The sequence below is a fragment of the Sceloporus undulatus genome, chromosome 5 (assembly GCF_019175285.1).
Source record: "Sceloporus undulatus isolate JIND9_A2432 ecotype Alabama chromosome 5, SceUnd_v1.1, whole genome shotgun sequence".
Classification (NCBI taxonomy): domain Eukaryota; kingdom Metazoa; phylum Chordata; class Lepidosauria; order Squamata; family Phrynosomatidae; genus Sceloporus; species Sceloporus undulatus.
The window spans coordinates 176,902,609-177,035,136 of record NC_056526.1 but is presented as its reverse complement, the minus strand read 5'-3'; the positions used below and the strand labels follow the sequence as shown (position 1 = coordinate 177,035,136).

Below are 132,528 nucleotides of genomic sequence, written 5' to 3'. Positions count from 1 at the left end.
TAATAATAATAATAATAATAATAATAATAATAATAATAATAATAATAATAATATTTATTTGTATACCGCCCTCTGGCAAACCAATCCGGGCGGTTAACAACAGTAAAATATAAAATATGACAATTAAAAACACTTTATCCCTCCCCCCCTTAAGACAGTATTAAACAATATAACATATTAAAAACACAATACAAGCATAAAACCAGCAGTTAAAACTAAAAACCCTGATATCCCTCTGTTGATCCTCAACCATCACTAAGATGGGGCCACGGGAGGAATGAGGGAATCAGGGAACCTGGGAACCTGGGCCGGGATGGTTAATCTGGAAAGGCCTGCCGGAAGAGATCCGTCTTGACCGCTTTTTTAAAGCTGTCTAATGATGTTATCTGACGGATCTCATCCGGCAGGTCGTTCCAGAGTTTGGGGGCGACAGCAGAGAACGCCCTCTGGGAGGTTGCCGCAAGCCTAGATTTTAGAGGCTGCAGTAAGTTCCTCCCAGAGGACCGGAGAGTGCGGGGAGGATTGTACGGGAGGAGGCGGTCTCTAAGATAGTTTGGACCCAAGCCATTTAGGGCTTTAAAGGTGATAACCAACACCTTGTACTGGGCCCGGAAGCTGATAGGCAGCCAGTGGAGGGACCTCAAAACCGGAGTAATGTGGTCCCTCCTAGATGTACCTGACACAAGCCTGGCTGCCATGTTTTGAACCAGCTGTAATTTCCGAGTCAAGCACAGGGACAGATCTTCTTAGTTCTACAGACCTGACACACACCTGATATCCAGAGGAATGATTGCTCAAATGTGGAAACATGCAATATCAGAAATAAGTAGAACTACACCTTTTTGCAGAAGAAAATCTCTCAAGGTAGAATGATATCACAACATGTGGTTCAGAAGCAATGGGAACCGTTTTGCCTGGTGATGAAGCAAAGTCAGTTCAAAGAGACATGATGGAAAAAAGTACAATGCACAGGGCTGGAAAAGAAAGCACAAGAATCTAGCTGCTCAATCTGCTGGCCTTGGAGAGGTTCCTCTTCAAAGTGGCTTTGAAGATGGATAGGAAAGGTTCATGATGGTCCAAAGGGAAGTCAAACATGAACCAAGCAGCTTCTCTCATACTGCAGCACTGCCAGAATGTAAAAGCTAGCTGGAGCTGAAAATCAGCACACCTTCTGAAATTGAATTTACATTTATATGCATGATTTATTGTCATGTATTTTTGCATCAGAGAGCACTTATTAAAGAAACTACTTTTTACACAGTGAAATGTGGCAGTACATCTGCATAGAGGGAATGCTAGATAAGAAGGATCTTTTTACTAGGGTAAGGGTAAGATACAGCTCCCATCAGCCCTAAATAGCCTAGCCAATGGTGAGAACTATGGGAATTGCTGTCCAAGAACATGTGAAGGACCATACATTCCCCATCCTTACTCTGAGACATACGTACTTCTCAGGGTGAGAACAGCCACCAAGGTACTCTAACTACTGTCTTTTGAGGAAGTACAGTCAGACAAATGGCTCACATGGGCTTGGCTGCTGTGGCCATGGGATGCCAGACGCTCTGGCAGTGGATTTTTTTACCTAACATGTGATCCTTTAGCTTGAGAACATGGGGAGTAAATTTAGGACCTTCTGCCTACACAGCACAGCACAGCACAGCATTGTGCTATGGGTCACTCCTCTTGAATAACCTACCATTTGCCTTGTCAAAACCATATACCTTTTTGGATTAAGCTAAGATGCCAAACTGAAACAAAAGAGATTTTGGGCATGTTTGCATGTGCCAAATAGCATGTCCTTCCACTGTCCTCATGGAGATCAGTACAGACCATGCAGGGCCAAATCCTCAATTCTGGTGTGAACTGCCCTAATGATGTGTCTCCTGTTTAGCACTGAATCTGCACTATGCCACCCTTAAAACAGATGTTAAAAACTAACCTTTTGTCCAGATCTTCCAAGAAAATCTGGAGCCCTTCGGAGCAACTGCAGTGGCTGTTCACATGTGCATTCTGCTGTGCTATATGCCCCTGTGTGTCATTACCTCCAAGGTTGAAACGTGGTGCCCAGCCATGTGATCGATGCTGAGCCCCTCATTTTTGGCAACTCACACTGGTGCTGGTGGATGATGGCACAGCAGGACATGTGTGCAAACAGCTCTTGGTGTCACTCTGGAGTGCCCAGGTAATGGGGGGACTTCAGAGCAGCTTCAGGGCCAGAATAATCCAAGCAGCTCCTGAAATGTTTGGCCTGTGCAGACATGGCTCTCGTGTGTTTATGTCCAGAAGGTTAACTTTGGAAGACCTCAGCACAAGCAAGGTAAATGAGTAAACTGCAAGAAGCAGTTTCATATGTGGAACAGAAATCATTGGCTGGGCTGGCATCTTCTTACAGTTCCCAACCTATCAGTACCATTAACCCCCAGTAAATTTTCAGTTCAGTTCAACATGTTTGCTTTCCTCCAATCCAGTTTTTTCTGCTCTGAGTTTTCCCAAGAGGTTGTAAAAATAAATACCTGAGTTCTCAGCACAAGTCTGGTGTGTACTACTCTTCTCACATCTGCAACAGGGAGGGATGAATTCACAATGTAGGTTTGCAGCTGAAAATGGGATGCTGTTGTCCCAGCAGCAAGTGTCTAAAATGTCCATGAGGAATGTGCCCATTGTTGAAATAGTCCCCAGGTGATATTTGTCCCAGCCTAATCCCAGCAAGACAATGGCACCAGGAGGGAAAGAAACTCTGCTGAGCAAAAGTCATGGGAATTCATTAATAAAACAAGGCTTGCAGTTGTCAGGGGCAACTGTGTGAAACCAGTTTACATCTGCTATGGTCCACAGCAGCTATCTTCTTTTTAGTTCTCAATCCTTGGTTCTCTAGTTGTTTTGGATCTTGTCTGCATGGGTCGAATAGAATGCCCTCCTGCTGTCCTCTTGGCTGGGAGTTGGGTCCAGACAAGGTACAGCCCATTCATCAATAAACTTAGTGTATACCCACCTTATAATGAATTAGAATAACTCACTATTCCATAGAATCATAGAATCATAAAGTTGGAAGAGATCACAAGGGCCATGCAGGAATATACAATCAAAGCACCTCCGACAGATGAGCATCCAGCTTCTGTTTAAAAACCTCAAAGAAGGAGACTCCACCATCCTTCGAAGGAGTATGTTCCACTGTTGAACAGCTGTTACTGTCAGGAAGTTCTTCCTAATGTTCAGGTGGAATCTCTTTTCCTTTGCATTCATTGCTCCATGTCCTAGTCTCTGGAGCAGGAGAAGACTGCCTTTGCTCCATCCTCAGTATGACATCCCTTGAAACATTTGAACAGGGCTATCTTATTACTGGATCTTCCTAGAAGATCTGGGGCCCTCTGTTTCAGTGCCAAGCAGCTTTTTAGAATGCATCTTGCTGTGCTGTGCATCCCACCCAGTGTTGCAGCCACTATTGAGAGTCACTCATTCAGAGGTCAGGATGAGGTGCCCAACCCTATATTGAGACTGGACATCTTGTTCTGACTTTAGAAGCAAGTGGCACCAGGTGGCACAGTGGGACACATCCGTGAGCATCTGCCCAGTGTCAGAACAGAGGCTCCAGGTAATGAGTGGACATCGGGGCAGCTCTAGGGTCAGAATACTCCAGATTGCTCCTAGGACTTTTTCACATGGAGGAATGTATCATCATCCTGAAAGAAGAAGAAAGTGGCACCAATGTGAAAATGCACAAAATTATGTAGTAGCTCAGACTAAGAACAGACAAACACAGCGTCCATTCAAAAGAGAAAGCAGTGCGAATGCGAATGAATTTATCGCATGATTATGCACCCATCGGCTTCTTCATTGTGAATTAGTGTATTTGCGTGTGTGCAGAGAGCATAGGTTCACGGCTGGAAGATTTTACACTCCCGGACCCAAGGACCCCCCCCCCCCCCCCAGTTAAAGGTGGACAGGAATAAGAATGAGGCAGGAGGCATGCTCAGGCTGCTCATCTTCACCTTTCTCCCCCCTCTGCTCTTTCTGCCAAAAACAGCTGCTTTCCTCTTGGCAGCCAGGGAGTACAGGAAGGAAAATTGCAACAAAGGATAATGGGAATTGTAATTTGTTTCTAACGGGGGGGGGGGGATCCCATGGCTGAACTGGAGTAGCATTTCATAGTAACACAAGTGCGAATTGACTGTGAATTCGCAGTGGAATGGGATTTATAAATTTGATAGTTTTCTAAATTTAGGTATTCCTGGGATGTCTCATGATTGCGTTTGGATTGCCTTTTGTTTGCGTGCAACATTGTTTGAAATTCTCTTGTGAAATTATGTAAAAAACCTTGGCTGACCCAGGATTAATCTTCGGTTAATCTTCCAATTTTCCCTGTGTGATAAAGTCTGCAGAGTATTCTGGGTTTAATCTCCCAGAATTGCTGACTATTGGCCAAACCTACTGGGGCTTCACTTAGAGGACCAGTATTTGAGAACTACTGTTTTAGGATATATCCATCTGCCTTGTATTTGAAACAGTAATATTAAACTGTAAGAAACCTTAGGAAAGGGGATGTGAATCTAACTGACCATGCTTTCTTGCAAGTTGATGGGTTGACTAAACCAGAACCTGGGGTTCTTGCTTTTGGACAATTCTCAGAATTTTCCAGCCACTATGACCAACTCCTCAAATCCTGTCTTGGCTAGGGATTTCTGAGAGTTCCCATGAAAAAAATAGTTTTTCCAAGTTCTGGATTAAATGAAAAAAGGCCCAGGGGTCTTGCTCTTTTAATCCTTGAGTAGAAAAGAGAATTCATCAGGTTTGTACGACAAGTTGCATCTGTTAAAAACTCCCTCTTCAGCACAAAATTGTGCAATTAAAGACAGAGAAGCTCTGGCCTCTTCAGCATCTAGCTACTTTACCAACTTGCAAAAACAACATCCGCATCCGATGTCTATTTGGAGGGAGGGGGATTTTGAAAATGTATCTCAGCCGTTAAACACTGGTTAGCATACATCATGTTTCTATGACTCTTAGCAGCTAAACCAGGAGGAGTCAACTTGTAGAATGTATTGTAGAACAGGTTGGAAGAAAGTTCATAACTCTGTGGTTTGTGGCTAAGTTTATGCTGTACAAACATGCTAAACATTGCCGGTTCTATCCCTGGCATCTGCTAATTTTGCTGGGCAAGTTGTTTGTTGTGAAACCATTGAGAGATACTACCAGTGTAGACCAGACTTTCCAAGCTAGTGTCCTCTCATGTACTGGTCTGTAAGTTCTATTCTTTGCAATCTTCATAGTTTGATGAAGTACTTACAGTTCTTTGCTAGAGAGTTACTCCACAGAACTATGACTCTAGAGCTGTCTAGCAGACAGCCCTCAAGTCCAAGTACTGCACTAAACTACAAATCTTAAAAATACTAAAACTGCAGGATGTAACCGTAATAATTAAAGTGGGACCAAACTGCTATAACTAAAAAGTATAGACATTCAATGAGCAAACAACCCAGCATATTATATTATATTTATTATTGTGGAAATCCAGAGATGTAAAACAGCAAAACAAGGAATTTCTCAAAGGGACTTGATCAAATCAATAATATAACATCTGTAGATCATTACAGAACTGTTTTTCACATGCAGGTTTCTAAAATATACAAAATAAAATCTATGGTGCAGCTTGCAAGCTAAACTCTCTCTGTCCCCCCCCCCCAACTCCCATCCCTCCCTGCAAATGTAGAAAAAGAATGCAGCCACAAAAATGTCAAGCAGCTTGGGAGTCCATCAGTCTTCTGATTTTCAAATAGATTTTGTGGACATTTTAGAGTGATCCTTCGCAACAGTGAAGAATGTTAAGGTCAGGCCCCTGCGTAATTCCAAGGCAGAGTTTGAATGCCATTCATTCTTTAATGTACTGTTAGGCCTGCATTTTTCAGGGAAACGGAATAATGCATTTGGCAGTGGGCCCATTCTTTTCACTTACAAAGATGTAATTAATACACTCCTCCTATAAATTTTAATTTTTTCCTCTTTTTATCAATCTGCAACATCATTTATTGTGGCCGTTCTATATGAAAAGAGATATGACAAGTGAAAATGCCGCTTACAGTTATAATGTATACAACTATGCTTTGCAGGTTACTGCCTCCTGATCCCATAGTCATTCTATGATTTGATGGTTCTCCTTCCCTGTAGCTTTTTTGCTAAACGTTACAATTACAGTCTCACATTTTTGGTGATTCCAAAGCTGTATCTGTGGTACACAATTATTTCAGTTTGATACCAATCTGTGGCACACAATTATATCAGTTTGATTCTAAGAATTTTTTTTTATAGTTCCATGAAGTACTTAGAATTCTGTGCATGAGAGTTCTAGTACAATCTCCTGAATCACTGTGCTGAGAAGGATTGTGTTTAGGAGTACCTATATGGCTGTAGTTCAGGGAAGGCAATACATCTTTCTTGACAAAAGAATTCCAAGTACTTTGGCAAGTACTACAAATCCCAGGATTCCTTATGATGGGGTCATAATAGTAAAAGTGGTATCGGACTTCTTTATCAATGTAGTGCAGACACAGTGTGAACTGTACTGTTTTTCTCTTGCATGGAATATGGGGATGCAGAACTGTAAAACATTCTTCTAGATCCTGAAACAGATTTCTTCTAGATCCTGTAGCAGCTTTAGTATTCTCCCCAGCCCCAGCAAGGGCATTGTGGGTTCCTTTCACACACTGTAAATCTGTTTTTTTAAAACTGACATCTCACTCAAAAGGGAGCCTCTGCCAAAAATGGCTCCATACGGCAGCAGTTGTGGGTGTCCTCCATGTCAGTTGCATGGAGAATCTGCTCTGAGATTTAGTCTAATCTGTATTGGAGGTATCCAAAGTGCCCAGTTTATTTTAAGGGTGATTCAACACCTTTAAAATTCAGACTAAAAGCCAGAGCAGGTCCACCAATTTCAGGTTCACACAAACCCTTCATACAGCACTGGCCAGAGCTTGAAAAGTAATTTTTTTTGGACTACAGCTCTCAGTATTCTGCAGCCAATATATTCACTGGTTGTGTTGGCTGGGGGTAGTGATGGTTATGGGAGTTGTACTCCAATGAAGGAGTAACTTTTCCAAGCCCTGGGCCCATGCCCTTCAATGGTGTTGCTCACTGGGAACAATTATAAGCAATTCTTCCCTTCCATTTCAGGAAATTTTACCTTCTGAAGACCTGAAAAAAATGGGGAAAAAAATGTGTACAGCCATTCCTGATAGAGGAGATGACTGTTCTTGATGCCATCAGAAACCAGTGTTACCTACCACTAAAAATCCAGAAGAATACCACACCGTCCTTGCAGTAAACTTGTACATACCTATAACTCTGCAAAGGAACATCCACAATTTGAGTAGCTGCCAAGCAGGCCCTCTCTCAAGTCTTCAACAAATAGGCCTGTGATGGTTGTAGAATTGAGAGTAACCCTTCCTCAAAGATCTCAAAATGTGGATAGGTTCATATGGGAGACAAACTCTTTCAGCTAGCCTAGACCAAAGTTATATATGTCTTCTTTAACCTCAGCATCAGTTAAAATAGCAGTTTAACATGACTGCTGCCTTTGTACCTGCTTATTGTATTTTAGTGGATGTTGGACTTTAGTCATTGTCAGCTACATTGGATGTTTATATAGAATGGGAAGAAGTAAATCCCTTGAGTATAAAGCACATGCCAAACCAAATGCTTCCAGAAAAGCAGCCTTTAACAAATGGACAATTTTAGACTACAAGAAAAATAAGCTTTTAAAAATCTTAATCCTTTGGTTGTAGAAGATGGTGCAACTCAGTGGCTCCTCCAAGGTTATGTGACTCTCTTTCACTGGATCTAAATGTTTTGCTGTCCTTTCTAGTTTACCTCTTTGTTGTCATTCAGTTCTCCTTTTTATTTACATGGGCTTTTGGTAACCAATTTCTTGCTGTGCTTTTTAAAAAAGTGTTATTGCATATTTTTATTGTTACTGCTGGGTACCTTCAGGTCATTTCTGACATGCTGGAAAAGAAGAGATGTGTGAAGTTGAAGGCTTTCATGGCCAGCATCCATGTTTTTTGTGGGTTTTTCGGGCTATGTGGCCATGTTCTAGAAAATTTTCTTCCTGACGTTTTGCCAGCATCTGTAACTGGAAGAAAATTTTCTAGAACATGGACACATAGCCCGAAAAACCCACAAAAAACCAAAGAGATGTGCTTCAGAGCCTTATCTCTTATTTTCCACAAATTCACAGATAACTCAACTCTCTCATTTTCAACATATGGCAAGCCTAAGGTGACTCTATCACAAGGGTTTTTTGGCATGATTGTTCAGAGGGGGGCTGCCACTGCCATCCCCTGAGGCTGAGACTGTGTGACTTTCCCAAGGTCACCTAGTGGGTTTCTATGGTCAAGTGGAGATTTGAACTCAGTGTCCTAGTCAAACATTCAAATCACTACACCATGCTGGCTCCCTATGATATTAAAATCCATTCCAAGTTGTGTTTGTTTTAACTGTAAAATTAGTAGCAATTTCTTTTAATATTATAGCTTGTGGGTGGCAGCCACTTAGGCAGTTGTAAGATCGATTTCAATCTGCATCACTGGTTTTATATTCATATTTCAGTTCATGGCACAATTGCCATGGCTACAGATGCCCTTAAAGCCCACTTTAAAATCCAGGCAGCTGTACTGAGAAGGAATTCTGCAGCAGTAGCAAATGGGGTACTAAAAGATTTGACATCCAGACCCAGCTCCAATAATCTCCAGTGTGACAAGCAAAAATTGAGACCATATAGGGTCATAGCACAGCTTGTTGGCAGGAGGGGGCTAGATGCATCATCCTTCTGTGAACCACACAACTCCTTTGATTGGTGGTATTATTATTATCCCGCTTTCTCTCACAATTTGGGACTCAGAGCAGCTTACAATTTAAAAGAACAGCACAGTTAAAAACATACAAAAGTGAGTTGGGTAGCTGTTAAGGTGGGTTTTAGAGGGTTGGGTTGAGGAACAGAGGATAATTACATTCTTTGCAGGATCTCACCCAACATTTTTATTTGCATTCCTTTAAAAAAAAACAACTAAATGGATTTGAATTATATAATAGCACCTAATCTTGGTTACATAAAACTCTCTTTTACTTAAATTCTTGATGGCAGAATGTTATGTATAGGAAGGTTGGTATGCGGTATAGAGCTACTCTATAGATGTATATTTCTAGGTAAAGCGAAGAATATTAACAATGAATTTTTTTTTGGATTCAACACAACATAAGGACAGATCCAGGTGAAGGAACTAAGAAGGAGAACACTTCAAGATAAAACAAGATGGAAGAAAACTTCAGAACAAGCCTCAAGTAGTATTAGGAAGCTCAATTTATGTTATATGTAGTTTTAATAATGACGTTTGGGTATGGGGGTGGTCTACTGTCAAATTTGTAATGTGTGAAATGTTTTGTTCTATGTGGAAAAGTTAAAAATAACAATTAAAAAATAAAATAAAACAAAACAACTTCATATTATTAGTTACCTTGACATCCAGGCCTTGGAGGCTCCAGGGGAAGCCTGAAAGAGCCTGGTGCCAAAGCTGCTCCAACCTTCTCTCATTACCTTGACCTCCATTTCTATACCATGGTGGCCCTCCGCATGGGCATCCCATTGGGCTGACCAGAGCATCTTCTGTCACTGTGGGTTGTTTGCTTCTGAGGTCAGAGAGAGGCACCAGTGACAGTCACATTCTGGGTGTCTCCTTTTGATGTGAGAATGAGAGACCAGTGGTGATGGATGAACTGGGTGGCCCAATGGGATACCCATAAAAACAGCTGCCATGGCACAGAAACAAGGCTCTGGATCTTCTCAGAAGATCTGGAGCAACAGGTACTTATTTTAAAATTTGTTCTAACCTTGTTTTGCCTAGTTCTGGTGCAAGATGTGCTGGATGCCATCTGACTGCTCATGCCAGAATGAAGGTTTGGGTGGTGTGTTGTCCTAACAGGACAATGCCAGAAGGGGATGGGGACAGGTCTTTTGGCACCTGCAGAAAAGGAAGTGTCTTGGGAAGAAAAGCAGGCCATACAAACAAACAAACAAATGGACTGCAGTGCTTCAGTTCAATGCCTTTTAACATGGATGTACTGGAAGAAGTATTTTGCAGAACCTCTTTGATCTACAATGTTGCTGCTGCTGCATGGGGCCCCAATGTAGTGCCCTTCCAGGTGTTCCTCAGCATGACCTTGAATCTCTTTTTACTATATTTCAGGGGTCAGAATCCTGATGTTGTTGGACTGCAACTCCCATCAGCATTAGCCAGCATAGCCAATGGTGAATAATGCAGGACCTGCACTTCAGCAACATCTGGAGGGCCACACAGTTCCCAGCTCTGCTCTGTACCTAGTGAAACAGGGAAGAAACCAGACACCTACAGGCACAAATACTATTACATACATGATCAGGATATAGCAAAAATTTTGGGGTGAGGTGGGAAAACCAGAAAGCAGCAAACCATTGTGAAGAAATCTTAAGCAGAAAGGTAACTGGGAGAACCAGTCATGCTGGGAACAGCACTCATCCTGGTCTGGGAAAACCTGGCTTCAGAATCCATCAAGTGAGGTCAGTTTGGCTGGAAGCATAAATCAGAATCCTGTTGGTGACTTATAGTGGCATATCCTCTAGTTACTCCAGAACCAGTACTTTTTTCAGGCATTGCACAAGGAAATATCCAGGATCTTTTTGGGAAGTGTTTTTGCCTCACCTATGCAGTGGCTTCCAGTTGGCTATTTGGCGCAGTTCCGCTTTTGGGCCATTGACTGGCACCTGGCTGTCATCTGGCAGCCAGGAAAGAAGGAAGAATTTCTCCCTTTACAGGCATGGGGAGGCCAGGAGTGAGTTGAAGGTTGCTTCAAATGTGCAACAGCAGTCAGAAAATGCCCAGGTATGTGCTCAAGACCAAGCTGTGGTCAAGGCGTGTAACTTTGCTCAAGAGCCATCTATATGCCCCTGTGCAGCTGGACAAGAAGGAACAAGCTTTACAACATCACTTCAACCACCATAAGACCTAGAAATTGAAATGCATAGCCTATGGCTAAAACGCAATAACCCAACAGGTATATGGTGATAGATGCTCAAGGAGCAACTCGAAATAGATTGACAAAACATCTAAATCAAACTGCTAGAGAAGAGATGAAAATAGTAGCTACAACAAGTGGTATTACTTGTCGCATGTCTCATCATCCCATGGTATCACACTGATTTTGAAATTCTTGACCAGATTTTAAATTATTGATGTTCAGAATTCCTACATAGAATCTGAGTAACAAATTCCACAACCCTAGTCAATGTGAAAATAAATAAATAAATAAATAAATAAATAAATAAATCCATTCCATTTTGTTTCAGATTTTAATCCTCTTTTTAAATGAAATTATTTAGCATGGGTTTTTCAATGCTGGACAAACAATTTAAACATTTCAGATATAATTTAGCAAGTTATATTTTCATGGGTAAAAACATAAAATGGATGCTTGTTCAAATAATTTTCCAACATAGGATATGAAAGACTTACAAAAATGCTATTGTTTGGAATGAGTTGTTTGGCCAGTAGAATATGTATTTTAGAGGTTGCTGAGGATCACCCTAAAAAAGTCTTTGTCCAGGACAATGATTTAAAACAACAAAACCAAAACCCAATTTTAAATTATTAAAGCTGTCTACATTCTACCCAGAGAGAAAAGGCTACCAAAAATAATACTTCAGAACATGAAGTGTGCTGGTATGATGGAGTTCTTGTTTTTTGGAAGGTGAAAGGAGAACAGAGGGCACATTATTGCAAATGCATTTCTGTAGGTTTACTGTATTGTATTCACTATTAGTCCCAATTTGTTTTTCTATTCCCCCCCCCCCCCAATAATATGTATTTAAAAAGAGCTGTACTGTAGCTATACTCTACCAGCTGTTCTTTCCACTTGTGGTCATTCAGTTACCGTGGAACCCTTATCTTTTTCTATTATTCTCAAAATACCTTATTAACAGTATATATGTATTGGAAACACTATAGTTAGAGGCATTAGTCAGCTAGGAGACAAGGTGGATTGAATTCCTCAGATGAAAGCTGCTGCAGAAAATTTAGACAGCCATCACAAATGCCACAAGGAACAGAAAACATCCATTGTTTTTTCCTGTTGACTTTTCACTTGCTCTTGAAAAGCCAGGAAGCAGTTTTGTTGTAAACGAAGAGAAGGAGGCAAGAAGATGTATCCAATTTTTTCCCTCTGGAGCTTGACGTCCCCTTAAGCAGGAAGGCGTTCCTTTGCTGTTAATTCTTTCTGTTCTTCTGACACATTCTTCTGAACAGTCTATAGTCACAGGTTGTTGTTGTGTTGATTTTTTTTTTGTTAACATTCCTATGAGAAAATTTGCTCAGAATGTAGAAGCTTCAGAAGTCATTAGGAAGAGGAAAGAATGGAAGAAAATGACAGAAGATTCCTTGATGGACATCGCTTCATGATTGGTGAAGGCAACTGGAGTGGAAACAAAGCATCTGAAGGCACAAGAATAAACATCAAGAGACTTTAGGTGATCTGAATGGGGAGACAGCTGCCAACACTGCAGAACACATTGGGAAGTGAACACACTTTAGGGCCAATAGGGAGACAAAACACAGTAAGAGAAGCCAAAGATCAAGACTCTTATCCAACAATACCATCAAGCATTACTACCATTCATACAATCCAAGTATAGGTCACCCTTTGGACAATAACAAGAAGAGAATAAAGACTACAAGTTTCTTCCATTGTCAGTTATATTATGGACAAATCCTTCACAATGTGGCATTTCAAATACCAACAAGAAAGCTTAATGTTAATGAAAGCAAGGCAAAATGTGAGAACGGAACTTAAATGCAACAGAATATTAAATTAAGATTTGTTTATTCCAAAGGTTGACTACTGGGTTGGTCATTTATGTTCATGCTGACACCACTGTGCTAAAAGCTGACTGTGGCATTGGTGCTAAGAGTATTTCTGCCAGTGTCTTCATCTTATTGAAGTTAAATGGGAAAAGATGGTCTGGGCCTAATGGAGGTCACTTAGCATATTACAAAAAGAAATGCAGCAGTGTGATTCTTGAGTAAAATAAAGAGTTGTGGGGCATGTGTGTGTCATACTCTTCTTGGATGAGTAAAATACCACAAAAGAAGGAAAGCACATGGAATATGCATCACCTAAAAGCCATGGATAAACCACTGACTGACTTCCAAACCCTTTGGCTATAGAGCCAGAGACAGGCAGTTGATTCTACAGTAGGCCCTTGGAGTCTGCTGGGGTTTGGTTCCAGCTCCCCCTCCCCCCTGCAATCGATACCAAAATCAGGGGATGCTCAAGTCTCATTAAATACAACAGCATAGTAAAATGGTGTCTCTTATCTAAAATAGAAAAATCAGTGTTTGCTTTTAAGGCTTTACGTTTGTTTAAATATTTTCAGGATAGTTGAATGCATGGATAAAGAATCCATAGATATGGAAGGCCAAATGCATGTTGCCTATGGTTCAACCTGCCATAGTCACCACTCACACAGATTCTTCAAGTCATACTGAAACTTGTGACATTTGATCACATTTGTTTGTTTCCCCTATCCCAAGGATTGAGGCCTGCAAGAGGGGACCTCCTCTGTGTCCCACCAGCAGAGCCAAAAAACTACGTCTTAAGGCAGGCAGTGCCCCAACCAAGGGATTTCCAAGGCACTGTAGACTGGGCTGCTGGGAAAAGATGACTGCAACTCTTTTTTGACTGGGAAACATTGACATAAGTATTATGGCAGGAGCTGCTCATCTCAACATGCCCCACAACTGAGAGAGGGCTGCAGTCATCGTTTCTCAGCACCTTGATCTGCAGATTCTTGGAAACTGGACTGCTGCCAGCCATAAGAGGTAGTTTTTTGGCGCCTTTCAGCCATTAATGACCATAAAAGTGGATCCCAAAGTTACAAGGTCAAACATTGGGCTTATGATCTTGTGTACATTGAAAACGATACCAGCCATGTTTTTTTATTAAAGCCTTTGGGGAGAGAGGCTAACTGATATTATTTGAATGTGCACACGTGCCTTACCTTTTATTGGTTTTAAAATGTTGTAACTGTCCTGTTTCATTTTGTTATTTTTTTTCCAAATGCTTTTAGTCTGTTTACATTATTTCTGCTTGTTTTGTCCAGTTTACAGTGGTTAAACTGATTATATTGTACGCTTTCATGAGATCATATGATACATAAGACAAACGTTTTTTAAAAATAAAATATAATACTCTATAACATGAAGAGTTCTGGTGGATTCAGAAGCTTGTCTCCTTGGTGATATTTTAGTAGACCCATAAAGGTATAGCCCTACTCTGATTTTTAAAATTTCAGTTATACTTGGTGTTTTGGAAGCGAAAAGGTGAATTTACTGGCCATATTTCAAGAGCCTGATTTGGCACACACTGCTGGTTGCCTATCATTGTCCTCTACTGTATAACACTTACATAAGTGCTGCAAGGTCTCAAGATCTCCTTGTGACCATATTAACTACTTTTAATTTAAGTAGGGCACTCAATGAGGTTTGCATTTTTGTTTGCTTATGTTTAAACTTATTTATATGTGCCCATTCTTGACACTATGTTGGTGCATACTAGAGTAAAACAAACTAACCAACTCCTAAGTATTTTCACCAACGGTATAGTATACATGTTATCTTATTGCCAGCCATTTATGCAACTGCTTAGTTACTCATAGCTGGTATGGTATAGTGGTTTGAATGTGGGATCAAGACTTTGGGAGATTAGGGTTCAAATCCATGGAATCCCACTAGGTGAGCTTGGGCAACCTGTACTCTCTCAGCTTCAGAAGAAGGCAATGGCACCCCTCCCACTCAACAAACCTTGCCAAGAAAACCCCGTAATTAGGATCACCATAAGATTGATATGAATTGAAGGCACAGAGAGACAGAGCACAGTTACCGAGAAAACAGAATTTTTGATCATTTCAAAAATTTGTTATACAGTAATTACAGTCGCCCCTCTGCAGGGGATCGGTTCCGGAACTCCCCCCCCCCCCCCCCCGAAAACAGAAGCGTGCCAATATTCCAAGCCCCACTGGCTTGAATGGTGGTGTGCACCCATGGGGCACACCCCATTTGTGAGAGATACAAATTTCAAGTCCACGAAAATGGAGGGGCGACCCATTGAGATGTCTGGGTCATGCACCCATTCATAGTAGCTATCTTATGCTTTTGATTTCATGGGATTTGATCCTTTGGAAATCTCCTGAGCAGTAAGTTCTGTTAAATTCAATGAGGCTTACAGGATTTCAATCTTATGCATTACTTCTGGATTAAAGAGATGGTTTTTTTTCTTAACATGGAACCCCAATCCCCAATTTTACATTCCCCAGGATGCAGTTCAACTTCTTATTTCTGATTTACTCCATTAGGACTTTGATTGCTTTTTACAGCCCATTAGTGGCTAATACTAACAGCTGTTTTGTTATCTTCTGAGATCTAATAAAATGTCCTGTTTATGCCTTGTAACCATCTTGGACTCCTCTTTTTCACTGGCTTTGCTCCCTCTGTCTCATGTAGAACTTAAAGAAGTTCACACCATTTATTTCCATGCTAGGGAAAGCCTGGTTTGGGGCCAACAGGGAGGAGTGTTTCCTACTCAGAATACCCCTATCCTTAGCAATTTATTTTAGGAGTAAATCCCATTGGTGCTAGTAGAATTTACAATCAGTTTAAGTGCCCTTCAGACAATACTACTTTAAGGCCCGATAAAGAGCATCCTAAAAGGCTCTGCTGGTGCCTCCTTTTCCGCCAGCGGGAAGCCACAGCAGATAAACCGTGCGGTTTCCCAGCAGCAGAAAAAGAACTCGCAAAAAACGGTTCTTTTCCCAGCGCACTTGTGACACTTGAGTGCGCCATCTGTACAGGGCACCACCATTTTGACGTATAGAATACGTACTAGGGTTGCGGGGCATCTGTAAGCAATGCCCCGAGGCAACCCTAGCACGTATTCCATGCTAAAAGGCCCATCTGTACTGGGACTTAGTGCCTGGGATTTGCAGTTTAAATGGGGGTATGTAGAGTTCTCATCTAGGGAGCTCTAGTGCTTCACCACGTTACCTGTTCCAGGATTCCATAGGCTGTTGGCATGGCAGTTAAAGTGGAATCACAGTGTTATAATCATGTAATGTGAAAGGGCTCCTGAAGACACATCCTACTGCTGTCAGATGAAATGCTTAGAAAGTGAAGCTTGATGAAGTGTATCCTAAATATGTAACCTACTTATGAGGGCATCATGGAATAAAATAGATTTAGTTGGAAGTTAAGTCAAATGGGCTCATCTTTAAAATCCCTTTTTTTAATGCACACCGAAGCTGTCAAACATGATGTAGAACAAATGAACAAAAGTGGCTTAAGGCAGCTATTGTAAAAAGAGCCAGGCTGGATCTGACCCAAGGTATCTCTACTCCAGCACAGGGGCCAACTAGGGGCAGCCATGAAGCTCACAAGCAGGACATGAAATCAAGAACAACCCCCTGCAACTGGCCTTAAGATGTGCACAGGTCCCATACTGGAATAACAGATAGCCATCATGACTAGTAGTTATCAATAGCCATGTTCTCCTTGCAGCAGGGCAAGGATGGCTGGAAAATATTAATACCCTTGCTTAGAAGTAACTAGTTATAAATTTTGAGTTACTTGTAATTATTTGTTTCATTATTAAAGCATAAGTACCATTACACTTTTAATATAACAGGAGTTAACTTTGTTCCTTTTGCAGTGACACTATAATTGGTTTTAGTAACTTTGTGTGGATGGAGGGAGAGGGGCTCACCCCCAGGTGTCTTGTACCATAGGCTATTGCAGGAGATGGCAAAATATGCCCTGCATGGCCTTTTGGAAGCCTTTGTCCAAGGATAGATTAAAGATGTTAGGGCTTTGAACAGTTCCTAAAGTTCCCTTTGTGCATGTGTGTGAGCTGTTCTGACAGCAACACACAAAACTTTTCATGTCTAAACCCATTTGTTTGCCTTGCAGCTTCAATGAGACTCACAGCCTGATTTTATCTATTCTCACTCAGTGACTCAAGGAACTCACAAAATCTTGATAACAGAAACATTTGGAGGTTCAAGAAGTTGCTGGGAAAGAAGAAAAGCAAATTATTGTCAGCCCTTCGTATCAACAGATTTTTTATCCACAGATTCAAGCATTCACAGCTTGAAAATACAGTCAGCCCTTCTTATACACAGACATTTTATACATGGATTCAAGCATCCACAGTTTGAAAATGTTCCAAAAAAGTATAAATTTCAAATATCAAACCTTGAATTTCCATTTTTATAAGGGACACCATTTTGCTATATCATTATATTTAATGGGACTTAGCATCCACGGCTTTTGTTATCCACGGAGGATCTTGGAACCAAACCCCAGAGTATAACAAGGTTCCACTGTATTCCAAAAATTATAAATTCCAAAAACAAACCTTTATTTTGCCATTTGATATAAGGGATACCATTTTATGATGCCATTGTATATAAGCATCCACGGATTTTGGTATCCGTGGGGGATCTTCGAACCAAATCCCAGCAGATACTAAGGATCCACTGTATGCCTTTTTCTTCCAGCACTGGCCCTCTCCCTATAAGAGCCTGGGCAATTGCTCCATTGATAATCTGTCTTATTAACCCACATTATTCAACTTCCCAAAGTTGTTTTGCCTTTCCTGGAGGCTTCTAGGAGTAACAGTTTGGTCATTTTGAGGGTTGTTAGGCTTCCCTGCTTCTCCGAAAATCCACTCCTAGTTCCATGTAGTTTTGCTTGAACTGGAGACTGATCCTTGGGAAGGTCATGGAAGCTGAAAACTGTCTCTTGAATAATCTACAGTTTCCTGCTTCTTAGCCTGTAACATTTAATTATTTTTTAATCTGAAAAACAAAACAAAACAAAACAAAAAAACAAAACAAAAACCAAGCACAACTAGTTTTGTGACTTTTGAGAAATAGGAAAACAGCAGTTTTAAAAAATTCCAGCTATAATGGCAACTAACTACAATGTGTGCGTTTGAAACTTTACAAAATAATATCAGAATTGAAACTAGTCCTTTAAATAAACCCTGTCATGGAGGTAAATTTAGGAAGTGAAAAGTGGAACTGTATATGATAACAAAACTACGTCAATTTCCATTTTTAGTCACAGCAGAAGTTATGTTGGGATCTCCTCCCTCTCTGTAATATGGACAATACTTCTCTTGTTTCTTGACAGCACAATACTATACATTTCTGCAACCTTGGAAACAAATTAGGTGGAATGAAAGTGAAGAAATACACAATTTGAAAGGAGAAAGAGGGCAAGCAAGACTGGCTCTATTAGGGATGGAATAAATATTTGTAACTATTCCCAGGGTTAAAAATGTGTTTCCCAACATTAGGAAACTGAGCTTGGTGGAGTAATAGAGCAGTGATAGTTTTGTGCTATTTTTGTGCTATCTCTGGATTCTGTCATTAGACAAAGTGAAATGACTGAAACAGGTAGCAGATTTTGAATATTCTGAAGAGACAGAAAACATTTCAGTGTTAAAGGTGTTGATGTTGTACTGTTACTGCAAACAAGAAGCAGGGACGTTGCCAGGATTTTGGGAAGGAGGGGGTCCAGACGAAGTGCCACCATTATAATGGGGCTTGGGTGGGGCGGTGCGGCAGCACGCACCATTCATTGTATCTAATGGAAGGGGGGGGCTGCCCCCCCCCCCCGGCTATATCCCTGCAAGAAAAGACATGTGTGGATTTTCTGAGTCCTATGTCAAAATAACTTGGCTAACTTGAGTGCTAAACACAATTTGTTGCTCTGCTTCAGGCAGCAAAAATATTTTTTTGGACTAGCCCTAAATTCAACATGTGGCTGTTATTTCAAATAGTGGCTCCATGCTTTTTTTATACCTCATGATTCTGCCATGAATGTTAAACGTCTGTTTGTGCATTGTCCAGGAAATCTGGATTTTGCTCCTGAAATCTGTCCTACCTTATTGTGAACAGATTCTGGTTGGCTGCTTAAGTCTTTTATCTGTATCTGAGCTTGAGCAAGGATTTCTACACAACCCTTATCATTGGCTTTTCTGCTTGGATCATTGACATTGTCCTCCTCCTTGGGACTTTTCTGAAGTGAAAAGACAAGGTTGGACAACCATTTGGAGGCTCTGATTTCTCTTCCCTCTTTTTCCCTCCTTAAGTCATGCTTGCAGATCTATAAAGTGTCAGTTACACAACCATGGTTATAAACCAATTAATCTACTGTACTTTTCCTGCTGGGTACCACCCCCAGTCTGCAGAAAGGGGGAATAATTTAGAATTGATTTCCTTTCCTTTCTTTCTTTTTTAATGGTCAATGTTAGTAAAAGTGCAAAGGTGCACAAAACTGGGCCACTGAGTATCTGTATGACATTGGAAACATGTCTAAGCCTTTCCAAGGGGCACTTAGGATTCTTTTCTAATGTTCACTTGCTGGCATAGCTACCTGTGAAGCAGGGGTACAGATCTTTTGGAGTATAAACCCAACATGACTGGGCATGTTGACTGGGGTTAATAGAAGCTTTAGTACAACATCTCAAGAGCACTACACTCCCTTTACTCTAAAGGATCTGTCTTTTCCCTGATTGCACATGAGGAACTAGCAATCATCCCTGCCAGAAAAAAGGACAAACCTAGTTTGGATAGCAACTATACTGTGGTCTCTTCTAACCTGCCCTGGAGTGTTTAATGGGGTGATACACGAAGAATGCAATCATGGGCTCCATGCCATTAAGTCAGGAGTGGGCACACTCTGAGCTGGCCAACATTGGCCACAGCTGGCTAACAATGCCACCATTTTTGCTAATTTGGAAATTATAACACCTGGAAGTAACTTGCAGGAGGTTTGGGGAGCTGGTTTGAGGTGGGCTCTCAAGAAAGCAGTATTTTAAAAGGTTATGTACTTTACATCACTTTTTCAGCCCCTTTTTCTGGACAAAAATCCCTCTCCTTCCCTTTATTAAGATAATGTCAGGAAGGATGCCCCTCAAACCTGGAAGAGTTACTTATAAGACTACAATTTCTGGACTCCCCCAGCCATGAAAGCCAGGGACTGCCCTGGCTGAGGGATTCTAGGGATTGTAGTGTGTTTTTTTTTAAAGTACACTCTTCTGGGGAAGTGGAAAGAAAGAGGTAGCTTGGCTATTGTGGCTCTGAAGGAAGCAGATTCTATCTGATTCTGAAAGCAAAGCAGGGTCAAGCCTGGTTAGTGCTTGGATGGGGCACCGCCAAGGAATATCGTGCACTTAGGAGGCTAGATTTCAGAGAAAGGATAATGGTAAACCACCTCTGATTATTCCTTGCCTAAAGAAACCCTAGGCCGTGAATTATATACATGTACAGAGTTTGGCTATGTGACTCACTTCACAAGAGGCTAAGTTCATCCTAAAGTCTGTACAGTTGAATCCCAGACAAAAGATAAAAGACTTGTAAGAAGGGAAAACAGTGAGGGAACCTGCACACCATTAGCAACTATGAAGAGGTGCAAAGGTCATCTGGCCACATTGTTCTCAATCAAGTGACATAGATCATATCTCATGAGAATAACAATTATTTCAAAATTGGCACGTATACGTATAAATATGCAAATACTTTCTCTCTTTTCCTCTTTTTTTGCTGATGCATTTCCTCTTTTTTGACTATGTGTTAAGGAGTCACTCTGGATACAGCTGGTGAGATCAGAAGGAGGTATATTTACTCCCCAGTTTATTTATGACAGGAATAGGGAACACATGGTTAGAGATTGTTGGAGTGTAACTCCAATGATCCCTTACCCACTGCCTATGACAATGGGAGCTGCAGTCCAACAAACTCATGGGGGAACTTATGTTCCCCAAGCCTGATCTATGTGATCTGCAGGAAAAAAACAACATTTGAGAGAGTTGTTCTTTAACATAACAATCGACACAAAGGTCAAGGCACAACTTCTAGGATGGCAGTGATTGTATGGTCATGGCTTGCCATTTGAGTCAAAAAAGGACACACTGGAGACACAGCAGCACATATCTGCTTGGGTAACTCCTCTTAGCTTCTCTGCAACTGCTCTCTTGGGAGCTGTAACCACATTACACTGGATTAGGGGCTAGTGACCTTCTAAGAGTAGTTAGATTCTAATTCTCACCAAACTCAAGATCAATAATGATAGGTATTGTGCTCCAACATCACCTTACAGGCTAGAAGTTCCCCATCTCCTGCTCTAGGATATGTGGTTAACGTTTTACCTCCATAAAATGCATAAAATAAAGATTCTGCATGGTAAGCAATCCATGGCTTCATGAATCAAAGTAATATTAACACATTTCTGTCAAAAGGATTTCCTCCCTGCACCAAGATGGGTAGTCAGCAGTTAGTGAAAACACAAAGCTTTTGCCTCAGGCAACATTCTGTTGCTTCCTACTTTACAGGTGGAGATATCTTTGTGCAGCATGAACATACTTTTTAAAAGGACTACACAATGTTCTGAACCCTCTCTACTTTCCTTCCTTCTCTACTACTACATGGTATGGAAGTAAAATCTCAAAAAAAAAAAAAAAAAAAAGCATTTCAAAACATCACCCACAGAAAAACAAAACACACCAGTAAACAAATAACAGTCAAAATCTCACACCGGAGTCCCAAAATGCTGAAAGGACATCTGGCACTCACTGAAATTTGTTACAGTTGTCATATCTGAAGTCCCTCACACTCCAGTCCTAAGCACCTTTATTGTGACAGGGCTGCCAGAGGCTTTTTCGGCACAATGTAACTCTGTATTTTGTACAGATTATTAGCACAAAAGTCCCAACTCTCTTCAACGTGTGAAGCAAGAAGACAAATTGTCTCTGAAATGCCTCCTCTGGGTAGGCCTGGTATTGGAATTTTATTCTACTGGAATAAATAAGAGAGCTTGCACACAACTCTATAAAGATTTCTCACAGAGTTAATAAATCTAAGAAAAGCCACTCCTTTTCAAAATCAATCCAACATAGGTACTTTGAATATACACATGTACACATATATATTTCCCTCTGTTTGGGAATATTTACTACATTATTGAAGGGCTGCTGAAGTTTTCATTACCAACATTATTAAAAACTTTCTGTGCAAGATCTAGTCATACATAAATAATGTTTAAATGGTCTGATGCCCTCCCTTTCTTCTGTCTTTCAAGCTGCCATGGGCTGTTACAGTAAATTGGCAATTTTTAATTGTGCTTCATTAAGTGCTTATATTTTATTCTGGCAGCTATTGGGGCCAAGCATGTCTAGGCAAAAATCAAAGCTACTTGTGCCATTTTGCAACATATCAGATATATAAGACTGGATGACTACTGGGAATAAAATATGTAGTCACTATAGCCCCCTCCTGTTCAGTCATTGCATTAGAAACTCAAACAATAAAGCTGAACTTTGGGACTTATTTTCTAAGGATTTCTGTTTACACATATACACATGGCTACCTTCCAACCCATATCCCCAACTCTTTCAATCCAACACAGAAGAAGCAGCAGGGCGAACGCAGCAATTTGGGCGCCGGAAATTCTGCAATACGGATTGGAAAACATTGTGTTGCCTCCCTTTGAGTTTTTTATTTGAAGATGTATCCGAAGAAATGGATTTACGAGTCTGGGTGTTTTGGGCCTTTATCAGTTTCTCGTGTTCTCTGATCTGTCTCTGCAAATGATTCTGGATAGCAATCCCCAGAGATTCTGGATCAAGGGATGCTCCATAAACCTCCCAGGTCATGCCCTGTTCATCCCATACCACATCTCTGACATGCTTGGATTGCTTCAGATGCACTTTAGCCTCAGATTTGGATTCTTTCTTCTTTTCGCAAAGGCTTGTCATAGGCTGGATGGAAGCAGGAGCTTCTGCTAGGGAAAGCTTTGGACCCTTCCTCATTTCATTGTTTTTAATCTCTAGATCCTGGGCAGAATTGCTGCTCAATTTAGACTCCAACTCAACAGCAAGACTATGACTGCCCAATGTTTCTGTCTCTTTGGGAGTGCCTCCAAACCTGCCTTGTTCTTTCTGGGCTGCAAATGGAGGGCATGTTGCTTGGGACCTAGCAGGAGCCACTGCCGTAGCTGTTGTCTTACTCATCTCCTGTCCTTTAGGATCAGGGTGGACAATGTTGTCCTCCTTATTTGGTTTTGCATCAACATGGAAACTAGACAGGCCTGTCACCAAGTCACTAACAGTCTTGATTTGCAGCTGCTCTCCCTGTCTGCTGTCATGAACACCAGCTGTGCTGGGTAGGGTCTTAACCTCTTCAGGCCCTTTGTGGCAAGACAGAGATGTTGCTTGACCTTCTGTTGCAGAGATTCCAATATGATGATGTTTGCTTTTGACTTCTGGTAAAGCAGAACACAGAGGTAGTGTGGTTCCAATGTTCATAGGGTGTGAGGAGGCCAAAGGCTGACTACTGGTGTGAACAGAAATCTGGTAAACAGGCCTTATCTGTAAAACTGAACTGTCCACCATTTGCTGAGGAAGGCTACTGTGATATCTAGCTACTCCTGCTGTTTCCACTTCCATCCCCTTGACTGACATTTTTGGAGTATGACCAGATGCCAGCGGGCATGGATGCTCTGCCTTGTCCAATGAAGCAGAATGGACTGCATCCATTATTCCTGATAGACCATCTTGAGGTTTGACAACTTGAGCTTCCAGCTTCTTCTTTGCTGCAGCTGGTGCCTGAATATGCACTTCAGGCATGATGCCAGTGGATGGGGCTTTTTGGGCAAAGTTGTCAACAATTTTGGATTGTTCCTTCCCATTGGCTCCCGTGTAAATAATGTGCAACTGGTCTTGGTTCTGTTTTGCCTCAGAAAGCATGTTTTCTTTTAGGAAGGCAGCAAAGATACTTGGACTAGTAGAAGCTGATTTGCTTTCCATGCTAGCTACTGCCTGAACCTCAGCATCTTGACAGGTCTTGCTTACATCATCTTCATTTGCTGACCTGCCACCAGGCTGAACTGTCATTGTACCTCTGTCTGTGAACTTGGAAAGCTCTGGAATAGTCTCCAATGTAGTCTCATTACTGAATGATGGCTGTGATGTATTCTCAGATTTGGATTTGGGTACAGATTCTGGCACAGTCCTGGGATTTGGGTGGGAATTTGTATCCATCAGTGTTGCATCCAAGCAAACAGAAGTCTTCAGCCCAAGATTAGAAACTGGTTCCAACACCTTTGCTGAAGCTGAGGCTCCATTTTTCTTGGAACCAAACCTTCTGTCCACGATTTCCTTTACTGCTGGAGTGTCTTGCTGAGTATCTGGATGAACATAAGGGAGAGAAAGTGGATCATGGGGTTTACTCTTCACAATGCTAGCACCTACTTCAGATGGAGAGCTTACTTTATCAGTTGCACTACAGAGGAGTTCTCCACCATGACTCTGACCAACATCTTTGGCCTCTTGAGTCACAGGTGCTTTGAGTGTAGCATGCTCCAAACTAGGGCTTTGCACTAAGATCTGACCTTTGGAATCATTGCTGGCCCCCTGCTTAGTTTTATTCACTATCTCCAGAGTTGCTAGGCAGCCTTCTTTGGATGGGTTGAGGGACCCAGGAGAAGACATGCTTGTGTGGCTAGTGTCATATTCACAAGGCTGCTCAACCCTCGGAACACTGGCTTCTGCCACACAGTTCACTTCAGACAGCTGCTCTCCAGTGGGCTGCACTTTGGCACTAAAAGGATATCCATTGCTGTTTCTCTCTATGCTTGCTTGCTTGTGCTGGCATTTAGAGGATGGCAGCTCTCCTAGACCATTCTTCTCCTCAGACACAGTGATCAATGAAAGCTTCGCAGACCTCAGGGGATCTGGTACAGTCCCCATGGACATGAATGATGTAACAAGCTCCAGTCAGTTTCACGTGGTGTTGATCTGATTTCTGGACAAAACGGGCTGATGGGGGCTGCAGTACAGCAATGAATGGCTCTTCCTTACAACTGGTCTGTTAATGAAGAAGATATGGAAACATATTAATTATATGTTCAGATAAAAAGCAAATGAAAACATCCAAGTGCATGCTTTGAACCTAGGAACATTTAAGGTATGAACACACATTGTATGAACAAGAATGATGAATAAACATGATGTATCTTATCAGGGTTCTGCCTCACTAATTTCATACCCACTGGCTCCTTCCAAGTGTTTACCTATCTTTTGGCCAAACTGTCCTAGGAAAAGGGAATAGGAAAGCTTTCCTAGGGAAAGATATTGTCCACACCCAGTTTACAAAGCTTATATTTTAGGGTCAATTTCACTGAATGGCATAAATGGTTCTCCTCTTCCTCATTTTTCCTGTGATGTAAGGTGAGGTTATGAAAGGGGGACTGGCTCAAGTTCACTACTGAGTTTCATGGCTCAGTGGGGATTAGAACATCAGTCTCCAAATCCACCAACCTACCAACTTAGCCTGATTAAATTTTAATTTTAATGTGTCCTCTTCCCCTGTGAAATACAGCTACCACTATCAGAAAAATGTATTGATCCCAAGTGTCAACCCAAGAGTAAGTTGAAGGCACCCACCCATCTAAGTTGTCCTGAGACAAATTACTTAACACAAAACAATACAGGTTAATTTTCTATACCTGGAGTTAATGAGTTGTTTTTGGCAAGGGTGTGTGTGTAGATATTCAGGCATTTGTTTTTGTTAACCTGGACATTTTACTTTTTTGGACTACAACTTTCAGAATCTCACAGTCACCACAGCCAGTGGTATAAATGTTTTAGGATCATTTGTCTATGATGAGCTCTGGAAGAGGATGATTGGCTCCTGGATGGGCCCACCGTAGCGGATATGATCCCCTATATCTGTAGGACTGGTACCGACAGTTACACTTACCCATGTCCCTAGGCACTTTTAAGTCCTCTATTACAAATCTATGGTATGCTTCTGGCAGATGTTGACCAAAGAGTTGTAGTGGAGGACAAAGAAATGTCTAGAGAGATGTTCCCTTCAGGAATCTTTAGCTCCTCCAGTGCAACTTTATGGTCAACTTTCTCCAAAAGTCATTCAGTTAAATATGGTTCACCATTACCTGTGATTTTGTGTTTTTACAGGAGGTCCAGGAACATATCCCTGCAGCTATGGAGGTCATACTGTATATTCTATGGTTGGGAAGAACCACTGTTCAAAAATCAGAGGATGTTACATATAAATATGTATTTTACAGTCACTAATTTCAAGCACATTTCTGTTGTGAAGGGAAGCAATAATTCACGAAAACTAAGTGCTGATCCACTCATTAAATAACGAGACCAGACACAGAGAACTGGGTTATAAAATGGGCAACTTTATTAAAATTCAACCTATTTAACTTTATTTCTTGAGAACTGCAAGCCCGGGGGGAGAACCTTGTGCAGGAACAGCTGGTGGATGGTTTGCTCCAAGACCAATTCCCCAGCTTCCAAAAGGGCAAAAACACCTGAGCCCCAAGGGCAATCCATACTTTGGGTTGCTCCCTGACCGGCCCTCATCCGGAAGGCCAACGCAAGACTCCCCCACTTAACTCTCAAGACTTAAATGAGGGTTTGAATCTCAAGCCAGCCCCAAGGCAAGTCTCTTTCCCTTCGTGTTTAGTCTCAAGATGTAAATCTCCATTCCATAGACCCACCTTCACCCTTTAGGAGAGTGTCGAGGTGCTCACCGAACCGACTATCTCCCCCCGCCTATGCATGAGGCCTATTTATGGCCATACCCCAAGCCAATCATCCAATTCCCCATCCAACAGTGTAGGGTAGGCAAAAAAACCCTTGGGAAAACAAGGGCAAAAATTCCTACCAGGCCCCAAAGCAATCAGAATGAATCTCACACTGTTGTCGAGGCGGGAGGGTGGGCCAGCGCTCTTCAAACTGACAGGGAGCCAAGGGTGGGCGAGCCTTAAATAGGCTATAGCCGCATCCCCTCCCTGTCTAACGGCCGCAAAAAGTGCGCCGTTTTATTTAAACATGCTGGTCTCTCCAATGAGAGGCCAGCAAAACCTTCTTGCTGGGCCAATGGGCCCCAAGAAGCATAATTCAGGTTCTTAACTTTTTATTTGATGTGGGACTTCTTACAAGTCTACACTGTTCTAAAGCAATATTCTGCTTGTTAGTGTGATTTACTCCCCAATGCCTTCTTGGATTGGATTTTGCCCACCATCCACCATGTGCATACGTGTCTGTTGCTCACTGTACATTTTATGAAAAATCACTTTTAGCAGAGATAGGAATTGCTGACTGCGAATGACATGATTGCCTTAACCCCCACCCATAAAGGCTCTGAGCAGCATTAATTTTTTAATACCAAGAACTTTAGGGTCATCGCAGGTACATTTTTGTTGGGGGAAAACCCCCACATAAAATGTTATGATGAGCTTTCTTGTAAATCAGAGTAGGGTAGGCAATTTAAAATGGTTGAGCCAATACAAACGGTCCTTTCAAATGCCATCTTATCTAAAAATACAGATCCCTAAACATCTCAGAGAGGCATTTACCCGAGCAAGATTCGACCAACTTGATACCATGGTAAGACATGGAAGATTCCAGGGTATCCCTTATATTGAACGAATTTGTATATGTGGGGATCATGAAATTGAGGATCTAGCACACATTTTGTTTAGATGTAATTTGTACCAAGCAGAAAGGGATCAATATCTTCATCCCTATATTAAACGAACAATATACTGGGATACCCACATCAGAACATCATACTTTATGAGTGGACAAGATTCAAAAATCTCTATTGCCACAGCTCGGTTCCTTCATAAAGCATCGCTGTTGAGATCTAGATATGTTGGAATGATTGGTGTTAATTGTAAGGGGGATGAACAGATTTGATGTATGTCGACGGATATTTTATGTTACTTCTGCCTCCCATTTCAATTCCAATTTTAATTCTGTTTTATTCCCTATGGTAACTATCTTACATACTACTGTTTAATTGTTAACTATTTTATTTTATCTGTTTACTAGTATATCCTTTAGCACATATTGTATATCTTTTAGATATATATAAGCTGTAGACAAGTAGTGCATGTTCTGGTTCTGGTGCACGCTTAGGTTATGCATATGTATTTATATTGTATGGAGGTTTATTGCACCTAGTGCACTGTATTTACATTTTATATACAGTATAGCTGTGTGATACTGCTTTTTATTATGTTACTAGTATTTTGAAACGGCCCTTGGGCTACTCAATAAATTGTATTGTTATTGTAAATCAGAGTGGATGGATTTAAAAATCAAGGCAATTTCAATCAATTATTTCAGTCAGCGAGAAACACACAGCCCTTCCAAGAGCAAAAAACCTTAAGACACAGAGATACAGTGATGTATTATGAATGCCATTATTACTCTGTTATTGTTATAATGGCAATTAATAAACACTTGCTCCTCCACATTCACTGGGGTTAGAGGCACAGGAACCCCGTAAATGTGGAAAAACCACAAATAACAAAAATAACTGTGTTTTTACCTGAGAGAACACCTCTCCAGGGATCTCTAGATCCTCCAGTGCAACTCTGTGGTCAACATCTGCCAAATATTGACCATAGAATTGCACTGGAGGAGCTACAAATGCCTAGTGGAGTGTTCTCTCTAGGAATCTCTTGTTCCTTCAGTGCGACTTTTGGTTAAAGTTGACCACAGAGTTGTGCTAGAGGACCTAGATATTCTTAGAGAGAACATATTAATAAAATCCATGAATAATCAAATCCGCAAAAGTGAAAGCCAGAAATGTGGGGGCTTTCTTCCTGTCACTCTCTACCTTAAAACCCTCTATTACACTAAAATGTATTCTGAGTTTCTTAGACTGTAGGATGCTCAAAGGACTGTAGTAAGGAGGGGAGAACTAGTGTTGCAAGTAACACCTAGTGGAAAAATACTGTTAGATAGTTATTGCTTTTTTTCATCACCATTGTCATCATCATTTAAAAAAATCAATAAAGTGGAAACTCAGTGTGATAGGCAAAACTACAAAATTACAAAAGGGCCCTGTGTCCACCAGGAAGGAACATAAACACATAAAATACAAAACAAAAACATAAGAATTTCCAGATGAAAATATGTGGAGCTTGAAGCAATCATCTGAGGGTTAGCCTTCTTACAAAGACTGCCTCAAGTGTAGGTGAATTAAAGCACAACTTTTACAGCCAAGCCTGGTTAGCTTCACAAACACACAGAAACACACACATAAAACTTCAGGTCCTGCCCTCCTTGTTCAAAAGAATGACTAGGCAGGATGTCTGTCAGCACATAAATGGGCAATTTCTCATAAGCAGGCTTAAAAAATGTCCTTTGTTGAAGCAACTTTACCCTCAATCTTGGACAATTTAATTTCTCTGCCAGTGACAAAGCATAAACCCCTTCAGAGTTGGTAAAGGGAAGTACTGTAATGATTTACTTCCTAAATCCCAGTTGTTCTACAACATATAAATGTCTGGGGCTTGAAGTCCCAAACAGAACGTATTGTAAAATCAGTTATATAAAATTGTTTCATGCGGAAACAAGAAACCAAAAATCATACGTTAGTACCAAAGTCTGAACAGACCTGCCTGATCGATTTGGAGGAAGCAAGCAGATTATTCTACATTGATGGCAGCAAGATCTGAAGTTGGGCGAGTTGTCCACAGGAGCTGGGAGTCACAGCCACAGCCCTTACTCTGTTATAACTAAAGCTTGGAAATGTTACTGTTTTGGACTACATCCCCTAGATTCCTGAGCTAGCAGAAAGAAAGTGACAGTGATAAGAAGTGACATTCTGAGCAATCAGAAGTCATTCCTGACTGGTAGTTGGACTGTTTCTCCCCCTCCTGTTTTTAACTGTTTCAAGGTGGGATAGCGAAAACCATGATCCAAGTGGTTTTCCTTTCCAGCTGAAACAGACATTACTTTGGTAGATTAAAAACAAACACCTCTTTCACCATCCTCCCAGTACTGATATCAATAAAAAACCTCTATGAGGAAGAAAATGAGGAACAAAAGGGGCCCCGGGTGGGAATAAAAAGACTTTGTAAAAAGGACCTTCTTTGTTCACTGCGGTATGTCTGTAAATGTTTCTACCCTATTTCACTCTTCACTCAAATTCTGTTGGTTAATGAGGATTGTAGAATTGTACAGGTGACTTTATCAACTCAATATTACATGTTGCATATTTTGATTAAAAGAATCTTCATGATGTCATTTATCACAGGAGGAAAAAAATAACATCAAGGAGAAAGTGCATGACAAGATCTCCTGAAAAATCTGAAAAGAGGAGACAGGTCTCAAACTGATAACATTATGCTGCCAGGACAACAGGAAAAGCAGCTCGGCTGGAATTTTTATCTGGCTTTGCATCTAATTCTGGCAATCGGCCAGAAAGTAACAAAACAGCACAGACAACAACCATAAAAACCTCACCAATGGCACTTTCTATTGCCTCAACAGGCAAGGGAAAACACAGCCACACAGGCATACAACTTTCAAAAAATATAATGTGTCCTGCTATTTGTCAAAGTTACAGAAAGTGTTAAAAGTGTATCATTTCCTTCTGAATGGTGCATATTAGTTCTTGCCAAGACCCAAGCCTATTACTCAACAATGCAAACAGATTTATTCCTCTTCCCAAGGTGAAAGGAAAGGAGAAACAGCTTCCAAGTACAAGCAGTCATTGAATTAAACAATACCCTGACAAAGTGACAGTTAGAAGAATCACTTAGGCAAAATAATTCTTGTTCTTATGGCCTCAGCTCTGAACTGCCACGCAAGAGCATTATTTACCGATCAAACCATAGGATTTGTTGTTCACATAAAATCAAGCTCTGGATGCTGGTCTGCTTATCTGCACAGTCTGCTTTGGATATATGGGTTTGGAGGTTCAGCAAAAGGCAGCTCCTCTTACATACAAGGCCATATTAATTGGGGACTGACAAGGAGAGAGCTTAAACTATTCTACCAACGTTATGTTTTCCAAATTATTAACTTTGGCCTTTCTGAGAATTTTATAGCTGTAAAGATTCATGAGGTCACCATAAGCTGACAGGGGTCTTGAAGGCATGCACATGTACAGAGATATATGCATGCACACACACATGGATTGAGGAAGAAGCTCCACTGTGACAAAGTTACAAGTGTCTCTTCAGTAGTGTGGACTCTGCTGACTGCAAAGCTCGTGTTCAAAATCTGGGTGCTGGATTTCACATTTGAATAAGGAGATAATACCTGTAACAAAATACACTATGCGTTGCATTGGAATAAATGCATCACCTTGTGTGTGTACATCTGAAAATGTCTGCATAGAGCTCTGTATATTCCAATGCAATAGCAGGCTTTGCAGGTATGTGTTCCATTGTTCAACATCAGAAAGGGAGAAACACCTATGAAAATGTGGTAACTACAAATCATCATCATCATCATCATCATCATCATCATCATCATCCCTGGGCAGCAAAGCATGACTGTCACATAAAGCATGAACCAGCTCTCTTCAGAAGGGGAAAAACACCATCACACCTGTACGGCTTTATTTTTTATGCAGAAGGCAGCAGAGTAAAAGAAGCTGCAGGGGTTTATCTGTGATCTCTATAGCAGTTTGATATGACTTTAATTGCTCTGGCTCCCTCATCTTATGGAAGCTGAGGTCTAGTCCATTCCTCTGCACTGCAGCATTGTTCTAAGAACTGTGCCAAACTACAAATTCCAGGACTGAGTAAGATGCAAGCTTGTTTGGCAAGGATAGAGACTATAATCATTTAGTGGAGATACACTCTGTCATCCCTCAGCCAGAATTGTTTGGCCATCCAGATGTTGCTGAACATCAACTCCCATCATTCCTTAACACTAGCCATAATGGCTAAGGCCCATAGGAGTTGCAGTCCACATTTGGAGGCACATGTGTTGTCCATTCCTGCTTTAAATAAGCTGTTGGTACAAGCACTGTTAGGTAGCAGCTCCATCTCCCACCTGATCTTACAAGAGTCCTAGGCTGCCTCTCACCATACAATAGCTGTTCCAATATACCATATATTCACATCTATAAGTCTAAAAATTTATGCCCAAAAATTGACCCCAAAATTCCAGGTTGACTTATTTACCAGTCAGTATGGTAATGTGATAGCAGCTCTTTCCGATTTCCCCAGGTGGTGGGAAGAGAGTTTCTTTTTCTCTTGAGCCATGCAGAAAGAGTCATGGGTGATTAATTGCTGTTAAAGAAACAGAGTCCCTCTCTAGCCCCCATTGGCTGTTGCTGTCTGGATGGAGGCTGAAACCAAAGTTGAAACAAACGCAGAAGCAAAAAAGCTTCAATGAGAGTATGCTGTATGCACACATATACACACTGAAGGAGCCTCCAAGCTTTACCCTTGACTTATTCACAGGTCATGGCAAAATCCATAATTCTGGCTCCAAAACATGCCTTGACTTATAAATAATAATAACAACAGTAATAAAAATTTATTCCAATCCTGCCTCTCTAATAAGATTGAGGCAGCTTACAACAACAATAAAATTTATACAATATAAAAATGAATCCCACTATACCCTTCTTCCCACATAACAATAATAAAATACCATTTAAAACATTAAAACAATCAGAGATGGGAGGACGGTAATCCTTGGAGTAATCAGGAGGATGGTCCCTATCAGCAGGTGTCTGAGTGTACATGAGGTCGACTTATAGTCAAGTATATACGGTAATGTACATTTGACAACATTCTGGTGACTAGCCAAATCCTATCAATTTCACTTTTCCAAGACTCAGAAGATCATAAGACCCATTCTGGACCAGACTTAGAATGGCCCACCGTTTGGTTCACACAGTTGCCAAGTAGATGCATGCAAGAATCCCAGAAGTTGCAGCTCCTGGGTCCTCACACCATTCCTTTCCATGCGGACACATTCCTTTACTTCCTTGTCCCTCTTAATTTACTTGATCACAACACCAAGAAACTAATGGCATCTGAACATAAGAGGTCACCATATATAAGAAGGCAGCCACACTGTTCCACTTGAAGTGAAATTCTGCATGAAATGAGATTGGTTAATGTGCCAGTTGTACTGTAACTGACAGTCTGCAGAATTCAAATTAAAAAAACAAAATCTCTCTTGGTACCCATCAACATCACTCTGTGTTTCTAATGCTAAAAGAAGGAGAAAGAATGAAATTCTTTGACTAAAATTTCTCAATACTTTCTTTGAAGCATTAAGCAAAATTTCCTATATTTTGCAAAAAATGTATTGTTCTGCTTCTATGACTCTGCCTATTAAAAGTAATGCCCGCTCCCCAAACCTTGCTTTTTAGAGCACAACTCCCAACTGGACATGGCTATTCCAAGCAATCTGTCCTAGGTTTTTTGTCAGTTTTTGGGGCTATGTGGCTGTGTTCTGGAAGAATTTATTCCTGACGTTTCACTAGCATCTGTGGCTGGCATCTTCAGAGAATGCTGGCATGAAAGTGAGTAGGATATATATACTGTGTGACCCTTGGTTGAGAGGAAGTGATTTACATGTTAATCTCTGTGATGGTCTGTTGTTGAATGGCAAGGCCTCAGGGTATCTGTTTAATTAGTGGTCCATTGTCTGTAGGAGAACCCCCTGACCCTGAGTGATGTTCATTTGCATGTGCTAAGTGTTGGTTTTAGTGTTTTTCAGGACTGGTAGCCAAATTTTGTTTACTTTCAGGGTTTTTTTCTTTCCTGTTGAAGTTGTCTAGGTGTTTGTGGATTTCAATGGCCTCTATGTGCATTTTGACCTGATAGGTGTTGGCATGGTCCAGAATTTCAGTGTTTTCAAATAGCATTTTACGTTTAGGTTGGTTTATAATGCGTTCTGCTATTGATGATTTTTCTGGCTGGCTCATTCTGCAGTGTCTCTTTGTGTTACTTGATTTGCATTTGAACAGTGCATTTGGTGGCCCCTATGTAGACTTGTCTGTTCTAGGGCCACATTCTGCAGGTGTTCTATGTTCCTGCACAAATCATAGAACATATACAGCTCTTCCCATAAAACTCACTGAAACTGCTGCTGAAATGTCTCCCCAAAGATTTTGAAAAGACATTTTGATGTTTTCAACAATTTAAAGGGTTGGCTTTGTTCATCACAAATGTTTGGCCTCCCTGACCAAACACAGGCAGGGGTGGGGAGTGGAGTTCAAAGAACTTGTGGTGGAAATAAACCACAATTATTGACATAGAGCAAAATAAAAATAAGAACATCTTATTTCCTTCTCTTACTGCCCACCTCCATCCATGACTTCCTGCCTTTTCACACTTTCTCTGTGTTCCCACTGACAGTTATATCACAGTGCCAATGGGCACAGTACAATCTTGGCAAATTATCTCCTTCTTCAAAAACAACAATAGACAATAATAATTTTAAAATCCTCACCTCTCTAGAAAAAAGAGACAATGAGAGATTGCTCAATCTGCTTTCCAAGAGATGAACGGTGTCCTTAGGCAATCAAATGGCTATGCAGGGGTCATATGTTATTTGAGTTTTGAATATAAAAATTGGAACAATCTTCTATTTCTTTTAAAGGGCTCAGCAAATCGTCTTCTGCAGTTTTTAACAGGGCACAGGTGAAAGGCACTCAGTCCCAATCTTCTTCTACATGCCCACCGACCCACCCATGGTAAAGTTCTAAGCTCAAGAGGGGCCAACAAGATCACCAATTTTTTATTTTAAGTGGGAAGAATATGCAGATTTGGGACAAAATTCTCATGATGATTTATACATGTATAACAAGGGCTATAACTACTTTTACAACATTGCACCCTGCACCCTCTGCCTTCATGGGGCTTTGTGGAAGTAAGCTGGCAGTATTTCACAGTCTACCAGAAATAAAGAAGAGATTGCCCTGGGTCTTTGTGGACATTGCCCTAAAATGAAGGAGTTGTCTGTGGGAAGTATGTCTGCCAGAGTTCATAACTATGAAGATATAATCCACTGCCTTGGAAAAAATCTCAGTGAGACAGACTTCCATTCTTTTTAAACAAGTGTTTAAGGACAGTATTGCACAAGAGCTTGAACTGATGTCTCCAACAAGTTGGCATGAACCCACACTTCAGAGCATCTGCACTATTTGTGGAGCCTTCTTAGTGGACAGACTAAGCACATTGGTATGATAGGAGCAGGATGTGAGCCTTAGCTCAACAAGCAAGCACTAAGCTACAGTTAGAATCATATTTGGACTCTTCTACATTAGATTGAAATGAAAGATCTTTCGATAGTACACGAAAGATCTTTCAAAATGAGGTTGCCCGGAACACATTTAAGGCATGTTGTCACCAATTACTTTTTTTTGGTAAAATTTTATTAATCGCAAACAAATTCATACAAGTACAAACAAACACACACAATACAATACAGTAAGACAAAAAATAGACTAGACAAAGCAAATTACTTTCAAAAGAATGATAAGAACAAAAGAAGCTGACTGGTCCATCTAACTATGATTGGCAAGCAGTTGTCTAGGCAAGATTTTTCTGGCATTCCCTGGTGGTCTCACATCCAAGCATTAACCAGGCCTAACACAGCTTCATTTTCAAAATCAGAAAGGTGGGTGTGTTCAGGGTAGTGTGGTAAAAAAAAAAAAAAGGTTTCCTTAATTTGATTGTCAGCTTCAGTTCTGGTTTATTCCCCCTTTGTCTTAACTGGTGGAATATCTTTAGCAAGACTCCTCCTCAATGCTTCATGACATATAAGAGACACAATTAATGAATAATTAAATCCATACATTAAATCAGGAATGGGTAAAGTCTTTGTCATTCATATGACAAACATGTCATTCATACTTTTATGTGAGTAACATGAACTTCTGCTTGTGCAGAGATTCCAAAAACATATATTTATGATGAAGGGGAACCTCAGTTGCCTGAACCCAGTTCCAACATGGCCAATAGACACTTTAGCTGGGAGTCATTTTTGGGTGCTGTAGTTCCCCAAAACAAATGTTAAAATATAAGCCAGATATTGGTTGAGAAACTACCACAAAGAGATGTTTATTCAGGGGGATTTATGCAAGTCTTGAGTTAAGCACTCAGGAAATGATTCAATGGGTTGCCTCCAGCTGCCGCCCAGATTTAGGCCATTGTCAAAGAAATCTGGAAGATTTGGCCTAAATTTATGAATATTTCCAACAGCCTTCCATATTCCCCTCCCCCTCTGTTGCCTTCAAGTCCATTACAATTTATTTCTATATCTTGTGCTTGTGCTTTCCATATCTTCAATCTCTCTCTCTCTACAGGCTCCTTCCTGTCGGACTTCAAACATGCTCTCATTTCCCCAATTCTGAAAAAAACTTCTCTTGACTCCTCCTCTCTGTCTAGCTATTGTCCAATTTCTCTTCTTCCCTTTCTTTCTAAGGTCTTGGAATGGGTTGTTTATTCGCGCTGTCTTGAGTTTCTTGAAGCCAACTCCATTCTCGATCCCTTTCAGTCTGGTTTCCGCCCAAAGCATTCCACAGAGACAGCTCTCACTAAGATCTCCAATGACCTTTTACAGGCCAAGGATAATGGTCTTTACTCTGTTCTCATCCTTCTTGATCTGTCTGCAGCCTTTGACACTGTTGATCACTGTCTTCTAGTGGATATACTTTCTGACCTTGGGTTCTCAGACTCTGTTCTTGACTGGTTTCGATCTTATTTGTCTGGCAGATCTTTTGCAGTGGTTGCAGGAAGTCAGACTTCATCTCCTGTTCCCTTATCTGTTGGAGTTCCCCAGGGCTCTGTTCTGGGTCCCCTTCTGTTTTCTCTCTACACACTGTCCTTAGGTAAACTCATTAGCTCTTTTGGTTTTTCCTACCATCTGTATGCCGATGACACCCAGCTGTATCTTTCCACCCCCGACCTTTCTCCAAGGCTTGAACAGCAAGTTTCATCATGTCTCTCAGCTGTCTCGCAGTGGATGCGCCATCGGCGTTTGAAGCTCAACATGTCCAAGATGGAGCTTCTTGTCTTTCCTCCTAAGCCCACCCTTCAACACTCCTTTTCTGTCTCTGTGGACAACATTTCTATTCAACCAGTCCAGCAAGCCCGCAGTCTTGGTTTTATCTTTGATTCTTCTCTTTCATGTATCCCTCAGATCCAGACCACAGCCAAGGCTTGTAGATTCTTTTTATACAATATTGCCAAAATCCGACCTTATCTCTCCGTCTCTACTGCCAAGATCCTGGTTCATGCCCTAGTGGTCTCACGACTCGATTACTGCAACATCCTCCTGGCTGGGCTTCCTCTCTCTCACCTCCATCCTTTAATTTCTGTCCAGCATTCAGCTGCACGCATTATCACATCCACCCACCGCTCTGACCACATCTCTCCTGTGTTGGCATCCCTTCACTGGCTCCCACTCCCTTTCCGCATTCAGTATAAGCTCCTGCTGTCAACGTTTAAAGCCCTCCATGGGCTGCCCCCTCCCTACTTATCAGACCTTATTTTCCCTCACCTTCCCACTAGGGCCCTCCGTTCTGGTAGTCAAGGTCTGCTGTCCCAGCCCGGGATTTCCTCTGCCCCATCTCGGATTCGCCCCTTTTCACTTGCTGCCCCTCACTCCTGGAACCTTCTTCCCTCACAAACAAGAGCCATCACTTCTTTAACCAGCTTCAAAACGGAGCTGAAGACCATCCTGTTCAGAGAAGCCTTCCCAGGCATTGCATAATTCTCACTTGCTATTTGATGTTCTTTTGTTGTCTGTTTTATTGAATCATTTCCTGTATTGCTATGTATTTTATATGTATTATCTTACTAGACAGGCCCCTTCCCCACCACCACTCCCTTCTCCTTCTGTGTCATGTCTTTTTAGATTGTAAGCCTGAGGGCAGGGAACCGTCCAATTAAAAAGATTATATGTACAGCGCTGTGTAAATTTACAGTGCTTTATAAATAAAGGTTAATAATAATAATAATTTCCTAACCACTATGTCTCTAGATACCATACAGTGAAGAATAAGACATTTATGAAGAAAAGCCCTTAATTCACTTCTCATTCTAAATGTACCATGGAAGCAGTACATAATGACCTACTTTAGACAGGTGCTGAGATAAGCATGACTCCATCTCTATAAACAAAAGAGAAGTGCCAATGAGACAGGCACCATGTCTTGGTATTTGCTGTGTTATCTGCTTACAACCAGAGTAGTTATTTCCTGGAGAATGCCTTACTCTTGTTTTGATCTTCAGATGGTGAAACAACCTGAGTTTGGACTCATGAGGCATGCATACTGAAGGCAAACTGTCTGTAGGGTTCTTTTGTCTGTATGTAGAATGACTGCAGCAAGGGAGATGGAGCAAAACAGACCTAAATGACTCCTCTTTGGTCCATTCTACTTGTTGAGCAGAAGTGTATGTGAAAGAGGCTATTGTGTATATAATTATACACAGATTAGAAAACACTGCATATTCAAGGTTCCTGATCATGTGGAAGACTCCTCACCAGCCTTCCCCTTCAGATGTGATGGTGGCAATGAAGAGTGAGAGAAAGAACCAAATGTAAAAAGGTATCACTGTCTGGGGATGCCTGACTGGGGAATGCTGACCTACAGCTACACATATACATTTGATCAACACAGGATGAGCAAGAGAAGAGCAGAATTTGGGAGTTATTTTTTAAGACTATGACTCCCAGAATCCCCCAGCCTGCATGGTCAGTAGCAGGGGGTGGTGTAATAGTTAGCATGGAAATTGAGAATTTTAGAGATCCATGTTCTAGTCCAAACTGATTCATTAACCTCATTAACCTTGGGCTAGTTACCTTCTTGAATTTTGGTCTACTTTATAGAGTTATTGTGAGGATAAAGTAGTGAAGAAAACCATATATGCCACTGTGAGCTGCTTGGAAGAAAGGTGGGGACATAACTATAATGAACTAAGAAATAAATAATACACATATATAACACACATATATACACCGGCAGAGATATGGATTAAGACACTTCCAGCAGGCCTTTCCAGAATAAACTACTTGGCCATGTGGTGACTGCCCCCCCCCCCCAATATATATTATGACTCTGCCACTTTTACTGGTTTAATTGTTATGTAATTTTAAATTCTATACTGTTTAATTGTCTTTTAAGGGGGGATATTTTGTATATATGGATGTATTTTAACTCTTGTAAGCCGCTTTGATTGTTTTTAACAAAAAGCAGGATAGAAATAAAAGTTTTATTTTATTATTATTATTAGAAGTCATTGTATCAAAGCACTGCTAAGCTCTCTGAAGAAAAGCTGGGATATAAATATAAAAGAAGCAAAAACTGGGAAACATCCTATGAAATCCACAGAAGAACCTGGAGACATATCTTAAATTGCTCAAATACTGTTGTTTTATTAGTACCCCCCCATATTTTCACCATTTTGAGACATGTCACTAGTTTTTTTCTGAAGAAATAAATTTAACAAAAACCCCAATCCAACTAACTGCTTTCAGCTATTTCATGATAGCCCAGATTCATGACTGCCTCACTCTGTCTAACAATATGGTCTGTCCTGGCCAAAACTCTAATGCTTAGGAACTGTGGAGGCTAAATCCTACCGAAATTATTTCTTCCTCATAACAAGGTATCCGGACTCAATCACTGCTTACTTATTACTTGGCATGTTCCACTCTGTCTACATTCAAAGCCATCAATGAATCCATGTTTCATGAATCATTAATCCCAACACACAATTCATCATCCTACAGGCAACCATCCATCATTGGAAACTGCCATCTCCTCACTAAGTCAATATTTTCCCATGGAAACTTGTTTTCACAAATACAGTACTCTTTAAAACTAGACTGTGAACATTAGCAACTGCCTTCTATCAAACCCAGTAGTAAGCAAATGCATGTCAAAACCCTTGTTCACAGCTGAACTAGAAAAGTGACTACAGGTAACTACAGGTAACTCCAACCAACATAGTAAAGTTGGCCCTCAATATCTGGATCTGTTCCAGATTCCCCACAGATATCAAAATCCGGGATGCTCACAGTTGGTAGGGACCCCAAGTCCCCCCCATGTTTTGGGAGGCATTCCTTCTAATAGTAGGTATCCTATACAATTCAGGTTACTATCTTGAAGTGGACAAAAACATTTGTACTAGTGTTCAGATGAAACCTGAACTTGCTTTAGTTAATTCTAGATTGCATCTGATGTGTGCTGAATGCCATAAAAAGTCCCCATTATTGAAGGGAACATGTCACATGTGCGAAGACACTCTAAGGCTGCTCTAAATTAGCATTATTAAAAATAATGAGCTGGCTAGGAGTGAGAAAAATCACATATTTATGTTCACTATTCTGAAATGCTCCTTGACCTTGAGATATATTAAGCCACAGAAAGATCTTCCAAGCAGAGAAGGAAGACAGAAACAGAGTCAGCCCTAGCAGTACATTCAAACACAGGTTCAGAAAGTACACAGGACTAACATTTTGAAGGGTAGGTAATAATACAAGATGTACTACTATGCATGTTTTGACATCCACACCCACCTTCAAAAAGACCACCAAGCTTCTTTCTTTCTTTAAAATAGACATTAGCAGATATAACTGTCACATTTCTAGATGACAGAGATCATCCTCTTAAATATCTCTACCCCTACTTGCCTTTTAGGGTTATGGTGCACATAGGCTTGCCATATCCTGCCTGGGGGCGGGACTTTCCCAGTTCGGGGCGGGTCTGCACGGTCCCGCCCCAGTTTGTCCCCGCCCCCGGGCTGAGGGGAGGATTCCTTCCCCGCCTGGGCTCTGAGGCCCGCCGCTGCAGCGAGGACGGGGCCCAGGCGGGGAAGGAAAGCCTCCCCTCAGCGAGGCTCCTTTTCAAATGTAGGACACAAAAAAATGTGTCCTACATTTGAAAATTTTGTCCTACATTTGTCCCGGTTTGGAGGTCCTGACTTATGGCAACCCTAGGTGCACACTACAACTTCAATAATGTAGTTTACTATGTTTAGTGTTAATACAACCATGTATTAATCTACCATGTTTAGTGTTAATACTGTTGTAAATGCAGCACTAAATGTTCACTGCCCATGCTAACTGAGGGATTATGGGAGTGTTTATTAAAAAAACGAACACATTTCCAAGTTCTGTGTGGATATAACATCCAGGCCCAGGGAACCAACTTTCCATTTTATAACCATTCCTCCTGCAACTAAACAATTTAATCATTTTGTTTTCAAGCTTTATGACCACATCCCCTGGTTAGAACTAAACATTTTACTACATTTTTGATGGCTAACAACTCCATTTAATTTTTGCTAATCTGGAGGGAAAGGCACTTGGAGAATGTACCTCTCAATTCTGTGCAGAAGATATGCCTTCCAGTGTAGCCAAGGAGCCTTCTCAGTGGCTGTTCCCACCCTTTGGAACTCCCTTCTGCGGGAGCCTAGGCTGGCCTCCTCCCTCCTCACATTTCACCAGCAAACAAATACATTTTTATTTAAGCAAGCTTTTAAAGATATAATCAGGATAGGTGTTTTTATATGGAGTATGTGTTTTAGTGATGCTTTTAACTTTGTTTTTTTTAAATGTTAATTTTATATTGTTTTAAACAGATGATTTTAATTGTTTTTAAATTTTTACTGTGAAGGTTTTTCAATGTTTTTATCTTGTAAGCTGCCTTGGGTCACTTCCGGGGAGAAAGGCGGCATAGAAAACAGACAGACAGACAGACAGACAGACAGACAGTTGTAGTTCCAAATTAAGATACACTGCTATTAAACTGAGAATGGCTTCCTGGAAAAGAGCAAATCAAACAGTACAGAAGAGGACTTACTGGCCTGTAGGAATTCTGCTTCACTTTGCAAGCCTGAATAGTATTCATGTCCAGTAGCAACTAGGAGGAATAATTTATCCTTGTTGATGACAAAGTGCTTTTACTAATAATTATATAGGATACACACCAAGTTACATCCGATAAAGGCAGTCAATTGTGAGAAGGGAAACCAAGGACTGGATTCCTTCCTGTTTCTGCCACCCACTTATGCGTGATCTTTGACAACTCACTTGAACTAGACTTCCTGTTCCAACAACAGAGTAAGGTGCTGAGTAATGCATGCTGAGAGCGAATTTCAAAGGGCACTGACTGCATCACTATTGCCTATAATAGGAGTGGTGTTTTTAGGATGTTAAGGGGCTTAAATGACCTGCACAATTGTTTAGGCTCTTTTAACCCTCTACTTCTCTATTTCCTCCTCCCTATCCAATAACCAAACCCTGGTTTTCATTTATAAACTAGGAATGAATGACCATGTTCAACCTTCCAGAGTTGCTTTGAAGGTAAAAATCAATAACATTTGCAAAACATTCAGCTTCTCATTTCTTTTATGTCAGTGAAAAGTCCCGAAGAAGTTAATAAAATTGCTGTTGTGAAGAGACTGCGTCCTTTTGTATGGGAGAGTAAAAACTGATTTTTAAGATCCTAACATTTAGACAACTTTGACACTTACTGCAAACATGGCTTTTTCCCTCTTTTTGATTCATAAATATTGGGGTAATCTAGTGGAAAGAAAAAAGGTGGGGAGAAGTCCATGTTCAAATCCAAGCTTAGATAAAAACTATTCAGGTAGTCTGCAGTATTGGGATATTTGGAACATGACATTTCTCTTTTTGGATTGTAAAAATGGATGTAAGGGCAGTAGCCAGAAAATGTCAACTTCATAATGTTAGAACCTGATAACGCTTGCCACCTAGCTAAAATTTTACTGGCTTCAACAGAATTATATCTTCTTGACCAAACATCAGAAACAAATAATTAAAAAGAAAAGGGAAAATTCCAGGTCAATTCATTCTTGCTATCACAAAGTGAATGCTTTGGTTGCCATAGCACACACAACAAGAGTAAATGGATCAGATAGCAAAGAGTGGCTGCCTTTGCACCACAGTACACATGGGTGCAATGAATATTATGAAGGGAAATGAATTTTCTGGTGCTACATCAGTGGTTCCCAACCTGTGGGTCGGGAACCCTTTGGGGGTCGAATGACCCTTTCATGGGGGTCGCCTAAAACCATTGGAAAACACCTATTTAATTACAGTTATGAAGTAGCAATGAAAATAATTTCATGAGTTTGGGTCACCACAACATGAGGAACTGTATTAAAGGGTCGCGGCATTAGGAAGGTTGGGAATCACTGTGCTATATGTATTTGAATAGAAGGTGTGCTTAGTATTCTCTTCTAACGAACTCTAGTACAATTGTTCTGGGGAGGGCACTAGGGTTCTCCAGCAAGTCATTCTAACTACTTTATCAAACAATAAATACCCAGGATCTTGTAAGATAAAAAGATGAAAGTTAAAGTAGTATAAAACTTCCAAAATAGGATAGCACAGATACATTTTATGTTACTTTAAATCAATGAGACTGTGGCTTCTGGTTTCTGCTGTGGCACATGGGATCTCCTTGGCCACCTCTCATGTAATTCATAGATATGAGAAAGGATCCTCACTCTCACAGAACCAGATGTTTGGCTCTAGGATTCAGCTCAGAATGAAACAGAGGGTCGGAGGCTGTTCTGGAGAGTCTGCTCAACCTCTGCTTTGCCTTAAGGGGTTTCTCAGAGTGAAAAAGAGGACATGTATAGTAGCTGCTTCAGGAAGCCCTGCTGGTCACCTCTGACTGCAACATCTGCCTGATCAGGAGGGCAGGACCAGAGGTACTCTCCAAAACACCTTCACTGAAGCCTTGTCTGCATAGGCCAAAAGGCTTGTTTCTGTCCTATTCTGGTGTCATCCTGTTTGGACAATGCATGTCCCACCTTGTACTGGTGTGAGCAGTCTGAACAATGTCTGGCTTAAGACATTAGAGACATTCCATCTCTGGGATTCAAGATGTCTCCTGCTTCACCACTTGAGAGAAGGCTTTCACCTTAATTTTTAGAGTGTCTGACCTGATGGTAGAGCATATGATTTGCAGAGAGAAGATCTGAGGTTTAAAACCAAGCATTTCTTCATTCCCCACTCTCTCTCTCTCTGTCTGTCTGTCTGTCTATCTATCTATCTATCTATCTATCTATCTATCTATCTATCTATCTATCTATCTATAAAAACAGGTTTGGTAGCAGGTGATGGAACATATCCTGTTTGGAATCTTAGAGGGATATTACTGTCATAGCAGATATATTGAGATGGACAGACAACTAGTTTGACCTAGTAGAAGGCTAGTCATGTGTTCTTACATGGTCATAGAGCTGATATATCTGAAGTAGTTCCTGAGTTCTCCACCCACCTTATTTCTCCACAGGTTATCTGTCCACAAAAATAAATAAAATAAAATAAAAAAAGAGTGGGCAGTGAATTGAATTGAAGTGGCCAGAATTTTGATAAACTAAAGATGGCAAGCACAAGTCACATGCAGGTGTGCCATGCACATCGTACAAAATTTTAAAGAGGAGACCTATAGAAGCTGTGATGAAGTTCAAGCAGACTACAGCCCAGGAAGTGTATTGTTGGCTCTCCTAGGTACTGAAACTCTTCAGAAGCACCTCAGTTTTCATAGTCTCCAAAACTAAACCTAGCCTATGAACCAGACATGTTGGGCTTGTGTTACATAGCAATAGCAATAGCAAATATATTTCTATACCACTTAGTGCATTTAAGCACCCCCTAAGTGGTTTACAATGTGTAAGCCAATTGCTCCCAACAAGCTGGATACTCATTTTAGTGACCCCAGAAGGATGTCAGGCTGAGTCAACCCTGAGCCCCTGGCTGGTATTGAACCTTATGGTTTGTGAGTCAGTGGCTGCAGTATGGGCATTTAACCACTGAGCCACTAGGGCTCCTGTTCTCTCCATCTCTCTGTGTGTGTTTTTGTTCACAAGGTCTGTTCCAGAATTTGCTTGGCTGTTTGCTTTTTTACTTCTATGTTCAGAAGAAGAGCGAGTGAGCATGACTTCAGCCATTTTCTGGGTCTCTACAGCCATTTAAACAAAACACAAGGAAGCAAAATATTACAATGTGGATTATGGAAACCCCTCCCATAAAGACTGTAGTCTTTAAGCAGAAGAATGGTTCTAAGGATGTGTTCTTCAGATGTCATTGGACTGAAATTCTTCATAACGGCCCCTGCTGGAGTCCCTGAAGCTGCTGGGAGGTGCAGCCCAAGGGTTTCAGGAGGACTAAACAATTCTCACTATTGCCTTAAAGACACATTATGATTCAGATCATAATGTTGCTGTCTGGTGGCCCCTGGACCTGCAAAAATAACCTGGGGCTTGCTAAGTGGCCCATGAGCAGCATAATACTACCCCTGCCTTACAACCACTTTAGCTAGTTCACACCAAAATGCAAGCTCTCAATGGTAAGATTTCCCAAAGTGAATTCTTTATCAAACTACACCAGTTCCCTTCTGCAATATTCATACTGAGGAGAGAGTTTAAATTGCTCTTCTAACCTCCGTCTTATTCACACACTCACATACATCTTTGTACTTAACAGCCAAGTTGTCTACTTAGTTTAAAATTAATTTCCGATTTCTCTTCTCTTGTGCACTTGACAACCCACTCACTGTGCAAGATTGAAAGGTCAGTGAGTGAACAATGGATAGCAATACCTTTCACTGCCTGGATTTACATAATGCTAGTCATTCATTTGTTTATTTTTACTGCACCGCCCTGTCCACTTTTTCATCTGAGACCAGTAATTTAAAGGGCTAACCTGGTGAACATTTTCTCTCTCCATAACCTGACAGGCTTCACTCAAGCACTCTCAGAAACAAAAGAAATAAATATTACTCAATACAGTTCATCCACAGCTGTTCTGTCATAAGGTACAGAATGCCCCCAAGGTCAGCTTCAAGATTTATAAGCTGAATGGAAGTGTTGATTGAACAAGGATAGCTAATGCTGTTTGGGAATGAGAAAAAGTAAAGAGAAAGAAGATGAGATAGTATGTGTATGGCCCACTGCATCCATGGAAAACCCAGCATCACCTGCTCAAACTAAGGGTGTATCCAGACTGATTGAAAAGTCCCAGATTTTGTTCCTATTGTTTCCAATTTTACATTGGGTTAAAATAAACCAACCTGGGGAGCTAATATAATATTGGGAGTTCACAAAAAACATTCTGAGATAAACAAAACATGGACGGATCTCAAAAATAAAATCAGAAAGAATGGGGACAAGATCTGGGACTTCCTAGTTTTTTTTAAATCAGATTGGATGCACCCTAATAATCTACTTTAAAAAACAAACTAACAAAAGCAAACCACTATTGGGAGGCACTGATAACATGATTTTATTAGAAATTTGTTTTCTGCCAGCATCAAATTCATCAAACTTCAAGACTAGAATGTATGAACAAAATGGCAGATGCATGATTTCAAAGTTTCTGCCTCACTGGCTGATCTTATTGGAACGAAAACAAATATGGATGCTGGAGGTGGGTAAACTTGAAATTATTTGCTTTCACAGGTCTGTGCTCAGCAGCAACTATATGACAGGAATAATACCTGAATGTAACTATAAACCTCTCCCCTCATAACTTTGATGAAATCCAAATGAAAACAAGAGATAGTTTTTTGTGGGTTTTTGGGGCTATGTAGTCATGTTCTATAAGAGTTTATTCTGGCCATGAAAGCCTTCGACCTCACACTGAAATTAAGCATCAAAGAGATCAGCAGTATATTTAATCTTATAAGGGAAAGGTTGCACTAGTGTGCTGCACTGCTTCTTTCTTTTATATGCTTTAAAAGACTTTTAATTCTATAAGGAGTTTAATATTTTGAGCATATTTTTATGTCTTTAATTGCTCTGTTTTCATCTGCATCTGTAAGCCACCTTGGGTTACTTTTCGGACTACAAAGAGTAAATTTTCCAGGCTCTGGTGCAGCGGTTTGCTTTGAATACATGGAAGGCAATGGGAACAGAGGTGGAGCAGACAAAGCTGTTGTGTTTAATGGTCCTTGCCTCTTCATGTTGTTGTTGTTAATCTTATTTATATTCTGCCATTTCCTCAAAAGTGAAACTCAAATGTTATTTATATAAACACCATAAGAATGGCTGAGGAGGACAAGAGACTTTCTGATCATCAAATGTGGTGCTCCTCCAAAGCCCAGAAACAGGAAGGAAAAAGAAAAGGATGAAGGAGATGTTATGTTGGAAAGAGATATCATCATCAGAGCTGAAGATCCACAGCAGTTGGAGAGACAGGAGAAATGAAAGGAATTGGATGAGGGCATGCATAGAAAGATCTTTCTGTAGGCATCCCCTGGGAATTTGGCCTCCTTTAGTTCAGCTTCAAATTCTCTCCCATGACATAGAGGTCGCAAAAGGTGATAACAGCAACCCTGAGGTGAAACCAAAAAACTAAGAACCAACAAGTAATACAGGCCTCCCAGTCTGTTTCCCAACCCAGCTTGCTATATACAATACAAAATCAAGACTGGAGATAATCAAAAGTTTCCACGTTTGTGGTTGTTGTGCTTACATCACTTTCTTTCACCACATGAGAACAGAAGGTTATCAGCAGAAGAATTCCCATGGAGCTAACTGATATACAATTTAATTACATATAGTCGTAATCTGATAAGAGTCTACCACAAGATACAACTAAATAAAACCTCACCCCAGAAAGCATTCTGGAAAGCAAGTAGAACTTAAACAGAAGCTGGATGGCCACCTGTTGGGGATGCTTTGATTGTGATTTCCTGCATGGCAGGGGGTTGGACTGGACGGCCCTTGTGGTCTCTTCCAACTCTGTGATTCTACCTTTCTCCTACATGGCAATTTCCCTTCCCAGACCACTAAACTTCCACCATGGGGACAAAAGGTATTTACACCATGGGTGGGGAGGCTTCAACCCTCCAAGTATTTCAAACAGGTTTTCTCATCAATCCCATCCAGCATGGCCACTAGTAGTAGTAGTAGTAGTAGTAGTAATAATAATAATAATAATAATAGTATCCTGCTCCTCCGAACGACCAAGGAGGAAACGAATGACCTGAAACATCACGTGGGACTAGGGCGCGTTACAGACCGCCCCTTTGAGGCAGCCTGTACCCGCCCCTTTCCCTGGGGTATCGGGGCCTCAGAGGCCATAACGGCAGCTGCTGAGGCCCCGATCCGCTGCTTTCCGGGCTGCGGGGAAGCGGCAAAAGGCCACTTCCCCGCAGCCTGGAAAGGGGTGTCCTTGGGGCTTCAAGCCCCAAGGACACCCCGTGGTGGCGGGGAGGAGGAGAAAGGGGCCGCTTGGCTCCTTTCTCCTTTGTGCCGCTGGGCGCAGCCGTGTGAAGGCTGCGCCCAGCGGCGCAAACCAGGAAGGAGCTCTGAAACGGAGCTCCTTCCTGCTCCATATAGAGGCAGCGTGGTCATGATGTCATCATGGCGGCAGCTGTGTGGAATGGCTGCCGCCATTTTGTTAGGGTTAGGGGATGCGGAAGCGCTCCGCATGTACTATATGGCCCGTCTGTAACGGGCCTAAGGTTTCCCACTCCTAACTTACATTTTGCTTACTCAAGCTCTGTGTACCATTATAGGGTTCACATACTGGTCTCAGTTGTCCATGCCCTAGTTTTAAAAGGCATAGGTTAGATATTAAATAATACACAACAATTCCATTTTTAGAGGTAAAGTGTTCTTTCAAGCGTGAACTACAAGTGATCTCTTTTTAAACTCGTTTAGTTAATAGCTAATTCTCTTAAGAGTTCTGCTCATGAAGGAATTATCTGGGTTTTTAGCAGCTGTGCTAGTAAGCCCCTCAGGTTTATTAGCACCTATGTCTCAAAAATTCAGTGCAATCTTCCCATCTTTATCTTGAAAGCTCCCTATGTTTGGACCTGAGTTTTCCCTTATCTTTTTGGCCTGATCTTTTTCTTACTGATATGTGTCTGCCTATGACCTTTGCTTTTCAAGCTAAGATTGACCAAAACATCTGAACCTCTGTTTATCAATCTCTCACCTCTCCACATTTATGGCTGGGGGAGAATCATGGGTTAGCACAAAACCAAGAAAAGGTTTTGAGTGGGTAGACTTTCAGTTTGAGATAAACAGAGAACCCAAGTCCTTGAAAAATGATTGGTGGGAGCATTTCCTCTACTCCCCCTAAAAGACTGTCTCACTGATTTTTTTAAAAAAAATTAGATTATCAAATATTTTCTTTTAGAAAAATCAAAAAATATTTAAAACAAACTTTTCACATATTTACTATTCCAAAATCATGACTAAAAGTTATGTAAGACTATGTGCAGTATCAGATAATTAGATCTCTTCTTTTTGTGGATGTGTTATATATGCTTTATACTATGATAAACTCAAATAATTTTCTTTGTTTTACTATTATTGTTGTTTTCTTCCGTTTTTATTAGGGATTTTTGCCTGCTTATCATAAACTGGCAAAACCAAAGAGGTTCCTTATAGTTCAGGTATTCAGGATGTTGTAGTATCATAGGTACAACTTTTAAAAAAATTAAAAAGGTAAATGCAATTATTTTCTGAATAAATTGTACTTTTAATATATCAAGCATGATGATTTTATGCATAACCATGTTATATATGATGCATTTTATGTTCAAATAATAACAATCACAAAAGGGTGCTAATACAGTCCTTCCCCCATTCTTGCAGTTTTGGAACTCATGTCCATCCCTTATGCGCAAAGGACAAATAGAAGGGGAAATAATGGGGTGTGCGCCTGAGGCACCTGCGTGCTCCTGCATCCACACACCTATATTCAAGCCAATGGGGATTGAATACATGGGAAACTCTATTTTTCCAAGGGGGTCCAGAACGGATCCCCCACAAAAAAGGAGGGGTGACTGTATATAAACATTTTACAATTTTTAATTGAAGTGTGCAAATATTGTATTTTTAATCTGTTAAGGGGGGCCAATATTGTTTTGTTTTCATTCTTCCTGCAAAACAAAAACAAAACAAAAACAAAAACAACTCCCCTCCAAGTTGTCTGAAAACACCAAGTTCTCTGAGGACACCCAGGACTTCAAAATTTCCAGAAATTTTATATTACTAGTGGTTGCAAAGTTTTCGGTGGGCTGAACAGTAAATTTATGGTTAAGGGTCTGACACTGGGCGAATGTATGTGTGTCCTGCTGTATTGTCCAGAGCAGCTGCACAGCTAAGTGTCTGTGCAAACAGCTACCCAGCATCAGATCTAACCCTTAACCATAAATGTAATGTTCTATTCTGTTCACACAGTGGCCAACTAGTTACCAAGGAGCAGGGAAAATAAGAATGTCAGCAGGACATGAGTGTAATCGTGTCTTCATGGCCATGTTTCCCAAGAGCCAGTGTACAGAGCCATACTGCTGCTGTTGCTGGAGATAATATAAATATGACTAGTAACCACTGTGGCTTAGATTTGGAAGAAGGAGGAGTGAAGATGACAGGAAGGAACATTGACAATCTAAGATATGTAGGTGACACCATATTACTAGCAGAAAACAATGTAGATTTGGAACAATTACCAAGGAAAGTTAAAGCAGAAAGTGCAGAGGCACTTTACTGCTGAACATAAAGAAAACAAAAATAATGACCACAAAGGATTTACATAAATTCAACTTAGATAGTGAGGAAACTGAAATAGTTAAATATTTTCACTTGTTGATCAGAACCAAGACTTCAGTCAAGAAATCAGAAGGAGACTAGGAATGGGAAGGACAACTGTGAAAGAAGTAGACAAGAACCTAAGTGCAAATATATACAATTGAACATTAAAGTTAGGATTGTCCAAGCTATAGTATTCCTCATCACCATGTATGGATGTGGGAGCCTGATAGTGAAGAAAATGGATAGAAAGAAAATCAACTCATTTGAGATGTGGTGTTGGAGAAGAGTGCTGAGAACACTGTGGACAGCCAAAAAGACAAACATATGGGTCCTAGAACAGATCAAGCCTGAACTATCCCTGAAAACCAAAATGACTAAATTGAGGCCATCATACTTTGGCCACATTATAAGAAGGCATGACTCTTTAGAAAAAGCTAGGAGAGGTAGAAGGCAGTAAAAGGAGGGGAAGAATGCATGCCAGAGGGCTAGGCTCAATCAGGGAAGTCATGGGCCTGAACCTGCAGGACGTGAGCAGAGCAGCTGAGGATGGGGGATCTTGGAGATGTCTCACTGACAAGGTTGCTATGTGTCAAGATAGACTCAAATGCAATTAACAACAACAAAGTAATCACTGACAGTCCCATCTTTCATGAATATGTTCAATCCTTTTAGAGCCATCTCTGTTGAAAAGCTTAAGTATATCTTGCAGTAGTGAATTCTACATTTTAACTGTGTGCTTCATGAAGAACTTTCTTTTACCTGACTTGAATCTACCAACCATCAGCATCAGTAGATGACCTGTTATCAGTTCTAGTAAGGACTGAAGCAATGCTGAGCAATTTGGAGCTAGTCTTGTAATGGAAATGAAAGGCAAAAAGGTAGGTGCCAGTGATGTCTCCTTGCAGTTTCATTTAGGTGTCAAGTAAAGAATCTATTCAATTAATTCAGGTTTCTCCAGTCCATGTTGGTGCCCTCCAAGTGTATTGGATAAGATTTTCTGTGCTTGCTGGACATGGCAGGAGTTAATAATCAAACCTATCTGGAATACACTGGGTTGGGAGATTGGATTAATGTAATAAAATCCTTAAGACTGAACAAATAGCAGCAACTATTGTTTATAATCAGACAGTTGCCTCAGAAAATGTAAGTTTTTTACAGGTTCCTACCTCAGTGTCTCTATCCTTCAGATAGCTGGGTAGGCATTCTTCCAAATTAAGTCTGGAAATAAAATTCTGCGTCACATAGTGTATGCCTAACCTTGTTGAGAAGTAAAAAGTATGAACAAATCACCTTCAGGGGCATCCCCTACAGCTTCTCTGCAATTCTCTGGATTAGCCTCCTTGAGAGCATGTAGGTCAAGTCCCATGGGGAATGAGAGATCAACTCCTACGGGGAATGGCATAAGTAGCTGGGTAAGACATGTAGAAGATGGAACAAGTTTGTTTTCTGTTGGTCCAGAGGCACGAAGTCAAATTACAAGAAGACAACCCACCTAACCATTAGGAAGTATTTCCTAATAGCAAGAGCAGTTCAGCAGTGGAATTATTATTACCTCAGAACACGGTGCAGTCTCCTTCTTTGAAGGTTTTTAAACTAAGGTTGGATGGCCATCTCATGGGGGTGGTTTAGCTGAGGAACTCTGCATGGCAAGAGTTGGGTCAGATGGTCTTTGTGGTACCTTCCAACACTATAGTTCTGTGATTTGTTTACAAATAAGTACTTTGGGATGACAGAAGCCTTTTTTTTAAACTGATTAATTTACCAACTTCTGCTTTTTCCTAGCCATTTTCTGACCAGCGTTAGGGCATCAGTGGTGTATATGGAAGAATTACATGGAGAAATGTTTCCATACTCTGTGTAATTATGGCTTTCTATTTAGTCCCAACTATTTATTTAAATGAAGCAATATCAGAACTTGGAAAAGTTATTTTTTGCTATAGCTACTAGATCTGCCCAGCCAGCATGGGCAATGCTGTGGCATTCTGGTAGGTGTAGTATAAAAATAATTTTTCCAAGTCCTGAACAGTACTGTACCTCTTGGGTGGAACATGGTCAAAATGCCTTTCCTTTACACAGTGTTGTTTTCAGATGTGCAAGTCATGACGAGGCAGCAAGTCATGTTACCAATCAAAAAATATTTGATAAGGTAGCTACAATATTGCCATGCTACACTGATTGCTGATCTGCTTCCTGGTGGAATTCAAGTTAACTGTTATCATCTTTAATTAATTCATTCATTATTTTTAAAATAAAATAAAAATAAAATAAAAGGCCCATCAAGGCAGCTTACATGAAAAAGCAGCTTGCACAAAAAGGCTACAACATCATTCCAAAAAATTACAATCAAAGGCAAAACAGCAGTTAAAATATTTGAAAAGAAAGGACCACACTTATTATTAATTTAAACATTAAATAAGAGCAATTTAAAATCATCAGTTTAAAAGCAGCAGCAGCAGCATGAAACATTAAAAAGTTAACTCAATTAAAAACAGTGCAGATCAAAGTAGGTTTTAAGGCTTCTTTAAAAGCCAGCACTGAAATGGCTGGAAAAATGGATTAGGTTTTAGGACTTGAGTACCTAAAGGACTTCCTCCTTATGACTCTAGTTACTCCTTATGAATCCAGCTGCTTTCTTGAGTTAGAATTTGGAGAAGTTACTTTTTTGGACTTCCAGAATTGACTGAATAGGAAAATGATTATGGGGTTCTGGAAGTTGTAGTCCAAACAAATAGCCTTCCCAAACTTTGATGTCATTTAGCGGGGGTTCTTTCTCTCACACTTCAGAGATCTGTGTGTCCTCCCACTAAATCTGAGGGCCTTTTCTGCCCTGGCACCCTAAATCTGTAATTCCATGATATCAAAGGCTACCCGTTCTCCTACTTAATCAGGGCTCCATCAGTTTTCAAGTTTCATTGCTACTTTCTGTGACTGTATGACCCATTTTTGCTCTGCTGGTGTTGGCTATTAGTTTAGTTCTATTTTTATTTGTTCTGGGCACCTCTACTTTGAAAGATGAAAAACAGGATATAAATTTCTACGTAAGAAAACAGGATTTTCAAGCTGCTTATTCCTTTACTTCCGCACATACATTCAAACCAATTTACTAGCTTTGGCAAGAGTTTTGTAGATTTAATAAGTAACTAAATATCTGTGATTAGTATACCAGTCACCACAAGTCTTTGTTTCAGCAAAATAGGTGTAGAGTTCAAAGTCCACAAAAGAGATTAGAAAAGATTATGTATTCCATGAACATGCAGACACAGAGATAGATTTCACCTGAAAATAGTTCCATCATCTGATAATCTACCTGAAGCATTCTTTGTAAAATGCTTTTGTTAAAACAGACTTTTGTTCACCAGAAATGCATGTATTATTTGGTTAAATCATTTTCAACAAATACTCCTTTCTAACATTGCCTGCACTGCTGTAATCTAGTAATTTCAGTATTTTTGTCAATGTACAGTATTCACATTGTATAAATGGACAATACGCATTGTTATCTTGTCACCTGTTGCCTGTTCAGATTATTAACATTTCTGCTCATAAACAAAGATGTGACCTACTTTTTGGCATGCACATAGTGCACCTTTTTGCAATACCCAAGATCAAGCCAGGAAATGTTCATTAATCATAATTGCTATTTTCTTCTGTTTCAGAACAGGCTAAGATATTAAATTTGCTTCAAACCACAGTTTAATATCCTGGCTATTCTGAAGCTGGTTACTGTACCTTCCAAGTTCAGATAAAAAAGGAAACAATGGCTAATGAAAGCATTGATGATGGTCCAGAATGTCTCTTTAGGTGGACTATGGAAAGGCTAGGGAGTAGCTATCTTATTAGGCTAATTACAATTAGTGAAAAGGATAGTTAGGCCCTGATCAAAGACCTAACATTTACATAACTGGCACTGTGTAAAGTATCATATGCATCACTTTGGAAAAGCAAGGCTAACATTTTAAAAAACCTGTGTTACACATGTGCTCTGATTTGTGGAAACAGAAGATTTATTATGGAGCCTAGACAGAGGCTTCAAAATTTTCAAGTGTTCTTGGAGTAGAAGAGGAGGCAGTCTAAAATATACGGAATGCATCAGGTTTGGGGAAGGCTGTGGATTTAATCTGACCCCTTCACACAGAAAGGCTGTTAACAGACCAGCAGTCAGCTTTGTGCATCATAAGAACCCTGCCTCTGGACACTGTAGCTTTACCAGCCTTCCCCAAACGTGATGCACTCCATACGTTAGATTCTACCAGCCTTCTCCAAAGCTGATGTGCTCCATATGTTTTAGAGTATCACTTCCATCAGCCCCAACGGTAAGAGTTGATGGGGACCATAGCCTAGAACCAATACAAGAAACCAGAGGGCTTTCCACACTGCATAATTATAGTGCTATCATTCCACGTTTACTATCATGGCTGCATCCTATAAAATTATAGGTTTTGTAGTTTAGTGAAGCACTAAAGCTCTCTGGCCGAGGATTCTAAATACCTTTCCCTAATCTGAAAAACCCAGTTTTCCACAGGATGGTATCATGGCAGATGTCTGCTTTACTTAAAAAGATACAAACACCCGAACATACTAATGCTACGTGCAAGCACACCCAGGCCCAAAATGCATTTAGAAATTCCCCCACAGTCTGCTATGACAGCTGCATATCGGTGCAATAGATCATAATAAAGCTATAACGAAATAGGCCATTATGAAACCATAACAGCAGACCCACAGCCCCACCCTCCTTTATTTCACATACCTCCCAGAAGGACATTTAACTGGTTCTCAGACTCAGGCTATTTCTATCATGAAGGAACAATGAGGTACTTCAGAGAGATACAGTCTTTGTTTACAAAAGGACTCTCGATAACTCAGTGCCCTGCATGGAAAAAATCCCCAAATTCTGGTATCACCAGGTAGGACCAGGAACAATTCCATTCTAAAACCCTGGATTGCTGCTGATAGTCACTGGTTAATATTGGAATAGCTAGCTGAACCAATAGTCTGGAATTCTTTCCCTAATTTCCTAAGATGGAGTCAAAAGGTGACCCTGTTAGCATACCTTAGTGGTGCAGAACCTCCTTCCTCACCACTAGCCAGGTGAATTGGCTGGGGGTTGATGGGAAACAGAGTCCAAAGCCATTTAGGGGGCTACAGCTTTTCTGCTTTGTGTTATTGTTTACTTCCCTGCAAGCATGAGAAGTTATGAATTACATTTGAAGTTGTTAATGATAATAAATTGGAAAGGGGAACGGTGTAATAAAGCTACATTTTAAAAGTAATGCTACACACGGTAACTATGCCATTTTTTAAATGTAACACTTATGTTTTATAGTGACTCTTGAAGTGGCTTTTTAGGAGATTTCAAGATTTTTAAAAAGTTTCATGCCACTATCTATCTCAAGGTGTTTTTTTAAAAAAAATAACAAATACAATAAAAATAGTTCAGCAATGTTAATTGTACAGTCAGCCCTCTGTATCCATGGATTCTGCATCTATAGATTCCAACATCCATGGCTTGAAAAAATCCCTCCCCCAATCCAAAATGCAAACCTTGATTTTGCCATTATATATAAAGGACACCATTTTACTATGCCATTATATATAATGGGGCTTGACCATCTACAGATTTTGGTATTGTTCCCCCCCCCCCGATCCAAATACCAGCAGATACCAATGGACCACTGTAAATGTAATGAATTATCTTGGGCAGGGAGCTTTGTAGCAAGCTACTCTGTCTAAATACCCTAAAGGTACCAGGTCCTATTTGATCTTGGAAGCTAGTCAGGGTCAGCCCTGGTAAAATTTGGGAGATCGCCATTGAATACTAGGTGTTTCAGAGGAAGGAATGGGCAAAAATGCCTTTGAGTATTCATTGCCTAAGAAAACCCTATGGAATTGATAGGGTTGTCATGAGTAAACAGGTGATTTGAAACCCATACAGACATATAAAACACTGCATTTTAAAAACTAACTTTCCATGTTCTGGTAAATTATAGTTCAACCTATCCCAGCTAAGCAAAACATTGCTAGTTTGGCCTTGCTAGTTAAAAGATGGGGAAAAAGGGTGAATTGCCTGTCTTCGAAGCCTCCAGATTTGACAACATATTTTCCTATTACTATTACTACTGTTTATTTAGTGCATTTTTTTTACAGTGGGCACCCTGTTGATTTTTACACACACATGACTTCCCTTATGCATGTAGTTGTACATTTGGGGCCATGCGTAATGTCTGGATTCAATTATAGTTGCGTAAGTGGATTTTTGCAAATGTAACTGTTACACATTCTTGGACAGTGCTCAACTACCCAACAGTGTTTTCAACATACCATTTGATTTACTGAGATTGTAGAAACAGCAGGCACATTTGCAGGTACACAGATGGTTATTCAGTGCTGGTATTCAACAGAAAAAGAGTGTAGTCCTCACTTAATTACATGAGTGTAGAATTACACTAAGCAAGCATGACACAGGAACTCAGCCAATCTTTTTCTAGCAGAGAATACAGGCTGCACCCACAGTACAGCAATAGTAATTGTAATAATAATAATAAAAATATTTATATTCCGCTTCTCCAAACGATTGAAGCAGCTTACACTAAAAATATCCATACAATACAGTGGGTCCTCGCCTTACGTGGGGGATCCGTTCCGGATCCCTCCGCGTAAGGCGAATTCCGCCTATGCTCGAGCCCCATTGGAAACAATGGGGCTCGTGCGCGGCGGCGCAGCGGTGCAGGTGCACGCGGGGTGCACGCACCCATTCAATTGAATGGGACATGCCGCCCCTTCCGCCCCGCACGCTCTGGCGGCTTTGAGCGCCTATGCTCAAAGCTGCCTATAAAAAGGCAGCGTATGGCGAGGCGCGACTGTACAATGAAAGCATATTTCATTATATTCCAAACCCTCCCTAACCCTCCCATTCACAATAAAATACAATTAAATTATTAGACAGTTATTAAGACAATTATTAAAAATAGGGCAGAGGCAGTTAGGTCAATTGTCAAATGAATAGATACAAAGTTACTGGGAGTTCATCTTAATCTGGAAAGACCTGCCAGAAGAGATATGTCTTGATTGCCTTTTTAAAGCAATCAAGACTAGTAATACTTCAAATCTCTTCTGGTAGGCTATTCCATAATTTGGGAGCGGCTAAAGAGAAGGTCTTCTGGATAACTGCAACCAGCCTAGTTTTAACTGGCTGCAGTAAGTTTTTATTTGAGGACCTCAATGTGTGGGGTGGATTATATGGGAGAAGGCAATCCTGTAGATAGGCTGGACCTAAGCCATAAGGGGCTTTAAAGGTTATAACCAACACCTTGCATTGTGCCCGGACATAGATAGGCAGCAAGTGAAGAGACATTAATATAGGGGTAATATGATCACCTCTAGATCTTCCTGTGACCACACTGGCTGCCATATTTTGGATTAGTTGAAGTTTCCAGACTAGATACAAGGGTAGCCCAATCAAGTCATGAAGTTATCAGTGTGTACACCTCAGATTCTAGGAAGGGGCGTATTGGCATATCAACTGATGCTGATAACAGGCACTCCTGGCCCTTGAATTTATCTGAGCTGAAATCTGGATCCAAAAGTACACCCAAACTATGAACACAGTCCTTTAGGGAAGTGTGATCCCATCCAGGACCAGCTGACTAGCAGAGATCCCGTCCAGGACCGGTTGCCAAACCTCCAAACCTGGACTAGGACCTCCAACTATGAGCACCTCTGTCTTATCTAGATTCAGTTTCAGTCTGTTTTTCCTCATCTAGGGAACCCCAGCAGACTGTAAATCCCAGATTATTACTGTATCAGTTAAAGTAGTAATAATTACTACAGTGGGCCTTTTGTATACATGGGGAATCCATTCTGGAACCCCCCCCCCCCCCCCTGGAAAAAAAAAAAATGGGACCTCAAGTCCCGTTGATTTTAATGCACAAGCACATGCACCATTTTGTCTCCCTGGGCTTGCCGTCCACGTGAGCTCAAGTCTGCATATGGCATGCCTGTATATAGGGCAGACTGTATAACTGTTTGTGGCTTGCACCTCTGGAAAATACAGCCAAAAATACTGTGTACACAGGAGCTTTGTTTTCATTAAGGTTTATTTTTTAAATTGCCGCTTTATAAAAAGAATTCCATACATGTCTCCTCAGGTAGAAGCTACATTGAGATCAGTGGGATTTATTCCAAGGTTAAGTGGATATAGGCCTGGATCCTATTGTCAGTCTTTGAATCAACAGAATTTATATGCACTGATGCAGCATACAGACTTTCTGTTCAATGGATCTACTCTAGTTGGAACTGTGAACAGGATTCAGGCTGTAGTCTCCTCTGCATCACTGGAAATGTTGGATCTATAAATTTAAACAGTAAATAAATGTTCCTTGTTCCTCCCTCTGCTCATTTCTATATTTTTACATAATAGAAGACAACCTTCAAAATCACCTTTTCCCAAAGATCGGGCTCTATGCCTGAATGGACTTATTAAAGCCTCCTATTTTTGTAGCCTAATTTTTAACATTGTGTCTCTGCATTACTTGTCACTAAGATAAAACTAAGAATTCTGATTCTGCTGCATTCCAAGCTTGAGATGCAAATCTGAGCATCCAGCAGCAGTTTGTCCTTGATTTATAAAGAGCTATGAAATACTTTGTCAAAAACGCAGTGGATCCCACACATCCTCTCAGTGTTTAAAGATTCGAGCTACAGGACTTTCTGATTCTGGCAGCCTTACTTGTTGGGACAGATAAATATCCACTGCAATGCCTTGCTGGGTTTTTGTTTTTGTTTTGGGATTTTTTTCTTACATACAACAGACTGCCAAAATAAAGCTGCTTCGGGTCTCTTTGGAGGTATGCTGTTTCAATGATGCATGCATCCTAAGAGTCTGGAAGCTGCGCCAAAAGCTGCACTCCAGTACTTAGGACTGGAGCATGGCTTTGGTGTGGCTTCTGGACTCTTAGGACCCATGCATCATTTAAACAGCATACCTCCAAAGTGACCTGAAGCAGCTTTATTTTGGCCTGTCTGTATCAGGCCACAGACAAGCAAGCAAGCTCTGATCACAAAATTGTTTATCCAAAGTTTCTTTGCACAAGAAGCTAAGCTGTCCTCTGGCTAATTGTGTGGCGGGGTACATAGGGAATCATATCACAAAAAGTGGGTCTTACAACAAGACTAGCTTTGACTAGGTTACTAGTTGCTGCCTTATAGGTATTTTGGATTACAATTCCCACCAACCATCAAGCCTGGAGATGATGATGTAATCTGTAGTCCAAAGCATCCGGTAGGCACCAAGGCTGGGAGTTGATGGCTTCAGAACAGTTAGTTTGTGTCAGACAAACTAGATCAATAGAGACTCCATATTCAGAGGCAGTATACTTCTAAATCACTCTGAGATTACTCAGCTAGGAAAGAGAGTTGTCTGCATACTCTTCTTATAGTCTTCCCAGAAACGTCTGTCTGGTAGAACAGGACGCTGCTAGTCTAGATGGATCCTTGTTCATTTTTCTCATTTCAAGAAAAACCTGAAATGTTTCATTTCAAAGTTGCCACAATAGCTGGAAGGAGAAAAATAATTTGGAGGATTGCTCTACACTGCACATGAGCTCTAAATAAAAACAGCCTATGCTGTACAACTGGGCAAACAGCAGTCTATATAAAACACAAAAACTGAGAATAAAACTACTTGGCTGTGCAAGGCCAAGGGCAACTCAGCAACTGAACTTTGCATGCAGTGGTCTCAGATTCAGTCCTAATATTTCCAGTCTGGGAAAGACGCTTCAGCGAAACCCTGGAGAGCCATTGGCCACAGTCAGTGCAGAGGATAGTGAGCTAAATGGCTCTTGCCTAGTAAAGAGAAGCTTTCTATATTCCTAGGAATTTGAATGTCTTGTCCTCAGTGCTCTCTTAAGCTCAAAGCAAGAAAATCTCCATTAAAGGGAAGTTTTGTTTTGTTTTTAAAAATGTATGTGATTTTTTTTTAAAAAAAGGCATTTTAAAGCTGTGAATATATTCCTTTTTTTTAAAAAAAATGTTGTAAAGGCTCTACCATATGCTAGGCTGGACTATTTGTAAATTTGACCTAGTAATAATCTACAAATCAAGCATGAACTCTCAGGCGGGTTACAGACCGCCATAAAGTACGCACTCTGCACGTACTAGGGTTAGGAAGGGCTGTATTAGGATTAGGAAGGGTCTTACCTTCCTTACGGCCCTTCTTTGTAGTACGCACGGAGCGCGTCGTAAAAGGCAGTGCCCATCCACATGGGCGCCACCATTTTGACATCTTGGATGCATAGCGTCCAGACGTGTCGCGGCGGACGTGATGCCGCAAGGGCGCGCTTCGCCCCTCGTGGCACCACTTCCATGTTTTGAAAAGGAGCGCCATTTCGGCGCTCCTTTTTCACTGCACCGGGAAGCCTTGCGGTCTGGCCGCTGGGGCTTCCCTCTGCAGCAAATGGCGGTGGCGGGAAAACGGCCGCTTGAGGGCGGTCTGTAACCCGCCTCAGATTACTAAAAAGAGGCTGTCATACTTTGGACCTAATATGAAAGAACATGACTCTTTAGAAAAGACAATAATGCTTGGTAAAGTGGGCAGCAATAGACCACAGTACAGGAGGATTGATTCAGTCAAGGAAGCCACAGCCCTGAGTCTGTAAGACCTGAGCAGAGCAGGTGATGACCAGGGCTCTTGGAGGTCAAAGCTGACTTGATGACCCGGATTCTTTCCCCCTCCCTCTCCAAATATCTATGGCACCCAGCTCTTAGGAAGGCCACAGTGAAGTCTGGTTTACACATGCTAAGCCATCACTTGATTTCTCTGTGCTTGATTCTCACCAGCCGACTATACAAACTGACTTTGTTGGGAAGTTCTGACATCTAGGTGAAGGAGGGAATAAGATAGCCCATTCTCACCAGAAAAGCCTTACTTGGTGTTGCAAGCAGTGAATCGACTCTGCATTTTAGGCCAAACTTTAAATGAGGTGAGCTCTATCCCCAAATCGGTTCAGCGCCTTGGATAGCTCCTTTAAAGGTGACACTGAAATGCAGAACAGATATGTGGGCCCGACAACATGGCAGCCACCAGCTACCACTGTTTACAGCAACCAAGTGAAAAATATGTCAAAGTGAACTGAGACCAACAATACAGTCTTATGGACTTCTATTAAAATCCAAGTCCCACCAAGTCCCATAGATATTGCTCTGTCATAAACAAGCAAAGAATTGCAGCCACAGGTGATGCTGCCCAGAAAAGTATGAGTAAGTTTAGGCCAAATTAGAATGAATTCAAAGTAATGGGGGATAATTTCCAGTTCTAAGAGGCCCAGTGGAAAAGGGGATATGACTTCAGTAGTTTTTAGGATTTGAGGTTATCCAAACCAATAAATGTTTAGATGACATCTTGATTGGCTACCCCTCTAATACAACTCTTGGGCAACAATACAGTTTCTGCAGATCCTCATGATGTTGAATACAAACCTAATAATCAAGTTTTGGTATATATTTTAAGAGAAATGTCCACTTCATTATGATGAAAAAGTAAGTGTCTCACACAGTCCTACCCTTTACTTTCTGCTTTTTCTTTGGGGTAAGAATGATGACTGGGAAGAAAAAAAGAGAGTGAAAGGGTACAATCCAAACTACAGCTAATCCCCTGGCTGTTTCCTTGATGGATTAAATGGGAAGGTTCTGAAATAATTTAATCATGGTCTTATTAGTACCAGCATAGAAAGAAAAATGTGTGGTCCATATGAGAGGTCTATTCATCTCTGACAGACAAAGGCAGTCCAAGGGGGTGTTCCCACTTGGCAGATGAAACGGATTATATTGGCGCGATTCTGATTCGGATTATATTCTGGGAATAATTCGAATTTTTTCCATCGTTTCCATTACAAAAAGGGGCAAATTACCTCGATTCATTTAGACCCTGTTTTCGTTCCCATTTATTTTAAATCACTTTATTTTAAAGCGGATTAACTTGCTCCCCATTCCCATTTGTGCCCGCAAGCTGTCAATCAAGCGCGTAGGCTTCAGACGTCACAAGTCTTGGGTTTGTTTGTTTTTTGGGCAGCCATTGAAAATTGGCTGCATTCGAGGTTCTTCTGTTGTGCCTCCCCAGACTAGAAGGAGCCTCTATTCGTCTTCTTCTGTGTCTCCTCATATTAACTGCCATAACTCAGTGCTAGGGAATCCTGGGAATGGTAGATTATTATGGCACCAGCACTCTCTGGCAGAGGAGGATAAATGTCTCACAAACACAACAGTTCCCATAATTCCTTAGTACTGAGCCAGGGCTGGTTAAGGGGTCTCAAATTGTATTATTTCTACAGTGGGTTTTGAACTACAGATGAGTTTTTTTTCATGAATTAAAAAAGTTGTTACTTTATAATTTACTTTAGAAATATACACACACACACACACAAATATAAAGCCTACTGTTTCAGTGGAGAGAGACTCTGCATCCAAAGTCCAGGGTTGGAATACACACACACACACACAACCTACTGTTTCAGTGGAGAGAGACTCTGCATTCAAAGCCCAGGCTTGGCAAATCAGATCAAGGGGGAAAGGCAGCAGGCTTCAGTGGGGAGAGACTCTTTGGGGAAGAGAGAAGACAAGGCTCGACCCCCCCCCCCGGGTGTCCAGGCTCTGCTGTGTCTTCCCATAGTTCCTCTGGGAAAGAGGGAAGGAGCCTCCATTCCCCCAAATCCCTTTGCCTGCCCCATTGCTCCCTGGGTTGTCTGGGGGGTGATCAAGCAGGCATGTACTGCAAAGCCCATCTGCTGCTCAGGCGCTCAGGCAGAGGCGAAAAAAAGAAAAAAAGAAAAGTTTAAAATGGTGTTCAATGGTTCTCCTCACACATCAGTCTATGAATGTGGAGCAGAGGGGAGGTTGCAATCCACTGGGGTAAAGGGTATGTGAATGGAAGAAAATGGTGCTGGCGATGCAGAAAGAGAACAAAGAGGGTGACACCCCCAGGCCAGCCCCTTGAGCGCTGCTCCTTCCATCTCCTGGTTACCGAATCAGACACCCTTGTCGTTCCCATTCGGATACTGCAAATCAGACCCCAGGAGCAAAAATAATCTGCTTTAAAATCTACTGTTTTTTAAAGCGGTTTATAGGCATATAATCCTGATTATACAATAAAACCCGAATCAGATTCAAAACTGAATGGGAATGATTCCGGGGCAATGGGGAACAGATTCGGGGTTAAATGAGAACAATGCCCCCTTAATTTGCATACTAATCCATGTTTTAGGCCAGTGGGAATGCCACCTAAAATGAAATTGGAAAGTGCTGCAGCAATGTTATGAGACAGATTTTTTAAAAAAGTGAGACTAATTAGCCAATAGCTCAAAATGCAAGGGAATGTGGCAGTGCGTCTGTTAACCCAGAATCTTTTACGCTTTGGATTCTAAGGCCTGCTGTGCCTCAACACCTCAGCAGGCTAGGAGGCCTGGTGCCAACTCAATACTTCACAAAACGAAGGATGCAGCAGAGCAAGCCTAGAGCATTCCAGGAACTGCAGTATTACAGTATGTTGACATTTGATGGCTAAAAAGAATTAGAGTGAAAAATGAACTGGCAACACTTAACTACTGACCAGAATCCTCTGTCACATTGGTTCTCAAACTTTGCCCCCCCAGATGTTCTGGACGTCAGACCCCAGAATTTCTGACTGTTGCCAAGCTATCTGGGGCTTCTGGGAGCTTCATTCTAAAAGACCTGGAGGACCAAAATCACTGTTCCATCATAATGTTACATAACTTTATGTATACATACGCCTGTTACAGACTGCCAAAATAAAGCTGCTTCGGGTCTCTTTGGAGGTATGCTATTTAAATGATGCATGCACCCTAAGAATCCGGAAGCTGCACCAAAGCTGCACTTCAGTGCTTAGGAATGGAGTGTGGCTTTGGCGCGACTTCCGGACTCTTAGGACCCATGCATCATTTAAATAGCATACCTCCAAAGAGACCCGAAGCAGCTTTATTTTGGCAGTCTTTAACAGGCCTTAGCTAAGTAGCATAGGTGCTAAGAAACTCTATTGGTGAATTGCAAAAAATGTGCAATAGGACACCGACAAGAGAGTCCCAATGAGCATCGGCACTCCCTAGTTGGTTGTGCATTTGTAGTAATATAACAACAGCCCTTTACTAGATACAGATATTTTGGAACTAAGTCTAATTCTGGAGAATGTAAGGTTACTTACAAAGGCCTAAATTCCCAAGGGGATTATGGCCATCATCATTATCCATCATCATAATCAGTTTCATGGTCTACTAGGTGTACTCAACTGGAGTTTTGGACCAACAAGACCAGATTCTATTCAAGAATCTAGGAACCAGTGAATTATTGCCAGATAACATGGCTCATCTAAAGTAGTTTCACATCATCATCGTAATTATTATCACTGTCTCATTATTATTATTATTGGTTTCACAGCCTACCAAGTATTGCCAACTGGAGTTCATGAATCAGTAAGTTATCATGAGATAACATGGCACATTCCAAGTAGTGTTGCATTTTCTTCTTATGGGAGCACCTTCTCCCATATTGTCTGCCCCGCCCCTTATGGTCCTCTGGGAAGAATTTACTTCAGTCTAAAAAATCCAGACTGTCCACAGTTTCCCGGAGGGCCTTCTCCACTGCTGCTCCAAGGCTATGGAATGACCTGCCAGAGGAGATCCGCCACATTACCACCCTGGCGGCCTTTAAAAAGGCCATTAAGACAGATCTCTTCTGGCAGGCCTTTCCAAACTAGCCTCTCTTCTCCGAGTACGATGCAGCTTATTCCCTCCTATTTTAGAGTCTTTCTTAGATTTCCCCCCAACTTTGTTGATCTTATCACAATGTTTTTATATCGTAAATAATTTAATTTAGTTTTATAATCAGGGATGGGAGGTTGGACGGGGGATTAATTTTAACTAGATTTGATATGTAATACACTGTTTTTAGATGTTGTAACCCTCCTTGATTCCCCATGAAAAGGCGGGCTATAAATAAATCATTATCATTATCATTGTTATTACCATCATCATCATCATCATCATCATCACTACTACTATTATTATTAATAATAATTATTATTGCTGGTTCTTTGCACTATTATTACACTATTATTATTCATGATTATTGTTATTCTGATACCCATTGGAAGACCGAAAGCAATTTACAACAAAATAGAGAAAACCTTCCCTAAAAACAAATTTAAAACAGTGTTACTGATTGCTGGAATAAAGAAAAAGCAATTTTGAAAACCAAAGGCCACATGGCCATATGTTCAGACTTGCAAAATGCAGTCATAGTTTGGTTCATGTTCCAAGCAGTCTTCAAAGACAGCCCATGTGGACTGGGGCATGTGGAACTACAACAATCTCTGTCTGCCAAGCAGAAGACTGAGCTTCTTCCCATATATATATATATATATGGATTGCATGTGTGCCACGCTTGCTGCATTTATGTTTATTTTTAGGTTATCATATACCCTTGACTGAAGAACGGCACACTCCTTCTATCTGGGATGGCTGTTCTCTTCCACCAGCATGCAGCTTCGGGAAGAATGCACATGGAGCAGTGAGGGAAGAAGGAGACACCCAGCTAGCCAGCCAGATCAGCCAAATCAACCCTGGTGATCAATGAGGTGACAGATGTCGCAGCCAGATCGCTGTCACATATATTTTTAGGACTAGTGGTTTGAATGTTGAACTATGACTCTAGAGACAAGGGTACAATTCCCTGCTCGGCCATAAAACCCACTGGGTGACCTTGGGCAAGTCACATCGCCTCAGCCTCCAGGCAAGATAAACCTCGATAGGAGCACATTAGGTTCGCCACAAGTCAGAAATGACTAGGAGGCACACAACAACAACAACACTCAAGTTATCATGTGTATTAACTGATGTCAAGCTAGTTTTCCTACAAAATTTATCTTTCAAAAATTTATCTTTATCTTTCAAAAACCCTCATGCATGCCTATGGTTTGCCATTTCTTTTTTTTCTCTCTTGCACTTATTACTCTTTACATCACCTATCCTGGGGTCGGCACTTAGGTGGGTCTGGGTCAATATTCTGCCCCCAACCTTCCAGAACTCTCTCTTTCTCTCTGTGTGTGTTTCTTCAAGTCACCTGTCAATTTATGGCAAGCCCATGAATTTCATATTCTTAGGCAAGGAATGCTCAGATATGGTTTTGCCAGTTCCTTCCTCTGAAACATAGCCTAGAATACCTAGCATTCCTTGATGGTCTCCCATTCAAGTACTAACCAGGGCTGATCCTGCTTAGTGTCTAAGATCAGATAGCATTTAGTGCTTTAGGGCTGTATAGACTGTATAGGGGATGTACAGTATATTGTACAGGGGATGTATAGACTGCCAAAAATGCCAAACAAACCCGGAAGTGGATGAATGCCCATTTCTGGTTTTGAAAATCTGATCTTTTTTTAAAAAAAAATTTAAATAGTGCAGAGAGCAGGGGCTAGGTGCTTTGAAAGCTGAATTGCCACTCCTGGGGTCCATTCACACTACAGAGTTATAGCACTATTATTCTACTTTAACTGCTGTCATTCCATCCTGTGGAATTCTGGGGTTTGAAGTTTGAAAAGGCATTAGAGCTCTCTGGCTCAGAATTTTAAATGCCTCTCTCTAAACTGTGAATTCCAGGAGTTCATGGGTTGTGTGAACTGGTCCCCAGAAGCTTGCTGGGGGAGCGGGGAAAGAGTCACAAACACCCCTTTTTAGTCAAAAGGGGAAATCTGGGAAATCAGGAGAGGCCAAAACTGCAAAAACTTCAGGCATCCATAAGGCCACACTTTGCCCACCTTGATCTATCAATTCCAAAAGAGGAATTAGTTGGACATTATTTTCAAGCAATTCCTGAGACTCAAGTTAGTACATTCTTCGACTCAACCCAACACACACTGAAGCAGCTGAACTTTCTTTGGGTGTCCAGTTGGCAAATCAACTCTTCTTGGCAGAGATCTGCTGAAATCTAGCTGAACTGCAGTATGAGCACACAATGAAGTTTACTAGATGCATGCCAAAAGCTGCGGGGATTTGATCACCTTGCATATCAGTATGTCCCTGACCCAAAAATGGAAGGTGCTCTAGCACAAGAGGAAACTGCTTGTGCACTGGGATAGCTGCACTGTCTTGGACAAGACAGAGAGAGCAGTCACTCACTGAGGATTGGTCTGCAACAGAAAAATATGGGGAAGCTTCTCCTAGACTGCATCAATTTACATCTCAGGTGTATGCATAAGGTGTGTGTGTGTGTGTGTGTGAGAGAGAGAGAGAGAGAGAGAGAGAGAAGAGAGATGCTTGAATGAGTCCTGAAAGTGCGTGAGGAGCCTTTGCACCTATAAAACTAGTACATCAAACAAGGGCAGATGGTTGCTCCATGTTGGGGGAGTAGTAAATCCACTCTGGTCTTTTGTCTGAAATTTACAGAAATTATCAGAGATGCTGAACAGAAAGGATCAGGTTATTGCTGAAGTGGATTTATGCAGCACTGTGTGTTGTAAAGAGATCACTGACTTTACTTTTATTAAAATGATAACCTAGACCACACCTCTGTAACATGCAGTTCTCTAATTGCAAGTGGGCTTTTTAAAAACTATTTCCTTTTCTCTCATACACAACTCATACACAACCCCCTTATGACAACCCTGTAAGATAGGTTAGGTTTAGAGACACTAATGCTTTGAAACTAGCTCTTTACCTCTCTGCATGTTTACCACTAAACTAGAAGTTGCTTCTAGGTCCTCAAAGAATTAAAACAAAACTGGTCCATTTCTTCTGTTTTCTGTAACAAGGTATTTTACTAGTTAGTGACCATAGTGTAGTGGTTTCAGTCCTGGACTATGACTCAGATGGGCCAGTGTTCAACTCCAGCTTAGCTATGGAAACCTACTGGGCAATCCTGGGCTAGTCACACTCTCTTGGCCTTACAAGATGGCAATTGCAAACCTCCTTTGCAAATATCTTTCTAAGAGAACTCTAGGATAGGCTCCATCCGTCCCTTTATTCATACTTCACCTTTTTCTCTGACTGAAACTCAAAGTGCAATAAAATAATAAGGCACAATAACAAAAGACACAATAAATACACATGTATGCCAAGGGATCTTGTACTGCCTTTGAGACTAATCTCAGTTTGCATACAGATATTCCAGACTAATTCGACTATGTCTCTGAATAAAAACATGTATGATTAAAAACATAAAAGTTGTGATTAAAACAGTATTAAACAACAGAATTAAAACCATTGGAATGTTACTTATAAAAAATGTAACCAACAAAAATAGTCCTTTAAAGTAACAAAAAAGTTACTTTGAAACAAAGCAGTATAACCACTACAGCATCACCCAAAAGGATTGCTGAAATAAAAAAGATCATAAACTGCCTCCCAAAACAAAGAAGGACCCATCCTAACCTCCCTGGGAGGGGGGGGGAGACATTCTAGGGGGGAGCAGCCACAGAAAAGGCTCTCTCTCACGTTCCCACCGAATGTATTAGTAAAGATGATGGGATGCAGAGAAATACCCCCTTGAAGTTCTTAAGAGTCCAGGCATATGGAAAAGTTATGGTCCTTCAGACAGCCTGGACTTGAGCCTTATATTATGAAGATTTGCCATGAATCATAAGTCCACTCGAAGGCACACAATTACAGCAGTGCAGAGGTGATGTGTATGAAGATGCTTGTTCTTCAGCTTCAGCTACTTTACATCCTTAAAATCCATGGTGGGTGGGACCCTAACTGCCTTCCCTTCCTGCCGTATCACAGGCACCACCATTCCCTCAAACTTTACAGGTGCCAGAGCCTAAACCTACCTGGAAAGACATATACAACCAAGATAGCATCTTTAGCTTAGCTTATGGGTACAGCTGATAAGCATGTCCTAGTTGAGGGAGCGTGCATAAAGTGTTGGAGAAACCACAGTGTGAGAAAAGTGTTGGTGGTATTTACTGTTGAGTCTACATTGACTTATGGTTACCCTATGAATGAGAGCTCCAAGAGCCTTGCTCATCATCCTCCCTGTTAGGGTCACAAGAGAGCCCTGGGGGCGCAATGATTAAATGCCAGTACTGCAGCAACAAGGTTGTGAGTTTGCTCCCAGGGCTCCAAGGTTGACTCAGCCTTCCATCCTTTAGTAGGATGGTAAAATGAGTACCCAGCTTGTTGGGAGCAACTGGCTTACACCCTGTAAACTGCCCAGAGAGTGCGGAGTTCACTAATAAGTGTATAAAAATGTACATGTCATTGCTATTACTATTTCTTGATTAAATCAATCCACCTTCCCTTTTCTCCATTGCCTTCCATTTTAGCAAACATTATCACCCCCCCAAGACTCACATTACCTCATGATCTGTCCAAAGTACAACAGTCTCAATTTAGGTATTTTTGCTTCTAGTGAGAGCAGGCTTGGTTTGCCCTAAGACCCATTTGTCTTCTGAGATATAAATAAGATATACATAACAAATAGGGCTCAAAAGAAAGAGGCAACTTCTGCATCCACTGAAGGCTACACAAACACATCTCAGCTACTGCCAAATCCATTGCTTTGGAGATGAAGCAAGAAAACCTTCAATTTTTCATTTAAAAATTTCCTATGCTCCTAGAACCCATTTACACTACACAATTATAGTGCTATATTTCACAAATGTCATGACAAAATGCTATGGACTCTTGGGATTTGTAGTCTGGTGAAGCACTCAAGCTCTCTGTCTGAGAATTCTATATGCCACTCTAAACTTCAAATCCCAGAATTCCACATGATGGAACCATGACAGTAAAATGGAATCTTAGTTCTACAGCTGTGTAGTGTGAATAGGCCTCTTCTTTATAAGTGTGGGGCCATACAGACCACCTCAAAGGGGTGGTATGCAGCCTCCTCTTTACTGGCTGGATCGGGGCCATGGCCACCTCATGTTGCCGCCCTGATCCGGCCTCTGGAGAGCACAAAAAGGAGCCACAAAAAGCGGCTCCTTTTTGTGCTCTCCAAGAGTTGCCATAGCCGCAGTGGCGCGGCTTTATGACACCCCTTCGGTACAGCATCATATGGATGCCCCATGTGGACCAGAATGTGCCAAAATGGAGGCAGAGTTAGGGCATCCAGTGCCCTAACTCTGCCCACAGGTCAGCACAAAGTGCCGGTCTGTATTATAGGGCCTGAATCAAGCTTCCAGGAAAGGGGGGGGGAATAAAATCACAAGGGGACATGTATCCTATTGGCTGGCTGTTGCACCCCCCCCCCCACTTGACCCTTGTTTCATCCTTTCAATCAGGTTGAGTTGTTCACTTTGTTTAACAAGACTAGTAATTTCCTACTTCTGGGAGGCTTCTTGGAGCAGAGCTTGCAATGTTAAGCCTGAAAATTAATTTGTTAAGGTTGACCATTAAAAATTTTCATTGCTGTTAATACTGATAACTTGCCATTTATTTTTTTAATGGTGACAATTTTCTACTTAATTCATTAGTTTATAAATGTATGAGTTTTTAGAAAGAATGGAATGTAGGTTGTCACTGTTGCCCCCTAGTGGCCCATTCTGTTATGGATTGTCTTTCCTTTTTCTGAAACCCTGTAATACTGAGCTGCAGCAATAAGTGGCAATACTTTCTTTCAGGGGAGTTGAATGAAGGACAGATTGGAAATATTATTGATTGGAAATATTTTGATTGCCTCTAAACATACTCACAGCAATATGATAAACAACAACCCTACTTCCTCTACCTTCCCATTAACTTAGAATCAAGAAATGTGACCTGCAAAGATCAGTGCCATGGTACATGTTTTGCACACAAGGACCTGAAGGCCCAAGAAACAAGTTAGCAGATAACTAATTGCATTTAGCTATTTATTATGCTAATGAATGTCTGCTTACCAACAAATTAATCTGTTATGCCTCATTGGAGGGAGGGGATGCCAAATGAGGACACAACTACAGTGGCAGTAACTGGTTTCCAATCCAGTGAGTCTCTCCTGGTTTTTCTTCAATCAGTAAAGGAGCTATCCAAGCTGCGACACCTGATTCCCAAAATAAGTTCAAAACTCTGCATTGTTCCTTTAAATTCAGACTAAAACCCATAGATCCCACTGATATGGAAGCCACCAGCTATCACTGCACAACTAGTTAGGCTCAACTGGTTATTTTAAAATGCTGTTAGTTTTCATGTACAACCTATGTGGTTTACATTTTCATTTAAAGAAAGAAGCAAATGTGAAAGTCCAACTCCTATGGATTAAGGAGGGGGGAGGCTTACAGAAAGGGCATCACCAATAAAATAATATCTCCAAGACATGTTTTTACTATGGTAGCTTGCATGTTAGATTGCAGCTAATGTGGTGTTTGCAAAACCTAATAAACAAGCAGTACCTTATTTTAATAAGGTTTCTGAGTTCTGAGTGTGAGGCAGTGCAATGTGCCGTAGTTCTACGCTCCTATCCTCCCCTGAAAGAACTCCACAAAGAGGTCTATCTATTCTCCTAGCAACCCTGTGAGTTCAGTGAGCATGACAAGACAGCAGTCTGTCCAATGCCACTCAAGGCAGCTTCATAGCTGAGCAGAGACTTGGCTTTCCCATTCAAACACACATACCCAACAACATCGCACCCCGTTGCCTTTGCTGAGATCTTCATATGACTCACCCAGGCTTCTGTGTGCTTTTACTATCAGCGTAACAGGCGAGTAGGTCTGAACACCAACAAACTTAAGATGACATCTAGTCAAAGACACATTTCACACATGGCAGAAATAAACAAACGTGCCAGGAGATGCAAGGGTTAACAAGAGGAACAGAAATGTTGGCAGCGTATCATTATTCTGCACACAGACATGTCTTCTCCCATTCCTGACACCATCACACCTCTCATTAAGTCAAGGACTGAGACCATCAATATCCTCTGTGAGAATTAATGAGGGATGCCACAAGATCACAATTTGGCTTCTTCCTAGGCTCTTGCCTTGTTTCCCCATCACCTGTACCAGGGCAGCATTTCTATGCCATGACAGTGGTGTTGCTATGGTAATGACTCTTCTCTACTAGATGGCAAACACACAGGCACACACCAACAAACCCAAACATACTGCAGCAAAACGACAAAAAGGGCACAATCCAGAAGGAACTTCTCCTGCACAAGGCTCTTACGCACCTCCTACGCATCTTAATAAGGTACTGTGTTGATAGGGGAACTTCCAGCCAGCCAGATACTTTTGTCCATAGAAAGCCCCCCAAATAGGACACATTGCTCTCTATCTATCTATATCTATCTATCTATCTATCTATCTATCTATCTATCTATCTTTCTTTCTTTCTTTCTTTCTTTCTTTCTTTACTAATAAATAAATCTGGAATTTCATCTCTTCATTTGTTATGGGTCCTTCATTTATCAAAAATATGATGAAGTCAATAAAGCTAATTGCCTTCTCTGGACACACAGATCGCTTTGCGCTGCTCAGGTTTGTCTATAGACAAGGCAACCCCTGGAAACAGGAAGAGAAAACTCAACCTGTTTGCTTAAAGATAAGGAAGCAAAACTTTGCACTCCATTAAACCCTCTCTCTCCATGTTTTGAGCTAAACCTCTTCCTCCACTGATTCATACCTCTTGCTGATTCATACATTCACATGTTTCCGAGGTGGGAAAAGGTTCAGAATCATAAAGGTAAAGAAAGTCTAGCTCTGGATCAAATGGTGATGTTATGGTCGTTTTAGTGGGATCCAGCATATCAGATGGAAAAATAGGGGTTAGTAACTAAATATACTTCCATCGTAAGACTGGGTTCCCACAAAGCTAAAATGCTTTACTCACTGCCCCCAGCTGCCAGTTAAAATCTCTCCCTTGTTTTATGGCTGCCAACATTATTCTTATGAATGGGCAAAGCAGGATGGTTGGTATGTACTGGAAACACCGGCTGAGCAGCTCCACGCAAGTTTCAGTTTAGTACTTTTTACAGCATAACCAGCAGCAGAGGCTGAAGATTTACTCTTATGTCTTTGGGATGACCACTATCACAACCACAACATTTACTGTATTTATAATGCCCTTTCCACAGAAGCGTGAAACAAGACATTTGTGCAAGACACAGCCTAAGCAGCAAAAGCATCTGGCCTCTCATCTTGACCTTGCAGCTGGGAAAAGTCCTCTCCCGCACTTCATTTTCAGAAATATTCAGCCACCCAAGTCACTCATAAAGAGTTTGTACACATGTCCTGCGTCTGGGCCTGAATCCAGTCCATTTTATTCGCCCGGCTTCCCTGCGGTAGCCAGCATTGCAAGTGTCCTCCAGTTCCTTTCAGGGGTGAAATAATAATGCTTAAAGGCATCATAGCTTTGGGAAGGAACCCAAATCACTCATGCAATCGATGGATGAAAGATATAGTCAGTTGCGCCAGTTGAAGTAGATGCAAATTAGATCCATTGAAAAGGATTGAGAAAGAAATCACTGGATCCCCCCCATTTCATATATATTTACCTCTGTCCTTCTTTCCCCAAAACAGAAGTGTACAGCAACCCTTTCCTTGCCTCTCTTAACAAAGGGTCCCGTATCATCAGGGCAACCAGGACTGAACTTCTTTGCAAAGTTCACCTCTAGGGTGCAAGTTGTTTTTTCCTGCTTAACCCTAGATCCATTCCCTTTGGTCGGTTTACACATTTAAAGGGAACATATATTCAGTGGTAGCCGTAGTGGCAGCCAGCCTGGCCTAGTGGTTTGAGCCTTATGACTCTGGGGACCAGGGTTCGAATCCCAGCTGGAGCATGTAAGCCCACTTTCTTAGCCCCACAGGATGGCAATGGCAAGCCGCCTGTGAAGAAATACTGCCAAGAAAAACCCATGACAGATTCCTTAGGCTCACCATAAACGAAAATGACTTGAAGGCACATCACAACAACAACAACAACAACACAGCCCTGTTGGCTATAGAACAAAGTACTCTGACATCCCAAATCCCCCGAACAGTGATACCTGTTTTTTGACCCAGTATTTGGAGCATTCTGGTGGATTTGGGATGTTATGGTTCATTGAAAGGCAATGAGGACAGCAAGGAACCGGTTGGAGCAGGTTTCTTTCTTTCTTTTTGAAGAAGGAGGTGCAGTGTGATGAGAAACTCTCCCCTTACGCTTGGAGTTCAACTCCATGGAGGTGAATAGCCCAGATCTTCCTCATTGCTGGGCCTTTCGGACTGCAACCTTGGCAGCGCCACAAGGTCCTTCTTCCCAGGAAAGGGAGCAAAGGGCTGCAGAATCCCCTCCACATCAAAGAGGGATGGAAGGCAGCCACTTTGAAGAGACAGAGAGAGATCTCTGTGTCTATCTATATCTATACATACGTACACACACGACTTGAGGGCAGTTAACAACAAAACACACACACACACACATATACACGCATGCACTCACACACTTATATATACACATGTACACACATATACATTATACACACATAGACATACACAAATATATTACACACAGATACAGACACATATGTATACAACAGGAACAAAGCACACACACACACAGCCAAGACAGAGCCGGGGGGGGGCAGGTGACACTCTCTCAGCCTCTCTTGCCAGCAGGGGAAGGCAAGACAGCAGCAGCCCCTCTGAGCCCGGTCTTGCCAAGGGGTCCGTGGGGGCTGCTCCTGGGAGGGCGCCTCCTGCTTACCTGCCGGGAGCCTGGCCCTCCGCCGCCGCCGCGCAGCAGGTCCGCATCGGAGCAGAGCCAGGGCCGCCCCCAACAAGGCCAAGGCCAAGGCTGCTGCCAGAAGGACCAGGCGGGAAGGAAGCGGGGCTGCTGGGGCTTTTACCTCGCCCGCCTCTCTCTCGGGCAGCTCTGCCTTCTGGAGGGCGGCGCAGGTGCCTCCGGAGGAAGAGGGAGAGGGAGAGGCGGCGCTCTCTGGGCAGAGAGGGAGGGAGGCTTCTGCCTGGAGACGACGAAGCCGCTGGTGCCTCCCAGGAGCCCCGCCTCCCTCCCTCCCTCCCCCCGAGGCTCCCGTGGGCTCTGGATGCAGAGAGAGGAGAAGGAGCCGAGGAAAGGGAAAGGGAAAGGCAGGCAGGGAAGGGGCAGAGCAGCCCCTCAGCCCCAGGGAGAGCCAGCACAAGGGGGACCGGACCAGTACTTCTCTCTCTCTCACACACACACACACGTACACAACTCACTCTCTCACACACTCACTCATTCTCTCTCTCTCTCTCACACACACACACTCTCACACATTCACTCTCTCTCTCACTCTCTCTCTCTCACACACAAACACTCTTACACACTATTTGTCTCTCTCTCACACATACAAACACTCACTCTCGCCCACACACACACAGTCTCACAAGTCACTCGCTCACTCTCAGACGCACACACGCTCTCTCACACACATACACAGACAAACATTCATACACACTCTTTCTCTCACACACTCCCCCCCTCTCTCTCTCACACACACACACACTCTGACACCCACAAAATCCTTAGTAATGATTTTTGTGTTAGTTTACTTATAAATCATAATTCCCATCTATCACCGATTGTGATGGTAATAACTGTGACATAAACAACTAACAACTGTTGAAAGCTGAGGCTATTGTACTTTGGGCACATCACAAGATGACACGACTCACTGGAAAAGATTATAGTAAAGTGGAAGTCAGTAGGAAAAGAGGAAAATCACGTTACGGATGGGCTGAGTCAATCCTGAAGAGCTCCACAGGCTCTGGAAGGTCTCTTGGTGGTCTATCATCCACAGGCTTTTTATCACAGGGAAAACTGGAAGGTTAACCATGTCTGAATCTGCAGTTATCCAATGTATTGTGCATAATTTCACCAAAGACTTTCACATGACGTTGTGCACAGATGGGTTGCATCCCAAACAGAAACGTGCGAGATCCCAGGAATAGCTTCTTTTGCAAAAATACCGAAATTGCAAGTCCACTTCCATCACAAATTTGCATTCATTTCACAATTACATTAGTGTGAAAGGCATTTCCAGTTCAACCATGAGACCCCCCCTCCATGATCCTTTGTTGTGAGTTTGCTTCTGGTACTCTTGTGTCTTCCCTGTGGCTGCTGAGAGGAAAGCAGCTGTTTTTCAAGGAGGAAAGAGCAAAAGGGGGGGGGGGGAGGGTAGAGAAGGAAAGGATGAGGAGCCTGAGCATGCCTCCTTATTCCTTATTCTTGTCTACCTCTAAGTCGAGGGATTTCCTTGTGTCCTCATATAGTCTCTGACAGCTTGTATAGTAGCCCTGGGGCAAAGGAAGCTCTCGTATTGAAACATAAGTGTAAAGTCTGCGTGATGTGATACTCCTCATTCTGCACATGCGCAAACTCACTAATTAAAAATCATGAACCTGTACTCGTGTGATAAATAAGTTCACATTAATGCTCCTTTCCCCTTCGGATACACACCCTGTTGCTTGTCGGTGTGATAAGCAATCACGCAACTTCAAGCTTTTCCGGGATGTTACCACTTTCTTCTTTTTTGGGGGATTATGATACATTTCCTCCGTGTGAAAAAGTACATAGAGATGCCATAGGTTGAACCTGATCTGGTGGAAAACAACAACATCAACATTGGTTCTACTTTGGTTGAAATTATGGAGATTATCACACTGTCAATGATAGCACAAGCCAATTAGCATAGTTCTGATTTGGCAATGGTCTTGACCACATGATGTGAAGCACAAACCACTGTTATCCTGTGTTAAAACCACCACTTTTCATTCATGGGTAGAATCTGTGAATGATTGCAATAGTACCACATCCAGCAACCAATGCGATCATTGGATGCACCACCATTGCACAATTTCATGAGTTTGTCAACACAAGCTCCCTTCTAGTGAGTGATTTCATGAGCTTGTTGGCCCTCTCTTCTAGGGACATCGAAGTTGTGCAATTATGCATGCACAGCTTTTTTTTTTTTTAAAGTCATGATCTCAAGAATGCGGTCAGTTTCTGCTGCTCTTATTGCAAAAACATCTTAGCTTTCAGAGAAAAGTGTGATCTAACACACAGCTGCAGCGCTAAGGTAGTGGCTTCATTTATTTTTGATTGCCAATGGGTTAATATCATGGTGTGATAATCTCCTAAATATTGGATTCAGACTATTCTAAAAAGAGGATACAGATGAGGTGACCTCTTTACTCATGCACAAAATGTCCCTGAACTCCAGCTTGCCCATTCCCAAAGTCAGTCCCATTCAAAAGAAAGTGGCTTCTGGAGTCAGACAGGAACCATGGATCTCTTTTCAAAAATAAAATCTTGTGGAGGTTTCTGAATTTATATAATAATAATGATTAGTAATTGTTATACTGGCATATCCTGGGAGAAAGTAAAATAACCTTGTGATACAAATTGCCATGTAAAAGGCAAAAACAGCACAAATTATTATTATTATTATTCTGTCAAGGTACATTGCCTCTTACTTGCAGAAATGCGTTACTGTATATACTCATGTATAAGTCTAGAAATTTTAGTCAAAACATTGCCCACCCAAAAAACAGAGTTGACTTATCCATGGGTCAATGTAAGTATTCTGCTTTAATTCTTATATAAAAAAGGAACCATCCTCTGTTGAAGGCAAGAATATAATCCTGGAAGCATTAAACCCACTCTACGCATCCATCCCTCCTTTAGTGTGAACAAAATCAGTTATGCTTGATGAAATTTTGCAAGATTTTTGGTATCATTTTCCTTTGCTTCATCCTTTAAACCCTTATTTCATGCCTCTAAATTTTACCCTAGACTTATCCATGGGTTCTATCAAAATCCCTAATTTTGGCCCCCAAACTAGCCTTCGACTTATACATGAAGTCAACTTATAGTTGAGTATACACGGTAATAGGGCTACATGATCTAATTTGGAAAAGTGGTATATAAATAAACATTATTATTATTATTATTATTATTATTATTATTATTATTATTATTTCCACCCCTGCAAGAGAGGTTTGCCTAGCTACTAGGAGCAACTCATACATTGGGCTCACTAAGTGCTCTTACATTTTCAGGGGTGGAAAATATTGTATAGTCTTCTTAATATTTTAATAATAATAATAATAATAATAATAATAATAATAATAATAATAATTTATATTTCCCACCTCTCCCTGCAGATCGAGCTGGGATTACAACAATAGAAACAACATTACAAGATTAAAAACTACAATTTCATATCAAGCTATTATTTGGGAGGTGCCTTTTGCATGCAAAGCTGATTACTGTATTTTAACCTTTTATTGAGTTGACTGTAATCTGGCCAGAGAACATGGTTGAATGCAGCCAATAAAATAAATGCTGCAATTGCTTTGAAATTAGGTGCCTAATCTGGGTGGAACAGTCTTGAATTATTTTCTTCATTCCTGTCTGTTTTTTTTTTTAATTTCAGTATCAAGCTTAGAATGTATTTATTCATTTATTTCACTTTTCTCCTGGTATGGGACCCAAGGCATCAGAAATCTGGCTGCAACACTTTGAAGCCTGTGACGTTTTTGACTAGTTTCCCTGTAACTGGTCCCTGCCACCATTGTAGCCACAGTGTTTTGGACCCTCTGAAGTTTTTGAATAGATTCCCTGTAACTGGTTCCAGTCAGCATTCTGGCTGCAGCATTTGGGACACCCTAAAGTATTCGAACAGCCTGCTTATATCCATTAAATATGCCAAATTGCAAAGAATAAAACCTTAAGCATGAACCCATTAAAACAACAGCAACAAACCAGTATGTCAATAAATGAAGCAACTAATGGCTTCTGTATCAGTGGGACAGTGAAGGTGCTTCTGATTCAAGTTTGAATTTTAAAGGAAACAATTAAGGTGCTGAACCCTGTTATTCAAATCGGCTATAGCTTCCTTGCAGCTGAGAGTAAATTCACCGCCATCTCACTGACAAGGAAACCACCAGGGATCAATCATCAACTCAAAGATCTTACTGTGCCTCCTAAAAGCCAGGGGCTAGAATAGATAGGTCCTACTTGGTGATGGGGGAAAAAAAATAGGACACAGTGACAGGAATTTATAAATTAAAATAAATTAAGGATTAAGTTGGAAATTTGCCAACAAAACAGGGCAATTGCTATATATCTATATCTTATCTATATTTCCATTTATTATCTTAGGTTGGAATTTTAGCTTTAACCTTTTGCTCAGAATTAGGTTAGGATACTAACAAAATGAGCTCTGGTGGTAAAGGGCTGACAAATTTTGCATCACTCATTTGGGTTCTTCACAAAATGTCTTGTGTCTCTTCACTTTTTTTTAACCTCTCAGATTTGTAAAACTGAGGTCAGAAGCAATAACAAAACACATCATGAGACCCAGTAGCAACTTTGAAACTGAGAAGAAGAAATTTGTAGCCTAGATTTTGTAGATTCTACTTCATAAAAGGCAACATGTCACAAAAGCTTCTTATGCTAGATTTCCCCCCCTTCCCAGTTAGTCTCAGAGGAGCTACTGGATTTCTATCTGCTTTTTTTTATGCTAAAAGAGATTCATATAGTTATCACTTGGAAGAAAGTAATAAAGCAGGATTACTGCTGAACATAAAGAAAACAAAAATAATGAACATGGAGGATCTACATAAATTCAGCTTAGATAATGAAGAAACTGAAATAGTTAAAGGCTTCCTGTTCTGTAGATTGAACACTGAACCGAATGGAGGCTGCAGTAAAGAAAAAAGAAGGCTAGGAACAGGGAGGGCAGCTATGAAAGGGATTGAAAAGATCCTAAAGAGTAAAGATAGATAACTAAGCACAAAGGCTAAAATTGACCAAGCCATGGTATTCCCCATCACTATGTATGGATGTTAGAGCTGGATGGTGAAAAAAGCGGATTTTAAAAAAAAACTCATTTGAAATGTGGTGCCAGAGGAAGGTGCTGAATACCATGGACAGCCAAAGAGATGAACAAATGGCTCCTTGTACACATCAAGCCTGAACTTTCTCTGGAAGCCAAGATGATGAAACTGAGGCTGTTGTACTTTGGTCACATCATGAGAAGGCATGACTCATTAGAAAAGACAATAATGCTAGGGAAGGTAGAAGGTAGTAAAAAGAGAAGAAGACTGCATGCAAAATGGATGCACTCAGTAAGAGTGGTCACAGGCCTGAATCTGCAGGGCCTAAGCAGAGCAGTGGAGGGCAGGAGGTCTTGGAGATGTCTCATTCATAGGGTCTCCATGAGTCAGGGCTGACTTGTGGGCAGTTAACAACAGCAGATAGTCAGGGCAGCTTAGAAGAAGGTGGCTTTCTTTGTGTCCAGAACATCTTCCTGTATTGGCCATCACATGGTATAGAGGCTCCTTATCTGTCCCAGGAAATGTGAAATGCAATATTTTGCATTATAGTTTTGTTTTTTAAAACAACAAATAAGCAGTGTTTATTTTTAAGAAGACATGGGCCTGCTTCTGAGGTTTCTTCTTTTAAAAGTTTCATGTTGTTTTACTGTCTCTGAATTAGGAAAATGGAAAACCTATTACACAGCTTGCCATTAGAGGTCTATTTATATCTCAGCACCATCCATAAACATCAGCTTCTGTTTATGTAGTAGAGCCTATTGTAGGACTTGGTTTTAACAGGGCAGAATTCAACAAAGTAATATCCAAGGTGATAATTATGCTTAGTTTATTCAGAAACATACCCGCAACCCAAATATTATGAAAATTCTTTTCTACACTTAAAGAAAACTGTTCAGCCTGGCAGTCCAATTTTAAAGGCAGGACCAGGTAAAGCATTTTGTCCTAAACATTCCTTTGCTAGATGTAATTTTAATCCTGCAGAGCAGTCCCCTAGAACTGACCCTGTTTAGCTTCCAAGATCAGATGGGATCTGGTGCCTTTAGGGTATTTAAGCCCCTCACCAGTCTCTGACATATTGGAAAAAATAATTGCTATTTCCCTACACCAGATAGCATGGGAAACACAAGATTAGAATTTTAGAGATTTAAAGTATGTTTGTCATATTTGTTTTTGATTAAGTGAGGAAAGAACCACTTAAATGACAGTAGATCTCCTATTCCATATGGACAGACCACCAGAAATTTGTCCTGTAGCTGCAAAGTACTTTTGCTCTTCAGAGAATTCATAATTCTTGTTCTCAGCTGATATTATCAGTGTTGGAGGAGAAAAATGTGTAAGTATACTTTCAAAAGTGACTAGGTGCCTCCAGGAGGCAATATAGGTAATAGCAAATACGTACGTTGCCCTCTATGTGTTCCCTTTTTCTCTGTGTATCTGCTAATAATCTGTTGCTTCTGGACCTATAGATTGATCATGTCAGACTTATTATTATTATTATTATTATTATTAACCTTTATTTATGAAGCGCTGTAAATTTACACAGCGCTGTACATGCAATCTTTTTAGTTAGACGGTTCCCTGCCCTCGGGCTTACAATCTAAAAAGACATGACACAAGAAGGAGAGGAGGGGGTGGGAGGGAAAGGGTAGAGGCCCAGCAGTTCCTCTCTACCTCCGAGGCCTGGACCAAGGCAGATGGACTGGAGGGAGGGCTTGGCTTCTTAATGGAAGGTTAATCTTCATCCAGGGAAAATACATACTCTCAGGTAGAATAATACATATACAATACACAGCAATACCGGAAATGGTTTGATAAACAGGCACTAATTCTCATAGGCCTAAATCGAGTTATTAGCCCCAAGTAAGTAGACACATTGAATGAATGAAATCTTATTAAGTCAGCCCTTTTATAAGTCCACTTGATGAGTCTGTTCTTGTTGAGACTAACAAGAAGATCCAGGCTTAAAGCCATCAGTAGCAGACCCATTTTTCTCTATCTCCCAAATATGTAGCTTATCCTAATAAAACACCCTCTTCACCAGAAAATGGTCCTTTGTTGAGGATTCCAGATGCCAACTTCCATGTAGATTCTGATATGCCATCCTCTGAATATTGCTGGATTCCCATCATCCCTAGCTAGCACAGCAAGTGGTGAAGATAATCAGGAGTTGTAGTCCAACAACATGTAAAGGGCAATACTTTTCAGTCCCTAAAGTAGTAACAAGCCCCCAACATTTTTGGCCAGTTGGCAAGGCCTAAAGCAGCAGCAGTGGTAAGGCTCACTGCTGCTGTTGCTTGCCCTAACACCACATCAATCTGTGTTGCTTGTTCTAGCCACTCTTATTTCCCACCATGGCTCTGACTGAATGTTGCTCTGAGACAGTGTGGGAAATTTAATAAGGTGGCTAGACCCAGCTTTCCATTATTGCTTGGAGCATTGCCACCACAGATAAGAGAAACCTACTGCGATCTAGCAAAAGGCTGTGTCCCAGTAGAGCAGTGGTTCCCAACCTTCCTAATGCCGCAACCCTTTAATACAGTTCCTCATGTTGTGGCGACCCCCAACCATACAATTATTTTCATTGTTACATGCAAATATGTGTTTTCCGATGGTCTTAGGCAACCCCTGTGAAAGGGTCGTTCGACCCCCAAAGGGGTCCCGACCCACAGGTTGGGAACCACTGCACTAGAGGAGAGTTTGCTTAGGGTGCCCTCAATCTTGGATCCAGTCCTTGTCTTCTAAAGTTTATAAACTAATTGCTTTAACCCATTGGTTGGGAATCCTAAAGGAAGGGACTCTGCTTTTAAAGTTTTTCTTTAGAATGCGAGATTGGGGTTTTTATCACACCAGCCTACTTTTTCACAACAAACATGTTAGCAAACAGGAACATACCATTTTGAAAATATTTTTTTCCTTTCCTTTTTATTTCTTTAATGATTTGGTGTTGGGTCCCCACTTGCAATGCCAGCATCTCCTTGAAATTTGGGGAATTTATAGCTCAAAGGAGGCCTGCAAAAGGAGGGTAACTGTAGAGATCTTTTCACATATGTATATTCTAAATAGCTGCAGAGAACAATCCAGTTTCAGTAAAGTGTTTTATTTAGAAATGTGGAAGGGTGCACACATAGGTACAAGAACCAAGACAACCTTGAGAATCATACAAGGCTATTGGAAAGAAAGGTATGGAAGACTACATATTTGGTATTATGGGAAGCTTGGGTATTAAAGAGGGCAATAATTACCAGTCCTGAAGAGAGATCCATGGAAAATGCAGAGTGGCACAGACTGAATGTGACGGCTTGGCAACTACTCCACCAGCTACCACAGATTATGTAATGACCACTATCTCACTATCTCACTAGCTGCTACTAATTATGTGTTGGGGTGACAACGTGTCGCTGCCAAATCTCTTAAACTCCTATACACTATGTGCCACCAAGTACACCAATTATGTGAGGAGACCCTTGAACGTGGCTCTCTCACAAAGGACTCACACACTAGAACTCTCTACAACTGCCAGCACTCTGGGGATTTAAAATCCCAAACAACTTGACACCAATTGTCAGCTGATAACTACACACCCACTGTCTGAAGCATCCTAAATAATAAAAGGTCTCTTCCTTTTGGTAACAGTTGTGTTTGGTAGTGTGGATGATGTTATTTGTAAGCATACTTCAGGCAATTACTTGTTGAAACAAAGGAATGAATATTACGAACAAGATTGAATACAGAATCTTTCTTGCAGGATGTTAATTCAAGCTCGATATGGTGTATACATTGTTTCAGTAGTTACAAAGTTTAACAGTTTCTTTCACTTGATTTTATAAACATTCCCTTATAGTCTTAGTTTCCACAGAACCTTTATCTCACCTCTGTGTCTCATAACCCTTCTGGTTATCTGTTACTCCAACAACCACTCTAACTGAATGTCTTTGTTTCCTAATATTTATTTCATCTGTTCTCCAGATGAGTTTAATAATCTCCACCGCCTCCTAGCGATATATATATCCCCCAGGATATTAATGCATACACTTTAACTCTGGACTACTCTAGTCCCTAGCTTAGGTAACTAAAACCCTTCTAACTGCACATCACAGCCATCTCTCTCAGCCGCCTTGGTTGCTATCTCCTCAGAGTACAATGACACACTGCCCTAACACATGGCTCTGCCTCTCTATTTATACTTACTCCTGGGTATAAATACCCACAGAGGGTTACAGAGAGAGAGTCCTGGTCTGTAAACAATATGGCTAGGGCTGGATGGATTTATACTCTATTTTATACTCTCAAGTATAAAACTGCATTATATTCAGTATGACAGAGGCCTTAATGGCTTTCCCAGGAGCTTTAGCTCTGACAGCTTTAGCTCTGGAGTGACAATACAATGACTGGATTTGAGACAATTCCTAAATGATCAGGCAGGAAGGTTATATAGGAACAATGACATAAGGAGAGATAAAGGGTATGGTAACTGATTGTTTTTGATACAACTCCCCTTGCTTCATTGTAAGTGGAAATGAAAAGAGTCTAGTGTGTGTGTGAAGTGATCAGCAAACCTATTTAGCATTTATCTTAGTTTTATCTCAGTCTCTGCATGTCCTCTGATCAGTGTGACTCCTACACATGTATAACTTCTAGTTTCTGCAGGTCATCACAACCCCAAAACGTGCCCAACTCTAGTTATGAAACTGCAGTGTGTGTGTCTCTGTGTGTCTCTCTGTGTGTGGCATATGCTAACAGTGGGGCTGGGAACTCTGGGAAGGCTAAATAGCTCACAAAACTACAAATCCAAGAAATCCATAGCATTGAGTCATACCAGTTAAAGTAGTTTCAGACTTCATTATTTCTGAAGTGCAGATTGGCTCTAAATCAAACATATAGAGAAATTACGAGAGGTGCGTCTATTAAGTGACTGTTATGGATTATTAACCATCCGTGTGCCTAACAAAGCAGTCCTCAGATAGCTTCATGACTTTATATTGGTAGTATGTTTGACAGGAAAAGAAATAATGCAATACAAGCTTTAATATTTTCAGAAAATGTATATGTTTCTATGTTTTCTATATTTGTTTTGACTGTGAACCATTTTCAGAGGAGAAAAAGGAGGGGGGAGATTTCACAAAAAAATATTATGATTTTTCTTGTGAAATCCCCCTTCCTTATAAGGAAACAATCAAGTATAGGTTTCATCTGGCTTTCTGAATGTTGTTGGACTGAAACCCCCTCCAGTCTCAACCAGCACAGCCAATAGTGAGGAATATGTGGAGTTGCATCTGGAAGGCCACATGATCCCCACCCCTGTATTTGAGTAATGCCCACTTTGCAAGTTCCTCTTGGGAACAGTTTTTTGGTTTCCTGGCATAAAGATGTCCATTGAAAGCAATGGCGGACAGGATTTTGAACACAGATATGGTGAAATACTAAAAAAAGTGCACAATAGTGTAAAAATATAGGATTAGAGCATAAGTGGGAAGGAGAAACAGCCTCCTAGTCTAGACTATTTGAAGGACTAAGTCTTCTCGGATGAGCCTCCCTGAGCTCTAAGTTCCTTAGGGGAAGTACTTCTGTCCCACCATCTTCACTGGAATGTTTGGTGGGAATGTAAGTGAGGGCCTTCTCTGTGGATGCTCCCATAATTTGGAACTCCCTTCCTTGGGAAGGTTAGGATAACTCCTTCCTTGCTGTCTTTGGTGCAGTAGGTAAAGTCATTTTTATTCCAGCAAGCCTTTGAGAATTGACTGTTAACAATACAAGGGGTGCTATGGTGCTGTACTGTTTTAAAATCTTTGTTTGGATTCTGCTGTTAATTTAATACTGTTAAATACTTAATCTCATTTTTGTAAGTTTTTAAATTACTGTATATACTCAAATATAAGTCAACATCATGTGTAAGTTGAAGACAAGTTTTGGAGGCCAAAATAATGGATTTTGACATGATCAGAGGATAAGTCAAGGATAAAACTTAGGAGCAGGTAACAATAGATCTAAAGGATGAAGCAAAGGAAAACAATGACAAAGAACTTAGAAAATTCCAGCAGGTATCACTGTGCTCACACTAAAGACTGGATGGATGAGAGAGTAGAGGGGGGTCAGTGCTTCCAGGATAGATTACACTCTTGCCTTTCACCAAGGGAAAGTTTCCTTTTCTATAAGAGTTAAAGTACAGTACTTACATTGACCTATGGATACACTGACCCAGGGTTTTGGAGTCAATTCTTTGACTAACATTTCTAGACGTATACAAGAGTATATGCAATATATGTGTTTTTTATTGTAATGTCTTGCTTTTTGTATGCAACTTTGCCCCAAAACACACTGCAGAAATAACCCCTTTTCAGACTGCTTTAACTGCCCTGGCTCAATGTTCAGTGACAGAGAAGGCTAAATGTTTCACAAAACCACAGTTCCTAGAACTCCCCGGCATTGACCACGGGCAGTTAAAATGATCTCAAACTGGATTATTTTTGCAGTGTGTTTTGAACCTTTGAGTCTCAATCTGGTACAAAGGTGGGATATAATTAAAGTAGTGGAGATGATGACGATGACGATGATGATGATGATGATGAGTGTCATGCCTCCCTGGCTCCTGCAAGAATAAAACATAGTAACAAAGGGCTTGAACAGGAAGGCCAAAATAAAGCTGCTTCAGGTCACTTTGGAGGCATGCTGTTTAAATGACACACACATCTTAAGAGACCAGAAGGTGTGTCAAAGCTGTGCTTCAGTCCTTAGGATTGGAGTGTGGCTTTGGCGCAGCTTCCGGCCTCTTAGGACGCATGCATCATTTAAAGAGCATACCTCCAAAGTGACCCGAAGCAGCTTTATTTTGGCCTGTCTGGCGCTTTACAGAGCACCCAAAAAGGGTGCTCTGCCGGCGCCTGTGTCTGCTGCACAAGGGAGCTGCAGCGGACAAACCGCACGGCTCCCCTGCGCAGCAAAAATAACCCGCAAAAAGTGGGTTCTTCTTGCGGCGCAGTTGTGATGCCACAAAGTGCCAATGGTGCACTTGCGGCATCACAACCGTGCCATGACATGCGGATGCTAAGCGTCCGTCACATCAAAATGGTGGTGCCCATGTGTATAGGGCGCAGCCATTTTGACGTCCCCAGTACGTACTAGGGGTGAGGCCTGATTGGACGTTGCATCCTCGGCCAACCCCTAGTACGTACTGGGGGCAGAGCCAAGGCCCATCTGTAATGGGCCTCTGTTTGGGTCCAAAAATGGGAGACCATACTTTATAAAACTCAGATCTTAATTTAAGTGCAAACGTTTTTCATTGGAGATTGCAGTTTGGAGCACAAGACTTCAGTGCAGAGCTCAGTGATGGATTTGTGATGAGAAGAAAAGTAATCAGAGTATTTTTACACTGCACCATTATAGCAGTTTGATACCACTTTAATTGCTTTGAGTCCATGGAATCTTGGGTGTGTGGTTTGGGTTGTTTAGAGTTCTCTGCTAGGGAGCTGCAGAGCTGTACTTCAGGGGAGTGGATTAGCAGATAATTTCAAGTACCTCCCCAAACTACAAATTCCAGGATTCCATAGGAAGGAGCCACAGCAATGAAGCTAATATGAGATTGCTGTTAATTGTGTAGAGTAGATTTATTGCCACTTGAGGTACTGTTTATATACATGAGGGTTCTCTTGGCTGAAAATCCAGTTTAACTTTCACCCTACCTGTAACCTTGAAATCAACATAAAAAGATAATAAGGAAATTTTGTAGCACTTTTGAGACTCGGAGAAAGAAAAAGTAGTATGAGACAGAAAACTTATTTCTCTTAATTAATCTCAAAGGTGCTATAGGATTTCCTTATATCGTTTTATTCTGAAGCAGAGTAACATGGCTCTGTCTTTCAATATTTCATATCAACAGTGGGCTGCATTGCAAGGTGATACCGTGTCTGAACACAGCCTCCTCCATAACTCTGAATCAGTGGTGTAACTGAAGGGGTGCGAGGATGTGGACCACACTGTCTGACATCTCAAAGGCGGGGTGACACCCAGCCAAGCCCTCTGACTGCTCTAGCTGCTGGCGGGATGGGTTGCTGCTGCCACCTGGTAGGCCCTTCCGAATCAGGTGAGACTGCTGGCCAGGTGGGAAAAGGAGGTGTTGGCAGCATCACTGGCACAATAGACTCCTCCCCCTTTCCTGCTGCTATTGCCTCCCTTTCCCTTTCAGCTGACTGCTGGGTAGCAGCACCAGCTCTCTGCCTCCACTTCCCTTCATATTTGTCCACTCATCCAAAAGAACCCAAGGCTGTGGAGAAGCACAAATGAGAGGCAGCAGTGTGCCAACCTGGTTGCAGCTGAGGATGAGATGGCAGCAGCACTCCACTCTTGCTAGCAGCTGCAGTGATCAGATGGCCAAAGAAACCACAGCAGACTGAGTGGGGTGGCTGTGATCCCTGCCAGACAACTTGGGTAGGACAGGGAGGAGGATGGCAAGGCGGTCAGGAGGAGCAGGATAGATGGTGAGCACCCCTCCCTGCCTGTTGCCACTTCTCCTTCTGCTATCACCTCTTCTCCTCTCCCTTTCCACTCTCTCCCCATGTTCTCTCCCCTGGAGATGCTGCCTGCCTGGAGATTACAATATGAGTTTATTGCACTGAGCTGATACCAACCCAAGTGATCCCACTCTTTCCATAATTATGGAAGAATAGACTACAACACATGGCCAGGGGAATTTTTTTTAAAAAAAAATCTTTACAACTTTATACATATCTATAAAAGATATATAGATAGACAGACAGGAGCGCGCGCGCGCACACACACACACACACACACACACATCTATACATACACATAAATGGGAGCCAGCATAGTGTAGTTGCTTGACTGTTGAACTATCACTCTAGAGACCAGGGTTTGAATCCCCACTCAGCCATGAAAACCTTCTGAGTGACCCTGGACAAGCCACGTGTTCTCATAAAAGAAGGCAAAGATAGCTACACTGAGTCCCAGTTTTGGAGGGAAAGCGGGATATAAAGAATAATAATAATAATAATAATAATAATAATAATAATAATAATAATAATAATAATAACACCCCCCCCCTCTGAACAAATCTTACCATGAAAACCCTATGATAGATTCTCCTTAGGGTTATCATAAGTCAGAAGTGATTTGAAGACACACAACAATAACATATATAAATGTGTACATATATTTTCCCCAAACAAAGACCTGGATTTGAAAGTGCATGAACACTGCAATATTGCTGCTATGTTTTCTTTCTGAGTTCGTGAGGGTGCCTAATCACAGCTCTGCTAAAGTCTTAGCTTTCTTCATGGAGTTTTTGGACACCTGTCACCCTCTGAAAGAAAAGAAAAGGAACTAGGAAGTTCTATCAAGTTGTAATTTGTTTGTCCCTATTGTCTTACTGTTTTTACAACTAAACAGCCACAAGATTGTTGTACATGAGCAGATCCACTTGAAAAATTAGCACATGAAAAACTACAAGTTGTATGGATTGACCTCTTGCCAAACTTTAGCTTGGGTCATCTTGGCCATGAGTACTGCTGTTTTTCTTGTCCACAGAGTTAAGTAATGCTTGAGGGTAACTGAACTGAGACATGTGAGAGCTCCTGAGGATGAAATCTGAAGTAGGAAGAACAGTAGAAATAAGTACTTTCTTAGGATATTTCCTGTAGATATTCCTATGTACTCAGTTTCTTTCTAACCCCTCTTTTTTCTGCAGCACAGTTGGGTACACCAATACATACACTCCAGCATGGGGGCCAAGCGACACCAAAGTGTGATCAAGATGGCAAAAACTATTAATGAGGAAGAACACACAAGTTAGAAAAGGCTGTAGCAGTTTGCTTTTGCCTGAGTCTACAGGGAAGGGCAATATTCTATCCTCTATTCTTTTCTTTCTGTTAGTTCAATACTTTTTAACTTAGTTTGCAGCAACTGATGTAAACTGAGCACAAATGTAAACAGGGGGAGGAGTAGAGAGAAACTGGGTCTTTTTTTAAAAAAATATTCTTTTCCCTTACAAATAATAATCAAAAATAATTAAAAGCAGCTGAAAAAGTGGGATGACAGAGGATTAATCAGGATTGTCCTTTCCAGATCAGGCCCTTCGGAGGGTATGCCAATAAGAAGGATCCATTTGTAAATCCTGTGCAATGAAACAAGAAGTTAAAAGATAATGTTCTTTATCTTAGTTTTGTCTGATGTCTATACTGAAGATGTTTTCAATTATTTTGTCACAGTTTGTCTTGCATTTTTATTGTGCACAGGTCCTTCCCTTAATAGTAAGGATATTTTCATCCAGTTTTCTAAAAAAGCCCTATTTATGTTCATTTGGGCAATACCTTTATTAAGACCAACCAAAATGTTGCAAAAGTCTGCATGCTTCCATTTAAAATCCAAAAGATTTTTTGTGTGTGCGTGTGATAACAGCAAAAAATTTATTCATCAACCAAAATAAAGTTAACAGCTTGTTGTCTGCAGATAGAACCACCATAATCTCCCATTCCAGGGACGCACTGAGGTCAGTCACATTGGAAGGAATAGCAGGGGTCTGAAACCAAAACACATTTAACAGCTGTTCATCACAAATTCAGATAGAAACACTCCTAGTTCTCAGAATGGAATTGGATTTTAGCATGTTACTTGCAAAGTTACTTGCATGGTTACTTGCTCATAGTCTCATAACACCTCTCTGTGGGCTCTCATTTTGAATATTTTCATTTTCCCTCATCTCTTCCCTTCTGCTTTTCAGTATTTTCAGTTTTAAAGCCCCTTCTTCCTGGAACTCTCTCATGGAACACTTAATGTTGATACATGTTTCTCTTCTTAAGCTTAAAACCTACCGTACTGCTAAACCCATTCACCCTGGTTTGCGATCTTGCAACACACAATCTTGGCTGTTCCACTTTTTGGATTCTCCCAAACATACACCCTTCCACTTTGTCTGATGATTTGTTTCCTGTGAAAAAGGTGTGCATAGGATGATAAATTTAGAAAAGGGCACAAGAAACATCTCGTCCAATCTTTGCCAAGCAGGAATGCACAACTAAAGCCCTCCTGAAAGATGCCCATTCAACTTCTTTTTAAAGAACTCCAAAGATGGAGAGTCAGCTATCCTCCTAAGAAGTCAATCCCATTGTCAAATTGGTCTTATAGTCAAGAAGTTCTTCCTAAAGTTTAGGTGGAATCTCTTTTCTTGTCATCTGGATCCATTGGTTTGTATTCTAGCCTCTGGAGCAGCAGAAAATCAAGCTTGCTCAGGCTGACTGGATGTCATAACTGCAAAGAAGGGCAAAGCTCCAGGAAATGTAGGATGTTCAAGAAAAAAATATAGGACATTACCAAATAAAGGCTAAACACTAATATAATTGTAAATTCATGCTTCTTCAGTCTCAAAATGGGAGACATTTTGAAACACATCTTGGAAAGAAGGTTGAAATGTATTACATATCTTGGAAAAGGAGGACATCTGGTCACTCTGTGCTTGGTCCATCTTTTACATGAACCTGCAGTATATGGGGCTCATCAGGCCTTTGGTGTCTTCTAAGGGGTCAGGTGAAACCTAGTAATTTCAGGGTGGGATGGGCTTTTAAAGGTAAGGAGGCCAGGGTGGCAGTGGTTGCTTTGGACAACAGCAACAACAACACACAAATCCCTTGCTACTGGTTCAAGGGATAGCTTGACTATCCTATGTTCCCCTGTGAGAGTTGCTTAGCTGGGTCTTATTCTTAAGTAGGTGGATGTAGCACAGTGCTGCTAATCTCTTTAATTCTCTTTCCCTACCTAAAACTTAGTCTGCTACTGCAGTCCTTGTACAGAAATCCCATTGTACACAATGCATATGTACAAGAACAGGCAATTTCAAAATAGTGGCCTATTATTTTCTACATAGTCCTTTCCTCTGGCCCCGAATAAAGGGAAAAACCAATAACAGATGAGCCACCTTATTTTTCTTTGCCCTCATAGAATAGCAGAGTTTTTCTCAGAGTGCATAGTTTTCTTGGAAGATGTAGATAATTGAACAATTTAGAGAGCTAGCTTTATGAAGAAGGGGAAAAATCAATCTCTCTCTCTCTCTCTCTTTCTGTGCATTTCCCCTTTGATCATGCAGCCTCTCCATGTAACTCAAGCACTGTAAATATTCATTCCACATGCTGCACTCCATCTACCTTTGCTTTCCACATATTTAATAGAGTGTTTCAGGAATCTCACAAATGAATGCACAATTCAGTCTAAATAAATAACACCATCTTTACGTCACAGTGATCTTGAAGCAAGCAGAAAACTGAAAGGGTTCCCCCTTACCCTGCCCTTGACCCTTGGCCTTGTGAAAACTTTCTTATACAGATCCAGTCATTAACGTATATAGTAGATATTGTGCTCTGCTAAGCAACCATACATTTTAGATCACTGTTTTACTTTGCTCTTCTTAAATAACACTGCAGAGTCATGAGACTTTATCACAAGGGGAAAATCAGGCATTTAAACTAACATTATCCTGTCCCAGAATCCCAGACTATTGGCCAACATGGCTGAGGCTTCTGGGAGTTGAAGTCCAAAATCTCTTAAAGGGCACAGTTTGGGGACCACTGCACTACACTATGCTGGCTCCACAATATTTCTACCTTGTCCTATATCAAAAATATTTCAGGGTGACTTACAAATACCATTAAAACAGCAAGTTAAACAGTTTAAAAAATAGATCAGATTTGAAATGCTTATGCAAACTATGGCCAGAGCTTGGGAAAATGTAATTTTGTGGACTACAGCTCCTAGGAGCTATGCTGGCTGAAGGATTCAGTGAGTTGTAGTGCAAAAATGTAGTTTTCCCATGCTCCATCTACAGTGGGATGAATGTCAGAACCAGGGACTTGCCACAGATGGGGATAGACAACTTGAAGTCCTAAAGGTTAGGGAAGAAGTGGGATAATTTCTTAAATGGGGAGTTCTGATTCCAGACATACCTTTCTTGGTATATGTTAAGAGACATGCAAGGCAAAGAAAAGGGATTAACAAAGAAGTGTCTTATTATGGCCAACCTTGGCTAGATAGTTTGCTGAAAATCTATTGAAGACTGGGGCATCCTGTCATTGCACACTAGGTGCTATCTATCCCTGTAGGATGGGGAAATAGGTGACTCTTCAGCTGAATGAACACCCACAGCTATGGCACAAGTAATGGTGCTCACAGGAGTAATAAGTATCTGTTCACAGACATTTATTCTGAGCTGGCTGCCTTGAAACATGCCTTAATGGCATCATGTCTTGATTACTGTAATCTGTCCTATTGGGGGTTATCTGAAAAGTGTTTAGCGTTTTAGTTGGCCAGAAGGTTGCTGTCAGACCACTGAACAGTCTTGGTTTCAGGGAGTACATTACTCCCTTGTTACATCATCTTTGGCTGGCCAACTGTTTCTGGAAACAACTCAAACTCTTGGCTATGACCTGCAAAGTCCCACATTCTGACAGGCATTTGGTAACCACCTGGTTTTAAAGACATTTTAAAATGTGCAGTAATGCTGTTATTTATTTTCCTTTATAGAGTGTCTTTTTGATATAAAATGAATTTAATTTAATCTAATTTGATTAATTTTTAAAGATAAATTTCATTTTAACAATAACTTTTTGGGTGTTTTTATCTGTTTTTAAATATGTTTTTCTTAATTTTCTGGATTGCTTTGAGTTGCTTTGTACCATGTAGATCTGAAAAAAAGGTGAAATATTAATAGACAGACAGACAGATAACATGCATAGTTTATGCTCAGATTCCACCAGGATGCATGGCTCCAACTGGCTTATTCCAGGTTCTCTTGCTCTGAAGGGACTGTGAACATTGTGGTCATTCTTCCAGTATGGGATAGTTTCAGAGTCTCACAAACTTCCACATGCCTCCAAGCATATTTACATAAGCACAAAACTGAGGTGTGACAGTTCACAGATCTTCATGCACACTGCAGCTTGTCAAAGAATTGTAACAGAAGATATATTTATGATTCTGTTCATTGCATTTTTATTCCATCTTTCCATGATAGATAGATAGATAGATAGATAGATAGATAGATAGATAGATGATAGATAGATAGCGGTAGAGTCAAATAACATGGTGGGCTTTCCTAGATAACCAAAGCAAAAACATGCCCACCTTTTACCTCTATAATAGTGCTGGTATATCATACGCAAGGTAGCCTTTCTCCACAGAATGCATACATGAGGCCAAGGAGGCTGATAGCTATCATGTCAGTGGGACGGTGAGTCTGTTTAAGTTTGTAGCCTGAATTTTAAACAAACTATATCAAAAGTGCTAATCCTGTTTGGGGAAATAGTCTAGCAGCTTGTATAAAAAAACATATAAAGGTTTAACCTTTGACAAGTTTGTCTAGTTGTGTCCAATTTTAGATAGCTCAATTAAAATTAAAATTAAAAATCCACAGCAGATTTCTGAGATGGAAGGCACTGGGTGCAGTTTAGCCTTGCTGTAGGAAGGAAGGTCTTGCTGTAGGGAAAGCAGACATGATGTTGGTGATCTGTGCTTGGTTGCTGTGAGAGCTGGGTGGGTCAATTGGATTGGGACAGCAATTCTGGGGGGCAACACTAACATCTTGTTTAATGCTGGTCCAACAGCAGTTGAAAGGTTGCACAATATTCACCTTGGCCACAGCACCACAAATCCATTGGACTTTGGGCTTTGACCTCAACCCATTACCCAAACTACTACTGAACCTGCTGGTGGTGGATGCGTGGGTGAGTATAATGTATTTCTCCTGAAATGAATTTGTAATCTCATTACCTTGTTTACTGAAATGAATCACTTATCGTTGAATTGAATGGCTAGTCATTTCTGAATGTTTTAGACATTTTGTATTGCTATCTTGTTTCGATATGAATCATTTGGTACAATTGTTGAATTATTTTTCTGTTCATTGTTCAACTTTTTTTGTTATAATTGGCTACTATTGTGACATTGTTAGATTGTCTTATTCTATTTGTCTTTCCATTAGTTGCCTGGGCTTTCCGTTGGGAAAAGAAGGAAATAAAGGGAAAACTGCCTGGTCACTTTGACCTACTGAGAAGAGGTTTTCAGCCTCGAGAAAGCATTTCAGCCATAGTTACTGCTCTAATCCAGGCCAGAGTTTAGAAAAGCATAGTTTTTGGAGTGCAACTCCCAGAATTCCAGGGACCATGCTGGTTAGAGTGTTCTGGGAACTGTAGTCCAAAAGCTGAGTTTTCCAAGCTCTGATCTAGTTTATTGCTGTTTTCACCACTATTTCTAGTATTTTAGTACAAAAAAAGATGGAACGCATTGCAGTTTCTCACACCTGTTTGGGTCATCCTATATATAGATAGCAATCTTATCTCATTGTAGGTTCTTACATAGTCAAAATAGCACTACCCCTACCCAATAAGGAGGTATGCGCAGCAAGAAAAAAAAGTTTGCTTTATCTTCTATATGGCATCCCTTTAGATAGTTAAAAATGGCTATTGTGTCAGTTCACAATTTCCTCTTCTCCATGCTGAACATACCCATCTCCCTGAGCTGTTCTTCATAGGATTTGATTTTCAGACCTTTTATCTTCTTGGCCACTCTTTTTTGGTATGCTGTACCATAGCTTTTCATATTTCAGAAATTAAGTATTTCCTAGATTCCCAAACTCCATTGCTAGAGAGCATCACCAGGGAGTTAGCAATAAAAGGAGCTGCTGTATCTTTACTGCCAAAGGAAGTGCAGAATTCTCAGCAGGTGCAGATTTCCTCCTTCCTATGGTCATGCCAGGTCAAGCTACGTGTGCCCAAAGCCCCCCTTTTTTCCTGCAACTCTTAGAGGCATACATTTATCCTGGGCTCTTTCTCTGTCTGGTCATGCTAATAAGTTTTATTAGCCATTTGGCTGACACATACCAGTGAATTATGAATTCCCTGGGAGTTTCTTGTAATAAGGGAAATTAAAACAAAACAAAACACCATAAAAGCTCAGTGACTTTGCAAACCCATAGCATCATCAAGACAATTCAAAGGACCAGGCTAGCAGTTTCAGAGCAAAGTGATTATCAGTGCACTTACAGCCTTAAAAATTAAAATCTCATTAAATGTGCACAAAGAATCCAGTTATCTGTGTGGAGGCACACTCGTGACTCTCTCCATCCTGGCAAACATTAAAAAGTGATGATTAGGTCCCACTCTGCTCTTCTTTGCTAGGTCAAATGGCAGCATAAGCTGTGTGTATATCCAAGATATCATCAGAGCTCCTCAAAACTATCATTAAGGAAATTGTTCCTTTCTTCTTTTCAGTGATTCACCTTGAATCATTAGCTGCAACAAAGGACAAACAAAAGAGGGTTCTTTAAACCACACACAATAACTAATTTATAGGATTCATTAAGTTTCACAAGATGTTTTGATTAGATGATTGTAAAGGGGCATAAGACAAAGCCACAGTGTTGGTTCAAATTCTCCTGCTACTTGAGGCAAGAAAAGAATTGCCACCACCCTCATTGCTGCTCCACATCCCTAACAGCCACCAGCAGAGGTGATCTCCCAAAGCATCTTGCCCACAGTGCCTGGCTCTGAGCACTTAAAGCAAGGCTTATTGTAACCTAACTGGATCTGTAGAGCAGCATACTGGCCATTTGTCCACAGTTAAAAAAAGACTCTTTTTAATTTTTATTTACATAGTAAAACATCCAAACCTTTCCAGCTTACAAAACAAACACAACACATAACCATATGATATTAAACATCAAATCTTACACCTAATTTCTAGTTCCTTTTCATCTGATTTCATTTAACCTTTGTTTCGCTTATTGTTCTTGACTTCTTTACACCACCTTTATGTTCACCTAACCAGCCACCCACCTTCACAAAATTTCTAAACTCCCAATTTCAAATAATTCAACTCCTCTATCTCTTTATCATTCTTCTTCTTCCATTCTTCCATACCATGCTTCCATGCTATCTCCTTCATTCTTTGACCTCCTAACTTCTATTCCTGAAATTATTCTTTGCTGTATCTAGTTCGTTGAGATACTTGGTAGATTTCCCTATCTGACTGCCCTATATCTACTAAACTTATCGATTTCCCATTTCCTTTTAATATCCTTTTTTATTAACAAATCTATATGAACATTATAAACAACTGTAACATAACTTAATTCCCATAACTAAATATTTATTTAAATTCCTAAACATATGATCAAGCCTTCTCTCTTGTTTTCCAGGCTTGGTTCCAATCTTTGCTTCTAATTATTCTTATTATGGTATCATATTTACTTTATTATCTCCAGAAATTCTCATTCTTTGTTATAAAATTGCACTGATCTATTGTTCAGTTGATTTATAAGTCTATCCATTTCTTCCACCTCAATCATTTTTAGTATCGATTCCTCCAACTTTGGGATTTGTAGGTTAAAAACAAAAGACTCTTTGAGACCAGGGTTTGATTTCCAGCTCAGCCATGAAACCCATTGGGTGATTTTGGACAACTCATGTGCTCTCAGCCTTGGAGACGGCAATGGAGGCAAATTTCCTCTTAACAAATCTTGCCAAGAAAACCCCATGATATATTTAATTGAGGGATGCCATAAGTCAGAAATGGCTTGAAGGCACAGAACACATATATAACTCTTGATAGACCACTTATGCCCCTACTTTGAAGAGCCTGACCAGCTGCACAGTGGCCGGTAGGGCTCTCTGGATTACAAACAACAGCCTTTCTGGCAGGGGAGGGCACAGCATTTGCCATCGTCAGTGTTTGGCTATCTGAGTCATGTGCCTCACTTCATCTATGGGAAAGTCCCCACTGGTCCATCAGTGTCTGTTACTTGTGATGGCTCTATCAGAGGCAGTGTGCCACAGAGGGGACAATATGCAACACCAGCACTGTAAAGTTACTGCCTGCTGCCTTGCCTGTAGATTCTGATCCCTGTAAGAAACTGGATGCTAGATTTTGATCTGTTGAGAAAAACATATCAAAGGCTGTTCCAGATCTGTGAGGTTTCTAGGAAAAATCACCTCTGGTAGGCCTTCTCTTCTGTCAGCAGATCCTGGCAGGTTTATCTAGCTGAGCTTTGACTCCAAGAAGTCAAAGGCTGTTGTGTGTTTAGCAGTTTATTAAAAACTTCCCATAATGCTCAATAGCATGAGAGTAGTTTTGGGACATTATGGAAACTGAAAAGTGTTGCTAAATTAATCTGTGGGCATTTCATGGATGTATAATAGTTTAATAATGTGAAACAACTTGTACGATGTGGAGGCTCAAGTAGTTAAGACCCTGACTCTGTTGACTGAAAGATTGGCAGGTTGGCAGGTTGGCAGTTCGATGCTCAGGTGCTGCATGATGGGGGGAGCTCCCATCACTAGTCCCAGCTTCTGACAATCTAGCAGTTCGAAAGCATGCAAAGGCAAGTAGGTAAATAGGCACCACTCCGGTGGGAAGGTAGACTGCGTTCTGTGCAATCATACTGGCCACATGATCATAGAATAGTCTCTGACAGCGCTGGGAGTTGTAGTCCAACAAGTAATTTTTCCAAGCTCTGAGCTAGCTTCGTGTTTTCTAGTGCTGGCAGCCTCTCACAAATTTGAATGGGATCATCTCAGAATAATCCAAACTTTTCTAAAGCAAACGGTACAGTAAAGAACACAAAGAAAATCAGGAAATAGTGTGGTTTTTTCTGAGTTAATAGGAATTCATTTGAACTTATCTTATTTCTAATTTAGGGGTAGAACAACATTAAGTTCTTACCCTCTTGCCATTCCTATAGCTAGGGCCAGAAAAAATGACCTCTGTGGACTACAGCTCCTAGAATTCTTCAGTCAGCATGACCACTGTTCATGCTAGCTGGGAGGATCTGAGAGCTGTATTTCAGCAAAGCATGAATTGTTCACCTAACTTTTTCAACTTCTGGAAATCTAGGAGATGGTTTGACTAATAATCTATATCTGTGCTCTGTGGCATGATTGGTAGCTGTGAGATTTTGTTTAGGTAGAAAAGGGAGTTGTTTTATAAACTACAGTGATGTAGGTCTGTTTGTGCTCTGACAAAGTGGTGGGAGGGAATATATATTTGGCCTGGTTATATAATGTGAAACCACTTGTATGATGAAGGCTTACAGAAGAACACATTTGAATGAATGTGTTTTCAGATCCTAAGAGATATATTTAGAAAGAAATGAATGACTCGGAAGGATGGCCATTCATGGTTTTCTCATATCATAAGACATCACAATATTCTGGTGCAATGTGTGTGTATATGTGCCCACGAGTGTCATTGGAGGGCTGTTGGAGGGTGTGGACTGCACCAGTGACACTTCAGAGGGGGGTGAACACCCAGTGGGGTGGTTGTTCACCATCTGTCCCAAGACCACACTAGTCACCTCCCTCCATCAACCAGGGCATTTAATATAATAATAATAATAATAATAATAATAATAATAATAATAATTTGTATACCGCCCTCTGGCAAACCAATCCGGGCGGTTAACAACAGTAAAATATAAAATATGACAATTAAAAACACTTTATCCCTCCCCCCCTTAAGACAGTATTAAACAGTATAACATATTAAAACACAATATCAATGCATAAAACAACAATTAAAAACTAAAAACCCTGATATCCCTCTGTTGATCCTCAACCATCAATAAGATGGGGCCACAGGAGGAATGAGGGAATCAGGGAATCTGGGCCGAGATGATCTGGAAAGGCCTGCCGGAAGAGATCTGTCTTGACCGCTTTTTTAAAGCTGTCTAATGATGTTATCTGACGGATCTCATCCGGCAGGTCGTTCCAGAGTTTGGGGGCGACAGCAGAGAACGCCCTCTGGGAGGTCGCCGCAAGCCTAGATTTTAGAGGCTGTAGTAAGTTCCTCCCAGAGGACCGGAGAGCGCGGGGAGGATTGTACGGGAGGAGGCGGTCCCTAAGATAGCTTGGACCCAGCTTTCTGCCATCAGACTGCTGCAGCCGTTGGTCAGGGTGAGTTTCTGCCTTTTGGATTTGGCAGGGCTAAGTCAGGAAATGGAGGTGCTGGCAGTGTCAGCAGTGGGGGCCACAAATGCCCTGCTGACATTTCCTTTCTTTCCTGCCCAGTGAGTAGCTCTGCCAGACCTGGAAGACCTGTTCCAGGTGGTAGCGGCACTCCACCCCCACCACCTTGCCCTCTATTCTTTTTCACTACCTTGCCCTGTGCTCCCTGTGCCAGAAGGAAGCACAAGGTAGGGCAGAAGAAGGAAAGGGAGGGCAAGGTGGGCAGCAGTGTGCCAGGCACCTGGGAAAGGTGCTACTGCCACCGGCAGCCTCTTCTAGATCTTGCAGGGCTACTGGCTGGGCAGGAAATAAAGGCAATAGCAGCAGGGGAAGGGGAGAAGTCTGTGGCCCTCACTGCTACTGCTGGTACTTCCATTTCTAGGCATGGTGAGATGCCCTGCCAGACCCAGAAGGGGTTGCCAAATGGCAGCAGCAGCTCCTCATTCCCTAGTGGCCACAGTGGGCTGATGCAGAGCTGCCTTGGCTGGTGAAGAGGGGTGGTCAGGGGGTGTGGCAGGCAGTTTGGCTAGGATAGGGAGGATGCCAAGACATTCAGGAGGGGAAGGGCAGACAATAAGCATCCCACTCTGCTAACTGCTATGTATTTTTTCACTGCTCCCTCCCACTCTCCCTCCACTTGACACTGCCTGGGAGGTGATTTTGGGGTGTCAGGCCAGGTAGGTCTGCTGCAGGGGTGGTGGCGGCAGTGGCCTCCTCCTCCTCCTCCTCTTTTGCACCATCTTCCTCCCCAATTCTTCCTCCTCTTGTCTTTGGTCCATGGATGAAGGAAGGACCCCTTCCTCTGCCAGCAGTTCCCACCCACTGGAGCTATGGGGTGGCTGCCTGTCTGGGGATGACATTATGAGTTACCACGCTGGGCTGATACCATCCCTGATGATGTCTGTGAAGTCATCTGCCAACTTATGGTGACTTCATGAAATTCACTGGGTTTTGTAGTTGTAGTAAATTGTAGTTGCCATTTTGACCACCCCACCCCCAATTATTTGCTTTCACTTTTAAAAAGGTAACTCAGGCCCATACAGACAGGCCAAAATAAAGCTGCTTCTGGTCACTTTGGTGGTATGCTGTTTAAATGACACACACATCTTAAGAGGCCAGTAGCTGCGCCAAAGCAGCGCTCCAGTCCTTAGGACTTGAACGTGTGTTTGGTGTGGCGTCTGGTCTCTTAAGATGCATTCATCATTTAAATAGCATACCTCCAAAGCAACTTTATTTTGACCTGTCTGTATAGGCTCTCAATTACTTGAGTTACAACTTTACAGACTAGAATGCTACATGCCACTGATCAGTTGTAAAAAGCACACTCTCCTCTCATCTACCTTTTTGTCACCATAGATTGAGGCAGCTGCCTAAGAGCCTAGGCTCAGAGTGACCAGAGGTCCTAACTGCAAAGGAGGACAAGGAACTGCAAAATGTAGGACAGTCAAGCAAAATACAGGACATGACAAAATAAAACTAGAAACATTAACATAAATGTAAATTCATGCTTCTTAGGCATGTTCAAAATGGTGAACTTTTTGAAATTCCTCCTAGACAGAATACTGAAATGTAGGAGAATGCTGTCCATGTACCAGGTGTCACCTGGTATGGGGAGGTGGGGCTTCTGCAGGGGGCTTCTGGGGCATTGTGATGCCACTGATGTAGGACATGTCTTGGAAAAGAGGATGTCTAGTCACCCCGACTAGGCTGGTACCAATATCTATGCCCTTGGGAAACTTCACAGGCCCCAACATCCCACTAGGGCCTAATTCTTATGCCTGTCCTGAAATCCCATTTAAAACTACTACTCCAGTCAGCACCAGGGACTTACCAATTTATTTTCACCAAACACCCCTGAGATACTGTGTCCCCTCAAATATTGTGCAAATGAAAAAATAAATCTATCCTTGTTGGAGAGCAATCAGGAAACTGGAACTTCAGTCCTATAACCTGCTTACTTTGAATTAAGCTCTAATTCATTGACTTTGACTCTTGAATACAGGTAGAAAGAAATAACCCCCATGTTATATGGGACTGTATTGCTATTGTATTCAAAACTTGAAAAAGTATATCTTGAATGCATTCCTTATTTAGACACAAGGCCACAAACACATGGACATGAATTTGAATCTGGATCTTGCCAGCCCCAGTTAAACATTCCTGTATCCCAGGGAATAGGAATCATACAATCAACCAGATGTTGTTGGACTGCAATTCCTAGCAACTCTAGCCAGCACAGGAAATGATGAGGATTGCTGGAGGTTGCAGTTCAACAACATCTGGAGGGTTGCAGAGGTCCCACCCTCATTCCTAACCACTTTGTCACACTGAATACATAAAGGGCCAGACTGAGAGAGCCACATTGGGTGACAGACCTTGTGGGGAAGGGAGGCAGTACTGGCATTCCTTGGCTATTGTGTCTGTGCCCCTTATTGGAGGAAACAACTTCTTTAAATTTCGGACTAAATTCCAGAATGGATTCACTCCCTTAGTGATATGGAAAGCATCAGCTGCCAATGATTGTATGGCACACACACTTCTTTCCTGCAGGCAAGGGGGAGAGTTCATAAGAAATAGCCACTCCTGCCCCTAAATATCTCCTACACGAGGCCCTTGCCCTACTGCACCCAATGGTAGTAATAACTGTAGTAATTTAATTCTATTTTAATATACCATTTTTGTATGTTTTCAACTGTATGGTGTTTTTTATTGTTGTAAGCCGCCCTGAGTCCCAGCTCTGGGAGAAAGGCAGGATATAAATAAATATGATAACAACAATAATAATGGTAGGGTGGGCTCTGCTACCCCAGGTGTGGATATTATAGTTCTAGGCCAATGGTGGTGCAGACACAGCACGAGTACCTAAAGTAAGACCAACTGATTTTATCGATGAGCTCAGGGTTAATAATATATCTGCTACATTCTCTGAATAGAACCTGTCTGCCTGCTGGAGCAGCGTCTGCATCCGGAGAGGCATGTGTGTGTTTGTGTGTCGAGAAGCTGCTGTGACACGAGGCTGGAAACATGTGAATGGATTCATGAGGGGCTGCGTCTGCTGCCTCAATTGCATCATGGCTCCATCACTGCAGGGAAATTTGATTTATGAAGCTCAGCTCCCACGTCTGTCCTAGCTTCAGTTTTGTTGCTTAATTTAGAAACACCAGCAGGGCCTCCTGATTGGCCCTCTCCCTCCTCAAGGTAGCTCAGGGATTGGCTGGGCTTTCACATTGTCTCGGGTAGGTCACACGTTTAAGAGCGTGAATGTGTGTAGTGTGCTGCATACAAATTGAATGGGAGAAAAAGCAACAAGAAGTCTTTTGGGGAGACTGTCTGGCTTGATGGCGAAGCTGCTTCCGGTTCTCGGTTTATCATTCTCTTCCATTCATTGACAAAATTATATCTCTTTTTGCTGTTGCTACAACCATCCTGTTTTCTTCAGGGCTTGAGAGCAACAAGTTACACATAATGTAGCATACCTATAATAAGTTACTTTGGGGGGTGTTAGGTGTGGGTACGAGGCCACTTCATTTGTTGTTACTTTAAAAAGTCATTTTAAGGCATTTTAAGAAACATTTTAATAGCTGGTACCCTGCTTGGCAGTTACAATGTTGCTTGTTGCTTGTTATTAACTGTCCTCAAGACGGCCTCAAATCATGCCAACCTTGTGAATGAGACATCTCCAAGACGCCCTATCCTCAACTGCTCTGCTCAGGTCCTTCAGACTCAGGGCTCTGGACTCCTTGATTGAGTCTACCTTCTGGCATATGGTCTTTCTCTGTTTCTGCTTTGCTCTACCTTGCCGAGTGTTAATAGTCTTTTCTGAAGAGTTGTGCCTTCTCATGATGTGGCCAAAGTACGACAGCCTCAGTTTCATCATCTTGGCTTCCAGGAAGAGTTCAGGCTTGATATCTTCTAGGATTCATTATTGTTTGTCTTTTTTGGCCACCTGCAGTATCCTCAGCACTCTTCTCCAGCACCACATCTCAAATCAGTTTACTTTCTTTCTGTCAGCTTTCTTCACTGTCCAGCTCTTGCACCTGTACATTGCTATGGCAAATACAATGGCTTGGATGATTCTAACTAGGGACCCTATCACATGGGGTTAAAGGATCGGCTTACTTTTCTTGAATTCAGCATTAATTTGAGAGGCAGCCACATCCTATCATACCTAAATTGCTGCCAAATTGCAGCCCGGGTCCATTCCAGCTGCAGCCTCTTCCATGGCCATTTTTTAAGAATTCAGCAGCTTCCAACTTCTAAAAATGGCCACAGAAGCAACTTAGACGACCCTGGCTGCATCCGGGACAGACACAGGCAGCAATTCAGTAGCAATTTAGGAGTGATAGGATGCAGCTGCTTCTCAAATTAACACTGAATTCGGGAAAGGTAAGCCGCTCCTTTAACCCCATGCCAAGTCCAAGTCAGACGTAGGACCTCACAACTGTTTCCTATTCACATTTATGATTGTGGCACCATTGTCATGATGCACGATGCTCCTAAAACCCAACTTAGAAGCCAGTCAGCTGTACCAAATGAAGGGGTTCTTTCAATGGTGCCGGTGAGCAGAGTGCTAAATGATAATGTGTCCAGCCCCTTCCCAATAGTTATAATAGGACAAGGAGTTATGATAGGATCCCCAAAGGGGTCCCTGCTTGTCACAATGCAGCTCACTGGTGGAAGCAGGCTAGATGTGTCATCCTTCAGCTGTCCACTTGCAGTGCCACAGAACTCTTTCACACAATATGGCTTCCTGGCTTTTAAGGTGGGCCACATGCAGCATCCAAGGATGTTTCTGATATGTATAAATTGAGGGGTAGGGACTAGAGTGTGGGGCAGCTACATCATTTGCTGCATGGCATCAATTGGGTCCTATATTGGGAACATGAATATGTAGCTTTCCTCCTATCATTCCTCAGAATTGGTTCTACTAATTAGGGCTGAAAGAAACTGTAATTTAAAAAGTCCTTGAATCAGAAGGGCCAGAGATTTTGCATTTATAGTGTTACTATGGGTATTCAAGTTGACTCTGACTTAGGGCAATCCTATCACAGGGTTATCTTGGCATGATTTATTCAAGGGAGATTTGCCATTGCATTCCTTTCAGCTTGAAAGAATGGATTTTGGTATGAAGACTGCAGTAATGGCCTGAGTGAATCCCACTGAGTTCAGCAGGATTTGTTCCCTGAGGTGCACAGGATTAGGTTTGCCTTATGGTTGCCATAAGTTGGAAATGATTTGAAGGCACTCAACAACAGCAACAAGGCCCAACAGTGCTCCACTTTCATATTGCAGACTAGTTTTGACACTTAAACATCATATGAGGGGCTTATGTGTAAGGCATTTATAAGGATCCATTTTTTTCTAGACAGAAGAGAAGACTGAGAAGTTATATGATAGCCATCTTCAAATATCTGAAGAGTCATACAGAAGATAGAGCAAGCTTGTATTCTGTTACTTTAGAAACAAGTACATAAACCAATGAATTCAATTTATAAGGAAAAAGTTTCAATCCAAACATTCAGAGCTGAATCACTGAATGAGAGTGGTGGGCTCATCTTCAAAAGATGTTTTAAAACAGAAGTTGGATGGCTATTTTTCAGAGAGGTTTTAGCTCTGAATGTTCTTTTATCTGCAAGCAATATACCTTTTGGAGTTCTTTCCAAGACTGCATCCATACTGCAGAAATAATCTGTTTGACACTACTTTGCCCTGGCTCAATGCTACTGAATTCTGGGATTTGTAATTTGATGAGGCTCTGCTCTGGTGCTGCATCAAACTACAATTCCATAGTACTGAGCCAGGACAGTTAAAATGGTGTCAAACTAGATTATTTCTGCAGTGCCGATGCAGAGTAACTCTGCATCATGATTCTCTCTTCAATATTTGATATTACATTAAATGCCATGGCTCAATACTATGGAATTCTGGGATTTGTTGTTGTTGTTGTGGTTGTGGTTGTTGTTATTATTATTATTGAAATACTTAACCCTCTCTGTCAGAGAGCTCTGGTGCTATGAATCCCAGGATTGTATAGGAAGCAGCCATGACAGTTAAAGCTGTGTCAAACTGCATTAATTCTGCAGTGTGATTGCAGCCTCATTTGCTACAGGCCATTCACCACCTAAGAGTCCTACCACTTTATTGCCACATAATTTTACTCATTCAAAGTCATTGACTGAAAAGATGTATGGGTGACAGAGCAGTGACTCAAGCTAAAACAGAACGGGAAACCTTAACTGTAGGTAGATATATTTGCAGAGAGGCCGATGACATATGGAGTTTTCATAGGTCATTTAAGAATGTCATTTTAAAAAAATTTGAAGGTGAGAAATAAAGTAGGTTACTAAAAGTTGTCCAGGAAAATATAATGCTTTGTGTAAATGACATTTTTAATGTCATTTAAAAAAAAAGAAGGAATTTACTTTTCATGGCAATCAGAGATTGGTAACCATAGCAGAAGTATATTCTTAAAGATGATGATACATTTTATGGCTAATTGTTTATGCAATAAAATAATTTCATTGTGACAAACTTAGAACAGTTAATATTTTACACTACGTCTCCCAAGATTGCCTGGACAGAATGACCAGGATTTGATTGTGTCCCCTTTAAAATTATTTTCCACTAATGGTTCCTCCACTGCCAACCCTTACCTGACCTTCAGTGTTTTGAAAGGCAAATTCACCCTAGGATTATAAAAAGTAAAACAAGAGAAGGGAACATTGTTATAATAAAGTGCTAATGAAATAAATAATAAAGGTCTCTCCAGATATGGAAAAATTTCCAGGGCAGACCTGCAGGGAGGATGTCATGACTCACCCTCTGGAATGTGATATGATGGAGTTGAATTGCCCAGGATTTCTGGCTCCAGATGATGGCTCCCTCCCCAAATCTGAGAAGATGGTGGCCAAAGCTGGTGAGGATCTATGTCTCCTCAGCAGGTCTGTATGGACACTGAAGAGATGTCCCTATCATTTGAGATCTAGCAAACAGAGAAGGAACAAGCTTGTAGAAGTCAGTGTCTGTTAGACTGGAAATGCTGAGTAATCAAACACTTGGTGTCCAGAGTCAGCCACCTATAAATCTTCCAGTTGCTGGCAAGTGTTAAGTCTTCCCAATGTTATGGCCAACCAAGATCAGCTCTCGGAGGATAAGGAGGAGGATGAGCCTCCTCCAGACCAAGGGCTGATTGAGGCTACACCAGGTGTTAGTTCTACTCTGCCAGGTCCCAGCTGTGCTTCCCCAGCCCCAGAGCAGGAGGTCCAACCAGGTCCTAGTGCTGAGGAGAGCCCTCCTATGGTGCCACAGCCTAGTGGTGACTCTGGAGACGAGGCTTGCCTGCAGGTGCCTTCTTACCAAGAGAGACGGGCTGAGAGTGCTTGCAGGTGCAGATCCAGAAGGATTGCAGAATGACAATTAGCAAACCAGCCTCAGGTGGCTCGAGGGAGAGTTTCCCTGATTTAAGTGGGAGAGAGGCTTGAGTTTATTGCATGAGCTCTTGGTGTGATTGCTGTCGCTCTAGCTCCTGACATCTTGTTACCTTGCTACTTTGTTACCTTGACCTCGGACCGGACCTTTGTTATCTCTTGGCTATTATGACCTCAGACTGTTTTGACCACGCTACTTTCTGGCTTCCTGACTTTGGCTTGTCTTTCGATACGCTTGACTTTCTGTAACCCCGACATCGGCTTGTTTCCTCGGCTTGCTCTTAGACTGCTTCTCCACAAGGTTTGTTTTGCTTACACGTGTTGGCTGAAGGCTTGGTTATCAGCATAAGTCAGAGATTGCTGGCAGCAATCCCGGACACCCAAATGCTCTCTAGTAGTCTTTCTACTCTGTCAGTGGACTCTGAGGGCACCAAGTGGGAGTTAACATTTACTGTATTTTCCAGTGTATAATACGACTGGGCATGTAAGACGCCCCCCAACTTTTCCAGTTAAAATATAGAGTTTGGGATGTACTCACCATATAAGACTACACCTCTTCCAATGCACACCAAATAAAAAAATTAAAGAAACATCAGATTTGATTTCAATATGGTAATTTAAATTCAAATGCTTGTGACATGCAGGTACTTAGCAGGAAACCTTGTTGTATACAAAGCCTGTTTGGATTGATCAGCTCTCCCTGCCTGCCCAGTGCTCCCTGTCTCCAAGACTATCAGAGTGGTAGCTGCTTTCATACGATTGCCACATATGACGGGGATGCGGCCGCTGCCGTTTTTGAGCTCCCCCCACCATATGCGGTGACTGCAGATTCTCCAGTCTGGCTCGGAAGTTTCAGCACCTGCCCTATAATATGACACCTGGTGTATTAGATGACCCCCGACTTTTGAGAAGATTTTCCTGGGTTAAAAAGTAGTCTTATATGCCAGAAAATACAGTATATTTTTCACAGTGCCCCACAGCAATACTAGCTGCACTGAGGACACAGCACTAAATTAGAATGGCAGCTCCCATATGTAGTATTTCCAACAAGTGAGAAGCTCCAAGGGCACAGTGTTGTTTCGTATAGAAGGAAGCTGGAGTTTTATAACATGTGTGTTGATTTACAAATCTCCTGATTGTGAGGGATGGAAGCACGAGTTTGAATCACACTACAATAGGGAGGTAGATGAAGGCCACTGTTCCCATATCAGATATTCTATCTTGTTTTCCCTGGTGTAGTTTCATTCCTGTTTTAAACCTACTCAGTTGGACTGGAGGATTCTGGGAACAAGTCCAGCAGTGTTTGTTCTGACTTTCAGTGAAGAGTTTCTTTCTCCTTGCCCCGGCTGTTTGCCAGTTTGCAGAGGGAAATACAGAATGAGACTCTGATGTATATGTGGGGAGAGGAACGGTTTAGTGGTTTATTATGTATGTATTTGTTTAATTTATATTCAGCCTTTTGCACAGTATGGTGGCTGTGTTGTTGTGTGCCTTCAAGTCATGTTCGACTTATGGCGACTGTAAGACAAACCTATCACAGGGTTTTCTTTGCAAGATTTGTTCAGAAGGGGTTTGCCTTTATCTGGTTAAAACAAAGTACAGCTAGAAGTACAGCTCTTTGAGACAAAAGTTTTTTTCCCCAATTAAACATTTCTATTACAAACAATAAATTAAAATAGTTTAAAAACACATTACAACACAGGAAAAAGGATAGAAGCATAACACAGCCCATTAAATGGCATGCATATCATAAGCTATTCTGTGTTACAATGCACTTTTGTGAAATGCGTGAAGGAAGGTTGTTTCTAGGTTAGTTAGCTGACACAGTTAGTTAAGTTAGCTGATACACAGGGACAATAGACAACCTATCCTCACAATTTGTAATACAGATTACCAGGATTTCTATCCTGTCCTTCAAATGAAATAGCAATAGAATGGGTTCTTCTCTTAATAATGCAGGAATTTTAAGAGTAAGTAGAAGTAAACTTTAGGGAAAATCTTTAGTTTGACAATGAAATCGAAAAGTGGTTGTTGTGGCGGTGGTGGTGGTGGGGAGATTTTGGCAACCTGTAATTTAGTTCTGAATTACTGGAGTTCTAGAACTCTAGGAAAAAGGAACTACTGAGAATTGTCAAGCAACCCACACCATCCTCAATGACTGGAAGGGTCAGAGGTTTGGTGAGAAACAGGAACAGAAAAGCTGTGCTTCTTCCCTTTCAGACTCATGTTGCATCTTCCATTCCAGTTAATATCTAAACTGCAGATCCATAAATTACTCCACTTTTCACCACAGAGATTAGATCACATTCATCATGCTGTTTCTCGCATGGTTTATTTACTATAAAATTTATGTCCTGCCATGCACTTCCACAAAGAGGCCTTGGAGAAGGAGTTCACAAGATGGTGCCAACCAATGACAGACTGGAAATATTGGAGGCACACCTTTTGACTTGGAGAGATCATTGAGTTAACCAACTTGCAGAAAAGAGAAAAGAACACTTGGCTATTGAGATTAAGGAAACAGTACATCTAAGGACCATATCGCACTCACAATTTTCAACGTTTTGGGGATGGAAGGAGGACGCTCGTGTGCATGTGTGTCCTGCAAAAAACAGAGTTTATCGCACACGAAGACGTCCTCCAAGAGGCCCCGTTCCGCCCTCCGGTGCACACCCGTTAGCGTCCAGTCCTGACGGACGCCATTTTTTGCCGACGGAAGGTAATCCGTCAGGCAAAAATCACGCCCGTCAGGCCTGGACGCTAATGGGTGCGCGCTGGGGGGGAGGAACGGGGCCTCTTGGAGGACATCTTCGTGTGCGATAAACTGTTTTTTGCAGGACGTGCGCGCACACAAGTGTCCTCCTTCCGTCCCCAAAACGTTGAAAATTGTGAGTGCGATAAGGTCCTAAGTGTATAAAAAAGGGGAAGCTATGGAATGGATGTTGTGTAATGCACATTTCTACTGAACATGATATTTTCAAGTTAAAAACATAGCTAACAGATGAATGCTAAAAATAAGCCCTAAACAAAATCCAGGTATTATCAAATATGAGTCCTCTGTCAGTCGAGAGACCTAGACACTGTGCAATGTATGAAACTGTTTTATGATGTTAGACCATTGGTACATCTAGTATACTGCTTGGAAAAGGTACTTTAATAAGACTTATTAAATGCTTGCCCTTGAAAGTAATTGTTAAGGCACTGAGCCACTCATGAAAATTTTATATCAATCTAGGCATGCTGATTAGGGCAGAAAAGTGATCAACAAATAACTCCCCCCCATCAGAAAATGGTGATGATGATGATGATGATGATATTATGGAAAATAACAAACAAATAGCGTTTAAATTCAATAGCCAGCACAATTCAAAGTACTGGTTATGACCTACGACACCCAATATGGCTCAGGTCCAAGCTATTTAGCAGTCTGTATCTCCCTGTATAAGCCAGTCTGGGCTCTGAGGTCATCAGGAGAGGCCTTTCTCTCAGTCCCACCACCACTGCAAGCACAGTGAGTGGTGGCATGAGATAGGACCTTCTTGGTGGCTGCCCCTAGACTCTGTCTGGAACTCCTTTCCCACAGAGGCCAGAACGGTCCCCTCCTTGTTTTTCTTCTATTCGCAGGCTAAAACCTTTTTACTCAGTTTTTTTAAAACAAAAGGTTACTGTATTGTCTTCACTGAACTGTTTTTAAGACCTTTTTTTATTCTTTTACTGAATGCGATTTATTATAATACTGTACATAGTTTAATCTTATTTTAATGCTTTCTTTTTGTATGGTTTCAATTGTTTTGTGCTTTTAAATTGTGAGCCACTTTGAGTCCGAATTTGAGATAAAGGATGATGCTGATCCTGATGATGATGATGAAGAAGAAATTATAAAACATCAAACTTTTAAAGCATTGTTTTCTGATTAAGACTTAATGCCAAATTAAATTAGAAATCCTGATTTTTTAATATACATTTCAAAGTCTGATGTTTCTGTGTGTGTGTGCACAGAAACACACGAACACAGGGCATGACGAGGATCAAGAGAGCAGATTTACACTTCTGAGAATCTACTCTAGGCCACTGAAACTGACACAAAGGGTTAGCTTTCCATTCTGTGTTGAGTGATACTACACATGATGCTTGACAGCAAGAGAAGCTATTATGACACATTTGGATGTTTAGCTTCACCTCTGACAGAGGAAAACACAGCCAGATACTTGGGATTCGTATCTTAATGTCTCTCTTTAGCCAGCTTCTAGATAATTGGATTGTATTTAAAATTTTATCATGTTGATATTTTCACAAAGAGCCAGTCACATTGATCAAATTGCTTCACAGGTGCCAGTAGCTTTTAACAGAATGGCTTATCTGCATATATGGAGTGAATATCTATTTTTTTCTATAATTTTTTAAAAGCTATTTTTTTCCATATCCCAAAGATACAGCAGACACACTGAAATCAAGTTGATTTCAGATAGCAGACCCACCAAAATCGATTTGATTTCAATAGAGCCTTTGTTTTAAGCATTTCAAAATTTAGGTCCAACATTAGCTCAAAGTCAACACATGTGTCTATGTTCCATATGGAAATGCTTTGATCATCTGGCTAAGGGCAGAGAAAGGTTAGCTGTGAAGGTCTCTACAATCACTTCATGAAGCCATTTCTGAAAGCATGTGGCTTTATTATCTACCACCATCAGGTAGATAATGATTAAATTATTGAAATACTGAATACTCACAGTCAAGGTTATTTTTCTCTCAGTATGGCATCCTGCAGTTGGCAAACAATGCATTGTGGATAGGAAATGGAACTGATAAGAAATATAATTCAAAGGCATTGCTGTTATTAGTCAGTTATAGCTTTAAAAGATGTAAAGGGGTCCTATAGCATCTTTGAGACTAATGAGAAAAAGAAATTCCTGGCATAAGGTTTTGTGGACTCCAGTCCACTTGATTAAATAAGAATGACAGTTCAGTTGCCTGTTGATAGAACTTCTTGGGCTGAATCCACACCTGCAAAATAATTCAGCTCCAGTGTGCAGTATACTGCCCTGGTTTGACCCTGGCTGCATCCACACTGCAGAAATAATCCAGATTGACACTGCTTTAACTGCCATGGCTCAATGCTATGGAATTCTGGGACCTTTATTTTTGTTAGACGTTTACTGTTCTCTGTCTGAGGGCTCTGGTGCCACAACAAACTACAATTTCCAGAATTCCATAGCACTGAGGCAAGGCAGTTAAAGTGGTGTCAACCTGGACTATTTCTGCAGTGCAGATGCAGCCCCTGTTAATGCCACACTCACTATCCTAAGAGTCCGGAAGCCACGTCAAAATCATGCTGCCTTAATCCAAACTCAAAACTGGTCATGAAAGCCACACATTTCCCACATCCAAAGTCACATTGGTACAATTGGGTGTTCCTACCATGTGCATATGTTAAATGCATTGGATGACCTTAGGCCACATGACTGCAGCGGTTGTGATTTCAAAATTTTCCAAGCCTTCATGCAGACATACATATGTTTGCATATCCATATCAACCCAAAGCCTTTCTGGTTTTCCTGTCCATTTTACTGTTTATCGGACTCCCGTTGGATGGCTCTTGCACTGGGTTGCGTTGCCCTGGAATAAATAAATACCTCCTCATTCAATTTAGTCCATGATATTTAAAGTTGCCATATGATCCCTCAAGATTAACAGGCATTAAGAGGGGAAAAAAACACAACCCTATAGATTGGAACAATTAGTTTGTAAATCTATCTCCTCCAGTCCAGCAAAAATTACAGCCTGATCCTCCCCATGTGTCTTTGAATCTATTTCCTGCTGGGTCTAAAGGAATTTATTCTCCAATAAGGCTGCAATGCTCTGCCCTTTTACCCAGGACTAAGGCTGCTGGAAAGTGGCAGTCTAGGGCCAATTTTAGGGCTCGAGATTGTGGAGAGACTGCATGCTCCCAAGCCCTACCGCATGGCAGCAGCGCCATCATGGCACAGCCCCATCCACATGGGGACTGCCATGATGACACAAGCGCGGGGCAGCATCTAAATGTCATGGGACCACGTGTGCATCATTGCTGTGCACAAGCGCACCACTGGCACACTCATGGCGCCCACTGCCAGAGACCAAAAAGAACCTGCTTTCAGTGGGTTCTTTTTAGTCCTGAAAGAGGCCATACTGTTTGGTTGGTGCAGCCTCCGTCAGGCGTAAAAACTTTTGGGGCAGTCTGTCGAGCCCCCAAGTCTACTAAACTCAATAGGACTTAATTCTGTGTAGGAATATATAAAATCACACTGTTTATGAATGGTAGGGCAGAGGCACTGTCTGGGGTGTTTAGGGGTCCTTCAGGTTGGGGAGGTTGCTGATTCCTAATTGTACTGAACCTGAGCCTGGTGGGTGGGAAGTGGGCAAAGTTTATGGTGGAAAGGGTACCAAAGAAGTTTAGCTTGGCATCTACAAACATGGTATCATCTATTAAAAACTATTTTTTAATAAAGTTTTCCAAAAATAAAATCACATTCTTCAGTTTCTAAACTCAAGTCATTTGTATGTATATATTACAAATTACTTCCTTCAGATGGATCCAGTTTGTAATGACTCTTTTATCTTTAGCCTTAATGACTTCAAATTAGCCATCTTTATTGCATTGTTTCTCTGAGGGTTAACTTTTCATATTTAATTCTTTTTCTTTGTCCCAACATACTTTTAGAATAGAAATGTTTATTGATCAGCTCTTAGGCCATTTCAAAATAACACAAAAACAAGTAAAACACACTATAAAACCCTATATAAATTCTATAGCAATTAGAAAAGAGCTAAAATGTAATAACACAGAATCTGAAATATATATAGAGTACCGTATGGATGTCATATAAATGTAAAACAATATATGCACATTAGAAGTACAGTACCTAAAAATGAAACATAGTTATAAAACTGATCATAAAAATCTATACCGCAGGTTCAAGATACAAAAAAGGGTAAAAAGAATAAAAACGAATGTATTACAGCATTCAGATGATAATACATAAAGTAATAAAATTGAACATGAAGCATCACACATCAGAATTTCATCATCTCTGAAATTTACCCCAATTGACCCCACATATCTAACTCTCGACTGTATAGCTTTACGTAAAAACCGAGTTGTGATAATAGATATTTTTGAATCTTGACCACTCATGAAGTAAAAGATTCTGACATGGGCATCCCAAAACATTGTTCTTTTGATACAAGAACCAAGATACTGATCCTCTTGGTACAGAGTACACTTGAATAAAATATGAGCTAAATCCTCAATTTCTTGGTCTCCACAGATACAGATTTGCTCGTTGTAAGGAAAACCATTATACTTTTAATTAAATTCATATATACAGTGGACCCTTGTTATACGCTGGGGTTCCAAGATCCCCCATGTATAACAAAATCTGTGTATGCTCAAGTCCCATTAAATATAATGACATGGCAAAATGGTGTCCTTTATAAAAATGGAAAATCAAGGTTTGATATTTGAAATTTATACTTTTTTTGAACATTTTCAAACCGTGGATGCTTGAATCTGCGTATAAAAAATCTGTGTATAAGAAGGGCCAACTGTACTTACATGTCAATATAATTATAACTATTTCTTTCTACAGTAGTTTATTATTGGGGCCCAAGCCTGTTCAATTTTCTTTGTTTTCTTAATCTTCCAGTCTATATATCTAAACTTTGCCATATCTAATATTTCCCACAACCAGTCATCTTCCACCTGAATATCCCCCCCCCCCAGTATCTTGATACTACTATTCTTGTGGCCAAGATCATATACAGTAACACTCTTTCATTTGATCTTTCTATATTTTTGTTATTTTATTTATCATATTGAGATATATCTCTGGCAATAAGTCAAATTTAATTCCACAAATTTCACAAATAAGTGTATGGATCAGTGTCAACTATTTTTGTTGCCAACGTGTAGCTGCTTCACTTACTGCAGCCCCAGGAAAGCCCACAAAGGACAGAAGGAAAAAAGAGAAAAAGGACTCTCATGGTACAGGTACAGATCCCAGCTTTCTTTTAGATTACCTCTAGTTACTTCTTGTTTTACTTTCTCCATTTTTTAAAAAACGAAGGGAAGTCTTTCAGCCCCAGACCTTGACTACCTGTGTTTTAGCTCCCCTTTCTTCCTCTTGTTCTCCAACGCTGGAGCCTCAAGAGGTAAAAACCCAGTGAGATTATATGGCATTTCCTCCATTATTGCTTTCTTAGGACAGATGGCTAGCTTTATAGAAACTGACAAAATATACACTCTGGTGGGGCAGAAAAGAGTTTGGAGAATATAACATTTTCATGCAGTAACTGATGTACTCTGTAATGATGCTGAGATCTTTCAATGCAGTAGGACTGCAGCTGGGACCAACAGAATGTTAGCAAAATTTTCAATGGAACCATAAAGAAGCATTTGTTTTCTTGGTATATTTTAAGCATTTTCATTATTTCTTTCTTTGCTGCATAGCTTTTGGCTGCTCAGTAACAGCTGTGTGTCTGGAAAATGTGGCTTCATATAGTTCTCAGTGGAGTCCTTTTCAAGTGATTATGTAGTAGACTGTGCCTAGGTGTACACAGCCCATTTGCACTGACTTCACAACTTTTATCCCAGACGTGGGATGTTGAGCTACTAGAACATGTGAATTTATTTTTTTGGTAGTCTTTCAACAAAGATTGGATAGGGATTTTCAAGAGCGCTTTAGCACTTTATTCTAGGATGGCAGAGGGTTGGATTAAATGGCCCTTATGGTCCCTTCCAACTAAAGGGATCGACAGACTGCCCAAAGGGGTGGCAGGATGCTGCTCCTTTCCTAGCCGGATCGGGGCTGCGGCAACCTCATGCTGTGGCCTCGATCCAGCCTTTTGAGGGCACAAAAAAGGAGCCCCAAAAAGTGGACGTGTGGAGCGGCACGTGGCATTATGGTGCCTTGGGGGCAGAATCAGGGCATGTGTCATCTGGATACGGCACCTTGACTCTGCCCCCAGGCCGGTCTGTAAAGGGCCTTAGATTCTATGAGCCTTTGGGTAAACTTACTGATCACACTAAACATCATACAAAGGGGTCTAAAAGACACCCCCCATCCACACACATACATTCATAGACTCATAGAGTTTGAGGGGACCCCCAAGGGACATCTATGTAGATAAAGAAGTACTGAGAGATAGCCATCTAACATTTGTTTAAAGACCTCCAATGAATGAGTGACTATCACACTCAGGGACAGTCTATTCCACTATCAGTGCTTATTATCAGGAATGTATTCTTCATGTTCCAGTGGAACCTCTTTTCTTGCAATCTGAAGCTATTGGTTCATGTTCTAGTCTCTGGAGGTGCAGCAAAAAGGTTGCATCATGACACTCTTTCAGAAATTTAAAGATGGCTACCATGTTACTTCTCAGTCTTTTCTTCTCCAAACTAAACACACACATTTTCCTGAGCCATTCCTCATAGGGCTTGGTTCACATCCATGTGAATGATCATAGAACATAGATCATAGTCCCTGGGCATGTACACTCATTTCATATTTTCCATTCCATTTTACAACCACAAACTGATCCGTTCTCAACTGTTCTGCTTACCAGTTATTATACCCTTGTAGAAACAGTATTGTGTACTCAATGAATGGTGGCCTGTGGATCTTGTAATAATATATGTAATGAAGGGGAACCAAGTTTCTAAGCATGATAATACCTTTAATCAATCAGCTATAGGAAAACAGATTCCTTGTAGAGCAGACTTATCTGCCATTTGACAAGATTATACTTTTACATCTACTATGCAGTCAAGACACTCCCACTCAATGACTTGGAATCATACTGTGTGATTGACAGCTGCGTAGTGTTAAATCATTGCTTGTTATTTATGGTGATTATGAGGTATCTTTTATTTCACTGTATTACGTCTGCAATGATGTACATTTTCTATTTAAAGATAATATTTATTTATCACACCAGGAGCAGCCTGTGTCTGGAAAGGTTTATATTGGTAAAGCAAACATGGAGCACCAGCAAACACAGTGAAATGCTGTGTTTACATTGGGTATTGAATTTTTAATTTCATTTCCCCATTTCGCAAGGGGAAAAAACCAATATAGGATTTACAGTAAAGGGAGATGGGAAATCCAGAACACTTTGTGCTGTATATAACACTTATTAATAACACTAACATACATCATTTGTGGTTTTGAAAGCAATGCATCTGGTGTTCATAACAACAGAGGGCTGAAAAATGTCCCTCAAACAAGATTTAAAGCAAGGAAAGTTCACTCACCTCTGAGGATATTTTAAGACCCGCCCAGGACCCCCTAATTTTAGGATGAATTTATCTCCTCCTGTTCCTCCTTTTTCATTATAAAAATGCCCTCCCACACTCCCTATGGACCAAAGAGGGGCAATTTGTTTGTGTTGTTCAGCATCAGGATAGGCTTTTTCTTTAATAGAAAGTAGAAAGCTGATTTCTAATTTATATCTTGTTTGAAAAAAACATGCCTCGCCTACAGTTGTCCACCCTGATTCAAAGTGGGATTTGCAAAATGTAGCCTTGGGTTGCATGCAGGCCAAGGACTGTTTTTGTGGTCCCAGGATCCCCAAGGAAGTCAATTTCTTTTGCTCCAAAATGCCCCCAAATGACCCCTTTTTTGTCCCCCAGAATAAAAGAAATACTTTTTCTTTTTAAATTTGTTGTCCCCAAACAACCTTTAGGGAATATGGCAGGCATTTCTATCATCTTTTTGGGGTGTTTGCGACTAGACCAATTTATGCTGCAGAGAAACCTTATTTGAAAATGGAAGTAGCTTCTGCTCATTTATAATAATAATAATGGTTTATTTATATACCACCCTTCGAAACATCAGGGCGGTGTACAAAAGTGAAAATAACAATACATATCTCAATACAGTACATATTAATACATATCTCAATACATAGCAATAACATTTCACAATACATCTCTCAATACAGCCAGTGACAAATAGCTCAACAATAAGAATACAACGACAATACACAACACGCTAGCCGGGGCACAGCTCAGTGCCTGCCCCCCCCACAGGACAAAATGGCTGCTTAATTGCGTAGTTGCGCAGTTGTGAAGATGGTCCAGTCCGAAGGCGTCCTCCCTGTGGCGATGCGCGACTGCGCTGGTGTCCTCTCCGCCCAGGGAGGCGCCCGGCAGCAACAGCGGCAACAACAACAGCAGCAACACAGTTCCTCCAAGGCAGGCACGGGGGTGGGACGGGGAAGGAAGCCAGGCAGGCTGACTATATACGTGCTGCTCCCACCAGCACGCCCCTTCCCCCACCTTCCCCCAGGTGTTACTCATCCTCTGTGGTTCTGGCTCGCTGCTGAGGTGCCGAAGATGGTCCAGTCCGAAGGCGTCCTCCCTGTGGCGATGTGCGACTGCGCTGGTGTCCTCTCTGCCCAGGGAGGCGCCCGGCAGCAACAGCGGCAACAACAACAGCAGCAACACAGTTCCTCCAAGGCAGGCACGGGGGTGGGACGGGGAAGGAAGCCAGGCAGGCCGGCTATATGCGTGCCGCTCCCACCAGCACGTCCCTTCCCCCGCCTTCCCCCAGGTGTTACTCATCCTTGGTGGTTCTGGCTTGCTGCTGAGGTGCCGAAGATGGTCCAGTCTGAAGGCGTCCTCCCTGTGGCGATGCGTGACTGCGCTGGTGTCCTCTCCGCCCAGGGAGGCGCCCGGCAGCAACAGCAGCAACAACAACAGCAGCAACACAGTTCCTCCAAGGCAGGCACGGGTGTTAAAATAAAAAACGGCCTCTCCTGGGCCTAAAGTGGCATTTCGAGAGAGAGAGAGAAAAAAAATGTTTTGAAGGCATTTGGAAATACATTTTTTTCCTGGAGGTGGGTGAAGTGTGTGAGAGGGGGAATGTGTGATCCTGTAAGATCTCCTAGGTGACCAGTGCAGCCTCATGGCCTTCCACAGTTGTCCACTCTGAGCATTTCTTGGTTAAGAAAACCCTATTAAATCCTTGGGGTTGCCATAGGTCAGCAAGCAACTTGAAGGCTCACACTGACATGGATGGGGCAAAGGGATGTGGTATCGGACTGGTTGTTTCTCACCTTCTGCTTGTGAATACTAAATGTGAACCATGCTATTATCTCTCACATTTCCCTGACACTAGTTACTGTGTTTCCTCTGGGAGGATAAGTGCAACCACCAGTGTCAAAATAAGTTTCAGATACCAGCCTGAATCAGCTTCTGCATGTGAAACTGGAAGGTAGATACCAACTTGTCCTTTGCCATTGGGAACAATGTTACCTCACCTTATGGTAGAGGAACCTAGTTAGTTTAAAATTACACCTTGAGTTTAGTTGTTTTATACTTGCAGCTTGAGTTGTGTGTAGGGTCAAACCAGTTGAATACATGGCCAGGGAGGACCATGGCCACTGTATGTGCAATTGAAAGGTGTGTGGTGTATTCCCCAGTCAAGGCTTGACAGGCAAATATGGCCACTCAAGGGCAACTAGTGACTTCTATGTCAGTGAGAATATTGGGTGGATGCTCAGCCTAGTCTTAGGCAGTTTCAGTCTCCCACCTCTGTTGTGGAGTTCATAGATAAATATGTCTTCTAGGGCATCCCAGGAGTCTTCCACAGTTATAAGAAGATGACATCATTGTTGCAGATTTGGCTGTAATAACATAGCCAGATGCTTCTCAGCTGTCCTTTGCTTTCCACTGGCCACTAAATGACCATGGGACAGCAGGTACAGGAGGAAGATGCAATGTGTCACAGTTATGCCATGTCTCCCAGTGCAGAATCACAGCTTTTTGTGCTTTTATTTGAATCACATGCTCTGATCAACTTTGGATGATGCCTTTTGTATCAAATGATATCACAAGATGTCATCCCTGTATCTTCAGGTTTTGGTCCTTAGATCTCAGGTCCTGGGATGCTCCTTACCTGGTAAGCTTACATTTCATAGATTAGAACTGTGGAGTTAGAGAGAACCTTCTAGGCTATTCAGTCCAAAATCCTGTTCAGTGCAGTGAAGCCAGAGCTAGAGCATCCACAACAGATACCTGTCTCACTTATTCTATAAGACCATCAACATCAGAGAGCCAAGCTCAAGCCTCTCATGAATTGGTTCTGTAGGCAAACTGGTTTTATCAATACGTTTTTCTGCATTTTCAACCAACATCAATATTCTTGTAACTTATTATATCTTGATCTCTGGAACCACTAAATACTTCTTTGTCCCATATTGGTCAGCCACCCCAATAATTTCCCCAAGTGAACCTCCTTCCAGCAGTAACCAAGCTACTGGTGGATTTTATATCCTCCAATATTTTACAGATGAAAACTAGGACATGTGTGACCAACAACATCAGAGTGTGGCTGAGAAGGCAAAGGTTATTAATGAGAAAGAACACAGAAACTAGGAAAGACTTCAGCAGCTTGGTTTTGTTTGGGCCTACTTAGGACAAAATTTCACCATATTCTATCTGTGACTGAAATAAATCTATCACTTCATTCAAGATTTTACTGTCATGTCTCCTCCTTTCCCCCCATGGAGTTAGTTGAGTGCAAACTGCTTTTTCACCTTGAACTCAGTTTGCAGAAAGCTGAAATAAGCTGAGCACAAAAGGAGAAAATGGGAGGACAGAGAAGAACTGGGGCATTGGAAAAAAAAACAGTGGAAATTAGGATGAGAGGATTAAATGGGATTGTCCCTGCCAAACGGAAGGTATGGAATTTTAAGAGCTGAAGTTCTAAAAGTAATATTTCAAAGCTTCACTCATGTGGCATTCACTGGAATACCTATGCTTACAAGTATATATTCAAATTTGAATGAGCACATATTAGGAGTCTAGCATCAAGCTATATAAGACTGATGCACAAAAGGTACACACAGGCCTAATAACAACCATTTTATACACAGGAAAGAATATATTAAGAGATAATAGAAAAATCATATCCACATAAATTCCACTCTCCATACTTATTGACTGGTGTTAGCATTCTTAAACAAATATGCCAGGAAATGGCAGTTTTAAGTGGTTGAAGGATCACCAAAACAACTGATAAAATTTCATGCTTGCTCTGTTCATCGGTCACAAACAATAATTCAATGAAAAGTCTGTCTGGTATTTTTATCATGAGTTGAGTTAAGATCTTTATTTAAGATAATGTCAGAGAGCACAGTACCAGAGCAGTAATAAAGCAAGGTTATAGCATCTTTTTGAGAAGGAATTTCCTCATCCCTTCTCCAAAAATAGCTTAGTAAAAGAGGTGATCTGCATGATAGAGTTCCAATTAGCTTCCAAAGTGGCTGAGAGGGGCTGCAAAGTGCTGATTAGCTTGCTAAGAACTAAAGTTAAGTCGCAAATTGCTTTTGCAAATTGAGTTGCAAAGCATTTGGGAAATTTCAGCTAAAAGGAAAATTGGCTAAAATATTTTTTTTAAAAGAAGAGAAAAGGAGATGCTGTTCTAGATCCCCACACATCCAGGCATTCAGTGAAGATCTGCCCTTAACCAAGGAACTGTGTGGCATCCTCCAGATCTGCAAGTTGTTGGACTTGATGCTCCCAGTATCCTCAGCCAGCATAGCCAATGGCGAGAGAAGATGGGTATTGCATACCTTTAAACTGTCCTGACTTTCAAATTGTCCTGAATTGATAGGGACAGTCCTGATTAATCCCCTCTTTTCCCGTTTGTACAGCTGCTTTCCAGTGTCCCAGTTTTTCCCTTCCCCTCTCACCTTCTCCTTTAATTTTTAAACTAAACAAATTTAGTTTAGAATGTTTTAAAACTAAACTAAAAAAAGACATTGAGAATTCTGAGATGTCCTTCACTAAATAGCAATTAGTAGGGGATCACTGATAAACACCTGCAAGTGTATAGTATGGCCATCAGGTTTGTAGCCTGAAAGAATAGAGTATAGAATCATAGAATCATAGAGTTGGAAGAGACCACTAGGGCCATCCAGTCCAACCCCCTGCCATGCAGGAAATCCAAATCAAAGCATCCCTGACAGATGGCCATCCAGCCTCTGTTTAAAGACCTCCAAGGAAGGAGACTCTATCACCCTCCGAGGGAGTGCATTCCATTGTCGAACAGCCCTTACTGTCAGGAAGTTCCTCCTAATGTTCAGATGGAATCTCTTTTCCTGTACCTTGCATCCATTGTTCCGGGTCCTGTTCTCTGGAGCAGCAGAAAACAAGCTTGCTCCCTCTTCAATATGACATCCCTTCAAATATTTAAACAGGGCGATCATATCACCTCTTAACCTTCTTTTCTCCAGGCTAAACATCCCCAGCTCCCTAAGTCGTTCCTCATAGGGCATGGTTTCCAGACCTTTCACCATTTTTGTCGCCCTCCTTTGGACATGCTCCACTTTCTCAATGTCCTTTCTGAATTGTGGCGCCCAGAACTGGACACAATATTCTAGGTGGGGCCTGACCAGAGCAGAATACAGTGGCACTATTACTTCTCCGGGGGGGGGGGGGGGAACAGTTTGAGAAAGCAAAGGCTCACAAAGATCATTATTAATGGAGCAAGGATGTAATCCATGATATCAAAAGTGGCTGACAGTTGTCTCTATGTGTGTGATATGGGGAAGTGAATTTGAAATATTTTATACGGCTGACTCAAAGATTTTGGGGGTCTGTAGTCACATTACAGTCATTGAACTCCCAACCAGACAAGGTGAGATGTCTTAGGCTGATTCCAGATGTTTGAGACTCAGTGGAAAGTTGAAATGAGAGTTTTGTTAGCACAGCTGGTCTTAGAGCCCTACTGGACAGGGTTGCTAGTTCAGGATTGTCCCAGACCCTGAGATTTCAGGGTCCAAACCTGAGACCCATTAATGATTCCTTGTGATGTCACAAGGGTTTGAACACTGGTGATACTACAAATGTGATGATACAAATGACAGCCTTTGGTGATGTTATTAAGCATGCATTTCTTATGTATCAACAATGCCTGCGCAGAGTATCCTATTAAAATAAAAAGCACCAAATCTAAGTAAGCAGGAAAATATTTACTCTCACCCTGAGATTTCCCTTCTTTGACCTGAGATCTAGAGAAGGAAGGTGGTCAGCTCTGAGAGTGTGGGTCAAGACCTAAATTTTGGGAACCGTACTACCAGATTTCAACTTTATCTAGCATGTGCAATTCCTGGATACCATCCTAGGATTAGAAGAATAAAAAAAGCACATCTCACTCTTGCAGAAAGAATTTAGGAAAGATCCAGTTCTATAATAGCAAGTAGCACAGTGGTTCCCAACCTTCCTAATGCCACGACCCTTTAATACAGTTCCTCATATTGTGGTAACCCCCAACCATACAAGTATTTTTCATTGCTACATGCAAATATGTGTTTTCCGATGGTGTTAGGTGACCCCTGTGAAAGGGTAGTTCGACCCCAAAGGGTTCCCGACCCACAGGTTGGGAATCACTGCAGTAGCAGATGACTTGCCTCTCTTATTTCTGCTATATATTTAAGTGGACTCAGTGCAGGAGAATTCTTTCAGCATTCACAGCCTGGCCAATGTTGAAATGCAGTGCCACTCAGTGGTTTTAGGAAAATATGATCCTAATTTTGCCTGAAGGAAAAGATAGCTTAAAGGTTTGTACATAAAGAGAGGAAGAAGGTATGTTACAACCTGTGAGCTGTCTGTTTCTGTCCCCCTCCTTATATTCTTGAAGAAAACAGATTTTTTTCAGCTTCAAAAAAAGTACAAATTTTGTTATGTCTTTCACCTTCATCAGCTGCCGCATTGAAAATTAATGCAATTTGATACTGTTTTAATGTTCATGCTCAATCCTATGGAATCTTAAATTTATAATTTGTTGTGGCACCAGATGTCTTTGACAGGGAAGACTAAATAGTTCACAAAACTACAAATGTCAGAATTCCATAGGATTGAGCCATGGCAGTTAAGCAGTGTCAAACTGCATCAGTTCTACAGTGTAGACACATTACACTGCATTAGACATGTGATGATATAAACAAGATGCTATAAACAAGACCATCTTGCAGCTGCTTTGGACTTCAATTTCCTTGATCCCTTACCACTGAGTATGTTAGTTGGGGCTGATGGGAGTTGCAGTCCAAAGTACAAAAGACACCAAATTGTGGATGTCTGGTAAACAGCAACTGGGCCAAATTGTATAGCTCATTCATGTAGTGAAAACATAAGTCAAACCATCTGGCCTATCACTAAATGGTGATGTGCACACTACCCACACCTCCTGTCATCTGTACACTTGGTGGTTGTGTAAAGTAGTCCTATGTACTGTGATGTCAGTGAATAAAACTACTCCCAGAACACTGATACCGTCATGTAGCGTGCTTTCAGAGAAAAGCAATGCCTGACTTACTGATGATTTCTTCACATACAAAAGACAGCAGAGCTTGGAAAAGTGACCTCTATGGACACCCAGAATCCTCCAGACAGCAATGGCCATCTTGGCTGGGGTACTGGGGGAGCTGTAGCCCCCAAAGTGAGAGCCAGCATGGTGTAGTGGTTTGATCATTGGACTATGACTCTGGAGACCAGGGTTCTAATCCCTGCTGAGCCAGAGAAAACCACTGGGTGATCTACTCTTTCATCCTCAGAGGAAGGCAAAGGCTCTAAACATGTCTTACCAAGAAAACTCCACAATAAGTTCTTCTTAGGGTCACCATGAGTTGGAAATGACTTGAAGGCACTCCAGGCAACACCAGTGAAAGCAACACCAATGCACCATAGCAACTTCTCCAAGCTCTAAGATGCACTATGTTTACATATTATTTCATACTCTTTGACTGCACCCGTTTGACAGGCGAAGTCATAATTAATTTTCTGTCATCCCAGTTTTTCAACTGTTTTTAAAATGTCCTCGGTTTCTTGATCCTCCTTCCACTTCTCCCCTTTGTCCTCATCTTTCTTCAGGTGCTACAAATTGAGTTCAAAGTACAAAATTAGTTTACATTCAGCTGACTCAGCAGGTGGGCAGGGAAGTGAAGTGGCAGAATCTTGCCCTTGCAAAATCTTGCAAAAACAAATTGCTGTAGCATCTCCTAGAATGGGTGTTCTTCCTCATTAATAACTTCTGCTGTATTGATCACACTCTAATATTGCTTGACCAGACATGTCCCAGTTTTCAACTGTGAAATATTGATGATATGACACAGTCCATTCTGGACTGAATGTCTCATTTTATTTGTGCTTCCTGGGATGAGAGACCATTTGGATTTTTTTCTGCCTGAGGTACCAAAATATTTTAGGCAGCCATTGCCAATATCTCAGTTTGTGATTATTCAGTTCCCTCTTGTGGTCAAAGAAGGGGTGGCTTCAAACCATATTTGCATTATTTGAACTCAAAAAGGCTGTAATGGGCTACAGCAATCATCTTTCAAAAATATTATTACTTATCCCATTGTTTTTACTGTTTAAAGAGCCAGCATCGTTGATACCCTTCTTTGGCCCTACCCAGTAGATAGCTTTTCCATTCTTGGCAAGAGGCAGAAAGCAGTCAACTTTACTCTATACCTCAGCTCTACTTATTTCCCCCCTTCTGTGTGTGGATGTACTTGTGGAAAAAGTCTTAAATCAGGTAAACATAGAGCAAATAATCCTAAATGGCTCCATGCCCAGAAAGTGCAAGAGGGACAATTTTTAAAATGGCACCTTGCAAAATGAAGCATTTCTTTATTATTCCTTAGTGGGAAATGTGTTCTTTGGGAAACTGGCTTCCACGCATTTTATTTTCCAAAAGGGGTAAACAAATTTTCAGTTTTTCTCTTATTGCTTGGGCAGGCACTTTGGCCATTTTGAGGCCTTTAAGAGCAGTTAAGCTTGCCAATTTTGTTCAGGATTTCTGCTGTGATTTTGAGGCCTTTAAGAGCAGTTAAGCTTGCCAATTCTGTTCAGGATTGCTGCTGTGATATTCTAAAATGAAAGGCAGATGAATGTAGACATGTTGGTTGAGAAATGAGTTCTAGTATATATCAGGGAGACAAGAAAGCTCTTGTTTCAAGGCAAATGACTCCACATAGCCTTCAACTGTCCTGTTTTGGCTGGTACAATCCCAGTTAATCTTATGTCACCTCACTTTTTCAGCAGTGTTTAAAAGGTCCCAATTTCTCTCCCCACCTCCCACTGTCCCCCTTTGTCTTCAGCAGGGGGAGAGGAGGTGCAATCTTGTGCTTCCCAGAAATCTCAGGCAAAAACAAACCTCTGCAGTCTTTCTTAGCTTATCTGTTCTTCCTCAGTCATAAGAGTTCCCATCTTAACCACACTCAGATGTTGCTTGGCCACGTTTTTATATGTGAAATGTCAGGGATGCGGTATGGTTTCAAATATCACTAGACTGAAAATTTCACATCTGGTTCAAAATGAAACTCAAGAAAAGAAATCAGGTTACAAGGCCAAACATATGCCAAGAAACTCATGATAAATGGACAAGAATGATGGACAAGAATGTTAATGGACAGGAACTGTTGCCAGCTATACTCATTTTTGGGGGGCATAGTTTGCTCATCATCAGGTAAAAGTAAAGGTATTCCCTGCTGACAAGGTTGTCAAGTCGTATCTGACCATAGGGGGCAGTGCTCATATCTGTTACTAAGCCAAAGAGCCAGCATTGTCAGAGACATGTGGCCAGCATGATTGCACAGAATGCTGTTTACTTCCCACCAGAGTGGTACCTATTTATCTACTTGTATTTGCCTGCTTTCGAACGTCTAGATTGGTAGAAGCTGGTAGAGCTCACCCCCTTATGCAGCCCCTGGGCCTTGAACTGCCAACCTGCCGATCTTGCAATCAACAGAGTCAGCATCTTCACCACTTGAGTCACAGCATTGCAGTTCACATCTGTGAACTGTTGCCAGCTATACTCCTTTTTGGGGAGCATAGTTTGCCCATCATCATGTGACCACTAAAGAGGAAAAGAAAGAAAGAAACCATAACTCCTAAATGTTTTAGAGCCACATTTGAAGAGTTGAAGAAAACAGTTTCATTAGACAAAGAAAATGCATACCATCCAATAGTCCCAATTAATCCTCTGTCATTCCAATTTTCAGATGATTTAAAAATGTCCCAGATTCTCTCTTCTCCTCCTGCTTTCTCCCTTTGCCCTCAGCTTACTTCAATTGATGCAAAGTGAGTTCAAAGTACAAAAGCTGCACTAGCAAAGAGGAGAGAACCCAGTAGGGTCAGACAAAAACAAATGCTGTCGCCTCTTAACTTATGTGTTATTCCTCATTCATAACCTTGCCATCTTGACCACATACTGATGTTGCTTGACCACATGTGCCATGATTTTCATATGTGAAATGTTGAAGGATTTAAAACATTATAAGCTCCTAGTGATTCCAAATTATGTTAAACTTGTATTAAACTTTTTGAGCCATGCTCTAAAACTACTTAACCTGTTCTGTCAATAATAGCCTTTTGTGGCTCCCAACGGTATATGGTTGCTTGGAAAATCTACTCTTTGCAACTCATGTGAGAATTGCAGCTAACCTTGGGGGAAGAAGGAAATCTTAGATGGGTGACAGGTAATGGCACCTTCCCTAATCATCAGTACCTCCCACCTTGCCAACTCTATCCTCCTTGGCTCCAAAATACTGTTGCTATGATCAGAGGAAACAACAGCTTTTGAGTTTCTCCTTAGGACTGTGTCACAGATGAATGTCTTCATGCAGATGCTGTGATCAAGTTAAATAACTGACAGTGTTGTAATTTGTACTCTGTAGATATAAATGAAGACAGCTCACTTCACCAGATAATTGCCTATGACAATATTAAAAAAAAAAAAAAACAGTGAGAGCCATATAATGTCTTAAAATACATGGCATGGCAGGCATAAAAGTGAATTTTGCAATATTCAAGTGTTTAGAATCAGGGTGCAAAAAAAGAAAACCTCAGATGGACTAGTATAGGTCAAATTCAATTAAAATTCTATACCTGCAGCTCTGGGATCTCCACATACATCTGAAATCTGTAAGGGGGAAAAATAATAAGATCTGTTTGGGGCATTTTTCTGACTGTACTGTAGGTGACACTATACAATGAAAGATGTGCTACGGCAATCTTGGTATCACAGGCATGAAGTTTTATTGAGATTTAACACAACAAGCTGGAGGAAAAAAAATACTGAGGGTTGCTCCTCTGGTTATATAGTGAAAAGTATTCCATTAAGATTCTAAGAAGTGTTGCATTCTCTCCCTTGTTCTCCCTTGCTTTTAAGAATGCTATCTGCTGAAGGATATTGGCTGGAGAGAATGATTGCCATTGTTTTTTTTGTTAGGGAACCATTATAGGAGTGGTTCCTATTGTTTTTGTTAGGAATCACATACCCTCGAACCTTTCACAGATGAAGACATTTGGCCAGGCAATATCAGAGCGTGGTCACAAAAGTCATGAATGAGGAGTGCTTGCAGCAGTATGCTTTTGCCTGAGTCTATAGGGAAGACTAACACTCTGTCCCCTCCTTTTCTCTCTCCTGTGATGAGTTGAATGCAGACCTGTTTTTCCATTTTGAACTCAGTTTGCAACAACTTAAGCAGGCTGAGGACAAAAGGGGGGAAAGTGGGAGGAGAAGAGAGAAACTGGAAATTTTTTAAAAAGCAGCTGACAAAAATGGAATGCCAGAAGATTAATTGGGACAGTACCTGACAAACTGGGACAGTTGGAGGATATCATATTTTGCCTTTTGTCCAAGGGACTCAGGGTTGGAACCATCCCATTTAATCTCTACAGTAACTGATGTGAATGTTAGCCTGAATGGTAAAGCTGAAAGATAACAGAAAACCCAAGACCATCTAACCACTTCCAGGTGATGGCTTAAGCCAAGAGTAGGAATTATGTTTATGAGTATGGTTTATGCCACTTTCTTTTTTGTTTGTGTTCAAAACAATTGTTTGCGTTTAAAAATATCAAAAGTAGGAACTAAGCTGCCCTGCAGCGGTTATTGGGTTGCAATTCCCATTAGTCCCAGGCAGCATAGCCAAAGGTGAGGAATGCTGGGAGATGTAGTTTTTCTCCTGGCCTAAATCCTATTGCTAGTCCTAGTTAGAGTAGGCCAACTGAATCAATTGCTCAGTGTTAACTCTTATGTAAACTCAGTGATTCAATGGGCCTTTTCTTGAGTTTTCCAGAATACAAGAGCTCAGTAATAGAAGCAAACTGTTACTTGATAGGTGGGTAAGATTAAACTTTAAGGGTGCTGGAGGAGCCTGGGACATCATGGTGCTTCTTTCTATGGAAAGACTGAGTCCCATGCCTTCAGACTCTGAATGGTCAAACCTTTTAGGTGCTAAGAAGGTGAAGCAATCTGTGTGGAGTCCTGCAGCTGGCAAATCCACTTAAGATTTTAGTTTGAACATTAAAGGGGATATCCCCATGAGTTTCAGCATCATGGATACCTTTAAAAGTTCAGAGTAAAGCCCACAATGGGATTCATTGCCTCACTGATATGGAAGCCAACAGCCACCATTGGATTACAGGAAGCTTGGCTCTATGGAAAACCTAAACTCAGTCTCATATTGAAAATTCTCCTTGCTGGGTCAGTGATAACTGAACAGAAAATATTACGTGTTGCACCAGTTTTTCCCTTACCTTCTGACTTGTTATGTGATTTTGGAAACAAAATATCACTATACCCTCATTACAAAACTAAGTTGTTAGAGACAACAGAGTTCCTTGTAACTCATTCTTTTCAAGTCCTGAGGTCACATACTTATAAGATTTGTGTAGAGTTTTTAATACTCATTAATATTTGAAATGTTTAATGTTTTTAACTTTATGAATCAGTTAACTGTTTTTTAAATTTTATATTTATACTTTTAAAACACTTTTGTATTGTTTTTAATTTGTATCATTTTAAAAGTTGCCATTAGCTGCCTTGAGTCCCTATATCAGGAAAAAGGTGAGATGATAAATAATAATAATACTACAGCCAGCATGGCATAGTGGTTTGAATGTTGGACTACAACTCTGGAGACTAGGGATCATTGGTTCAAATCCCCTCTTGGTCATGGAAACCAACTGGATGACTGTGGGCAAGCCACATAATCTCAGCCCTCAGAAAACCCTATAACATTTTTTCCTTAGGGTTGCCATAAATCAGAAACTGTTGTTGTTGTTGTTACTTAATTTGTAACATAAGTAGATAGTATTGGATTTAGGTTCAGCACAATTTATGATGTCACACATCTGTTCTTGAGAATAAAACATAAAAGTTTGGTTCAATTTTCATTTGTGGGGGAAACTCAAACATTAATATTTTGGATTATTTGGAAGGGGGAATGCTGGAGGACCCTTTCTGTAATATGGAAAGTAAGTTTTGGCTATACTGAAATCAGGAGTTATACTGGTTCAAGCCATTTCATTTTGATTATTTTCCCTGTGGTGGTGTGAGTGGATCTTTCTTTGAAACATATTTTGTTCTGGTGAATGTTCAGTGGCAATTTTAGCTGATAAGTTGTTCCAGCAGGAAGGTCAACTGGGCATTTTCTGACTAGGCCTGTTTCTTAAGCTTTTAAAAGTATTGATATTCTTTGACCAATGTGAGCCACTAATGTCATAAATACTGTAATCCCTGAAAATGATAAAGTACATGATGAAGCTAGATGCCCAACTCTCCTGGTAATGTGACTATTCAGGAAGAACTCAAAGGTTGTGATGGAAGAAGAAGGAAAAGAAAAGAAAGAAATAGGCAAGATTAAGAGCCGAGACTGGTATCCGGAATGACATTTAAACATCCCTGAATTTATTTGTACTTTCCTTTCAAAACACTTTTTGAAATTTTTGTGGCAGACTGATGGTGTACAATAAAGGAAAGGATTAAGGCCCTGTCTTTCAAATACTGCCCTCAAGTAAATGCAGGTGGCTTCAGTCAAACTCTGTAGGAAATATGTGTGTGTGTGTGTGTGTGTATAAACTGTGGAAATTATTGAAAAGGATAACTAACTTTCATTGGTCTGGGGGATTAAACTTTTTCCTTTAAGATTTAAGACTCCTTTTGTTTGATTTCAGATGTTGGTTTGCTGTTAAAATACAGACAAAATAATGACATTTCTTTATATATCTATTTTTACTTCTATATTGAAAGCATTTTATACTCTGACCCTTGGTCAAAAAGGTTCCTTGAGTGGCTCAGAAGTTACGCAGTATGACAATCTCTGCCTTCAGGCATACATCCGAATTTAAGATATGGCACACAAGGAAAAGGTGATGGGGAAGGAGGAGAGGGAAAATTAGATTCAATGTGTAGAATGAACCAACTAGATGGAAATAGTTCAACTATCCTGCTGGAATGGCAGCTGAATAAAAAAGGCAACAGTATTTTTGTGTACCACTGTTTCCTCTCTTACTGCTGCTAGGAAGGAAGGAAGGAAGGAATAGCACATACAAAAAAATTACCGGTTTGTTTGAACAGCAGCTTGGAAGACCATTACATACACAGAGCAGTAAGGCAAGTCCTCATAGTCCTCCTTTCTGGGGCAGGTGAGAGATAAGCATGGACCTCTCTAGCAAACTAGTTGGCATGGCATGATTGATCGACTACCTGTAGTGTATTAGTCCATCGAGTGACACATTAGGACAGCACAATCCATATACCCCCATTCTCTCCCATCTCCCCATGTCCCCTTGTTGGACTAGCCAGTTTGTTAATGTTATTAAATCCGCTGTATTTTTAGTCGTGTTTGCAGTCATCGTGCTCAATGTGGTGTACAATAGTTCAGTGGTGCAGCTGCCCACTTGTGCGCTTGTGAATTTTATTTGGGGAGGTGGGCAACAACAATAACAAAAAATTGTGGTCAGCAATGGTGTTGGCAGATTACCTGGCCCAGGACACCTGCTCCTGATTGCTTCCACACAGGTGTGC

General features: G+C 41.2%; 1 protein-coding gene across 2 annotated transcripts; it reads right to left on the bottom strand.

Moving 5' to 3' along the window:
- Positions 1 to 11,352: 11,352 nt before the first annotated feature.
- GPRIN3 (GPRIN family member 3) lies at positions 11,353 to 75,302 on the bottom strand. Of its 2 annotated transcripts, XM_042467132.1 has the most exons (3): positions 75,279 to 75,302; positions 22,500 to 24,997; positions 11,353 to 12,509 (listed from the first exon to the last, which is right to left on the bottom strand). In XM_042467132.1, exon 2 carries the CDS (start codon positions 24,883 to 24,885, stop codon positions 22,525 to 22,527), a length of 2,361 nt encoding a protein of 786 aa, XP_042323066.1. In that variant the 5' UTR covers positions 24,886 to 24,997; positions 75,279 to 75,302; the 3' UTR covers positions 11,353 to 12,509; positions 22,500 to 22,524. The 2 variants fall into 2 exon arrangements, with proteins under 2 accessions (XP_042323066.1, XP_042323065.1); XM_042467131.1 differs by lacking the exons at positions 11,353 to 12,509; positions 75,279 to 75,302 and adding an exon at positions 29,579 to 29,671 and having other exon boundaries at positions 17,507 to 24,997.
- Between the last annotated feature and the right edge of the window lie 57,226 nt (positions 75,303 to 132,528).

Bases quoted from the DNA above. Each gene is read 5' to 3' on its own strand.
- GPRIN3 (XM_042467132.1), bottom strand. From the start codon at position 24,885: ATGTCCATGGGGACTGTACCAGATCCCCTGAGGTCTGCGAAGCTTTCA.